Genomic DNA, 144,179 nt, shown 5'->3' on the forward strand with positions numbered 1-144,179 from the left:
GTTTTAAAAATTGTATGATCAGTGTTAGAGGTCGCATTGGGCGGGTCTACCTCAATTACTCCTTGATCTAACAAGTCTTGAATCATATGTTTCAATTGAAAACACGATGCGGTTTTATGTCCTTTTGACCGATGGTATTCACAATATGCATTATCATTCCACCAATGCGGCTTTACCAATGGTTTTACCTTGATATCTGGTAACTTGATAAACTTTGCTTGTATTAATTGTTTCATTACTGACTCAATAGGCTCTCCCAATGGCATAAACTGTCGAGGAGGCCCATCCCTTGATCATAAAGGTTTTCGTTGCTGGTTTTGTTGCTAACCTTGTTGTTGATTATATTGTTGAGTATATTGTTGCTATTGTGGCTATTGAGTAACATTGCTTGTTGGTGTTTGATTTTGTTCCATAGCCGACATATTAGGAGCACTCAATTTCTTTATTGTGAACGTGGGTTGATTTGCATTCACTGCTCTTGCATCAACAACTCCATCATTAGTGACATTCTTGTTTTTGTACCAAAATCTATTTCTGTCCCCTGAATTGTTTGTGTTGTCACTGTCTTTGTTGAGCTTAATGATTCCCTTAGCTACAAGAGCAGTTTCAATGTTCATCTCTTTCTTAATAAGTTTCTCAATGGTACTGGGACTTTTCAATTTGAGTTCATACATCATTTTTGGGACCAAATTTTGAATGAATAAGTTCACTTGTTGTTCTTCAGGTATATCTAGGGAAGAACGACTATACAAGCTTCGCCATTGTTGCAAGAAAGTCACTAATGGTTCACCTTGCTTTTGCTTGGTGTTGCATAAATCTGACATGGTCACTTCACTATCAATGTTGAATGCGAAGTGGGATATAAACTTTTGAGCCAATTCCGACCAAGTCTTTATATTCCTTGGCAAATGCGAATACCAATCCATGGCTTGTCCTGTGAGACTTCATGAGAATAAGCACATTAAATATGTTTCCTCATAACTCATTTCAGTACATGCTACGAAAAATGCTTGAATATGGTCTTTTGGACTGCCATTCCCTTTATATTTCTCAAAATTAGGTGCCTCAAAATGCTTAGGGAAGGGAGGCATGTACAAGCTCTTGTCAAATGGATTAGGACATAAATCTTGATCTGTTTACAATTTCTTTGTTCCTTTGGTTTCCAATGTGTCGACTTGTCATTGCAACTTCTCAAGCTATTGTGCAAATGTGTCAGGTATCAAAGATTTTGGAAGTTCATCATTCACTCTTGGGTGTACTCTTTGTCGATACATCCTACTCTCCATTGGTTGTTGATGCTCAGAAATTGCTGTCTTTGGTGTCTCTGGCATATAAAGTTCTTGATACAACTCTTGTTGCTATGGTTGTGCCATGCCTTGACATTGACCCTTTTGTTGTGCTTCTTGTGGTGGAATCATGATTGGTAGCCTTGGTTGATATTGCAATTTAGGGTGTTGTTGATATTGCACGGACATCAATTGTGGTTGTGAAGTATGATAATTTGTTTGTCTTGGCACATATTGAGGCACATGTTGTTGTTGATGCTAACGAATCATAATTTTTTGACTTTGTGCCAATTGTTGTTGTCTTGATGTAAATCCCATCATTTGCAAAAAACTTTGTTTGGGAGGTTTTTGTTGTTTCTCCTTGAGATGGGGTATGGCACTTGCATTGACTTTCTGTGTTGTTTGTCCAATCCACTGTGGTGGTTGCAAGTTTGAATTAACTTGTAATGGTGTAGAAGACATTGCAACATGTTGTTGAATGCAATATTGTTGTTGTTATGCATTGCTTGTTTGCACATTTGATTGTGCCTTTTGTGTATTACTCAATTGTTGCAACATTTGTTGTTGGTGCAAACCACTATTTGTAGCTCTTTGTGTTGCCATTATCGAAGGATCTGTCACAATATTTTGCATAATAGGTACTTGAGTATTTGGCAAATATATTGAACTTAATGGGACATAGGAACTTTGTTGCATTGTGGAATTGTTTTGGACATTGGTGAGATCAGGCATTCCAGTCATAAAGCTTTCTTGCATCTTAGATTTTGATCCACTTGTAATTATTCAAGGAATCATTTCTTGTTGAGGGACAGCTGTCAATATTTGTGTGGCCCTCATTTGTTCTTGTGTTAAAGGTGTTGTATTAAATAACGGATTGTTTATTTTTTCAAATGGTGACTTTTGAGGAATAGTCACTGTCAACGTTTTTGAACCACATTTACTCATCAAGGTGTGTTGAGTTTCTTGTTGCACATTTTCTTCGTTTGGATGTGGAGAGAAACTTAACAGCTCACCACCTTGTTGTTTTTGCACATTAATTTGCTCACTTGAGGAGGTCACATTACTCATCATGTCAAGATATTTTTGTGGGAACATCTTACAAACCTTGTTCAAGAATTTATCCATCTTTTTTGTCAACTTTGGATCTTTAAGGAACATATCAACATCATCGGAAGCATCAGAATCTAATGAAGAATCTGGTAAAACATTTGGATTTATTTCTTGTTGAACGCCTTGATCTGAACCAAATCCTTGTGAAAGAGTTTGTTCCTCATGTAATGTTTGAATTTCATGTTGCAGGTTCAGTTGATTCCAGTCGAAAGGTGCATTTTCTCTTGGTGTTGGTGGAACACTCCCATATCCTGGTTTCATGGGTACAAATGCTGGCTCATATAATGGAGGTGGTCCAAGTTGAACCATTCCATATGGTGGTAATGATGTGTTTGACAAACCTTCAATTTGTAATGATTGGCTAGGTTGCGATTGTGAGTTTGATACATTGTCCATGGGTTGATATGTTGGTTCACCCATCTTCTTAGATTTTGACCTTGTTTCAACAGGCATGTCACTATGCAAATGCAATATTCTTTTTGGATTTTTTGATTTTAAAAGGATGATGTATGATGTGCGACTAAATGCAACCTAAATAAATGAAAATGCAATCTATGGCAAGAATGCAACCTAAGTTTTTGTTGTTTTTCAAGATTTAGACAAACCTTTTGAAATCCAAACCTAAAGACTCAACCTTAGGAAGTTGAAATGAAGCCAAGACCTTAAAGGACAAAGGACCAAATGACAATAGGACAAATTGACAATGTCTCACCTATATGCTTGGATACTAAGCTAGGTTTGACAAAAATGATATTAATGAGAGGACAAATTTTAGACAAGGTCAGGACTCCCTAACAACAACTTAGGGTATTATCCAAAGTGTTTGATTTTTAAAGTTTGACAAACCAGATTTTTGAGACTAAATGCAAGAAGGCAATGATTATGACAATGACTTATGACACGACATGAAAATGATCTAAGGATATGATATGACAATACAATGATGAGGATATGCAAAGACCAATGACTTGGAATATGCAAAATGCAACCTATGCAACCTAAATGGAAATCTGTCTTGGATATGACAATGAAATGCAAATTTAGGGAAAATTATCTTGGACCTAAGTGCAAAATGAGGACGCTTGCAATGAAAAGGACTAAAATGAAAGGAGATGACAATATGCCCTAGGACCTAAATTAGACTATGCAAAACCTAGCCTAAAGTGACATGAATGTTGATACAAGGTTTTTCAATGTGTTTGAAAGCCATGTTTTGAAAATGTTTTGAACTTTGTTGGATGAATGTTCTCTTTTTTAAAACCTTGTTTAGACAATGTTTGGACTTGTTTGACAAATGTTGTTTTGTGACAATTGTATAATTCAACTTTTGACAATCACAAAAGACAAGATGTTTGGACTTAGACCCAAGATAATCATGCTCATTCACAACAACTCCTATGGTTGGCAAGGGCAATATCTGTTGAATCCTCTAACCATAAAATACAACACTTGGCCTGATAGCTAGACACTTGGTAGCATTGGCTCCCCCTTACAGTGCACACTCACTTCTCGGGCATACCAAGCTTTGAGTTTAAGGGACATCACTTCCCAAGAACTTGCTATCTCTAACTGAGGAGTACATGAGAGGTGTCTTTGACATGCGCATATCACAACACCTGAGCCAATAGATAGAAGGATTTTGGCATCTAAACAAGAGATTTTAGTAAGGGCATCCGTTCAGGTGGGTATTGATCTGGTGAATAAATCATCGCAATACCATTCTAGCACCCGTTGTCTACATCTTTTGTTGCATCCATAGTTATTTAGAGTGGTTCGGAAGAGCTTGGTTTTAGCCCGTCACCACTTTGGGTCATTCCCTCTCACCAATGCCTGTGTGAAGTGCCAGGCAAATTGGGAGGTAGGCCCAATTCTAAGGGTTAAAACATGCAATCAAAATAAAAGCAAACAAAGCATGCATGGTGTTCATTAACCTTTAAGAAATTAAATGTGCAACTACTTTAAAAATCACATGCAAGATGTTTTAATAAAAGTCTTTGACCACGTCCTGCATAAGATTTGTTAGTAGTTTCATTTTTAGTCTTTGTCACACGTAATGCCAAGGTGCTGCATAGAGAATTAGTACCAAAGAAAAACCAGAATATAAGAATAGAATGAAGACAAAATAATTTGCAAGTAAAAACACTGGTTTCACCTCTGTTTCTGGCCTTACACAGGTGCAGAATGTCTCACACAGGCGCAGAATGCCTTGACACAGGCACAAAATGCCTTAACACAAGCACAGATCTCTTTGACATAGGCGCAAATCTCATTAACACAGGCGCAGATCCCTCCTACACAGGCACAGAAGTGTCCAGAAAGCCCTGAGTTGCCCTGTTTCTAGGGTTTTCACCTGCAAATCAGCTCAAAAGCACTCAAAAACATGGTTAAGAGGTTAGTTTCATGTCGGGTTCACCAGAAAATGTAGGATAGGAATTTGGAATTCATCAAAGCAAATAGAAATTAAACTAGCTCAATCACAAAAACTAGATTGCAATGATAAGAAATCCTAATTACACTCAATAGAGATATGAAGACAAGATAATCAAACCAAATGCAAACCGTTAGAAAAATGCAAATATCTCCTCCATAATTCTCCATTTTCCTTCTTTCTCCTTCAAATTACTTTGTTTGTGGATCTCACCTACAAATGCAAAAGCATAGTATGAAAGCAAGATTGACAAGATGAAATGGCAGTGTAAGGATACTAGAAGCATGATTGATTCTTTGAAAATGTGTTTAGATCCATTGAATGAAGAAAATCATCCAATTTATAGACAAATTGGAGAGATGACAAGATTAGCATGAAAATATTTGAAAGGAAATTTCAAATCAAGAATGACAAATATGACAAATTATGACAAAATTGACATTTTCTATGCAAGATTGATTGATTGACATATTATGACAAAATTTACATGCAAGATTGATTGATTGACAAATTATGACAAATTAACAAAATCGAAATGCCATTCCCATGAAATTAGGGGAAATATTAGAAAAATTGAAGAAAATAGGAGAAATAGAAAATTAGGAATTAGGAGAAATTAGTAAGTTAGGAAAATTGAGGAAAAAGATGAAATAGAAATTAGGTGAATTAACTAATAGGTTTTCATCCATTAATTAATTCATGAAAAGACCTAGGAATAAATAAATAGATTTATTTAACCCACAAAGGAGAAGAAAAGGATTAAATGATCAAATCATAAAACCCTAGAAATAAGAGGACCAGGAATTAGGTCAAGACAACAAGAAATTAATGTCGATTCGATCATGATTTTGATTGACAAAGGACTAATGCTGATAAATGATTGAGATTGATTGATAAATTGACCAAGATTAACAAAGAGATCAAATTGATAGGCGCCAATTGACGAGGAACAATGACTAATTGATCCAAACTAACATGATTGAAAAGGAAAACGATCGATGACGAATCAATTGCAAAATGACAAGATTGGCAAGTTGATAAGGATCAATGACAAATCGATCGCAAAATGACGAGATTGAAAAGGACAAGGATCAATAACGAATCGATCACAAAATGATGAGATTGACAAGGACGAGGATCGATGATGAATAGATCGCAAGATGACAAGATTGATGAGAGGACAAGGATTGACCAGAATGAAATCAAATTGACGATGTCCAAAATATGACAAATGAGCACGCACATTGATGCGATAGGATAAGATCGACCAAAATCATGACTGAAGATTGTTATTGACAAGACCAAATTCGAAAGAGAGAAAAATGAGGAATGCAGAAGGACTCGATGCTCGCAAATGATAAAGACCAAGTGCGCAACATAGAAGAAATTTTAATGCGACGTAAAAACCCTAAAATAAGGTAATGCGCAAATGTTAAAGTATGACTCCGCAAGCGTTGACCATTTTTAGACGTCTACAGATGGATGTGAAGTCAAAATTTCTAAATGGAATACTAGAAGAGGAAGTCTACATTGAACAACTAGATGGTTATGCTTTGACAAATGCAAAGGATATGGTGGACAAACTATACAAGGCATTATATAGTTTGAAGCAAGCACCAAGAGCATGGTATGAAAGACTACATTCACACTCGATGATTATAGGTTTTCAAAGAACCAATGAAGACAATAATATATCTCAAGGCTGAAGGAGATAAGATACTGGTTACTGAAGTGTTTGTTGATGATATTATTTTTGGAGGCAATGATGACATGAGTGACGACTTTACAAATAAGATGAAAAGTGAATTTGAGATGCCTCTGGTAGGAGAGATAAAATTCTTCATAGGTTTGGAAATTCAACAAATGAAGAGTGGTATTGTTATCACATAGTCCAAATATGTGAAAGAGGTATTGAAGACATTTGGAATGGGAGATTGTAAACTAGTTGGGATACCAATGGTTACAGGTTGTAAATTGTCTAAGGAGGATGATGTTGTATCCATTGATGAAAAGGAGTATAGGTCTATGATAAGGAAACTACATTATGTTGTTCACAACAGACCAAATATTGTTCATGCAGCTAGATTAGTTGCCAGATTTTAGAAGAACTAAAAGGAAACACACATTGTAGCCACTAAAAGGATATTCAGATATTTGAAAGGTACTATTGATTATGGATTATGGTATCCATATGCAGGTAAATTTGATTTGAAAGTCTATACAGATGCAGACTAGGCAGGAAATGTTGATGATAGGAAGAGCACAATCGGAGGTGCATTCTTTCTTGGAGGAAGACTTGTATCTTGGAGTACAACATGAAGCAAAGTTGTATATCACATTCAACTGTTGAAGCTAAATATGTTGTAGCCTATATGAACTGTACCCAGGCAATCTAGATGAAACACATTTTGAAAGATTTAAGTTGAAAACCATAGAATCAGTAAGGATTATATGTGATAACACCAGTGCAATAAATATTTCAAAGAACCCAGTGTTGCATGCTAGAACAAAACATATTGAGCTGAAATATCATTTCTTTAGAGAGAAAGTGTAGAGTAAAGATGTGTTATTGGAGCATGTATCTACTAAGGAACAACTAGCGGATATCTTTACTAAACCTCTGCCTAGGACTATTTTTGAGTATCTATGAGGTCAGCTAGGGGTTGTGCCCCTACATGAGGTTAATTAAGAAGATGTGAAAGACATCAGACCCAAATCTTATTGAAGATCTTGAAGCAAGAGTGGTGTAGAGTGGAGATACTCCACAGGGGGAGAAGGTAGTTGCAGAATAGTGAAGTATGACATTGAATGTTTTGCTTTCCCTTTGGGATTTTTTTCAAAGGGGGAGAAGAACTGTATGATTGATAGGGAGAAGAACTATAGCTAGTTACCAGTTGAAGACATGGAGACTCGGTTGAAGGAGAGTACATGGTAAAATGTAAACCAAGATTCCTATACCTGTGTATATGCATTACTCTCAATCATCACAATCAAAGAGTATTGATACTTTTATTGCCATCAATGCCAAAGGAGAAGATTATTGGCATGTTTATGAAGATTGCATTGTTGAATTTTAAGTGTTATCATCAATGTCAATTGTAACCAGTAATGGAGTTGTAATGCAACCGGTACTTGAGAAGTGAAGGAAACTGATATTACTATTGAAGTAGTGAGATCAACTGGTAAACCTACCTGTTGATATGTCGCACCCTAATCGATGGAGCTTGGTGAATCAGTTATGTTGATCTATGATCAAATGGTGATTGGAGATGATTATTCCACATATGCATGATGCACATGAAGAGTTTCAAAGTTGTTTTGGTGCATAGAGATAACTATTTTGTCTTGGGAATGAGTGAGTGCATAGCATGAAGTTGAAACCGCATGATGAGTTACATGATTCGATGAAGCGATGATCAATGTGCAATCAAGGTTTTCTTGTACAATATGTAGATGATTTCTATGTAATCCAATGGTCATGTTTGAACCAATTTTTTTGTAAAATCTATGATATCTTAGGTTTGTGATGTGTTAGTGACCTACTATTTTTCTTATAAGGTCGATGAGTTGTTTTGTTGTAGTTCTGGAAATTTTGTTTAAGTGTCAGTGTGATTTATTGCCAGACTAGAAGGAGTATATGCAGTATGTGTGAAGGCAGTTTGGAGCATGAAAAGGATCTAATCAATAAGAGTAGTGTCATTTGCCAAATCAACAACACCCTTTTGTTCTCTAACAATTACAGCAGTGAAATCCCTTAAATGGGTAAGGTTTAATAGGCGTGGTACTATCTAGATCCTCTAACCAGGTGATCCATTAGCTTGAATTTCAAATCCTCTATCGAGGTTATTCCTAATAGGGTATTTCTTTTAATAGGGCACTGTAGTCAATCCCTTAACCGGGTGGTCTCTAATAGGATCTATTTGTAATAGGCAATTTTTGTAAAGCTTCTAACAAGGCTTGGCTCCTAACAAGATGAACTTCAGAAGAGTTCAGAATACTTGTGGGTATTCATCCTCATCGTGGTTTTTCGCATTTGGGTTTCCACATCAAAAATCATTGTGTCAAGTGGTGAATGGTTTTTGTGGTTATGTTTTGATATGATTAATTTGTTTAACTGGTAAATCCACTTAGATGTGTTAAGATCATCGATAGTGATTTGAAATGTGCTTTTACTAATGTTAGTAAAGTGGTTTGATGTTTTGGTTAAATGGTTTAAGAGATTTAGATCTGTTACATTGGTATTTTGTTATGCCAGTTAACCGGTAAACTTGTTAGTGCAGTTGCAGTTTGTAGTTTAGTGTCTGAACCAGTTAGTTCAGTGATTTATTTATGAGTTGGGTTTTGAGTTTGGTGAAAGTTGAGTTTTTTTTCTATGTATTGATTCACGCCCCCCCCTCTTAGTAGTTTTCTTGATCCTTATTGATTCATCATACCATCAGATAGACATGCAATACATGATGGGAGGAGGAACATATACACTCTTATTGTAAATGGGATGAAGTAGACAGTTTTACCCTTGGAGGATCCTCTGAAAACTAAAGTTTGTTCAAGTGCTATAATATGTTTGGTGGATGGAAGGAAATTCCTAGATGGGATGAGACATGAGAATGTGTGTTTTGCCTTAGTTCCTAAGAAGATTGAAGATCTAGAGCATGAAGGAGAACAATCAAAAGACATGATGGAGTTACTTATAGAGTATGGATACATCATTTCAGATAATATACCTGATTGATAACCGCTTGTGAGGAGTATCAGTCATTGCATGGACCTGATTATTGAAGCTAGTTTTCCTAATAAAGAATCACATTGGATGACACCAATAGAGAGTAAGGAATTGAATAAACAAGTACAATATTTCTTGAGGAAAGGTTTGATCAGGGAAATCTTGAGTCCTTGTCCATTGTCAACTGTATTAGCACCTAAGAAGGATGAACAATGGAGGATGTATATTGTTTCTAGAGTAATAAACAAGATCATAGTGAAGTAAAAATTTCCCTTGCCTAGGATGGATGACATAATGGATTGTTTGAGTGGATCCAGGTACTACACAAAGATAGACTTGAAACTGGATACCATCATATCAGAATCAGAGAAAGAGATGAGTGGAAGACAACATTCAAGACAAATGAAGGACTATATGAATGATCGATGATGCCTTCTGGATTGATTAATACATCAAGTACTTTCATGAGGTATTGAAGAAATTCTTGGGTAAATTTATTATTGTGTATTTGAATGATATTTTGATTTTTAGTAAGAGAAAGGAAGAACATATGTTGCATTTGAGACAAGTTTTGTAGAGGTTGAGAGAAGAGAAGTGGTTGATAAATATTAAAAAGTACAGTTTCATGAAGGAAGAGTTAATCTATTTGGCATTTGTAATCTCTACAAATGAATTGAAGATGGAACCTAAGAAGGTAAGAGAAATTGTTGAATGGGCTACACCAGAGAGCATTGGAGAGGTAAGATTATTTCATGGATTGGGTAACTTCTACCAGAAGCTTATAAAAAAATTCAGATTAGTTTTATAGCCCTATGACAGATGCAATGAGAGGAGATAGAAAGGATTTGAAGTGGACAATCATAGAAAATAGGAACTTTGAATTGTTGTAGTAGAAGGTGATAGAGCAGATTGTGTTGGCTTTATTGGATTTTAGAAAAGTATTTCAAGTGCACTATGATGCAAGTGGGAATGCAATTGGAACAGTGTTAAGTCAGGAAGGAAGACTGATAACTTATTTTAATGAGAATTTTAATGATACAAGGAGAATATAATCAGTGTATGATTAGGAATTTGTTAGGATAACCGGTGAACAACTGAGAGGGGGGGGGTGAACTAGTTGTTAATAGATTATAACTTTTAATCCACAATACAACCTTAAACTAATTAAGTACTAGTAAAGCACAAATAGATGCTGGTAGAAACAAATTCTGGTAAACAATACAACTTAACAATTAACCAGATAATCAATGCAAAGAAACCATAGCACATAACACCATGATTTCTATGTGGAAAAATCAGAAAGGGAAAAACCACGGTGGGAAGCCTACCCATAGTCATATTATACTTTTACAGAAAGTATGTGTTACAATAAGGGACCTGCACTTGCAAGAAGGCACACTACTTAGAGAGTACTGCTCATTACAAAAGGAGTCTCAATGACTACAGAGAGGCTACAACCTTCTCAAGATAAATGAACAACAATCCAATAGAGTGAACTACTGGAAATAGCATCTACTATGCTTGATTATAGTCCCAATTAAGCTTAATATCAGAGGACTAAATCCTCTTATGAAACCAATCCAATCACCAATGATCAATCGACTCCTTTGCCAAAATGATATTACAATATTCTCACATTACATTCCTTGACCATGACCTTTTCAATAACCATGATACTTTATAAAGCGTTTATACCTCTTATTTATACAAACCGTAAGGCCTAAACCAATTAGGTTGTCCACCCAAAGATATTATAATTATATAATTCCTTTTTACAATGATATGCTATGTTGGCTTAAGATTAAAGAAATAATAAAAAATCCATGAAACATCTTGAATCATCCAAGTAACGTGTAGAGTACAAGATAGCATGATATCGGTCCATAACCTAGATAGGTACTCGACCTATTCTAGGTCCACCATGCCAAAGAGATGTCTTCAAGAAATTAAAGCATGATCAAAAAACATCTTCAGTATCTTGAAGAAGCTGCACCAACACCAATTGTGCATCCTGTCATGATTCCTCAATGAAAGCTCTATTAGTAAAGCTATAAACTAGTGTCAGTAAGGGTTTACCAGAGTGTATGATAACATGTAATTATGAAGCCAATACCAACTGACCAAAACATGCTCATGGAGCATATAGCTCATGAAATACAATATACTTTACTGATCCAAACATGCAGGAAGTGTCCAACAAATAATCTCTTCTACTGGTAACACTAGATCTTGTATTGGCAACCTGTCTACTGGTAACAGCTAGTGTTGACATCAATGAAAAACATCAATGCCACACATAACCAATTCATCCATAATGCCAACAATCTCCCCCTTTTGCATTGATGGCAACACTAGATGTGAAAAACATCTAAGTACCAATAAATGTCAAATAAGTCTCCCCTTGTGGAAGACAACCAATAATCAATAGCTCTCCCCTAGTGAATGATATCTATGTAAGGTTCTGAACAAATCTCTCTCCTTAATGTATACAACTTTTATTTTATTTTCACATCAATATCTCTCCCCCTTTGACATCAATGCCAAAAACTTGACAAAAATAGCAAAGCAATGATACAAACCTCTGAATCTTAGAGTTGACTACTCCCTGTGACTATTAGCACCACTCATCAGTGTTAGAATGAATAATGTTCTTGATAATGCATATTGGATTGATGACAAACTTTATCAATCATCTCTATCAAAGGGACATAAACCCCTAACCTGTCTCTCAAGTATTCAAATGATTCCTTAGACAACGGTTTAGTCCATATGTCTGCAATATGTTCTTTAGTGTTCACATAAACTACTTTGACTTCCTTTGCTTCTACCTTGTCCTCCAGAAAGTTATACTTTATTTAAATATGTTTAGTCTTAGAGTGAAATACCAGATTCTTGGACATGTCAATAGCTATAGAGTTATCATATTAGATAACTACTAGTTCACTATAATTTACCCTGATATCCTTCAACATTTTCTTCATCCACAAGACTTGAGTGCAATTAGTTTCTGGCTGCAACATATTCAACTTCTGCAGTAGATAAAGAAATGCATGATTTGTTTTTGCTTATCAATGAAACCGGTTTCTTTCCAAAAAGAAAGCTCCATCAAAAGTGATTTTCATGTCATCAATATCACCTGCCCAATCTAAGTTAGTATATGCACATAAAGTGAAATCATCATTTCTGGAATACCATAAACCATATTATGTTGTTCCTTCCAAATATCAGAATATCCTCTTTCCTGCACATTCATGATTTTCTTTAGGATTACTTTGATATCTTGAAACAATACTTATTGCATTCATAATATCAGGTCTAGTTTGTGTTAGATATAATAGACCACCAATGATGGATTTATACCTTGTCGGATTTATCGATGAAGAAGTATCCTTGATAGATAATTTCTCACTTGTAGCCATAGGAGTACTTACTGGTTTGGAATTATCCATACCAAATTTTTTCAAAAATTTCCTCAGATACGTAGTTTGATAAATAAAAATGCCTTTGTCAGATTGAGTAATCTGCAAACCTAAGAATTTTTTTATCTCACCAATCATGGACATTTCAAATTCATTTTTCATGTTGTTAGCAAATTCCATGCACAATTAATCTTCTCCTCCAAAAATGATATCATCAACAAAGACTTCAATAATTAGAATATCATTATCAGTGATCTTATAATATAGATTACTATAAGCACTTTCTTTAGTAAAACTAAGCTTCAAAAGATATTTATCCAATCTTGCATACCAAGCTCTAGGAGCCTGTTTCAAACCATATAAAGCTTTGTTCAATCTACAAACCATGTCTTTGTCATCTATCAATGTAAATCCATTAGGTTTCTCAATGTAAACTTCTTCCTCGAGCTCACCATTCAAAAATGGACATTTGACATCCATTTGATAGACCTTATAGTTTTTATAAGCTGCAGAGGAAAGAAATAGTCTAACAGCTTCAATTCTAGCTTCAATTCTAGCTACAAGTGCAAATTTCTCATGATAATCAATTCCTTCCATTTGATAATATCCTTTACAAACCAATCTAGCCTTTTTCCTTATAACTTGACCATCCTCATTTATTTTATTTCTAAAAACCCATTTAGTTCCAATAACATTCTTATTTTTAGGCCGAGAAACTAAAGACCAAGTTTCATTTTTCTCTATTTGATCTAATTCTTCTTCCATAGCCTTTAACCAATGTTTATCTTTACAAGCTTCAATAACAATTGCTAGTTCAACTTGAGAAATAAGACATACCTCTTCATTTGCCAATTTTCTTCTTGTCATAACACCCTTTTTTCTATCTCCAATAATTTGATCTTCAGAATGATTTAATCTTACATACCTTGGTGTTTTCTGAACTTCAAGTTCACCACTCTGATCATCAGTTATAGTTGAATGTTCTGATTGTGCGGTGTAACTTTCTTAGCTTCCTATACTAGTTGAGGCCTTGCCAGTTCAGTTATAATTATTTCCACTGCCGATTCCCTGTCATATGATATAGAATGAATTTTGTACTATTCATCCACTTTTACATTAGCACTCTCAACAATTTTCTGCAATCTTTTTTTATAACATCTCTATGCTTTTCTTTGAATTGAATAACCAAGAAATATCCCTTCATCACATCTAGGATCAATCTTTCCAATTGAATCATCTCTTTTGATATATCATTTACTTCCAAAAATTCTGAAATACTTAACAGTAGGTGTATATCCAAACCATAGTTCATAAGGGGTCTTACCGGTTTCACCTTTGATGTGAACTCTATTGAATTTGTAGATTGTCGTACTCACTACTTCTCTCCAGTCGATATGAGGCAATTTGGCTTCCGTCATCATAGATCTAGCTACATCCAAAATAGTTATATTATTTATTTCAACTACTCCATTTTGCTGAGGAGTCCTAGGTGCAGATAGTTGTCTCCTAATTCCATTTGTCTCACAATAACTGTTAAATTGATGAGAAGTGAACTCACCACCATGATATGATATTAGAAATTTGATTTTCAATTGTTTCTCTTTCAACCTTCACTTTAAAGATATTGAATTTCTCAAAAGCTTCAGACTTCTCCCTTAGAAAAGTCACCCACATCATTCTAAAATAGTCATCAATAATCAGCATGAAATACCTATCACCTTGAAAGGTTCTAGTCCTTGCTGGACCAAATAAGTCAGTGTGAATCAAATCAAGTACATCATTAGATTTATCATGTATGCTCTTAAAAGAACTTTTGACTTGCTTACCCATTTGACATTCCTTACATATCAGATTATGAGGCTTCATAATCTTAGGTATATCTGTAACTGCCATAGTTGAACTGATCTTAACAATGCAATCAAAATTAACATGACACAACCTCTTATGCCATAGCCAACTCTCATCAATATGAGCAATCAAACATGTCTTATTATCAATGTTCAAGTGAAAGATGTTACTTCCTGTCTGAATACCGGTTGCAATCTCGAAACCAGTTTTGTTAATGATTTTGCATTTTCTATCCTTAAACTAAAGTTGTAAACCCTTATAAACTAATTGACCAACACTCAAAAGATTATGCCTTAAACCTTCTACATAATAGACATTATCAGTGTTATGCTTCCCATCCAAAGAAATAATACCTCTACCTTTGATCATACATGCCTTGTCATCACTAAATCTGACATGACCACCATTGTATTCTTGTAGTGACAAAACTTTCCTTTTATCTCCAGTCATATGATGTGAGCATCCACTATCAATTACCGATTCATCCTTATCTTCAACTTTTGCTGCGAGGGCGTTCTCTTCATTTTGGATAGCTAGTTCAGGTTCATCTTCCTTTAAGGCATAGAACACTCATTCCTTTCTATTTCCAGATCCACTACTAGAGTCTTCTTTCGGTTCATCTCTAGAGTCATCAGTTACTCCTTTCTCATCTGCTATGTAGCAATGTTTGTTTTTCTTGAATCTATATCTGTTTGGGTAAGGCTTGAAAGTTTTCTTAACTCTTTCCTCAAACCTTGCATTCTTTTTAGGACATCTAGATGCAAAATGACCAATCTTATTACTTGAAGAACATTTAAAAGGTTCTTTTCCTTCATACTTACTTCCAGTTGGACCTTTGGGTACTCTTTTAGAAAACAAGTCTTCAAGTTGTTCAAGCTCTTCATCTTCTTTCCTCATGTCTTCCAATTATTTTTCATATAGGGCTCTCCAGTCACTTTTGCCTGTAGATGTTGATGATGATGCCTGAAAAGCAGGTTCACACTTTACAATTTCAGAATATCCAAATTCTTCAAGCTCAAAAGAAGATAATTTCTCAATCAGAATGTCTCTGTTGATTGAAGTGTTTACCATTGTTCTTAACTCATTAATTACAGTTGCCTTCATCTTGTAAGCTAGTGGAAGGGCTCTCAAGACTTTGGAAACTGTTTCATCTTCACTTAGAAATCCTCCACAACATTGAATTGCCATAACAATCTCATTTAATCTTTCCATAAACAAAACAATTCTTTCATTTTCTTCCATTTTCAAGTTTTCATACCTTACTCGATAACCATCAAGTTTAGCAATTTTGACAGTAGGGTCACCTTCATTCAGAGTTTGCAATTTTTCCCATATAACCTTAGCCATTGATTTGTCAGTCAATCCCATAATCTGTTGATCAGTAAGTGCACACAAGAGGGCTTCTCTAGCTTTGCAATAATTTTCAATATTCTTGTCAAAGTCTGCAGGAGGAGGATTGTCGGATGACGGATCATAAGGTGTGTATCCTTTCTCAGTGATCTCCCAAATATCCTTTCCAAGACATCTAAGATGAATCTCCATTCAAATTTTCCATATCCCATAGTTTGTTCCATCAAGCTTAGGGATTTCTCTTCTAAAAATAGTTGTCAGTGGATTAGAAGTGTTAGCTACCATAGGATCTACCTCAAGTGGTTAACCTTCCGCAAAAGAGGACCAAATCTCTAATACCAATTGTTAGGATAACCAGTGAACAACTGGGGGGGGGTACATTAGTTCTTAACAAATTATAACTTTTAATCTACAATACAACCTTAAACTAATTAAGTACTGGTAAAGCACAAATAGATGCCGGTAGAAACAAACATCGGTAAACAATGCAACTTAATAATTAACCAAATAATTAATGCAAAGTAACCATACCACATAAAACCATGATTTGTAAATGTAAAACCTGGAAAGGGAAAAAGCACGGTGGGAAGCCTACCCAAAGTCAGATGATACTTTTGCAGAAAGTATGTGTTACAAGGAGGGGCCTAAACTTGCAAGAAGGCACACTACCTAGAGCATACTGCTCATTACAAATGGAGTTTCACTGGCTACAAAGATGCTACAACCTTCTCAAGATAAATGCACAACAATCCAATAGAGTGAACTATTGGAAATAACATCTACTATACTTGATTACAGTCCTGGTTAAGCTCAATTCTAGAGGAATAAATCCTCTTCTAAAACCAATCCGATCACCAAAGATCGATCAACTCCTCTACTAGAATGATATTATAATATGCGCACATTACCTTCCTTGACCATGAAATTGTAAATAAACATGATACTTTACAAAGAGTGTCTACCTCTTATTTATACAAACCCTAAGGCCTAAACCAATTAGGTCAGCCACCCAAAAATATTACAATTATATAAATCCTTTTTACAATGATATTCCATGTCGGCTTAACATCAAAACAATAATAACAAATCCATAAAACATCTCGAATCATCCAGGTAACGTGTAGAGTAAACACTAGCATGATACAGGTCCATAACCTAGATAGGTACCGGACCTATTCTGGGTCCACCACGCCAAAGAAATGTCTTCAAGAAATTAAAGCACGATCAACAAACATCTTTAGTATCTTGAAGAAGTTTCACCAACACCAATTGTGCATCCTTTCATGATTCCTCAATGAAAGCTCTATCGGTAAAGCCATAAACTAGTGCCGGTAAGGGTTTACCAGAGTGTATGATAAGATGCAATTATCAAGCCAATACCAATTGACCAATGTTGGTATTATAGATGTGTTGCATTAGTTTTGTCATTGATGTAAAAACTTGTCAACACCTATCCTTCTTGAGATCTTTGGTTATGATCACCGACATGTTCAGTGACTTATACATAGTCACCGGTATTTGGTTCACCAACAGGTTATATTGTTCACCAGCATAGAGGATGACTTGTTATCATCTGGAGATCACTTGGTTATGTCAAAGACATGGTTTGGAAACTTGTTTTTGGTGATTTAGATATTAGTCTAATCAAGTTTGCATATTTGTTGTTATCGACAAATTGGTCTATGTTATGGATCAACATGTGTTATCTATTCCATATTAGCATGACACATTATGGAGATGATTTATTGATTGGTTATTATTGTAAATGTATTAAGCCGACATGATGCATCACATATTGATTCATTTGTAATTGATTTAATTTTAATATTCTTAGTGAGATGACCTACACATTTGGTCATAGGTTTTGGTATATATGTAAGATCTCATTTGTGAGATTAACATGATAGTGGAAGAGGGATGTAATAAGATATATGTGAATATAAGCAAAGCTACTCATGCAGACATCATTTAAAGATTAAAGGAAGGTTTTGTAGAAGACAATCAGAGCTTAACCGGTACTGAATCTAGCATATGAAGATGCTACTTTGAGCAGTACATTATCAATGGATTTAACCATCCAATCGTAGTCAGTGTGACTCTCATTTTGTGATTGAGTAGTGAGCTCTAGGCAGTTGGCATTTCTACATGTGCAGACCCCATTTGTACACACATATTATCTGCAGTAGTATCATCTAATTGTGGGTAAGGTTTCCCACCATAGTTTTTCCCCTTATAGGGTTTCCATGTACAAATATATGTGTTATGTGTTATGGATGTTATTTGACTTTCTGTTTCATGCATTAAGCTTCACCGGTACTATTATTAACTGTTAAACTGTCAACTGACATTAAGTTTGGTTTATCGGTATTATGCATCAAGTTTGATTAATTGATATTTGGGTTGAAATTAATAGACAACTGATTCATCCCCCCCTCTCAGTTGCCTCCAGTTCCTAACAATTGGTAACAGAGCCAAGTCCTCTTTTAGGAGAAGTTTAACAACTTGAGGAGATTTTATGGCAACTAACTATTTTAGGAAGGACAGTCTGAAGCTTGATGGAACTAACCATGGTATATGGAAGATCAGAATGGAGACACATCTGAATTGCATTGGAAGAGACATATGGGATGTTATAAGTAATGGCTATGTTGGTCCTATGCAGAGTCAACCTAATCCACCAAACTTGGCTAAAGAATAGGAGAATGATTGCAAAGCAAGAGAAGCACTTTTGAGCGCATTGTCAGATCAACAAATCATGGGATTATGAGACCAATCTAATGCTAAAGATATTTGGGATAAATTAGAGACATTGAATGAAGGTGATACCACTATCAAAATTATAAAACTGGAATGCTTCCGGGTCAGGTATGAAAATCTAAAAATGGAAGAAGATGAAAGGATTTATGCTTTTATGGAAAGAGTTAATGAAATTATTTTGGGTATACAATGTTGTAGAGGATCCTTAAGTGAAGATGAGATTGTTTCTAAATTTTTAAGAGAATTTCCACTGACATACAAAATGAAAGTAACTGTTATAAATTAATTAAGAAAAATGCGTAATACATCAGCATCTAGAGATACCTTGGTTGGAAAACTTTCAGCTTTTGAGCTTGAGGAATTTGATCCTATTGATACAATTAAAACAGATTTAGCTTTCAAAGAATCATCATCATCTGTAGCATTATCATCATCATTTGAGAAATATGATTGCAAAGCACTTTATGCAAGAGAACTTGAAGACATCAGAAGAGAGAATGAAGAATTGGAAGAGCTTGAAGCACTATTTGCAAGGAAAATGCCTAAAGGTCCAGTTGGAAGTAAGTATGAAGGTAAAGCACCATTTAAATGTTGTAACTGTAATAAAATTGGTCATATGGCATCTAGGTGTCCTGATAGATATGCAAGATTGAAAGAAGAAGCTAAAAGAACATATCAGCCTAACCTTGAATATCAGAGATACAAATTTAAGAAGAATAGAGACAAATCATGTTACTATGTTGATGAAGGAGTTACTGATGATTTTGATGAGGAACCGATAGAAAATTGATGGGCTTTTGTTGCAATAACAAAAGATCAACCGACACCTACTATACAACCGGTAGAGTAGGCCCTGGTAGCTAAAATTGAAGAAAAGGATGAATAGATCATTGATTCTGAATGTTCACATAATATGACTAGTGATAAAAGTAAATTCTTAACCTTTTAGGAATACAATGGAGGTCTAGTAAGATTTGGGGATGATAAAGCTTGTTTGATCAGAGGAAGAGGCACTATATCTTTTGATGGTAAGAACAATACTAACAACATTTATTATGTTGAAGGTTTGAAGCATAATCATGAATAGAACTAGTTTGGAAATTGCAACTGGTAATCATACTAGAGGTAATATCTTTCACTTGAATAACAATGAGAAGACATGCTTGATTGCACATATTGATGGAAGTTGGTTATGGCATAAAAGACTTTGTCATGTGAATTTTGATTGCATTGTAAAGATCAGTACAACTAAGGCAGTAAGGGATTTACCTAAGATTATAAAACTGCACAATCCGGTATGTAAGGAATGTCAACTTGGAAAGCAAGTTAGAACAACTTTAAAGAGTATTCTAGAGGAATCCAATAATGTTCTTGATTTAATTCATAGTGACTTATGTGGTCTGGTAAGAACTATAAGTCTACAAGGAGATAGATATTTTATGCTAATCATTGTTGTTTATTCTAGAATGTGTTGGGTTACTTTTCTCAAGGAGAAATCAGAAGCTTTTGGGAAATTCAAACTATTCAAGGCAATGTTAGAGAATGAAACTGGTAAGAAATTCAAATGTTTAAGATCAGATCAAGAAGGTGAATTAACATCTAAGAAATTTAATACATTCTGTGAAGTGAATGGAATCAAAAGATAGTTATTAGTACCTCGGACACCCCACCAAAATGGAGTTGTGGAAAGGAAGAACAAAACTATTCTGGATGCAACTAGAAGCATGATATTAGAAGCAAATCTACCTCATGTATATTGGAGAGAAGCAGTGAATACAATGGTTTACACATTCAACAAAGTTCACATCAAAGGTGAAACTGGTAAGACACCTCATGAACTATGGTTTGGTAATACTCCTACTATTAAATATTTTAGATCATTTGGAAGCAAATGTTATATTAGGAGAGATGATTATATTGGTAAATTTGATCCTAGAAGTGATGAAGGAATATATCTTGTTTATTCATCTAAAAGCAAGGTATATAGATGTTTTAATAAGAGATTGCAGAAAATCATTGAGAGTGCAAATGTGAAGATTGATGAATATTTTAGAGGTAATTCAAGGTCTATGGACTCTGAACTGGCAGTTGAGATAATCACAAATGAACCTAGATTGAATACACTGGTACAAAATGTTGATCCAGTCACACCGGCATCATTTGAGAATTCCACAGTGACTAAAGAACAACAACAAGTGAATACACCTAGGTATGTAAGATTGAATCACTCTGAGAGTCAGATAATTGGGAATAAGTATCAAGGAGTTATGACAAGAGGAAGACTAGAAAATGAAGAGGTATGTTTAATATCTCAAATTGAACCAGCATCTGTTAATGAGGCACGTGAAGATAAACATTGGATTAAAGCTATGGAAGATGAATTGGAACAAATTAAAAAGAATAACACATGGACATTGGTTCCCTGACCTAAAAACAAAAATGTAATTGGAACTAAATGGGTATTCAGAAATAAAATTAATGAAGATGGTAAGGTAATCAGAAACAAAGAAAGATTAGTGTGGAAGGGATATTCATAGAAAGAGGGAATTGATTACAATGAAACCTTTGCACCGATAGCTAGAATTGAGGTAGTCGGACTATTTATAGCATTTGTAGCACACAAGAACTATAAAGTACATCAAATGGATGTTAAATTTGCATTTTTGAATGGTGGTCTTGAAGAGGAAGTTTACATTGAACAACCTGATGGATTTTCTTTGACAAATGACAAAGATATGGTTTGCAGGTTAAGGAAATCTTTATATGGATTGAAACAAGCCCCTAGAGCTTGGTATGCTAGATTGGACAAACATCTTTTAAAGCTTGGTTACACTAAAGCTAATGCTAACAACAACTTATATTTCAAAGTGACTAATGATGACATCTTGGTTATTGAAGTTTTTGTTGATGATGTCATTTTTGGAAGAGAAGATAGATTGTGTAAAGACTTTTCTAATAAAATGTAGGAAGAATTTGAAATGTCTATGATTGGGGAGATAAAATTCTTTTTAGGATTGCAGATTTCATAGACTAATAAAGGTATATTCATATGTCAACCTAAGTAATTGAAGGAACTACTAAAGAAATTTGGTATGGAAAACTCTAAACCAGTAAGTACTCTTATGACTACAACTGACAAACTATCATTGAAGGATGATACAACACCTATTAATCTGACAAGATATAAATCTATGATTGGAGGTTTACTATATTTGACACAAACAAGACCTGATATTATGAATGTAGTTTGTATTGTTTCAAGATTTCAGAATAATCCTAAAGAAAATCATGTATAAGCAATGAAAAGGATTTTCCGATATCTCCAGGGCACAACAAATCTTGGTTTATGGTATCCTAAATATGAAAATTTTGATTTATGTGCATACACATATGCTAATTGGGCAGGTGATGTAGATGATAGAAAGAGAACCACCGACAGATCATTCTTTCTTGGTAGCATATTGATTTCATGGTTGAGAAAGAAACAAAGTTGTACATCATTATCAACAACAAAATCAGAATATGTTGCAGCAACAACTAATTGTACTCAGGTATTATGGATTAAATAAATGTTGAAGGACATAAAGGTAAAATGCAAAGAACCTATAATCATTTAATTTATAATATGGTAGCAATTGAAATATCCAAGAATTTGGTATTTCACTCTAAAACTAAACATGTTTCAATCAAATTCAATTTTTTGAAAGAGAATGTTGAAGCAAAAGAACTGAAATTGGTCTATGTGAATACTAAAGAGAATATTGCAGATATCTTTACTAAGCCTTTGCCTAAGGAAACCTCTGAATATCTCAGAGAGTAGCTTGGGGTAATAGCCTCACCAGTAGAGACTTAGACAGTTGGAGAATGGCATTAGACCAACATAATTTACAGAGAAATCATTTTGTAGCTTTGATGAAGGAGAGCTACTTCTTAGGGGGAGTAGTTGGTTTTAACAATTGGTATTTGTAATTATTTCTATGAACTGGTTGTATCTGGTTTTTGTATTGCTTTTGGTGATTTGGTTATTGGTCTAATCGAGTTTGCATATTTGCTGTTACCGGCAAATTCGTCTAGGTTATGAACTGACATGCGTTATCTATTCCAAATCAGCACGACACGTTATGGAGATGATTTATTGATTTGTTATTATTGTAAATGCATTAAGCCAACATGATGCATCGCATATTGATTCATTTGTAATTGATTTAATTGTAATATTCTTAGTGAGCCGACCTACACATTTGGTCTTAGGTTTTGGTATATATGTAAGATCTCATTTATGAAATAAATATGGTAGTGGAAGAGGAATGTAATAAGGTATATGTGAATATAAGCAGAGCTACTCATGTAGACATTATTTGAAGATTAAAGGAAGGTTTTGAAGAAGACAATCAGAGCTTAACCGGTATTGAATCGAGCATATGAAGATGCTACTTTGATCAGTACATTATCATTTGATTTAACCATCCAATTGTAGTCAGTGTGACTCTCATTTTGTGATTGAGCAGTGAGCTCTAGGCAGTTGGCCTATATGTATGTGTAGACCCCATTTGTACACACATACTATCTACAATATTATCATCTGATTGTGGGTAAGGTTTCTCAGCGTGGTTTTTCCCCTTAATGGGTTTCCATGTACAAATATATGTGTTATGTGTTGTGGATGTTATTTGTCTTTCTGTTTCATGCATTAAGCTTCACTGGTATTATTATTAACTATTAAACTATCAACCAGCATTAAGTTTGGTTTACCGGTATTATGCATCAAGTTTGATTAAGTTATATTTGGGTTGAAATTAATTGACAACTGATTCACCCCCCCCCCCCCCCCCCTCTTAGTTGCCTCTGGGTCCTAACAACCAAAACATACTCATGGAGCATATAACTCATGAAATCCAATATACTTTAGTGATCCAAACATGCTAGAAGTGTCCAATAGATAATGTCTGCTGCTGGTAACACTTGATCTTGTACCGGTAACCTTTCTGCTGGTAACTAGTATTGAAATTAATGACAAAAAAACAATGCCACACATAATCAATTCATCCATAATGCCAACAAAATTCTATGCCATAGCTCAAGCATTAAAAAAATGGAGACATTATTTGTTGCCTAAGGAATGTTTGTTGTATATTAATCATCAAGCTTTGTAGTACTTGAACAGTCAGAGAAAGTTGAATTAGAGACACATGATATTGGTAGAGTTCTTGCAAAATTATACTTTTATTTTGATACATAGAAGTGGAAAGTCAAATAGAATTGTTGATGCATTAAGTAGAAGGAGGAATCAGCTGATAGAGATGAGAGTGGAGGTATTAGGTTTTGAATAATTGAAGAACCTATATGAGGAAGAATTGGATTTTGCAAAACCTTGGAAAGCTTGTAAGGAACCAGTTATGGTGGATAGAAGTAAGTCGTTAGATTATTTCATTCATGACGAGATATTGTTCAGAGGAGTTTAGTTGTGTATACCTAGAACTTCTATGAGTGAATCTAATAAAGGGGATGCATAATGAAGGATTAGCTAGACACCTTGGTGTTGACAAGAGAGTGGCACTGATTGGTTAGAATTAATTTTAGCCTCAGATCCATACGGATGTTAGGAAATTTTTGCAGAGCTATAGAATTTTTCAACTTGCAAAAGGTAGTAGTCAGAATTTTGGATTATATAATCCTATGATAGTTCTAGAGAGACCTGGGAGGACATAAGTATGGATTTTATACTTGGATTGCCTAAGACATAGAAAGGAAATGATTCTATATTTGTGGTGGTGGATAGATTCTCAAAGATGACACATTTCAAACCTTATAAGAAGACAACAAATGTAGTGCATATAGTTGACCTATTTTCAAAGAGGTGGTTAGACTACATGAATTACCTAAGAGCATAGTTTCAGACAAAGACACTAAGTTTATTGGACATTTTTGGAGAACACTTTGGAAGAAGATGAAGATAAATTTGAAGTTTAGTTCTACTTTTCACTCATAGACTGATGGACAAACAAAAGTAGTGAATAGGAGCTTGGGAAATTTGTTGAGATGTTTAGGTGAAGAGAAAACCAGAAGTTGGGAGTTGATTATTTCGCAAGAAGAATTTGTGTATGATAATTTGATGAACATGAGTACCAAAAGAACACCTTTTTAGATTGTTACTAGAGCATACCCTAGAGGCCTATCAGAATTGAGAGACATCAATAATCAAGAGAAAAGGAGTGTATAAGTAGAAGAATTTGCATATCATATGAAGACAATACATACTCAGGTCAAACAAGATTTGGAAGATATGGAAAACAAGTATAAGGAGAAAGTAGATGATAAGAGGAGAAATAAGGAATTTCAAGTTGGCAATGAAGTGATAGTATATCTGAATTTAAAGTTGGCAATGAAGTGATAGTATATCTGAGAAAAGAGAGATTCACAGTTAGAACCTATAACATGTTGAATATGAGGAAGTTTGGACCTTAAAAGATTTTGAAGAAATTAAGTTTTGGAAATGCATATGGAGTAGAATTACCTGATACTTTGGAAATTTCACCTATATTCAATATTGTAGACCTACATCTGTACCATGAGATATTATTCAGTGAAGACAACGTAGCAGACCTAGAGAAGCAAATACCCTAGAGGGAAGTGAACCAGATTGAAGATATTTTGGATAGTAAGATTGGCCTTCACACCCAAAGAAACCAGTACAGAGAGTATCTTGTGAAGTGGAAAGGCAGACTAATTGAAGATTCATCATGTATTTCTCAGATGGAGGTAGACTATCTTGGTTTTCTTCTGACCCCAACAACATGAGGGAATCACTTTTTCAACAACCCCAGATTCTGATGCAGGAGCATCCCTAGTTCTTGGCAATCTTCTATCAACCAAAAACATTTTCTTTTATTTTTTTTCTTGATTTGTAGTTCAACATTTCTTTCTGCATTTCTTTGCATTTCATCACTAGAGGATAGAAGTAATTTAAACTAATAAATTATTTTAGTCAAAGATATGATCTATAGAGATTCATTATAGCTATCTTATATATGGGCCATAACTTTTCCAATTGGAATTGTCTACTAAATTTATATTTTATACCACTTTGGGTCTAATTACGAAAACAATTTAAAACAAATGATATTTCAACAACTCCTACTCTTATAAATAATATTTTTTTTGAAATGTAAAAATACCTTTTTATAGATTTATGAGTGAATTTTCCAAAAATATTTTTTTTATTTTAATTAGTTTTTATATTTTATTTTTTATTTTTTATTTTTATTGAAACTAGGTCATCAAAACTAAAATTTAAGGTTGATTATCTTGTAAAGGAAAAATACTAAAATTTATCTAATAAATTTTGAAACTAATAAATACACTAGAGAATAGAGTCTATGTCAAGATGATATAACTCTTTTCTAATTTGGATAAATAATTAAGAAAAAAAGGTGATGGTGAATGGAAGGAGTTATATTTTAGTACACAAAAAATTTCAAATTTATGGAATAATATATATACATAAAAAATAGTTAAAAATATATAATTGCACTAAAGTTTCAAGTTATCAATATACACAAAAATTGAAGAAAAAAATGTTAAATTTACTATATAAAGTGTGACACCTCGTGTAACTTTAATTTCAGCATTTTATCAGCAACTAAATTATAGTGTTTACTTTATAGGAAAGTATATTTAAATAATTTTTTAAATTTTTTAAAAAACTACAAACATAAAATACAAAAAAAAAAAAATACACATTTTATTAGTTTATATCATTTCAAAATTCAAAACATATATTTCACTTTCTATTCATTCAATTTAAAAAGTTGAGTCAGTATTGGCCACTTCCTTTATAAAAATGTGGCACAACTTTATTCTTTTACCCTAGATCTTTTGATTGTGGACATGTTCCTCTACCTTATCCTAAGTTCACAGAATGTTTGGATCTTTTTCTGGCAAGTTATTGCTTTTGGAATCTGAGATATTTTTCTAGCTTGGGATACTAGAACCGCTTGGCCCTATTTCCTATTGGTGAGTCTTGTGAATCATTTTCGTAGCTTGTAGAGCTTCATTTTGTTGTTTCCAATATTCCTCAGTGTGTGGCTAACCTTCCCTTAGGTCCACACTTCATCTTATGGATTGTTCGAAGGGATATGTTTGGCAAAGGTCGACCTTATTGTTTTATACGTTACATCTTGTTCATTGGTAATTGTTTCATCTTGGATCAACGTAGATCATTCTTGATCATATAAATCATTGTAATTAAGCATTTGTAAATCAATTATTAAAACATAGAAGATAAATCTGAAGATTAGGAGGTCCGTAGTTGGCTTGAATTCTTTCTTGAGCCCAAATATTATACTTCATCATGTATGTAATCGGGCTAGTGTACCAAATCTTGTAAGCCCACATGTTGCCAACAGTTTTTAATTAATTTTCATTATTTAATATTGTTTGTTTATGCATTGCCTCCATCACTTTGAGTTGGTTTTGTTGTGTAACTCTTGTTTCATAGTCAAGACTGTTCCCTTTGAGGACATTCATGTCTTGACTGCACCATTTAGGACCACCAAAACAATGCCCATGGACTTCAATTGATATTTTAAACTTCATAAATTTTTTCAACTCAATTATATAGAGAAACTCAAGTCTACAAGGAGAAATACAAAGGAATATTAGGTATAGAAAGCTTTATAGATTTCACTTGATAAGAGTATTTAATATTTAGAAGGATTCAATTAATGTAGGTCCTTTTTCATTAATTATGTTATCTATCTTTCTTTATGACCAATATTATGTTGCATGCCCTCAATAGATCTAGGTCCTCATCAATAAATATCTTGATTACTTATTTTTTAAACCTAGTGGTTGTAAGTTTTTTTCATGATGAGAGGTGTTCAATGACCTACAATTTTTTTAAGGGATATTGGAGAGGATTATCATATATTATGGAAAGGATAGTTATTTAGATCAAAAGTAGTCTAGTTAGCCAAGTGGCACTTTAAATATATTTTCATTGGTCAGTTAGAGTAATTTTTTGGAACAAATAATAATTCATAATTAATTATATGTCTTTAATGTCCTTGTCAAATGAACAAGTGCCATTATATAGTGTTAAAAAAATTTGGATGCTGAGAGGCAGGGGTGAATTGACATACAAAACCTAACAGATTTAACCACTCAATTATTATTCATTCTATTTATCATATGTATACAAATAAAAAATTAAAAGATATAAAAGATATCATATATGAACACCAAAATTTTACATGGAAAACTGAATGAGGAAAAAATAATGGTGAGAAATATCCCACTATATGAAAAATAGATTACAACGTGTTAGGATAACTGGTGAACAACTGAGAGTGGGGGGGGGGGGGGGGGATGAATTAGTTGTTTATAGATTATAACTTTTAATCAACAATACAACCTTAAACAAATCAAGTACCGGTAAAACATATACATATGCCGGTAGGAACAGATACTGATAAACAATACAACTTAACAATTAATCAGATAATCAATGCAAAGAAACCATACCACATAACACCATGATTTGTATGTGGAAAACCTGGAAAGGGAAAAACCACGATGGGAAGCCTACCCACAGTCAGATGATACTTCTGTAGAAATTATGTGTTACAATGAGGGGCTTGCACTTGTAGGAAGGCAAAATGCCTAGAGCGTACTGCTCATTAAAAAAGAGTCTCACTGACTACAGAGAGGCTACAACCATCTCAAGATAAATGGACAACAATCCAAAAGAGTGAACTGCTAGAAATAGTGTAGACACTTAAAAATAATTATTTTTAATTCCTCACATAATTAATTAATTAATTATGTTAATTCAAATTCTCCTCAATATTAATTAAATATAATTGATATTGTCACTATAGTATGTGACTGATTTATTTAATAAATCAATCCCTTTCTTTATTCTTCTAAAAGATTAAATCCTCACAAATCTTCCTCTTGGCTAATTAATTTCAATTAATTAGTTAACCCACATGATTCCTACAAACCATCTTCTTAATTCATCATTAACCTAATAAAGTCTTCTAGAAACTCCCTAAACTCACTTAACCTTATTCTTCTAATTTTTAATTTCTTTCACTCATTCTCTCTTCTAGTCAAATCCTCCTACAAATCCTAATCCCACCTAACACTTCCTCTAATCCCCCTCCTAATGAGTTGCTAATGGCTAATCATCATGATTAGCCACGAAGTCAACTCCTTGTCCCTTCCATCCAAACACTAGCTTTTAATGCTCTTTTCCTAGGTGAATGTGAGATCTTCAAAATCTCACAATCCTCTAGGCATCCCCTCTCCCAAGGAATTTTTAATTACTTCTTATTCCTCCAATCCCCATTATTATCCCTTTTTGGAGAATTTTAAATTCCTCCTCCCCATTCTTCAAGGAATTTCACATCCCTTGCCCCTCTTAAGGCACATTAGGAAGTCTTCCCAATGCACTTTTCTCTTCTTGAGGTACCTTGGGAAGTCTTCCCAATGTACCTGGAGTGTGGAGACAAGAAATGTCTTTAAGGCATATCTTTTGGTCTCCACATGCTCTCTTGGGCCTTGTGTGAGCTCACAAGCAATCCTAGCCCTTCATCTTGAATCCATCCTAGCCATCCATTCTTCCTCTCCTCTTCCTATAAATTGAGGACTCCATCCCTCCATTCATCTCCAAGTTCAGTAATCTTGTGCTGCCCTTTTGAGCCTAGAAAAATCATTTTAGCATCCTTATCATGTCAAAATCATCCTACATCCACACTTAATCATCTCATTTTCATCATCTTCCAATTCCATTCCATTTGTGCACAACATTGGAGAGCCATCCACATCAAGCAAGCAAGAGGAGCATATTAAGTGGAGCATCATCCAAGGTTGCCTTCACTTCATCAAGCTCCATCCGAAGGAGAAGGGAAAAGGATTGTGTGAGGTATATACATTTTCATTATTCATGTTTTCATGCATTTCAAATTATGTCTTTGATTTCATATACTTCCATGTTTGATTTGCATGCTTATTAACCAATCCATCTCCACCAGGTCTTTTTCCCCTCTTCATTTTGGCACGCCCGGTGGGACCCACATCCCTAAGAACTAATATTTCTTTTTATGAGTTTTTGTGAGTTGTGAGACGTAGGTTCTGGAATAGCACGACTGCAGAAAAAAAAATCTTTGGCGGCTCTATATTTTAGTGTGAGTGCTCTGCACATTCTCCCATCTCCTCATTCTTCTTCTTCTATCTATGTTTTGTTTCTTTTCTGTTTCTATTTCAGCACGACAGCTCTGGGATTAGCGCGAGCATTTTTGTGAAAATTTGAATTCTTGCTATCTGCTTTGTTATCTACTTTGTTTAATTTTAATAATTTGTCTGACCGCAGGAATTAATTAAAAATTATGTTTCTGTGCGATCCTCATTTCTGTTTCTCTTCTGTTCCTGCGCGATCCTCATTTTTGTAAAAATTCAAATTTGAAATTTTTAGGCGGTAACTGTGTTTTCAATTTTGAGGCACTTAGGCTTAATTAGAGGGAAATGAATCAGTCTTTTGTGTTTGTGGAAAGTGTGAAAGTAGTAGATTATGCTCTTGTCTATCTAGACAATCAGAAATCCAGACCTTTAGCACTTTTCTATCTGCTTAGCACGACTGTCTGCTCTGTTGTCTACTTTGTTATCTGCTCTGATATCTATTCTGTTTATTAAAAAAAAAATCTATTTTTTCGCCATATCTTCTTTATCTTCACTCCATTTTCCTCCAAACTTCACTAGATCCCCCGCATTTCTATTTTTCACATTTCCTTCCTTGGGGGCTTAATCCCAAAATCTACTTTTTCAAGCCCAAAATCCCACATTCCTCTATTTTTAGGGTTTGCCATAACTCCTTCCCCTTTTATCCAATCACCTCCAAATTTTCCCATATTGTCCATCTCCAACTTTTGCTTCTTTGTCCCTCTAGGACAAATTTTTTCATTCCTTCATCTCTCCTCCAAAATCCCCATTTTTTTTGCTTGCTTATCCCTTGAAAAGTAGCAAAAACCTACTCAAACCCCATTTACCCATCAAATTTTCCTCCAAATCCACATTTGTCATTAGTAAAAAAAATTTTATTCATGTTTTTCTACTTATTCCCCAAAAATCAAAAAAATTAATATTTTTGTCATTTTGTTGTCTTTTGCAAGACGCTTGTTGAAGACTCCATTTTTTCAAACTACTAATCAAGTTGTTTTGTAGGTTGCCTAAGAAATCCAACCAAACATTGCTCATTTATTTAAATTAGGCACCTAGATATTAATTAAAATGGAATGAACCATTGTCGTATGTGTCTTTAAGAAAAGCGTAAAGGTAGGAGAGTATGCTCTCGTCTACCTAGATGATCAGAAATCCAAACCCTCCAACCTTTTCTTGTTTGATTGCATGTTTACCTCTAGCAGGCCTACCCTCCCAACTTTCTCTTTGAGAAGGTAAGAGGGGAATGACCCAAGTGAGTACACCCGGACCTGGGGTTCCCAACTCACTATAATAAATAGGCCATTGACTACAAAAGGGTCAATGGTTGGGGCTATATGAGAGTTCACTCTCACATTGGGTGCTTAGTAGGATCCTAGAGATCTCAATCAGGCTTGCGTGACTACTAAGTTCTTGGTGCTTCGTTGGGCTATAGGCCTCAATTGCACTTGCGCAACTTTGAAGGGTAGCTCCTAATGGGAAGACTTACTAAACACCTTGTTCATAGTGGCCAAAAACCTTCTAGTCATTGGTGCAGGAGGTCGGACCTCCGAAGCCGTCCATATTTTTACGGCCCTTAGTAGAGACACAAAGTTCACCATGAGGAGTTTTCATGGGAATTGATGCTTGGCTGCCCCGAGAAGTGAGTGTTGTGGAGGGGAGCCAGTGGGGTCAAGCATCTAAGTTTTCGCTCTTGGTAAGCATAGCTGGGAAACCGATTGGGATCCAATGACTATTGTCCTTGCCATCCTTAAGAATGTTGTATATGAGCATGAGTTTCTTTGAGATAATATGCATTTTATCATTGTGTTTGCTTTGTTTGATACATACTTGCCAAGAGAAGACTAAAAACACATCACTATCCCCAAACACTTTGCAAAAACACTTGTCAAGACACAAACAATTGTCCAAGTCATTACCCACACAAAGTCCAAAATTGCATCAAAACTCCATCTGTCCCATGTTTCATAAGCCCAAGAGAGAAGCTAAGAGTCCATCATCTCCATCAACATTCAAGATTGTCCTTTGAAACACCAACTATCATCCAAATCAGGGTGGTCGTGTCCCTTCATATAACTTGTCATTCGAATCTATCCTCCATTGAGTCATGTTCATGCCAAGAACAACCTAGTCATCAAGTTTCTTCTAAGCCATCACTATCATACCTCCTACATCAATCATCCTCAAATTTCCTAAGGACTTAGCACATTAAATCAATCTCCCACCATTATCAAATCAATTATCAAAATTTAAATCCAATCATCTTCTAATCCAATTTAACCTCGCGTTAAGGTTACATGCCTTTTGAAATTCCATTTAGACCTCATCATTAATCAATTATCTCTCATGGTGGAATCCTTTTGAGTCGATCAAGACTCTTAACTCACATCTTTACTTTGCTTAGGGTCATTTGCCAACCCTTGGTATAAGAGAGGCTTTTTAATCATCAATCCAAGGTCTAAATTCTACACAACTTGGCCATCACCTTACTTGTGGTTGCATCCACCACCTAATATCCTCATCCAAGGAATAAGGTGTCAAATCCTAATCAAATCTGGGCTCTAATCCAAGAACCATACCAATCAACAAAATCGCTTGTCATAAAAGAAAAAATCCAAAATTCCAAAAATATCTTGCTAAGTCCTTTCATCACAAATTTCCCCCTCCAAACTTTTCCAAGGTTATTCATGTATGGTTATAACTTGATCCCAAAAGAGAAAGATGGCTGAACAACAATATGACATGTCAGATATTAGTGCCCTATATGAAGATCCCACGCAAGATCCTACACAAAGTGAGCAACCTAGCAATTAAGATCAAAGCCAAAATCCTAGCATGGCTAGCCAAGATGAACTCTCTCTGGAAGTGCAAACTTTCCTAGTAGATTCTTATAACCAAGAGATGATGGAAAAGTTTACTCAACACAATCCCACTACACTTCTAAAAACTCTCCTTGAAAATGGAGCTCAACTTCCCCATGAATTTAATAGATCCACTCTCACCCAACAACCACAAGGAGACCTCACTCCCACACAAAGTGTTGCACCTATTATTCAAACTCAATCAATCGTAGCCCCATCAATCATCCAAGATCAATCAATGCCACCCGCGACACCTCCCACCATGGTCTCCATCCCACCTTCTTCCTCCTTACCATCTATACCACTATCAAATTCGATCTCATCTATTCTCCAACACACTTCTATACCACCTCCTTCCATTCAACCACATATTTCTATTCCACAAACTTCCCTTCCTACCAACAATATCGCAAATTTCATTTGGGCCATACTCAATCCCGTCACAACAGTTTGCGAACCACAACCAACTATCACACAAATCCCTGCGACATCGGTCCTCACATCCCACGTTCTCGCCTCCTCATCATATCAATACATTGGTGGCGGTGCACCTTCTTTGGCTCACCTAATTCTTTGGGAAAATACAATTCATCATTATCAAAGTCCACAACAAGACCTCATCAAGGAAATTCAAGACACAAAAAATATCATCAAGGACATGAAACAAAGGACTAATAAAGGAAAACTTACTCATTCGAAGAGTTTTGCCCTTGTCCTTACGACCCATCTATATCAATTGCACCCTATCCCCCAGGATTTGAGATTCCCCAATTTCACCAAGTATGAAGGCAAAGGAGACCCCTGCGACCATGTCCGAGAATTCCACATCTTATGTCAAGAAGTCTCCTATAGTGACCTTTGTCTTTGCAGACTCTTTCCCAAGAGTCTCACGAGAGACGCCCTGGCATGGTTCTCATCTCTACCATGAGGTTCCATTGTCTCCTTTCTAGACTTGGCAGAAAAATTTGTGGCCCACTATGCTTACAACATGGTTAATGATGTTTCTATGATGGACCTATGCAATATAAAACAAAGGCCTGGAGAAACCTTCGCCAATTTCCTACAAAGATGACGACATCTTATCAAGAAATTCCAATGGGACATGCCAGAACAACATCAATTTGAGCTATTTCAAAAGAACTTGGTGCCTGAACTTTCAAGACCCTTAATATTCCAATGTATCAAAATCCTTCAAAAATTAACCAATAAGGGCCTCGCCCTTGAACGTGTCTTGATGGAGGAAGGAACCTTGAAACATTACCAGAAGTCGACACAAAGTTCTCCCTCTTATCATAACGACAAGCCAAAATTATGGTCTAAAAACAAAAACATGGTCAATGATGGTGTAACTGATGCAAAGTGGGTCCAAACCGTGGCCGCTCCCCCAAAATCCACCACCAATAATCATCAATTCAATAATCAAAACAATCAAAATCAATCCCAAAACCTCACAACAATGTCTCAATCTAGGGATGACCACCCCGATCGAATAACCAAACTCCAAGAGACTTCATTCCTCTGGCTAAGCCTATTGAAATGGTGTTTCAAAAACTTGTCCAAGCAGATGTAGTGGTTTTTCCAATCACTCACCCGTTTGACCCCAATCAACCTAAACCAAAATGGTATAATGAAAATGAGTATTGTGAATACCATTGTATCAAGGGACATGATACACGAAAGTATATGAAATTAAAGATCTACATACAAGACCTCATTGATAGGGGTGAGATTGAAGTAGCAAATGCAAAACCTGGTAATAACAATGACAAACTCAAAATATACTAGGAACTCTTCCCGAAGCATGATAAAGGAAAAGGCTCATCATCTAACGTAGTGAGTTATCACTATGCTAATCACATAATCGGCTTTGATTTTTTAGTAGGTCGCATTGAACCTACAGACACTCATGTCAATGTCATAACCATCCAAGGAGTTAATTCTCCTTCTTCCCAAGGTAGACCAAATCCTGCTAGGATAGTCATTCAAGGCACCACGCCTTCCACCTTCTATTTCTAGAATGACTGCAATGTAACTACGCGCTGAGGTAAAATCACCATCCAAGGAGTCCCTCCCCCACAAAACCCCCCGCCCATGTCTTCCACCCGCCGATATGACCTCTTGGACCAACTTGGGAAGACCCCCGCTCAGATCTCCATTTTGGAACTTCTTAAAACTTCCCCGGTCCATAAAGAAATTTTGGAACAAGCCTTTCCTGAATCACACGTTCCTAATGACATCAACGCCACCCAATTCCAAGCCCTCATTGGAAACCTTACTGCCTAGCAGGACCTGTTATTTACCTCCAAAGATGCTCCCGCAGATGAAGACCATAACAAACCTTTGCACATTGAAGCTCTTATCCACAAGCATAAGGTCAAACATATCCTGATAGACGGTGGATCCGGGCTTAATCTGTGTACATACAAATTAATAAAAGAATTGGGACTTTTTGAGGATCTAATAGACACATCAGGAAGGATCACAATAAAGGCATATGATGATGTAGAAATAATTTCAAAGGGCATGATCACCTTACCTCTTCAAGTGGGCCCCATTACAATTGAAACCCCTTGCCAAGTACTAAATCTTGATCTCCCCTACAACATTCTCCTTGGTTGGCCATGGATTCACTCCTTGAAGGTTGTACCCTCCACCTATCACCAATGCATCAAATTCCCCTTCAATGGAAGAGAGATAACTATCAAAAGTGATCCACAACCCTTCCAGTATTGCAAACTCCTAGAGGAAAACCATCCTTATCATTGCCTATTAAATAGACCCTCGCCAACACCTCCATCTAACACATCAAATGTTGCCTCCACATCATCCCAACCAGATAATCAAATCAAGATCTTGGACAATGACTGTGGAGAATACAAATTGAAGGACGTCTTATTAATAGGCAACCTCCCTCTCTCTCCTAAGTCATTTGGCAAACCAAAAGAGCTGAAAAAGGACCCAAAACCAGTCATGCAATGCCAAAATACCACCTTCCAGCAATGGGGCCCACTTAATAAGGAGAGCTTTGAAGCAGATGTCTCTTCCTGGTTGTACCGGGAAGAGGATGATGATCCAGCAAGAATATCCAAAAAAATGTACCCAAAAGCATCTTCCATAGTTGAAAGAATAGGTTACAGAGGACACGGTCTAGGACCAGAGGAGAAATGAAGAAAAGAACCCATAATTCCTATCTCCTACAGATGCAACAGAGGCTTGGGGTACACCCCAGTGCATAACATTACTATCGCTAGTGCCCCTTCTAGTCCTTCTTCGGATATCGAAAGCACTGACGAAGAGGAAATCCATGAAATGCCTTATGAATACGAGAAAGATATCTTCCTTGACACTTACATCAATACCATCACCCCCGTAACCCCTCCCACTTCACATGATCTACATCTTGTCCATCCTGAACTCATTGACTGGGGCCAACGAGACAACCCCACTTTAGATATCTGCGCCGACGATAATGCTCTCATTTCTCTCCTGACGGTGCAAAACTTGGAAAATTGTAACAAAATTGAGGGTATTCAACTACAAAAAAAGGGATACTTTGGTAGTCAGGTCAATGCCCTTAGCCACAAAAAAGATAATAAAAGGAAAAGACATGATTCCCTAGGTGAAAACCTCCCTGAGGTACCTTTGGATGAACAAAAAATAAAAACAAAGGGCCTATCCGAAAGTGAAAACTTGGAAAAGGCACTTGACAACGAGGGACTTGACCTCCCTACCATTGGTTACCTTCCACAGGACAAATCAAATTTGCTGATAGAAGAAACATACAACATCAACATGGGCACCGAATTCATTCCAAAAAATGTGTTCATTGCCAAATCCCTCACAGAAATAGAGAAACAAGACTTCATCAACTTCCTTATAGAGGTAAAAATCAATTTTGCATGGTTCTATTCCGATATGCTAGGGTTGGATCCTGCCTTGGTGGTTCACAATCTCATTGTCCACCCAGACGCAAAACTTGTAAAACAAAAATTGCGCAAAATGCACCCACATATTGCACTCCTAGTCAAGGCGGAACTCCAGAAGATGTTAGATGCAGAATTCATCAAACCCATGGACTATGCTGAATGGGTCTCTAATATTATACCTATCGGCAAACCTGTCGGGGGCATCTGCATCTGCACAGATTTCCAAGATCTAAATAGAGCTTGTTCTAAAGATGATTTCCCACTCCCCAATATAGACATGATTGTGGACCTTACAGTAGGACATGAAATACTATCGCTAATGGATGGGTTTTCTGGATACAACCAAATTAGGATAGCAAATAAGGATCAGCATAAAACCGCATTCACAACACCATGGGGTACTTTTTGTTATCGGGTCAAGCTTTTTGGTCTCAAAAATGCTGGAGCTACATACCAACGTGCCATGACAATAATTTTTCATGACCTCTTACACAAAATTATGGAGGACTATGTGGATGATTTGGTAGGCAAATCTAAGACAAGACAAGAACACATTCCCATTCTAAAGCAGATCTTTGAAAGATTAGAAAAATACAAACTACGCCCGAATCCCCAAAACTGTGTTTGGCGTCACATCGGGAAAACTACTAGGACTCATTGTTTCCCGCAGAGACATCGAGGTTGATCCCACAAAGGTAAAAGCTATTATTGAAATGCCTCCGCCAAGAACTCTTAGACAACTGCATAGTCTCGAGGGAAAAATCCAGTCTGTCAGGCGTTTCATTTCATAGCTAGCAGACAAGTGCCATTCATTTGCACACCTATTGCGTAAAGACACAAAATTCAAATGGGATTTCTTATGTCAACAGGCCTTTGAGAAATTAAAAGAATATCTAGCATCACCTTGAGTTTTGATGCCACCTACCCTTGGAAAACCCCTCATTTTGTACATATGTGCTACTATAGTGGCATTGGGGGCATTATTGGCGCAAACAAATGATCAAGGGAAGGAACACACCATTTACTACGTTAGTAAAACATTGGTAGGATATGAACTCAATTACACCCCTATTGAAAGAGCATGTTTGGCATTAGTGTTTAACACACAAAAACTACGACACTATATGCTAAACAACAAGACAAAATTAATTGCTAAAATTGATACACTTAAATATCTCCTATCAAAAGCTACTCTCATTGGTAGAACCGCCAAATGGGTCATGCTCCTAAGTGAGTTTGACATCGAATATGTGGATAGAAAGGCAATCAAGGGACAAGTCATTGTAGATTAGTTTGTTGAAGCTCCACTTCCATGTGGCCATCCTATTCTCACAGAATTACCAGATGAGTTCATTATGACTGTTTCCACATCCTCCACATGGCAATTATACTTTGATGGCTCCTGCACCCAAAATGGATCGGGGGAAGGAATATTATTGATCACACCTCAAGGAAATGGCATCCCCAAATCATACAAAATAGCCTTTTCATGTACCAATAACATAGCAGAATACGAGGCACTCATCACAGGTTTGCGTCTGGCTATCGACTGGAAAATAAAGGAGTTACAAGTTTATGGTGATTCCTAGCTCATTATAAAACATGTCAATGATGAGTACCAGACAAAAGATGATAAAATCCTTCCTTACCATACTATGGTTGAAGATCTTAAGCAACATTTCACAGCAATCACATTTAATCAAATCCCACGAACAAACAACAGGGCTGCAGATGCAATGGCCACCATTGGCTCCCTCCTTCAAATTCCAGCACACAGTCAGAAGTGTGAGTTCTTGGTCGAGCAATTATTTATACCAGCATATGACCTACCAAAGTCTGAAATGGTGTGTGTTCTCGTTGATCCCGAGTCCCCTTGGTACCAAGAAACCTTCACTTTCCTCAAAGACAACACCATTCCCCCACATCTCACCAAAACTCAACAACAAACATTCATTCGCTGATGGGCTCATTACACCATCCTTGGAGACACCTTGTTCAGAAGGCATTTTGATGGTTCCCTCCTAAGGTGTTTAGATAAACAAGAAGTGGAATGGGCATTACGCGAAGTACACAAGGGCATCTATGGGGTACACTCAAGTGGGCTCACATTGGCCAAAAAGCTTTTGAGAACAAGATACTATTGGCCTAAAATGGAGGTAGATGCATATAATTATGTGAAGAAATGCATACCTTGCCAGAAACATGGCGACAAAATTCATGCACCGTCACAAGAATTGTAGCCATTTATAACACCATGGCCCTTCTCACAATGGGGGCTCGATCTCATTGGGAAAATCCACCCTTCATCTTCCAATGGATATAAATTCATTATCACCGCCATCGAATACTTCACCAAGTGGGTAGAGGCCATCCCTCTTACTTTCACCACCGGCAAGCAAATATCCAAATTCATCCTGAACTACCTAATCTACTGATATGGCATCCCAAAATTTATCATCATAGATAATGGAAAACAATTTAAAAACTAGGATGTCAAAGAACTCTGCCAAAAATTCAACATCCAACATCGCTTCTCCACCCCATATTATCCCCAAGGCAGTAGCCAAGCTGAGGCTTCTAATAAAACCTTAATCAAAATCCTCAAAAAGACAGTCAATGAAGTTGGCCATGATTGGCACCTCCAACTCCATCCCACTTTGTGGGCCTACCACACCTCCATCTATACCCCCACAGGTGCCACCCCTTATTCCCTGGTCTTTGGTTCTAAAGCCATCCTTCCCCTTGAGATCGAGATCCCCTCTCTCAGGGTATTGCTGCAAAACATCCTACCAGAGGAAGAATACATAATTGTCGGCTTACAAGAGCTAGAATTATTAGATGAAAGGCGCCTCAAGGCCTTGAACTATCTTTGGGTATATCAGAACCACTTGCGTATGAGTTATCACAAAAAAGTCAGAACTCGGGAATTCCAAGTTGGTGATCTTGTCCTCATGGAGAATCAAAAAAATCTACAAGAAAGAGAAAAGAAAGGCAAGTTTGAGCCTAATTGGCTTGGATCATATGTAATCATAGCAAAATATGTATCAGGAGCTTATCAGTTGGCTACTCTTGAAGGCGATCCTTTGAATGATCCAATGAATATCATGCACCTCAAAAGGCTTTATGCTTAGTCCTCAAAAAGTCTTAAATTGTCAAAAAAAAGAAAAAATGAGAAAAAGATCCTAAAAAAATCATCACTTTGGTGAAAACCTGGCAAACAGGCGCCTTATGACACAAAAAAATTAAAAAATCAGAAAAATAAAGAAAAACAATTTGTCCACCAGTGAAAACAACTTTGTGGTGCTATGGACAACTACCTTGGTGAAAACCTCCATACAGGCGCCAAGGTAAATAACTGGATCCACTATCTATCAGGTCGACACTGCAAATCACTCTCTGTCCAATCCTCACATTCACAACATTCCTTCCCTCTTGCCTTCCAATAAAACATGTGTATGATGATGAGTCTTCACCTGAGTCATGAATAAGGAATGTCCCATCAAGCTAAGCTTTTATGCCTCTATGTAAGCTTCAAGAAGTCTTCAGAAACAATCCCAAGTCCACAGGTCACTCTCCAAAACCATAGAATCACTTGCCTAATCCAAAAGCCCACTTTGCCTTAGGGATGACCCTTTCCCTGGCCTGGCAACCTAATACTTCATCCTAGTTCTACTCTTAGCAAGAGGTATCATTTGGTCACAAGGAAGTGACTTGTTAGATTTTGTTAGATCTTTTCATATAGACTTGCATCTTTTGCCCTACGACTGCCACCATTTACAACTACCTGGGTTCTTCTATATCTAGGTACATTATGATAGGTGCATACTAGGGCATATTTCATAGTATGGGATGTTTTGGATCCCTCTTGTATAAACCGGCGACTTGGTACTAGTGTTTATCAACACTTACCTTATCGTGTACAAGAGGTATCGATGTGTTTGAGAGTTTCCTTGCACGAACCCACAACTTTGTATTAGTGTTTCTTAACACTTGCATTATTGTGTGCATGAAATTCTCGTTTGTCTATAGAGTCAGTCCACGCCCTGGGTTTCTCATGGCATCTTGATTTCTATAATCAGTGGTGCAAGCCACTCAGGGAAACATCAAACTAGGTTGGCTCTCCACATTTGTTCTGCACAAAATCTCACCATCATTCCATCAAATCCTAAACTCAATAATCCCATGGAGTTCTCAATTTCCCCCACTTCCCATCTATTCCATATTCTTCTATCTAAGATCATTGTGTTATTATTGGCATATTCCCTCCTTTTATTAATTCATTCACATCATGTAGAGTGCATTTCCTAGACAGTCATTTTTTTCCAATAAAATATTTACCATATAAGATTGCATCACATAAATAAAAGATACACTCATCCATATAACATTACATTTAGACTGCATCATAAATCATTCACACATGTGTATTTATAAATAAAGCATAAAAAAAAATAGTCATCCTGCATCCAAAAACTATGTCAGCAACACATCATAAACATACATACATGAGTATCCACTCTTCATCACAAAATAGGTCAGCATAGCACATCAATGATTGCATCCATATATGACATCATAAGAGAAACAAAAATAATCCATCACAATAAATTCTACACATCATTTGTCACGAATCGAATCATGTATACATATATATATAAAGAGGAAAATATGTCTGTCATAATACAATGACTCCTCATTGGGTCCATTGTGGCATATATGGGCCCCCATGAGGGCCCATCTTCCCCCTCGGTCTCGCCTCTCCTATTCTTCCTTCCAAATTCTTCATGACTACTTCATATTTCTTCCTCATTTATCCCTTCCACCCTGATTCTTCTTCCTCTTTTTTTCGAGAATTTTTCGTCCTTTTCTTCGAAAAAATTCTCGAGGGGGCATACACCTCCCATGCTTTACACTAGGGAATCCTTTTCTTCCACTATCTTCTACACATCGCCAAAATGTAGATCCTTCAAAATAATTATTTTTAATTCCTTACATAATTAATTCTGATTTTGTTCATGTCTTATACAAGATGTATCCTTCCTGAAACCAGACGATCTGATAATGTCTTATACAGGATGAATCCTTCCTGAAACCAGACATTGTGATCAATCATGTCTTATATAGGATGAATCCTTCCTAAAACCAGATGATGTGATCAATCATGTCTTATACAAGATGTATCCTTCTTGAAACCAGACGTTGTGATTTGATCATGTCTTATACAGGATGAATCCTTCTTGAAACCAGACGTTGTGATCTGATCATGTCTTATACAGGATGAATCCTTCCCGAAACTAGACGTTGTGATCTGATCATGTCTTATATAGGATGAATCCTTCCTGAAACCAGATGTTGTGATTAGATCATGTCTTATACAAGATTTATCCTTCCTGAAACCAGACGTTTTGATCTGATCATGTCTTATATAGGATGAATCATTCCTGAAACTAGACATTGTGATCCGATCATGTCTTACACAGGATGTATCCTTCCTGAAATCGGACTGAATCTAGACCTTATCAATAGAATCAAACAAGATTATTTTGTGAATCAACATGTCATCACACCTCGCTTTAGAGAGGGGCAAAATGTAGACACTTTAAAATAATTATTTTTAATTCTTCACATAATTAATTAATTAATTATGTTAATTCAAATTCTCCTCAATATTAATTTAATATAATTGATATTGTCACTATAGTATGTGACCGATTTATTTAATAGATCAATCCCTTTCTTTATTCTTCTCAAAGATTAAATCCTCACAAATCTTCTTCTTGGCTAATTAATTTCAATTAATTAGTTAACCCACATGATTCCTACAAACCATCCTCTTAATTAATAATTAACCTAGTAAAATCTTCTAGAAACTCCCTAAACTCACTTAACCTTATTCTTCTAATTTTTAATTCCCTCCACTCATTCTCTCTCCTAGTCAAATCCTCCTACAAATCCTAGTCCCACCTAACATTTCCTCTAATCCCCCTCCTAATGAGTTGCTAATGGCTAATCATCATGATTAGCCACGAAGTCAACTCCTTGTCCCTTCCATCCAACCACTAGCTTTTAATGCTCTTTTCCTAGATGAATGTGAGATCTTCAAAATCTCACAATCCTCTAGGCATCCCCTCTCCCAAGGAATTTTTAATTCCTTCTTATTCCTCCAATCCCCATGATTATCCCTTTTTAGATAATTTTAAATTCCTCCTCCCCATTCTTGAAAGAATGTCACATCCCTTGCCCCTCTCAAGGCACATTGGGAAGTCTTCTCAATGCACTTTTCTCTTCTCAAGGTACCTTGGGAAGTATTCCCAATGTACCTTGAGGAGTGTGGAGATAAGAAATTTCTTTAAGGCATATCTCTTGGTCTCCACACCCTCTCTTGGGCCTTGTGTGAGCTCACAAGCAATCCTAGCCCTTCATCTTGAATCCATCCTAGCCATCCATTCTTCCTCTTCTCTTCCTATAAATTGAGGACTCCATCCCTCCATTCTTCATCTCCAATTTCATTAATCTTATGCTACCCTTTTGAGCCTAGAAAAATCATTTTAGCATCCTTATCATGTGAAAATCATCTTGTATCCACACTTAATCATCCCATTTCGGTCATCTTCCAAATCCATTCCATTTGTGCACAACATTGGAGAGCCATCCACATCAAGCAAGCAAGACGAGCACATCAAGTGGAGCATCATCCAAGGGCACCTTCACTTCATGAAGCTCCATCCGAAGGAGAAGGTAAAAGGATTGTGTGAGGTATATACATTTTCATTATTCATGTTTTCATGCATTTCAAATTATGTCTTTGATTTCATATACTTCCATGTTTGATTTGCATGCTTATTAACCAATCCATCTCCACCAGGTCTTTTCCCCCTCTTCAAATAGCATCTACCATGACTGATTAGAGTCCCAATTAAGCTCAGTGTCGGAGGACTAGATCCTCTTCTGAATCCAATTCGATCACCAATGATCTACCAACACCTCTTCCTGAATGATATTATAATATTTGCACATTACATTCCTTGACCATGACCTTTCCAATAACCATGATACTTTACAAAAAGTTTCTACCTCTTATTTATACAAACCCTTAGGCCTAAATCAATTAGGTCAGCTACCTAAAGATATTACAATAAGATCATTACATGATTTCAATTACAATGATATGCCATGTCACCTTAAGACCAAAACAACAAGAATAGATCCATAAATCCTCTTGAAACATCCTGGTAATGTATAGAGTATGTTGGCATATGCACACTCCAATGAGACATTGTATGTGATTGAAGGTTTTGTCATTGATGGCAACCTTACAATCCTATGGCACCGGCAAGGCACTACACTAGCAAGGCATTACACCGACAAGATAGTTCACTGACATCAACAGATCACACTCTACACCAACACTCAGACCACCGGCACTGGCACAGAGAAAGGAAGCATACCGGCACCGAGGCTGACGGGATTTTTGTTATATTATATTTTGTATATTATTGAATAAACTTGTTAAGCCGACTTGGAAAGTTGTAAGATGACTCTTATATATAGGAGAGATAATTGTAGACATTTTGTAAGTAATGGAAGCGAAGAAAAAGAAGATATTAGGCAGACCTATTATGTGAAATATAGGTTAAAGGTTTTATGTAAAGAACAGAGCAGAAACTGATACTAGATTAGGCATTATAGATGCTATTGTAAAGCAGTACAAGATATTGGATTTGTATAATCCACATTGTAAGTCAATGAGACTTCCCATTGAGCAGTGAGCTCTAGGCAATTGGCCTTCCTACATGTGCAGGCCCCCTTTTGTAAGTAATATTCTCTTATTGGCCAGTAAGTGGATATTGTGGGTCACAAATCCCAACGAGGTTTTTCCCACACTGGGTTTCCTCATTAAATCCTTGTGTCATGGTGTGCTTTTCATGTGGATGTTTTTAATTCTATTTATTACATTATTTCTTGCATACCGGTACACTATTATAATATGTTCTGCATGTTTTAAATTGAGAAATTCTAATTACCTTTTAGATATTGATTCACCCCCCCCTTAGTATCTGTGGGATTCCTAACAATTGATATCAGAGCCTGGTCCTCTATTTTCATAAGCCTAACAGCTTGAGGAAGATCTTGACACTGGTAGATATGGAAAATCTGATGAAGCAAATTGAAGGAGCTCTCTCAGACTATGATACAGAAAAATTGAAAAATATAAAACTAGAAGATGATCTAAAGGCAGCTCAGGATATCATTCAGGCACTTCAAGAGAATCTTACTATTGCAAGAAATAAGAGAAGATAACTTTGTGAAAAAATGCAAAATGAGAATGATGAAAAGGAATCACTTAATGATATGTTAAGTAAGCTGAAACTGGATAACATAACTACAAAGAATAAGATGCAGGATATGACTATGAGATTTTGTAAAGAGATTGAAGATAGGAAGAAGAATGAAGAAGAATTGACCAGAAGACTAAGTGATGCAGCAAATGAGAACACAAGACTTAGCTATGAAAATGATTTATTAAAGACATATCTGATGCACACTCAGAATGACTCCAATGAACTGATGAGATAGAAAGAAGTCTTAGAAAGAGAACTAGAAACTGCAAATCAACATAAAGAAAAATTCAAGAAAAGCTCAAAGGAACTTGGTAACTTGCTAAAGAATCAAAAACCTAAAGGTGACACTTTAGGAATTGGCTTTGAAGTTGGTGAAAGCTCCAGTACTGCAAACACACAAGAGCACAGCAAACCGGTAAGGCAACCTAGTGCTTATAAATTCAATGGAAAATGCTTTAACTGTAATAAGTATGGTCATAGAGAAAATGAATGTAGATCTAGAAATTATCAAAATATCAACACACCCACTGATCAATGTTCAAAATGCAACAAAGTTGGTCACAATTCTGAAAATTGCAGAATGAATGTGAGATGTTATGTTTGTGGAAGATTTGGACATTTATCTAATCAATGCAGAACACAAACCGGCATAGGTTATGGGAAAGCTATTCAAAAGAATAATGTGACTTGTTATGCATGTAACAAGATTGGGCATAATGCAAAATTTTGTAGAAGTAAAGGATCACCGATAGACAACAAAAGTTCTAGCTTGAAAGGTAAAGAAAAAGTTGAAGAGGTTAAGCAAGAATTCTCAAAACAATGGATTAGAAAAACTGATCTAATTGTTGGGAATACTCCTCCTCCGGTAGAACCAATCAATGCTTCACTGGCAGGACAGAGTGATGCTTCACCGGTAGGACAGAGTGATGCTCCACCAGTAGGAAGTTCTTCATCAAATTGAAGAAAGTTTCCTTGAGGGTTTGGCAATCTAATGACACATGTGCTATTATTCCATCGGTTAGAGATGAGAAGTTGGAAATTACTTCATTACTGGCAGACAATGTTAAGTGAATACTTAATCGACATGCATTAAATGTGGTAGATGGCAAATAAACACTATAAATTTGTGGTTTTGGCTCCATTTCATTTAACCATGATTTCAAACATTCGTAGAGCGCAAAATTTGCAGAGCTAAGGAATTTCAAGCAAAGAGGTGAAGCACTTCAAGCAATCAATCCATCCAAGACATAAAAAGGTATTTATCATCATGGCATCCACCTCTGCACTTGAATATATAGAAAACCCTACTGTAGTCGAGGTCATAAAATGCCCTAGGCCTGTATTTCAACTAGTTCCCAAAGTAGCAAAGAAACATGACAATATAGGTGCTTTCTCACAAATACCAAAAGGAGTTGTTTATGCTGAAGACCCTAGAATTTACATTCACTACAACAGAGAGGAATTGGGAGATGAAGAGATCAAAACTATGTATAAAACTGTCATATGTGATAATTCCAAAAATGTGAAACCGAAACATAAAATCATTGAAACCTTAGGATTTACTGAAATCCTCTGCATTCCTGAATTTCCCAAGGATGTGATTAGGATAGTCTTAAGCAGGGTACATGGTGAATTTTTTTGGTTAGACGCAATTCACAAAATCACCAAGGAAGCTGTGAAAGCTGTCACAAGGTTACCAACCACCGGTGAAAGGCCAGATAAAACCAAGAAGGTCTCAAATGACCCAGTTACTAAGCTAACTAGTGCTACATCTGATAAAGGTCCTTAAGAGTCAATGATGTAACCGAAACCAATGTAAGGTTTATCAACATGATATTAGGGTATAAGGCAACTCATGCAAATAGACTCAATTCAGTTTCAAGTTTATGCATTAAGAGTGCTTATGACATTATCATAGATAATGTAAAGATTGATATATGTGAGTGGTTGAAGGATGAGTTAATTGAAAACGTAGGCAAGATTAAGAAGGATAACAAAGGAACTTTTAGGTTTGGAAATCTACTAGTATGTTTGATGCTACATATAACTAAACAATTTCCCAGTATAGGCTACAAAGAACTTGGATTTGATATACCAGTAGGTAAACAACTAACAAAACTATTCAACAATATGGGAGAAGATAAGGAAAACAATATCCATGATTACTTTCAAGAACTTAAGACCAAAATTAAGAAGAGAATCAGATTATTACAAAAGCTTGTTGACAAATATAAGGATGAAATATGTTTTGTAATAAAAAAGGATGAAATCTGGATGAAACCAGTCATCCGAAGAATAATTTGGGTAACAGAGATGGGCTATGAGATTGATGATCATATAATTGAGACTTATGCTAAAGCACTTCTGGAAGCACCAAACGAACCAAAGGAAGAAGTATTTGGTAGTGCTAAGACCATAGAATAATAAATACAATATAACAAGAGAGTGAAAAAGGTTGAGGCAGTTGTGAGAAAAGGCTCTAGACAGGCAAAGGCTATTAAAGAAGATGTGTTAATGAGAACCGGTATCACTGAGGATGAGCTAGGAACTCTACAGCCTGAGACTCATCTATCACCGATAGGCACTTCTTTGGAGAGTGACATGCCTGCAGCTTTCAAAAGAGTTGTAAGGAAAAGAGATCCCTCACCAGCAACCACAACCTCACCTAGGAGGACAAGACATAAACAACAAGCAGTGAGATCTCTAGTTGAGAAGACTACACCAAAGAAGAAACTAACACCCAAGAAGAAAAAGAGAACAAAACAAAACCTAGCTCCTCTTGACATACTATTGAATGAAATTATTGAGGAAGGGAAACTGAAGAATATAGAGAAATTGTATGACACTCTGATTGCAGATGAAAAATAACAAGTAGAAAATAGTGTTATATTGCATATGGACATGTATAAGAAATTTTTGATGGAAGTTGTAGATGAAGTACCAGATGAACTGTTCAAAAGACTGGAAGAAAGGAGACAAGCAGTAATAGAACTTGACAAGAAAATCAAGATAGAAAAGCTACTTGTTGTGTACCCAATGAACTCACCTAAAGAAATTGATGATTTAATTGCTGAAGCCAACCGGTCAGTATTCTCTACTGCACACCGGCACATTGCATTAATGGCTAGAAGAGTCAATGAGGTGACTGAAGAAACATAAAACGGATGGGATACATTCCTAGTTGAAAAAGAAAAACAGAAAGAATACAGGAACCCCAAACCAATAAAGGTATATCAGAAAGAAAGAGACAAAGGAAAAGGAAAGGTTGGTGGACCTTCGAGTATCAAATTAAAAGACAACTTACCCCCACCTCCTTTTACATCACCAGTAACAACAACTACAGAAGATCAACCGACAGTTGAAAGTATGGATATAGAGGATGTCAATCCTAATCCAGAAGTCTTATACACATTAGATGTTGATACACAAAAGATCAACATTGTGGTAGACAAAGCTACAACTGGTAAGACTAAAATGGCTAGTGAGCCATTGGTAGCTGAACAAACTGATAAAACACAAGAGAAACCGGAAGATGACAAAGAACAATAGACTGAGATAGTGCAACAAGAAGAGCAACAGCAACAGGCTCCGGAACAGGTACAGGAATAGGTTCATGAGGAGACAGTGCAACCGGCAACTGGAGAAGTACACAAACCATTGCTTAAAGAAATGCAAACACAAATAGACCTACCAGAGGTCACAACAAGCTTGGTTACTTCCTCCACTGATGAAATTCAGAATGATGGTTCCTCCTCAGTAGGCCACAAATCAACAAATGTAACTGAAGTACTTTTGGATTCAATCAAAAGGATAACAGATTGTAGTTCACAGGCTTATAAATCTATAGATGACACAATCCCAATTTTGAAGGTAATTTCTCCTAATTGTAATATAGACGATAAATATTCTTTAGGACAACTTGATACTTTGTGTAAATACATCACTGAGAACATTGAGAAAGTAAAGGAAGAGACATTGAAGGACAAGCTAGAAATTGAAAAGCAAAAATTCTTTGAAGATCAGATAAAGAAGTGTACTAGGGAATTTGACACACTTCTACTGGAACTATGCAACTTATTAAAGGAATACAAAACTCTGTACAAAGACACCTACAAGACAAACTTTTTGATAGTAGACATAGATAAGAAAATAAGCAAGGTACAGGATGAAATCAATAAACTTGCTGATAATTTTGTTAACTCACCTGATACATTATCAGTTTTTGAGCAAAGGATAACAAATTTTGAGGAAGAGTTACTTAAATTAGAAAGAGAAAAGGAGAGAATAGTGAATAAGGCAAAGCATTTGAGATTAAAACTAAGTCCAAGATTGCACTATCTAGCATCATTGCGAAAGAAAATATCTGAGGCACTGATATAGGGACAAAAAACACTGGCAAAGCATATGCAGCAACTCACCGGTATAGTTAAAAGAATAGAGACAATAATAAAAGACAGTAAAAAGTTTATGGAGAGTATAAACTTGATTTTGGCGGATCTATTTCAAATTGTAACTACCCAGTTACAAGGTTGAAACTACAAACTCTACTGACATCTTGACAACCTTTGTCATTGATGCCAAAGGGGGAGTAGTGGTATGAGAAAATTCAATATCACAGGAATCATATGCTCAGGGGGAGCACACATTTTTGGTAACATTTTTGACTTCACATTTTTTGATACACTTTTGAAGTTTCTCATGAGTGTTGCCATCAATGCCAAAGGGGGAGATTGTTGGCATATGCACACTCCAATGAGACATTGTATGTGATTGAAGGTTTTGTCATTGATGGCAACCTTACAATCCTATGGCACTGGCAAGGCACTACACTGGCAAGGAATTACACTGACAAGATAGTTCACCAGCATCAACAGATCACACTCTACACTGACACTCAGACCACCGACACCGACATAGAGAAAGGAAGCATACTGGCACTGAGGCCAACGGGATTTTTGTTATATTATATTTTGTGTATTATTGTAAGAACTTGGTAAGCCAACTTGGCAAGTTGTAAGATGACTCTTATATATAAGAGAGATCATTGTAGACATTTTGTAAGTAATGGAAGTGAAGAAAAAGAAGATATTAGGCAGACCTATTATGCGAAATATAGGTTAAAGGTTTTATGTAAAGAACATAGCAGAAACTGGTATTGGATCAGGCATTATAGATGCTATTGTAAAGTAGTACAAGATATTGGATTTGTATAATCCACATTGTAAGTCAGTGAGAATTCCCATTGAGCAGTGAGCTCTAGGCAATTGGCCTTCCTACATGTGCAGGCCCCCTTTTGTAAGTAATATTCTCTTATTGGCTAGTAAGTGGATATTGTGGGTCACAAATCCCACCAAGGTTTTTCCCACACCGGGTCTCCTCAGTAAATCCTTGTGTCATGGTGTGCTTTTCATGTGGTTGTTTTTAGTTTTGTTTATTACATTATTTCTTGCATACCGGTACACTGTTATAATATGTTCTGCATGTTTTAAATTGAGAAATTCTAATTACCAGTTAGATACTGATTCAGGCCCCCCTCTCAGTATCTATGGGATTCCTAATAGAGTACACGTTAGCATGATACCGGTCCATAGCCTAGATAAGTGCTAGACCTATTCTAGGTCCATCATGCCAAAGCAATGTCTTCAAATAGTTGAATCATGATGAAAGAACATCTTCAACATCCTAAAATCCATGAAGGAGCTGCACCAACACCGACTATACATCCTGACACAATTCCTCAATGAAAGCTCTATCGGTAAAGCCTTAAACAAGTAATGGAAAGGGTTTACTAGAGTATATGATAGCATCCGATTAGCAAGCCATATAAAATGACCAAAACATGCTCACGGAGAATATAACACATGAAATCAAACATACTTCACTGACCCAAAATGTTGGAAGTGTCCAACAAATAGTCTTCTTTTGCTAGTAACACTATATCTTCTATCGGTAACCAAAACTTGTCTATCGATAACCAACCATAACAACTAGTGTTGAAATCAATGACAAAATTCATCCATAATGCCAACAATCTCCCCCTTTGGCATTGATGGCAACACTAGATGTGAAAAACATCTAAGTACCAAGAAATGCCAAACAAGTCTCGCCTTGTGGAAGACAACAAACAATCAATAGCTCTCCCCCTGTGAATGATATCTCTGTAATGTTCTTAATGATTTTTTATATTACTATCACTCTCTCTTTGACATCTATGCCATAAATCTGACAAAAATATCAAAGCAATGATATAAACCTCTGAATCTCAAAGCTGACTATTTTCCCTGAGTAGTAGAACCACTCATTAGTGCCGGAATGAATAGTATCTCTGATAATACATACCAGACTAATGAAAAAATTCATCAATCAAGTCTCTATCAGAGGGGCAAAAACCCCTAACCTATCTCTCAAATACTCAAATGATTCCTTAGACAGTAGTTTAGTGAATATGTCTACAATTTGTTCTTTAGTGTTCACATAAACCAATTTGACTTCCTTTGCTTCAACCTTGTCCTTAAGAAAGTTATACTTTATTTAAATATGCTTTGTCTTAGAGTGAAATACCAGTTTCTTAGAAATGCCAATAGCTGCAGAGTTATCACAGTAGATAACTACTGGTTCACTATAATTTACCCTGATATCCTTCAACATTTGCTTCATCCACAAGACTTGAGTGCAATTAGTTTCTGCTGCAACATACTCAACTTCCACAGTAGATAAAGAAATGCATGACTATTTTTTGTTGATCCATGAAACCAGTTTCTTTCCAAGAAAGAAAGCTCCACCAGAAGTGCTCTTCCTATCTTCAATATCACCTACCCAATCTGAGTTAGTATATGTACATAAAGTGACATCATCATTTCTGAAATAGTATAAACCATATTCTGTTGTGTTGGTATTATGGATACCTTCCTCATGTGTTGCATTGGTTTTGTCATTAATGTCTACACTTATCTTCTTTGAGGTCTACACTATTGATTTGGCACTATGGTTATATTGGTTTATTGTTGAGCCAGATCATTCTGTTCACCAACATGGTTAGTGGCTTATGCACAGTCACCGGTATGTTGGCATTATGTGAACTAGTATGAAGACATAATGATATTGTATGTTGTCATTGATGTCAATATGTGATATGATGTTACTCGGCATATGTGATATGTGAGAAGAGAGAACCAACATATGTGTGAACCAGTATATATATGCCAAAGTGAAGTGGTATAATTTTTCAAGATGAATCGGCATGTCAAGGTGAACCGACATGTAGTTATGGGACCTGGCACATGGAAGCATTGTATGACTACCGGTTGGTAGGTAGTTTCCAATTCAAGATTTCCGGTTGGAGTACCTCAAGCCTTTGTGACTCAATTGGTGATCTCTGTGTGATGAGTTAGCAGTATAACAGAGAACAGATCATGTTGCCATGTAAGCCCTGTGCACGTGAAGGATCTTGCATGAAGAAGACTATCCCTATCCACCTTGGGAATGTGCAAAGTTTTTCAAATGGTGATAACACGTGATGGGTTATCAACCGCCATGAAATCGGTGGATAATGGATGATGGAGAATGTCTTGAGATTGATTCAATATTGTTGCATTTAATGCAATATGATTCAATGGTCAAGATTGAACCGCTTGAATTGCTTAACCTAACAGGTTTAGGGTTTAAGGTTTTTTCTACTGACCTATCTATTTCCTATAAGGTCGATGTTGTGTTTCTTTCTAAAGTTGTTGGAAAAAGTTGTATGTGTGTATCCAAGGGAAGCGATACGTGATTCTTTCCAGACCAAAGGACGGAAGAGATACCTGCAAAGTGAATGTGTAGAAGGTGAAGAGCCAAAATGGATCTGCATTAGCATTGAGTGTTGTTACCAGATCATTGTAATTCTTGTTGATCTTTAACCACTTCAACAGTTGTGAAATCCCTTAACAGGGTAGCCTTAATTGGCTTGATACAAATCCTTTAATAGGGTAACTCAAAGTTATTGAGTTCTAGGAAGCTATAGAGCTCTGGAGATCCTTTAGCTATTGAGTTCTTGAAATCCTCTAACAAGGTAACCCTCACCAGGTTTAACCCTTAACCGGGTGATCCCTAACAGGATTGGTTCCTAGAAGAACCTATTGTAATGTCTTTAACCAAACAAGGCTCCTAACAAAGCAGACTTCTAAGGAGTTCAAAAAGAAGCTTGTGGGTAGTCATCCCCACCATGGTTTTTCCCAGTTGGGTTTCCACATGAAAAATATGTGTGTCATGTGTGATGCTTTTATCTTGTGATGCTTAGTTATTACCTGTTAAGCATATGATGGTTCTATGTTTTATGCCTGTCTATAAAACATATTGAACTAACTATTCTGAAGATCTGATGATAGTTTACCTGTTCATGCATGAGGGTGTAATGGTACTATAGTATTGAGCTAAGAGGAAAGCTTAATAAGTAATCGGTTTATGATTGTTTTAGTTGTTCTGTGTCTTACCGGTTGCACTCTGTTTCAACCAGTGTCACTGCTTGCGAGTCACTTGGAGTATTTGTTGTCAAACTAGTTTTGGACTGTATTTTGTCTATACTGATTCACCCCCCCCCTCTCAGTACCAATTTGGTACTATTCGTTCATCATTGAGCTATCAATTGGTATCTATATATGGTGAAAATGGATAACAACAATAATGATATTGAAAGGCTAAATAGATTCAACCACAAAACCCTAGCCTAACAACAAAAAAGATCCTCCATAACATATGAAGATTACCTAAGACAAGTGCAAATCAAATGAAATCACAAAGATTATACCATCACATGTCTAATAGGGTTTGGATCTCCATTCTTCCTATCTCCATTGATCTTGCTTGATATATTTGCTCTCAGATTTTATGTGTGCACAAGAGCTCAACAAAGAATGGAATATGGTTGCAAGTAGGATCGTAGTGTAGTCAAGTGCATAAATTGATTAGAATGCATAGAACGATTAGGGTTTGATAATGAGGGAAGCATCTCCTTATATAGAAAACACTATATGAAATGGAGGGATAAGATTGAGAGGTGTAAAAGGAGGTCGGCTATGATTAGAGGGTAGGTAAAAGAAATAATAAAATAATGAAAGAGGTAGGTAGTGTATGAATTAAGAGATGAATGGCATGTGTCATGGGTAAAGGTTAATGAATTAATTAAATAAATAAAGATTTATTTAATTAATAGAAGAAGTGGGATAATTAAATAAATAAGATATTTATTTAATTTAGGAAAAGGATAATTTAAATAAATAAATGTATTTATTTAAATGAGAAATAAGGATAGAAGAGGATAAATGAATTAATTAAATAAATAAAGATTTATTTAATTAATAGAAGAATTAAGCTTAGATATTTATTTAATTAGACTGGACAATTTTGGGTGTCTACATTTTGCCCCTTTTTGAGACAATGCGGCTTGTCGCGTTGTTTCAAAGAAGATAATATGAACTGATACAGAGTTCCCCAAGATGGGAATGATATGCCCCCTTGAGAGATTGGATGAAAAAGTATCTGAAAAGATTGCAAACAATCTCTCGATAAGAAAGAAAGGCTAGAATGGATTGACCGGATAAAGTGACAGAGTCACAGGATAATGAAGACTAACTCGAGAAATGAGGGCTAGGGGTAGGGTAGGCTATAAGATAGACCATGGGGGAAAATACATCCTCATTGTCATCTAGACATCCACAAGAGCAGATTGCAGAGAGAGAAAAGAGCAACAGCAGTCAGCAGCGATGGCCTTCGTTCATAGATTCGATCGCATTTGCCGATTCCAGAGGCCAGCAGAGGTAGGAGAGCTGGTAAGTACCACCAAACCTCCTCGTACTTTGACGCATTTATTATTGTCATTAATGCATGCTAGGTAGAGCAATAAATGCACTTAGAATAGGGTCCCAAAAAATGTCCAAAAACGTCTGGGCGCATCTGTGTTGGTGCCAGGAGCGTCTATGCTCGCAAGGCGCGTCTATGTTTGTGCCAGGCGCGTCTGTACTTGAAACCGCATCTGTGCCAAATGCGGTCGCGTTTGTGATGGTCAGGCGCGTTTGTGCCAAGAAGGCACATCTGTGTCGCCCAAGCGCGTCTGTGCAGAGCATAGGCACGTCTGTGTTGGTTAGGCGCATTTGTGCAGTCTTTAAGCGCGTTTATGTCAGGTAAGCGTGTTTGTGTTTAAAAAGTGTGAAGTTTTGTCTTCTAGGTCAAATTGGCAGTTCGGTGATGAACATACGCTGTCGATTGGATAAGTTGCTGAGAGGATATACTCAAACAGGTCCTCTAGGGAAGACTAGGATAGATCAAGGCACTTTGTGATGAACAATGAGTACCAAGATAGAGTACTTTGTGATGAATAGGGAGTACTAAGATAGAGTACTTTGTGATGAATAGGGAGTACTAATGTAAGCAGCACTTTGTGATGAATAGTGAGTGCAAATGTGAGTAACACTTTGTGATGAACAGTGAGTGTCACACATGTAGTACTTTGTGATGAACAGTGAGTACTACTAGGATAGAAGCAACACTTTGTGATGAACAGTGAGTGTCACTAGGATAGATAGCCATATGCATTTAGATAAAAAGTAGCATTTTGTGATGAATAGTGAGTGCCATTATAGTTGACATGATTGATTTGCTTGACTATAGGAGTATTTGCCGATGCTGGAGTCACGGGAGAGATTCCCGTCTACTCAAAGATTATGACCTAAGCTGACAGCCGAGGAGCGAGTTGCTATCAAGGCTATGGGATTGAGACATGTTATATATGTGCCTAAGTTTCGGGCAAACATGGGACTGTTGACTGCACTGGCGAAGAGATGGCACTCCGAGACATGTACTTTTCATTTGCCGATGGGTGAGATGACAGTCACCCTTGAGGATGTATACAGGATACTATGGATACCGAATGATGGGGAGCTGATCTCATATGATTGAGATGGAGATAGGGAGGCCCTGAGATGAGTATTCTAGGACCCAGGACTAGAGATGAGGGCTGGACACGTGGCGTGGGATACGATGACAGCGATAGGGCTAGCGCTGCTAGCAGTGGTAGGAGGAGTGATTAGTGGGTTCCTGTGTACGGATAGGGTGACACGGGGTTGGCTATGGGCTGGGGAGGTGCATTGGAGACACTGGTGACATAGCACACCAGATATGCCTGGGGACCGTGTGAGCTGGCACACCTGTACTATGAGCTGCATCAATTTGTGTACCACGGATCAGTGGGATTGCGCTGTGGGGTGACATTGCTGCAGGTGTGGGCTTATGAGCATCTGCTAGTGACAAGGCCGATACACTTCAGAGGCAGGGGTCATGGACGCAGGTTTGTGCACTTGTATGATATGATCACGTCGCAGCCACGGATTGGCAAGTTGGAGCACTGGCGGTGGGTGATAGATGATATTGATGTGGTCATATGGAGGCCATATCTGGGATGCGAGTAGTGGGAGGATGATGCTATTGAGCTTCCTTACACTTTTTGGAGCAGGTATTTGATTGGGCGAATGCCCTATGTGCTAGAGAGGCAGCTAGTGGACAGGGTTGGCAAGTAGTTTGGCAGGATCCAGAGGATGCCACGGGGCTCAGGCATGTATGCACGAACTGTGAGAGATCAGGCACAGTTTGGGCCCTTGTTATCATATGATCAGGTTGTTACATAGCTAGTAGAGATGATGCCACTATCCTGGGACATGTGGCCAGAGATTGAGGATGCCAGCATGGATGCCGAGTACACAGTATACTGGGTAGAGCATCCATTCCCATGCCTAACCGATCCGGGAGAGCCATTGGATGGAGATGGGGATGGGGATGATGATGATGGTGGAGGTGATGGGGGCAGAGGCCGATGGAGGAGGAGGGGAGTAGTTGGAGCGAGGAGAGTTGCACCACGGATGGAGGGTGGAGAGGAGAGACAGGCTCGGGTGGTGAGGGGTCGCAGTGGATTGCCGCTACAGGTGCCAGCAGCATAGGGTCCCAGACAGGTACAGGTATAGGGACAGGGATAGATACAGGGACAAGTACCAGTACAGGTACATGCATAGGCACAGGGGCAGGCACCTGTACAGGGGGAGCCACAGGAACCAGAGGGGGCTGACGCAGAGGAGGATGAGCTAATAGAGTTGAGGGAGATCTGCCAGGGACAAGTAGATGAGATCCAGGAGTTGGAGAGGGAGAGGGATCGGCTCAGGAGGAGGCTCAGAGATACTGAGCGAGAGTAGGATCAGGCTATTCAGCGTTATACAGAGGCTGAGACAACACTAAGGGCTGGGAGGCAGGCAGTAGAGGATACAGGGGCAGAATATGCTTATGTCCTACGAGTAGGGGAGGAGATTTCCTACTGGTGGGATCTCTATTATGGTGCAGTGCCAGTAGATCAGTGGGCGAGGAGCTTCCATAGACTGTCGCGTACAGTGACAGCTACGGGAGAGAGCCGAAGGAGACAGGCATCGAGTGGTGGGGTTATGGGTCCTCCACCACCACCAGATAGAGGAGACAGGAGAGATGATCCTAGGGCGAGTCCTTCAGGGGCTCAGATTCCATCGAGGTCGGGCGGCTCCGAGGGAGGGAGTTCATCATAGCCATAGAGGGCTCCCTATGTATTAGTATTATACCATTTTTGTATGATGATGTAGACACCTGCGGGTGCTTTGTAGCCATATGATTTTGACATCATTGTATCATGACACTTTATGATTATATATATGAGATGATTCATCTTTGCGGCAGCTATATGCATGTGTACCTATGTGATATATGTTCTTATGTGATGTTTGTAATGTGGATGCAAATATGTATATGATGCAATGCAATATTTTTGTTCTTTTATGTTTTATATATGTATGCATGATGCAAAATGTGAATGTATGAAGTGCAGATGAATATGATAATGCAAATGTAAATTGTGCTAACAGGTGTTGTGTGCAGGATGTGATGCAATTGTGATATCGATAGGTATGTATGAAATGCTTATATGTGGTAATGCAGGTGCAACTACATGAAATGAAAATGTTTTTGGTGTGTCATTATACTCAGTCATGTTATAGCAGGCTACGCGGACTCAAGAAGGACGATGGAAGTCGATCAAGAAAGGGGATGAAAGATAGAAGATATGAAAGTGAAAGAGCTTCTTGTGTGTTATCATCATTGAGCTTTATTATGGCATGTAGGTTATGATGATCGAGGCATATGTTCGACCCAGAAAGTCATTGTACTTGTTTGCATGGAGATAAGATAGTCACAAACAAGGAATGCCCCAGTTTACACTAGACTCACAGTGTCCTCATATCCTTGGACAAGTCATAGCATTACTAAGAGAAAATCCACAAACAGAAAATACAAATAGGTGACGATACCCCATCCTCTCCTTTCTAGTCAAAGACATCCTGGAGATAGAATCTCTAGTCAGAGACATCCCGAAAAAGCTAAAAGATATGTCACCAAAAGATAGAATCAAAAGAAAACCAAGACTCGACACTAACATCCACTACAGTCCTCAAGTTTAGTGTCTCTTGTCACTTGTATAAGTCTTATTTGATTGTGGTCACAATGTTTACTTTCACAGAAAGGATAGATAGCACTGAACCATAATGTTGTCTGAGTCTGTTGAATGATTTGATTTTGTTGAAGCCCATTGTTGCTGTTGTCTCATCTGAAACTAACTGATTCCATGAAACTAATACTTTATTGTAGAGAAGACAAAACTTTATTGTGGACCAGCGATGCAAACATTGCTTTATTGCGGATTGTGCGCAAATAGACTGAAGAAAGCTGGAAGAAACTATACTCCTCGAAACATGTGATGTTCTCAGTTCCACACCCATCACTAGATGTAGGATTTGCCTTAGCCACAGATAGGATCTGATTTATTATGGATGGAAAGGGAGGTTTATTATGAATGGCTAACCAATCTTAGGTAGATCAATAACAAGCCATGATGGGATTGGGTAAGTTTATTCTGGATGAATTGGTTGTGAGTGTGTGCAAAGTGAAGGGATGAAAGTGAATCCTGAAGGAGGGAGGAGCAATGTCTCTACACATGGCACTGGTGACCCATTTTTCACCATGGTACTTGCCCAGGGCGCCACCGAAGTGGTTTTCACCATTGGACGAAATTATTTCTCTTTACTTTTTTCGAATTTTCAATGTTTTTTGTGTCACAAGGCGCCTTTTTGCCAGGTTTTCACCAAGTAACAATTTTTTTTGTTTTATAATTTTTTTTTTTTGTATTTTTGAATTTTTTTATTTTTATTTATTTTTGAATTAGGATATTCCGAAGAGCTATGTGTAAAACCTGCGAAGGTGCATGCTGTTGATAGGATCCTCCAAAGGTTCACCTTCTGTAGTTGAGAGCTGATATGCCCCAGATCCATATGCTGCTGTAATGATGTAAGGACCAAGCCAATTTGGTTCAAACTTGCCCTTCTTCTCTCTGTCTTGCTGATTTTTGGGATTTTCTCTGAGGACCAAATCACCTACCTCAAATGTGCGAGACTTGACCTTGTGATTGTAGCTGTGACTCATTCGTTGTTGGTAAGCTTTGAGATGATTAAAAGTAGTTTGTCTTCGTTCATCCAATAATTCCAGTTCTTGTAAGCAAGAGACCCTATAGTCTTCATCACTAATGATGTTTTGCAAAGAAACCCGTAAAGAGGGTAGCTCGACCTCAATAGGCAAGATGGCTTCAGCGCCGTAGACAAGTGAATAGGGTGTAGCTCCTGTAGGTGTGCAGACACTTGTGCGGTAGGCCCAAAGTACAGGATTAAGTTGGATATGCCAATTATGACCAACATCGTCGACTGTCTTCTTTAGGATTTTAAGGATTGTTTTATTAGATGCCTCAGCTTGGCCATTACCTTAGGGGTGATATGGTGTGGAGAAACGATGGGAAATATGGAAGTGGTCATAGAGTTCACGAACATCCTGATTTTTGAAGGGACGCCCGTTATCAGTGATAATGGAAACAGGAATATCGTATCGGCAAATGATATAGTTGAGGATGAATGTAGCAATCTATTTTCTAGTGACTTGTGTGAGAGGCATGGCTTCAATCCATTTTGTGAAATACTCTGTGGCAATGATAATGAATTGCTTTATTGAGAAGGTATTTCAATGGATCGATCCTTGCAACTAACTTAGTCTTATGAGTGAGCATGTAATGTTGTAATTTCTACGAAGCAAAGACCATGGCGAGACATGCACACTCAATTGGTGTGTAGTTTAGCTCATATCCCACCAATGTGTGATTGATATAGTATACTGCTTTTTCTTTGCCCTCAACAATTTGTTGTGCTAAGAGTGCCCCCAGTGCTGTTGAAGTAGCTGATATGTATAGTAACAGAGGTTGATTTGAAATTGGTGGCATCAGAACTGGTGAGTTTAGAAGATAATCTTTGAGCATCTGGAAAGCCTGTTGACAGTTATCATCCCATTTGAATTTGATGTTTTTATGTAGCAGGTGCTGAAAAGGATTACACTTATCTGCAAGTTGTGCTATGAATCTTCATATGGACTAGAGTCTGCCTTGTAAGGATCGAAGTTGACTGATATTTCTTGGTGGTTGCATTTCCAAGATGGCTTTGACTTTTGTTGGATCAGCTTCGATTCCTCTTTTGGATACAATGAATCCTAGGAGCTTCCCGGAGGTTACTCCAAAGACACATTTCTTGGGGTTTAATCTTACTTTGTATTTTTCCAACTGATCAAAGATGACTGAAAGAATGTCCAAATGTGTATTTCCATCTATTGATTTACCCAAGAGGTCATCAACATAATCTTCCATGGTGACGTGCATGAGATCATGAAAGATAGTAGTCATGGCTCTTTGATATGTAGCACCTGCATTCTTTAGCCCGAAAGGCATGACATTCTAGCAGAAAGTTCCCCATGGACAAGTGAATGATGTTTTGTGTTGATCCTCAGGCATGATCCTTATTTGATTATAACTAGAGAATCCATCCATCAATGATAACATTTCATGACCTGCTGTGAGATCAACAATTAAGTCAATATTTGGCAATGGGAAGTCATCCTTTGGACAAGCTTTGTTGATGTCTCTGAAATCTGTACATATTCTGATGCTACGATCTGGTTTACTGATAGGCACTAAGTTAGAGATCCATTCAGGATAATCAATTGGGCGTATGAATTTGACATCTAATAATTTTTCAAGTTCTGCTTTGACCAGTAATGCCACTTGTGGATGCATTTTTCTTAATTTTTGTTTTACTAGTTTTGCCCCCGGTTTGACTATCAAATGATGCATTACCAAATCCAGATCTAATCCAGGCATATTAGCGTATGACCAAGCAAAGTTGATTTGTCGTTCTTTGAAGAAACTTATGAATTTTGACCTTTCAGACTCTGCCAACGATTGAGCCAGGAATATGATGTGTGGAACCTCTTCTGTACCAATGTTTGTTTTGAGTCTCCTCTACCAACATGGATGAATTTTCCTCATATGATGCTGGGAGAATATCAAGCCTTCCATCTTCGAGTGCCTCAAAGAGGTTTTCGCCATAAGACCCTTGATTTGTTCTTATTTTCACATTTTTGCGACTGGAAGGTCCGACACCCTCACCAAAATATGCCACGCTATTGAGTTCTATAGTGTATCCTGCCTTGTGGTCTCCAAGGGGAAGATCGTCTCGTATGCTAAGATAATCAATAAAAGATTCATCATTTTGGAATGTGTCAAACTGTGTAGGTCCTTCATGATCCCAGTCAATGAGTTGGTGGTGAACAAGGGGAAGGTCGTTAATGTCTTTGAAGTTAACGGGGCTAAGAGTGAAGATGCAGTTATATTCGGGTATGTCAAGGTAATTATCGAGGTCATCAAAGGCACTCTCCTCATCAGTCTCGATCGCGAGCGAATCCAAATTATCATCACTAGTAGCGCATTCTGGGACAGGTGTTCTCATCCTATGTGATTTCAACCTAGATCCTTGAGACAAGGACTGTGTGGAATCCTCATGGGTTGTTTCTTGACCAACTCTGAACTTATTATAAAATTCCTCTTCTTCTGTTGGTTCATCTGGCTCTCTGAATATCTCGATGATCTCGTAGTCACTGGAAGACTTGTCGGAACCCCATTCCCATTCATTGGAATCTGTGGAATAGCAATCCTCTTGTTGAATTTTGGAAGCTTTGATTTGTAAGGCTTCTTCTGTCCTTTGGGTGTGGACCTTGGAGGTTAAGAAACCAAGTCCTTATGAGCGTTCCTTTTTGAAACTCAATTCAGGTTGTAAAGGTTCAATGATGCCTTCCTTTCATAACCCAAGAGGGCTTTTTCCATCATACCCGAATTTTTGTAGAATTTTGAAGCCTTTGCCATATTTCTCACATGGTAGACTAATGTGATCTTGTGTGTCATCTTCATTGTCTTTTTAAAGCATTTTGTATAAATCTTCCTCCTCCAGTTCACCCCATCTTTGAAAGGTAGTAGGGTCCCACTTTAGTATCATGATGGATACTTGCTTGTTAGGATGTGGTCTTCCATATTCTTTTGGGGAACTCATGACTTGTCGTAGGTACATGGTCTGATTTAAAGTATATTCCCCCATGCCCTTGTCTTGAAACTTTCCTTTAAGCTCACCTTGTTTTGATGTCAAAGGTTTTAATGACTCAGGATCAATGTATGCCGAGGAAGGAACAACTTCACGATTACTGGGAATGATGGTCTTAGTCCTTGATCTCAGGTTATTGTAGTATATGAAGGATTAGGATCACCGTTAACTGTTACTTCCACTCCATTGTGAGGAAACTTAATGCATTGGTGATATGTGGATGGGACTGCTCTCATTTCATGAATCCAAGGGCGTCCTAGTAATATGTTATAAGTGAGATCTAGATCCAGGACTTGACAAACCACATCCTTCATAACTGGCCCAACTCTGAGAGGTAAGGTGACTGTGCCCTTGGATAAACACTCTTCGTCATCATATGCCTTAATGGTGATTTGATTTGTAGAATTCACAGCTTTATCAGAATATCCCAATTGTATAATAGTGCTCAATGTGCAAATGTTTAGACCTGCTCCTCCATCTATCAGGACTCTTTTTATTCTATGTTTGTGTATGAAGGCTTCAACGTGTAGCGGTGCATTATGTGGCTGACTTACAGAGGCGTCATCGGCTTCTATGAATGTAAGTGAATGTGGAACGGAAAGGTATCCCACCATGGCTTGAAACTGGTCCACGTTCAGATCAGTAGGAATGACAGTTTCTCTCAAGATTTTGTCAAGAATGGCCTTATGTGCGGGGGATATGCGTAAGAGCTCAAGAATGGAGATTAGCACGGGTGTCTTCCCTAACTGTTCTACAAGGTCATACTCAAGTTTGGTTGATGAAGAAGTAGTGTTTTTAGTTGGAGCACCTTGCAAAGTGATTTTACCTCGGCAGGTTGTAACATGACATTCAGATGTAGGTTCGGAAGAAGATCCAACGCCTTTTAAGATAATTTTGGGTCTCTGGGTAGAATTCTCAGACATTTTATCCTTGATGATAATGGTAGAGACGTAATTGTCCATCGAGATGTGATTGATAGTTGAATCATAGTTGTAGGATGCTTTGGTATAGTTGGTCTGGTCATCTGTGGCTTTAGCTTTTCCTTTGTCATGTTTTGGGAATGGTTCCTTAAACATCTCATGTTCTTGATTAGACGAATGTCCCTCAATCTCAATGTCACCTCTATCAATGAGATCTTGTATGATGTTCTTCAGTCGATGACAATTTCCTATCTTATGACCCTTGCTCTTATGAAATTCGCAATACTCATCATCATTCCACCAATTTGGTTTAACCTTTGGTTCATATGGAGGAAAATCTGGAACTGTGATTACTTTGTTTGCCACTAGCTTTTTGAAAACTGACTCAAGTGGTTCTCCCAAGGGAGTGTATTTCCTTCGTGATCTGGAAGTTGTTTGAGTATTCACTTGATTGTTTGTAGAACTTGATCCCGTAAAGATGAATTTGGGTCGCACTATGTTGGCATCAAAAACACCATCATTGACTGTGTTCTTGTTTTTATTCCAAAATCTCGGCTTGTCTTTTCCCTTAAAGTCATCTTTGTTTTCCTTGAATATCTTAATGATTCCTTGTTCAATTAGGACCTTCTCTGTTTCTAAGCCTTTTTCAATGACGTCCTTGAAGGTGGACAAACAAGCTTTCCTTAGATCATAGCCAATGTCTTTGTTAACATTTTGGGTGAACATCTCTACCATTTGTTTTTGTGGAATTTCACAAGAGCATCTGCTGGCTAGATTCCTCCATCTTTGTAAAAATGATGCAAATGACTCTCCATCCTTTTGCTTAGTATTGCACAAAGTAGTGACTGATATGTCTATCTCTATGTTGTAGGAGAAATGTTGGATAAATGCCTCTGCTAGATCACCCCATGACTTAATACTAGGTGGGGGTTGGGAGAACCATTCCATAGCTTGATTGCCTAGGCTCTGTGGGAATAATCTCATCAAATATGTCTCTTCTACTGCTACCTCAATGCAGGCTGTGAAAAACTATCTTATGTGTGCCTTAGGATCCCCTTTTCCTCTATACTTATCAAATTTAGGCATCACAAAGTGTGTAGGAAATGGAGGCATTGGAATGCTCTTGTCAAATGGATAAGGACATATGTCTCTCATTGTGTATGTTGGCTTCGGTGTATTTATGTCCTCCATTTTCTTTTGTAAGTCCCTAATTTGCTGCTCCAAATTGCTCTTAGGTGGAGACCGACTTCTTAGACCATACCCCATGCTTGAGGCACCAATTGGAGGAAGAGCATGTTGCATATATGGATGATATTGATCATACACATGTTCATATGGAGGAGGTCTATAATGATGCTGTGTATATGGACCACTTGGTATAGATTCATGTTGAGGAACACCATATCTATTTTGTGCATGTATACCATACTCTACAGGCATGTCATGTTCTAATGTGTTGCCCCCAAATTTGACACGGGGTTTCCTTGTGTCCAAATTTTGAGCATGCCTTTGAACATCCAATTGCTTTGGTGGTTGATCCTTAGCATTGGTATGTGATTGAGCATATCTTTCTGCATAAGACTTCCATAATGGTCTACGAAGGTAAGTATCATATGCTTGACCATGTGTATGTGGGACCTTTGGTTTTTGAAACAAAGATGATGGTGATTCGGGCACCATATGTGGTCCTCTATTGCCTCCACTATTAGGCCTCCTTTGATCCATGTTGGAGTGAGTTTGTTGCAAAGGTCTATTTTCCATTATTTGAGACATGTCAAAATCATGAGGTATCTTGGCCCCACTTTGTGCCATCATTTGTAAGAAGTATTGTCTATCCCTCCTCATTATTTCCTCAACCAATCGATTGAAATGGGGATTCATAATGGATTCTTCCACATCTACTGAATGTACTGAAAAGTTGTCCAGATTGTCATTGTGTGTAGCATTGTTGTTTGTAGTTTCCATGTTCTCAACATTTGGAATGTTTCTATAGGCATCCATGTCAGGTAATGTAGTATGATCAGAATTGAAAAAGATATCATTGTCATACTCATAGACACTCATGTTTGCGGACTCTTGAGCCTCTTTAGTTTTTCTCCTAGATTTTTGAAGACGAGTTTCAACCATGAACTAGGTATTGACCAAGATGTGTGAGACTAGATGAAAAATGGAAAAAGTATGGAAGACCAAGAGTTGGATGGAATGTAAATGAATCTGAGGTTTACTTACAATGTCCAAAGTGTAAGACCAAGTATGTATGTAGTAGAGTAGGTGTGACTTCCAAAGAGAGGATAGTTTCTCTTGATGAGGTAAGTTGACCTTGACTCTAAGTAAGACCAAATGAGACCCAAAGGTAAGAAACCTTGATGAGGGACCACTTAGCAAAGTGTTGTTGTATGTAGTGTGTTGGCAAAGTATGATGAGGACAAGCAAGTGACCTTTTGACTCAAGTTTAGACAATTGTGAATGTAAAGTGAGATGTGAAGCAATAATGGACTTTGTGAGACCCAAGACAGGTTGAATGCTAAATGAAACCTTGAAGAAATGACCTAGGAAGCTCAAGAATTCTGAAACTGACTGTGTTTGTTTGCTGGACTGTAACAGTTTTTTAATTCCGAACACAGACGCGCCTGTATACTTCACAGATGCAGTTTTCCGACGCAGATGTGGCTCTGTTCAACACAGACGTGTCTCTGAGATTTTTTTGCAAATTGCAATGTTTATTCTGGGAACACAGACATGATTCTTCCCTTCATAGATGCGGTTATACAACACAGACGCTATTATGTCAAACACAGACGCATTTCTACAAAATTTGTGCAATTTTTTTCCAATCTGTGAAGTTTTTTTGTTGTGACCAAATCTAACTGTTTGACTATTTTTCGTGACAAGAGGACACAATGTTGATGAAGACCCAATGTTTGCAAGTGTATAGACTCAAATGACTCTAATAAAAGTGTGTTGTTTGATGTAAAAATGTTTTGCATACACTTGAAGACACAAAAGACACAATGTTTTGTTGTTTGGTCTTGAATGTTTTGAATGTTTAAAATAAGTCAAGCACAATTCTTATGGCTGGCCAAGACAATAGTTGTTGATCCCACATGGGGTTTTACTCCCGAGGCTACGCTATTCAGAGCGGATACTTAGATGCTTGACCTCACTGTCTCCACCCTCAGCACTCACTTCTCGGGTTAGCCAAGCAGCAGTCCCCATGAAAACTCCCCATGGCGAACTTTTTATCTCTACTAAGAACCCTATGTGTGTGGGCCGCTACCAGAGGTCCGACCTCCTACCCCAACAACTAGAAGGATTTGGGCTTCTAAAACAAAAAGGTGCTAGTAAGGGCATCCGCTCGTGTGGCCATACATGCGGCACTTTCAACTCTGTAAATACAAAAGGCTCCCAGCCGGTAGGGGTTATGCCCTACAACTGATCAAATGAATTTGATCAAACGGGTTTATGGGGAGACATAGTGTCGGTATGAACTAATCAACACACGTTATCCATAGTTTTCACCATGAATATATTTGTTTATAATGGTTCAAAAGAGGTGGATTTTCCTCGCTACCACTTGGGTCCTTGTCTTCTCACTAGTAGTCCTAATGACCACACGGGAAGATAGGCCCTCTAAAGATTAAACAAAAAGAGCCTATTGCTTAAGACAAAAAAGACAATGATTTAATTTTAGTGCACCAATTGAAGTGTTTGCTAGTCTATGAAAACAAGGCACACAATAAAAATCCAAAGCCCTTGCCAAGGACTTGCAGCAAAGAGTTGTTAGTAGTTTGGATTTGTTTCAAATAATCACCCCTTCCTGCAAGCACACAAGTTAGGTAAATTTTAAAACCCAAAATACTTTGTGAATATAGAGGCCTTCAACCAAACGATTTTTCTTTCAAGACAAGCTGCACCAATTTCATTAGCTAGATCTGAAAATGTTAGCTTCAAAATAAACCAGATCTGAAACCCTAAATGCAAAATCCAAAACTAAATCAATAAACCCAAAATTTGAAACTGGTAAACACAGACGTGATTACCCTCAACACAGACGCACCTTCGTGACACAGACGCGGTTCTGTGAGACACAGACGTGATCACATAATGCAGACGCGACTTCTGAACACAGACGCGGCTCAAAACACCGCAGACGTGGCTTTATAGCACAAACGCGCTTTCCTGGAACCTGCAAAATAAAATACTGACCGTAACACAGACGCGATTCCAGATATCGCAGACGCGCCAAAAAAACAGAAACGCGATCCGAAAGTGCGCAGACGTGGGAATATCAAAATGCTACCGAAAATGTCAGATCTGCAACTTCACAATACAAAATCTACAACAAGGATGTTAAATGCAAAAGGGACAAGTGTCCCACTGGGTGTGCCAAAATGTATATGGTGAAAATGGATAACAACAATAACGATATTGAAAGGCTAAATAGATTCAACCACAAAACCCTAGCCTAACAACAACAAAGATCCACCATAACATATGAAGATTACCTAAGACAAGTGCAAATCAAATGAAATCACAAAGATTATACCATCACATGTCTAATAGTGTTTGGATCTCCATTCTTCCTATCTCCATTGATCTTGCTTGATATATTTGCTCTCAGATTCTATGTGTGCACAAGAGCTCAACAAAGAACGGAATGTGGTTGCAAGTAGGATTGTAGTGTAGTCAAGTGCATAAATTGATTAGAATGCATAGAATGATTAGGGTTTGATAATAAGGGAAGCATCTCCTTATATAGAAGACACTATATGAAATGGAGGGATAAGATTGAGAGGTGTAAAAGGAGGTCGGCTATGATTAGAGGGTAGGTAAAAGAAATAATAAAATAATGAAAGAGGTAGGTAGTGTATGAATTAAGAGATGAATGACATGTGTCATGGGTAGAAAAGGTTAATGAATTAATTAAATAAATAAAAAATTATTTAATTAATAGAAGAAGTGGGATAATTAAATAAATAAGATATTTATTTAATTTAGGAAAAGGATAATTTAAATAAATAAATGTATTTATTTAAATGAGAAATAAGGCTAGAAGAGGATAAATGAATTAATTAAATAAATAAAGATTTATTTAATTAATAGAAGAATTAAGCTTAGATAATTAAATAAATAAAATATTTATTTAATTAGACTGGACAATTTTGGGTGTCTATAGTATCAGAGCACTCTAAGTCCTCTATGTTGTAAGCTTAACCGCTTGAGGCAAAGATCCCAGTCAAATGATGAAGAGGGAAGGTCCAAAGTTTAACAGGGAAAATTTTGGTATATGAAAAGATAGGATGAAGATATTCATCAGAAGCATGGGTGCTCAATATTGGAGTTATGTTGAGAATGCTTATGTTGTTCGTACCGATGCTCTCACCGATGACCAAAAGAGAGAGATACAAGAAAATGGGCAAGTCATGGAAGTTCTTATTAGTAGTCTATCTAAGATTGAGTTTATTGATGTTCAGGACAAGGTAAATCCCAAAGAGGTATGGAAAGCTCTTGAAAATATCTATGGTGGTGATGAACATGTAAAACAGGCTAAGGAAGAAAGCTTGAGAGGGAAGTTTGAAGATATGCGAATGGTTGAAGGTGAGACCATCCAACAGTATGGAATAAGAATCAAAACAGTTGTTGGAGAAATCAAGAGTGCAGGTGGTAAAAAAGAAGATTCCACTGTGGTAAGCAAATTCCTGAGATCCCTATTGCTGGTCTATGCAATAAGGATTGTTGCTATTCAGGAGATGAGATCAATAGACAAGAATAAGGCATCCTTGGACTCCATCATAGCCAAGTTGACAGCCTATGAGCTAATAGTTTTGATGGTAGTGTTCAAAAGACTGAATCAACTTTTAAATCCTCAGCTATACCATCCAGAAAAGCAAAAGAAGCTAGCATCAGTGGTGAACCTACACAGAGCAGAGAAATGGACGATGAGGAGATTCTGATGGCATTTGAATCTCTCCTTACCACGAAGCTTCCTAAAGGAGCCGGTAAATACAAAGGTAAGCTACCTTTGAAATGCTTTACTTGTAACTAGATAGGACATATTGCTATAAACTGTCCTAATGGCGATAACAAGGATAAAATAGAAAGGTTCAGGAAATTCAAAGGAGGAAACCGGAGAAACTATTTTGTGGTAGTTGATGAAGGTGTCACAGATGAAGAATTAGAGGATGAAGAAAATGAAGATATTGTGTTTGTTGCTATCAAAGAAGATGTGTCAAACAAGAAGGCTCTTGTCTCTCAGTTTGATAATTCCAATGAGTGGATCATTGATATTGGCTATTCTCACCATATGACTGGTGATCAGAGAAAGTTTCTATCTTTGGAGGGGTATGATGGAGGTGTGGTTCACTTTGGCAATGATGCACCATGCATGGTCAAAGGCAGAGGGTCCATCTCTCTGAATGGAAAGAGCAATGCTGACAATGTGTATTGGGTTGATGGTCTTAGACACAACCTTCTAAGTATTGCCCAGTTGAATGACAGTGGCCTCACTCTGGAATTCAAGAATGGAGTTTGCAGAATCAAAGGAAAAGATGGTGAATTGGTGGCCATCAGCATGTAGACCAAAGGTAACCTATTTCATCTAAATGCAAATATAAGTACATGTCTTATGACTAAGTTTGATGATAGCTGGATATGGCACAGGAGACTCTGCCATGTAAACTTTGACAACATTGTGAAGGCTAGTAAGATCAAGGCAGTTAGAGGGTTGCCGGTGCTAAGCAAACCATATAATACCTTGTCTAGAGAGTGTCAATAAGGGAAAATGTCTTCCTCAACCTTTAAAGGTAAATCTTTCACTGCTGACAACTTGCTTGATCTTGTGCATACTGATTTGTGTGGTCCTATGAAACATAAAAATGTGCAGGGTGATAGGTACTTCATGATTCTCACTGATGACTACTCAAGAATGATGTGGGTCACATTCCTGAAATAAAAGTCTGAAGCCTTTGTGAAGTTCAAAGTTTTCAGAGCATTAGTGGAAAAGGAAAGTGGTAAAAGGATCAAGTGTCTCAGAACTGATCAAGGAGGGGAACTCACTTCTGGTGAATTCAACAAGTATTGTGAAGAATTTGGCATCAAGAGGCAACTATCTGCCCCTCGAACTCCATAGCAGAATGGCCTAGCAAAGAGGAATAATCAGACTATGGTTGAAGTAGCTAGAACCATGTTGATTCAAGGAAAGGTAGCTCACACCTTTTGGAGAGAAGTGGTGAGCAGTGCAGTCTACACAATGAACTTGGTACTCATCAAGAAAGGTAAGGACAAAACTCCTTATGAGTATTGGACCGGTAAGACACCTGTGGTTAGCTACTTTAGGGTATTTGGCAGCAAATGTTACATCAAGAGGAGTGAACATCAGGGCAAATTTGAAGCTAAATGCGATGAGGGAATATTCCTAGGATATTCTACCAAGATTAAAGCTCTCAAGTGTTACAACAATAGGACTTAGAGAATTATGGAAAGTGTTAATGTAAGAGTTGATGAGTCCTTTGAGAAAACTGAGGAAACCGGCAGTGAGCAAGCTGTAAATGAACCAGTTGCAACCTTCTAGGAACCGGTTGTCAGTCAACCAAGTACTAGTAACAGTGTTCCTGAACTGGTGAATGCTAATACTGATGAAGATGAGGATGAAGAGGAAAAGAAAGAAGAACCAGTCAAGACCATTCCTCAGTATGTCAAGCTAAATCATGATCCTAAGAAGATCATAGGAGATAAGGATGTAGGAATCCTTACAAGAAGAAAGATCGAAGAAAACTCATGTATGATCTCTGAATTTGAGCCTAAATTATTCAAAGAAGCTCATAAAGATGAAGACTGGATCAAGCCAATGGAAGAGGAACTTGACCAGATAGAGAAAAATGGTACATGGTCCTTGGTACCCAGACCAGAGCATAAAAATGTCATTGGCACCAAATGGGTGCTTAGAAACATGTTGAATGAGGATGGCACAGTGATTAGGAATAAAGCCTGATTGGTGTGTAAAGGATATGCTCAAGAAGAAGGAGAAGACTATGGAGAAACCTTTGCTCCTATAGCTAGATTGGAAGGAGTTCGTATGCTTCTTGCATATACAGCTTTTAAAGGCTTCAAAGTATATCAAATGGATGTAAAATATGCATTCCTAAATGGTGTACTTGAAGAGGAGGTGTATATTGAGAAACCAAATGGGTTTGCCTTATCTGAAGATAGTGACATGGTATGTAGGCTACATAAAGCCTTATATGGTCTAAAGCAAGCACCTAGGGCATGGTATGAGCACCTACTTTCCCATCTTGTGAAGATTGGATTTGAGAGAACAAGTGAAGATAGCAATATCTACTTGAAGTCTGAAGGAGATCAAATCCTGATCTGTGAGGTTTCTATTGATGACATTATCTTTGGTGGAGATGACAAGATGAGTCATGAGTTTGCTGATGAGATGAAGAAAGAGTATGAGATGTCACTCATAGGGGAGATTAAGTTCTTCATTGGACTACAGATCCAACAGATGAAAGATGGAATCTTTATCACTCAGTCCAAATATGTCAAAGAGGTGTTCAAGACCTTTGGCATGGAAGATAGCAAACCGGTTGGTACACCAATGGTGACCGGTTGCAAATTGTCAAAAGAGGATGATTCCGCACTGGTTGATGAGAAGGAATACCGATCAATGATTGGTAAGTTGCATTATGTAGTGCATAGAAGACCAGATATTGCACATGTAGTTGGCATTACTACAAGGTTCCAGAAAAGTCCAAGAGAATCCCACTTGGTTGTAGTCAAGCAGACTCTTAGGTATCTGAAGGGAACAATTAACTATGGATTGTGGTACCCATACAACAATGATTTCATTCTGAAAGTATTCACAGATGCTAATTGGGCAGGTAATGTGGATGACTGGAAAAGCACAACCGGTGGTGCATTATTTCTCGGTGGAAGACTAGTTTCATCGATGAGTAAAAAGCAGAGTTGTATCTCTCAGTCTATAGCGGAAGCGGAGAATGTTGCATCTTTTATGAACTGCACTTAGACAATCTGGATGAAGCATGTTTTAAATGGCTTCAAAATCCCTGTATCTGAATCGGTAAGTATATTCTGTGATAACACAAGTGCTATCAATATTTCAAAGAGTCCAATTTTACATTCTAGAACCAAGCATTTTGAGCTTTGTAGACGTCTAAAAATGGTCAACGCTTGCGGAGTCATACTTTAACATTGGCGCATTGCCTTATTTTAGGGTTTTTGCGTCACGTTAACATTTCTTCCATGTTGCACACTTGGTCTTTATTATTTGTGAACATCGAGTCCTTCTTATACATTTTTCATTTATCTCACTTTTGAATTTGGTCTTGTCGATAATAATCTTCAGTCATGATTTTGGTTGATCCCTGTCCTTGCCAATTTTGTCATTTTGCGATCGATTCGTCATCGATCCTTGTCCTCTTCAATCATGTCAATTGGCACTTTTCAATTTAATCTCCTTGTCAATCTTGGTCAATTTGCCATTGATTTTTGTTAATCAATTTTAATCATTTATTAACATTGGTCCTTTGTCAATCAGAATCATGATCATAATTGACCCTACATTAATTATCTTTTGTCAAGACCTAATTGTCGTCCTTGCATTTCTAATTCATCTTCTAAGGTTTTATGATTTATTCATTTAATCTTGTTTGGCATTTTCTCTCTAGGTTAAATAATTTATTTATTTATCCTAAGTCTTCTTGTCACATTTAAATATTTATTTAATTAGCTAATTAATTCCCTCTCTTTGTGTGAATTAATTGATGAGTGAAAAATTGTTAATTAATTCACTTAATTCCTAATTTCCTCATTTTCTAATTTTCCTAATTCCTAATTTCCTCATTTTCTAATTTTCCTAATTCCTAATTTCCTCATTTTCTAATTTCCTAGTTTCAATTTCCACCTAATTAATTCCTCTCTAGTCTTTCCCTATTTTTGTGCTTTGGTGGAAGCATGAATTTCTCATGCATCATACTTTTGGGATAGCAAGATGTCATAAGCTTTTAGTCCTCTAACCTTTGCATTGGCAATATGTCATAATTCATGACATAGAAGGTGTCATAACCTTCTTCCTTCAACTCAATTTTGCCATTTTGAAATCAATTGCCTTTAATATCAATTTCATGCTAATCTTGTCTTTTTCTCCAATTTATCTATAAATTGGATGAATTTCTTCAATCAAAGGGTCCATCTAATCACATTATCGAATTAATCACATTTTTCAATCCCGATAGGCCGAATCAATCACACTTCTAGTACCCTTATGCTGTCATCTTGTCTTGTCAATTTTGCTTTTATCTCATGCTTATGCACTTGAAAGTGAGATCCACAAAACAAAAGTTATTTGAAGGAGAAAGAAGGACAATGGAGCCACATGAAAGAGACATCTGCATTTGGTTTTCTTAGATTTCATTTTGAATGTCTTGTTTTCATGTTTTCATTGAATGTTTTTAGGATTGTTATCACTGCATTTTAGTTTTCATGATTGAACTAGGCTAATTTTTATATTGCTAAGATAATTTTTGTAGATAGGAATTCGGAAATCATCAAAGCAATATAAAAATTAGCCTAGTTCAATCACAAAAACTCAAATGCAGTGATAACAATCCTAAAAACATTCAATGAAAACATGAAAACAAGACATTAAAAATGAAATCTAATTAAACCAAATGCAGATGTCTCTTTCATGTGGCTCCATTGTCCTTCTTTCTCCTTCAAATAGCTTTTGTTTTGTGGATCTCACCTTCAAGTGCATAAGCATGAGATGAAAGCAAAATTGACAAGACAAGACGACAACATAAGGGTACTAGAAGCGTGATTGATTCAGCCTATCGGGATTCAAAAATGTGATTAATTTGATAATGTGATTAGATAGACCCTTTGATTGAAGAAATTCATCCAATTTATAGATAAATTGGAGAAAAGACAAGATTAGCATGAAATTGATATTAAAGGCAATTGATTTCAAAATGGCAAAATTGAGTTGAAGGAAGAAGGTTATGACACCTTCTATGTCATGAATTATGACATATTGCCAATGCAAAGGTTAGAGGACTAAAAGCTTATGACATCTTGCTATGCCAAAAGTATGACGCATGAGAAATTCATGCTTCCACCGAAGCACAAAAATAGGGAAAGACTAGAGAGGAACTAATTAGGTGGAAATTGAAATTAGGAAATTAGAAAATGAGGAAATTAGGAATTAGAAAAATTAGAAAATGAGGAAATTAGGAATTAGGAAAATTAGAAAATGAGGAAATTAGGAATTAAGTGAATTAATTAACAATTTTTCATTCATCAATTAATTCACACAAAGAGAGGGAATTAATTAGCCAATTAAATAAATATTTAATTGTGACAAGAAGACTTAGGATAAATAAATAAATTATTTAACCTAGAGGGAAAATGCCAAACAAGATTAAATGAATAAATCATAAAACCTTAGAAGATGAATTAGAGTCCGGTTTTACATTCTAGAACCAAGCATTTTGAGCTTAAGTATCATTTCTTGAGGGAAAAGGTTCAGAATAAAGAGATTGCATTGGAACATGTTTCCAATAAGGAGTAGTTTGCAGACATATTCACCAAGCCTCTCCCAAAGACTACATTTGTGCATTTAAGAGGTGAATTGGTGGTACTACCCCTTCAGGAGGTGAACTAAAAGTATTTGTTCCACATCAGTCAGGTATTGCATAGTCAAATTTTTGTTGATTGATGTGTTGAAGGATGCTACTCCTCAGGGGGAGCAACATAATGGAACAGGGATGCGTGTGCCTCCACTTTGGCATTGTTATCAAAGGGGGAGAAGGAGTGAAGTGGAGATATATCTTTGTATATTGCCATCAATGCCAAAGGGGGAGATTGTTGGCATTATGTGAACTGGCATGAAGACATAATGATATTGTATGTTGTCATTGATGTCAATATGTGATATGATGTGAACCGACATATGTGATATGTGAGAAGAGAGAACTAGCATATGTGTGAACCGGTATATATATGCCCAAGTGAAGTGGTATAATTGTTCAAGATGAACTGACATGTCAAGGTGAACTAGCATGTAGTTATGGGAACCGACACATGGAAGCATTGTATGACTACCGGTTGGTAGGTAGTTTCCACTTCAGGATTTCTGGTTGGAGTACCTCAAGCCCGTGTGACTCAATCAGTGATCTCTGTGTGATGAGTTAGCAGTATAACGGAGAATAGATCATGTTGCCACGTAAGCCCTATGTGAATGAAGGATCTTGCATGAAGAAGACTATCCCTATCCACCTTGGGAATGTGCGAAGTTTTTCAAACAGTGATAACACATGATGGGTTATGAGCCGCCATGAAATCGATGGATAATGGATGATGGAGAATGTCTTGAGATCAATTCAAGATTGTTGCATTTAATGCAATATGATTCAACAGTCAGGATTGAACCACTTGAATTGCTTAACCTAACAGGTTTAGGGTTTAGGGTTTTTGCTACCGACCTGTCTATTTCCTATAAGGTTGATGTTGTGTTTCTTTCTAAAGTTATTGGCAAAAGTTGTATGTGTGTATCCAAGGGAAGTGATACGTGATTCTTGCCAGACCAAAGGAGAGAAGAGATACCTACAAAGTGAATGTACAAAAGGTAAAGAGGAGCCAAAATAGATCTGCATTAGCATTGACTACTGTTACCAGATCATTGTAATTCCTGTTGATATTTAACCACTTCAACAGTTGTGAAATCCCTTAATAGGGTAGCCTTAACGGCTTGATAAAAATCCTTTAATAGGATAACTTGAAGTTATTGAGTTCTAGGAAGCTATAGAGCTCTGGAGATCCTTTAGCTATTGAGTTCTTGAAATCCTCTAACAAGGTAACCCTTAACCGGGTATTATAGCCATCCCTTAACCGGGTGATCCCTAACAGGATCCGTTCCTAGCAGAACCTGTTGTAATGTCATTAACTGGACAAGGCTCCTAACAGAGTGGACTTCTAAAGAGTTCAAAAAGAAGCTTATGGGTATTCATCTCCACCATGGTTTTTCCTAGTTGCGTTTCCACGTGAAAAATATGTGTGTCATGTCTGATGCTTTTATCTTGTGATGCTTAGTTATTACCTGTTAAGCATATGATGGTTTTGTGTTTTATGCCTGTCTATAAAACATATTGAACTAACTATTGTGAAGATCTGATGATAGTTTACCTGTTCATGCATGAGGGTGTAATGGTACTATAGTATTGAGCTAAGAGGAAATCTTAGTGAGTAATCGGTTTATGATTGTTTTAGTTGTTTTGGGTCTTACCGGTTGCACTCTGTCACTGCTTGCCAGTCACTTGGAGTATTTTCTGTCAAACCAGTTTTGGACTATATTTTGTCTCTACTGATTCAACCCTCCCCCTCTCAGTACTGGTTTCGTACTCTTCGTTCATCATTGAGTTATCATGGTATATGTTCACCAGTAGGATATATGGTTCACTGGCAGTGATGTTAACTTAGTATCATTTGGAGATCATTTGGTAATGTCAAAGACATGGATTGGATGTTTGGATCTATTGTTTTTCTTATTGGTCTAATCGGGTTGACAAATTTGGCTTTATAAACAGATAAGTCTAGGTTATGGACCGGTACATGATATCTATTACAGATCAGCATGACACATCTTGGAAATGGTTTATTGATTGGATAATGTGGTAAATATATTGAGTTGGCATATTGTATCACATGAAGACTTATTTGTAATTGATTTAATCGTAATATCTTTAGTGAGCTGACCTTAACATAAGGTCTTAGGTTTTGTATAAATGATTGTAAGATCTTATTGAATAATGATCATTATGAGTGTGTGCAAATATTGAAGAGCAGAAATAAGCAGATCCTTGTGTGAATAACGTAGACATTATCTGAAGGTTGAAGGAAGGTTATGAAGGTGTTTGGCACCCATGGTCATAGCTTAAACCGGTACTGAATCCAACATTGCAGATGCTATTATGAAGTAGTACATTATTATTGGATTTAACCATCCAATTGTAGTCAGTGTGACTTCTATTTTGTGATTGAGCAGTGAGCTCTAGGCGGTCGGACTTTCTACATGTGCAGACCCCATTTGTGTACATTTACTATCTGTAGTAGTATCATCTGATTGTGGGTAAGGTTTCCCATCATGGTTTTTCCCCTTACAGGGTTTCCACATCAAAATCTCTATATCATGTGTTGTGGATGTTATTTCTCTTTCTATTTCATGCATTAAGTTATACTAGTACTACTATAACTATTAGACTATTTTAGCGACATTAAAGTTTGTTTTACTGACACTAAGTTTTAAGTTGGATTAATTTGTTTTCATTTGTAATTCATTGACAACTGGTTCACAAATGATTCACCCCCCCTCTCAGTTGTCCTTCCCATTTCCTAACAATTGGTATCAAAGACAAGTCCTCTTTTTACATAAGCCTAACAGCTTGAGTAGATCCCATCGCAACAAATATTTTCAGGAAGGACAGTCCGAAACTTGATGGAACTAACTATGGTATATGGAAGATCAGAATGGAAACACATATGAACTGCATTGGAAGAGATATATGGGATGTCACAAAGAATGGCTATGTTGGTCCCACTCCAAATCAAACTCATCCACCGACATTGGCTAAGGACTTGGAGAATGATTGCAAAGGAAGAGAAGCACTTCTAAGTGCACTATCAAATCAGCAAATCATGGGATTATCAGATTGATCTATTGCTAAAACTATTTGGGATAAATTGGAAACATTGAATGAAGGAGATACCACTGTCAAGATTGCAAAATTGAAATGTTACCAGGTTAGGTATGAAATTTTAAAAATGGAAGAAGATGAAAGAATTTCTGCATTTATGGAAAGAGTTAAAGAAATTGTTTTAGGAATACAATGTTGTGGAGGATCTTTAAGTGAAGATAAAATTGTGTCTAAATTTTTAAGAGCATTGCCACCATCTTATAAAATGAAAGTGACTACTATTAATGAGTTGAGAACAATGCCTAATACATCAGTTTTTAGAGATACTTTGGTTGGAAAACTTTCTGCATTTGAGCTTGAAGAGTTTGGTCCTATTGGTACAATCAAAACTGATTTAGCTTTCAAAGCATCATCATCATCAACATCATCATCATCATCATCATCTGACAAAACTGATTGGAAAGCACTTTATACAAAAGAACTTGAAGATATGAGAAGAGAAAATGAAGAACTTGAAGCACTATTTGCAAGGAAGATGCCTAAAGGTACAACAGGAACTAAGTATGAAGGTAAAGCACCTTTCAAATATTTTAATTGCAATAAAGTTAGTCATATAGCTTCTAGGTGTCCTCATAGACATGCAAGACTAAGGGAGGAAGTAAAAAGAACATATAAACCTAACCCTGAATATCAGAGATACAGATTTAAGAAAAAACAGAGATAAGTCATGTTACTATGCAGATGAAGGTATTATAGATGACTCCGATAAAGATCTAGCAGATAATGGATGGGATTTTGTTGCAATAAAAGAAGATCAACCAACACCTATTGTCAAACCAATAGAGCAGGCACTGGCAGCAAAAATTGTAGAGAAGGATGAATGGATTATAGATAGTGGATGCTCGCAATCATATGACTGGTGATAAAACCAAATTCTTATCATTTCAAGAAGTTCATGGACATCTAGTAAGATTTGGAGATGATAAAGCTTGTTTAATCAAAGGAGGAGGCACTATATCTTTGGATGGTAAGCACAATACTGACAATGTTTATTATGTAGAAGATTTAATACATAATCTTTTGAGTGTTGGTCAGTTAGTGGAAAAAGGATTTCAGTTACAATTTAAGAATGGAAAATACAAAATCATAAACATAACTAGATTGGAGATTGCAACCGGTAATCAGACTAAAGGTAATATCTTTCATTTGAATACCAACGATAAGACATGTTTGATTGCACACATTGATGAAACTTGGTTATGGCATAAAAGACTCTGCCATGTGAATTTTGATTGCATTGTAAAGATCAGTTCAACTAAGGAAGTAAGGGATCTACCTAAGATTGTGAAACCTCATAATTTGGTATGTAAGGAATATCAAATGGGAAAGCAAGTTAGAACAACATTTAAGAGCATTTCTAAAAAATCCAATAATATTCTTGATTTAATTCATATTGATTTATGTGGTCCAGCAAGAACAAGAAGTCTATAGGGAGATAGATACTTTATGCTCATAATTTATGATTATTCTAGAATGTGTTGGGTTACCTTTCTCAGGGAGAAATCATAAGCTTTTGGAGGATTCAAGATATGCAAGGCAATGGTAGAGAATGAAATCGGCAAGAAAATCAAATGCTTGAGATCAGATCAAGGAGGATAATTTACATCTAGAGAATTTAATGCGTTATGTGAAGTGAATGGAATCAAAAGACACCTATCAGCACCCCGGAAACACCAATAGAATGGAGTTGTGGAAAGGAAGAACAAAACTATTCTTGATGTAGCAAGAACCATGATGATGGAAGAAAATCTACCTCATGTGTACTGGAGAGAAGTAGTGAATATAGCAGTTTATACTTTCAACAGAGTTCACATCAAAAGTGAAACTAGTAAAACCCCTTATGAACTATGGTTTAGTCATACTCCTACTCTTAAATACTTCAGAATATTTGGAAGAAAATGTTATATTAAAAGAGATGAGTATATTGGTAAATTTGATCCTAGAAGTGATGAAGGGATAGTTCCTGGTTATTCTTCTAGAAGCAAGGCATATAGATGTTATAATGAAAGGTTAAAGAAAATAATTAAGAGTACTAATGTGAAGATAGATGAATATTTTAGAGGAGATTCAAGATCTGTAGAACTGATAGTTTAAATGATTATAAATGAACTGACACAGATTGCACCGATACAAAGTGAAGATGAGTCACATCGGTATCATCAGAAAAATCAACTGTGATTGAAGGACAACAACATGTGAATATAAATCAGAATAAACCTAGGTATGTAAGATTGAATCATTCAGGGAATCAGATAATTGAAAATAAGAGTCGAGGTGTCATGACTAGAGGAAGATTGGCAAATTAAGAGGTATGTTTAATTTCTCAAGTTGAACCAACATTTGTTATTGAAGCATGTCAAGATGAACATTGGATAAAAGAAATGGAAGAAGAATTAGAACAGATTGAAAAGAATAATACTTGGACATTAGTTCCCTAGCCTAAAGACAAAAAAGTAATTGGAACTAAATGGGTATATAGAAATAAACTTAATGAGGATAGTGAAGTAATAAAAAACAAAGCAAGATTAGTTTGTAAATTTTATTCATGGAAAGAAGGAATTGATTATAATGAAACATTTGCACCGGTAGCCAGAATTGAGGTAGTTAGACTATTTCTTGCATTTGCAGCTCACAAGAACTATAAAGTTTATTAGATGGATGTAAAATGTGCATTTTTAAATGGAGATCTTGTAGAGGAAGTTTAGATTGAACAACTTGATGGATTTTCATTGACAGATAATAAGAATATGGTTTGTAGGTCAATGAAATATTTATATGGATAAAAGAAAGCTCCCAGAGCTTGGTATGCTAGATTGGATAAATATCTTTTAAAACTTGGATACATAGAAGGTAATGCTAACAACAATTTGTATTACAAAGTTACCAGTGATGATATTTTGGTTATTGAAGTTTTTGTGGATGATATCATTTTTGGAGGTGAAGAAGAGTTATGTAAAGACTTTGCTAACAAAATGCAGGAAGAACTTGAAATATCTATGATTGGAGAGATAAAAAAATTACTAGGTTTGCAGATTTCACAAATAGATAAAGGTATATTCATATGTCAAACAAAGTACTTGAAGGAACTCCTGAAGAAATTTGGTATGGAAAACTCCAAACTGGTAAGCACTCCTATGATTACAACTGATAAATTGACTTTAAAGGATGATTCAGCTCCTATAAATCTGACAAGGTACAAATCTATAATTCAAGGATTACTATATTTAACACAAACCAGACCTGATATAGTGAATGCAGTGTGTATTGTATCAAGATTTCAAAGCAATCCTAAAGAAAATTATGAATCGACAGTTAAAAGAATTTTCTGATACCTACAAGGTACAAAAAATCTTGGTTTATGGTATCCTAAGGATGAAAATTTTGATTTATGTGCATATACATATGCAAATTGGGCAGGAGATGTATATGACAGAAAGAATACCACTGGCGGTGCATTCTTTCTTGGTAGAATATTGATTTCATGGATCAACAAGAAGAAGACTTGTACATCATTATTTACAGCAGAATCATAATATTTTGCAGCAACAACTAATTGTACTCAGGTATTATAGATCAAGCAAATGTTGAAGGAATCAAAGGTAAAATGAAAAGAACCGATAACTATCTATTGTGATAATTCAACAACAATTGATATATCAAAGAATCTGGTATTTCACTCTAAGATAAAGCATGTTTCTATTAAGTACAAATGAAGTGAGATTGGTTTATGTGAATACTAAAGAGCAAATTGAAGATATCTTTGCAAAGCCTTTGCCTAAGGAAACATTTGAATATCTCAGAGAGCAGCTTGGGGTAATTTCCCCACCGGCCGAAACTTGAATGATGAAGATTGGCATCAAACCAGTAGGAACTAACATAAATGTCTTTTTCCAGCTTTGATGAAGGAGAGTGACTTCTTAGGGGGAGTAGTTGGGTGTATGTTAAGATCTGTGACTCTTAACCACTTTGGCATTTGATGTCAAAGGGAGAGAGATATCTATAGAAAACTTTGTACTTTGGGGAGAGATATTTATATTTGGTTTTGGTTTCTGTTTTGACATAGAACTTTGTATTGATCTATTTTGGGAGATTGTTGGTTTATTGGTTTTCGACATTCTATTTTTGGTACGTAGATGTTTTTCCATCTAGTTTTTCCATCAATGCCAAAGGGAAAGATTATTGGTATTATGGATGACTTCATCATGTGTTGCATTGGTTTTGTCATTGATGTCAACACTTATCTTCTTGGAGGTCTACACTATTGATTTGGCAATATGGTTATATTGGTTTATTGTTGAACCGACACATTGTGTTCATCGACATGGTTAGTGGCTTACGCACAATTACCAGTATACGTTCACTAGTAGGATATATGGCTCACCAATATTGATGATAATTCAGTATCATCTGAAGATCATTTGGTTATGTTGAAGACATGGATTGGATGTTTGGATTTGGTGTTTTGCTTATTGGTCTAATCGGGTTGATAGATTTTCCTTTACCAGCAGATAAGTCTAGGTTATGGACCGGTACATGATATCTATTCCAAATCAGCATGACACATCTTGGAAATGGTTTATTGATTGGATAATGTGGTAAAAGTATTGAGCCGACATATTGTATCACATCAAGACTTATTTGTAATTGATTTAATTGTAATATCTTTAGTGAGCTGACCTTAACATAAGGTCTTAGGTTTTGTATAAATGATTGTAAGATCTTATTGAAGATTGATCATTATGAGTGTGTGTGAATATTGAAGAGCGAAAATAAGCAGATCCTTGTGCAAATCATGCATACATTATCTAAAGGTTGAAGGAAGGTTATGAAGGTGTTTGGAACTCATGGTCAGAGCTTAAACTGGCACTGAATCCAACATTGGAGATGCTACTCTGAAGCAGTACATTGTTATTAGATTTAACCATCCAATTGTAGCCAGTGTGACTCCTATTTTGTGATTGAGTAGTGAGCTATAGGTGGTTGGCCTTTCTGCATGTGCAGATCCCATTTGTATACATTTACTATCTACAGTAGTATCATCTGATTGTGGGTAAGGTTTCCCACTGTATGTTTTTCCCTTACAAGGTTTCCACATCAAAATATATGTGTCATGTGTTGTAGATGTTGTTTCTCTTTATGTTTCATGCATTAAGTTATATCGGTACTGCTATAACGTTTAAGTTGTTTTACCAACATTAAAGTTTAATTTACCGGTACTAAGTTTCAAGTTGGATTAATTGGTTTTAATTTGTAATTCATTGAAAATTGGTTCATAACTAATTCAACCCCCCTCTTAGTTGTCCTTCCCGGTTCCTAACATGTTGTTCCTTGCAAATACCAAAATATCCTCTTTACTGCACATTCATGATTTTCTTTAGGATTACTTTGATATCTTGAAACAATACTTACCACATTCATAATATCAGGTCTAGTCTAAGTTAGATATAACAGACCACCAAACATAGACTTATACCTTGTCGAATTTACCGGTGTAGAAGTATCCTTGATAGATAATTTCTCAATTGTAGCCATATGAGTACTTACCGGTTTGGAAATATCCATACCAAACTTCTTCAACAATTCCCTTAGATACTTAGTTTGACAGATAAATATCCATTTTTCAGTTTGAGTAATCTGCAAACCTAAGAAAAATTTCATCTCACCAATCATGAACATTTCCAATTCATTCTTTATGTTGTTAGCAAATTCCATGCACAATTTATCTTCTCATCCAAAAATGATATCATCAGCAAAAACTTCAATAATTGGAATATCATTATCAGTGATCTTATAATATATATTACTATCAGCACCGCCTTTAGCAAAACCAAGATTGAAAAGATATTTATCCAACCTTGCATACCAAGCTGTAGGAGCCTGTTTCAATCCATATAAAACTTTCTTCAATCTGCAAACCATATCTTTATCATCTGTCAGTGAAAATCCATCAGATTTCTCAATGTAAACTTCTTTCTCAAGTTCATCATTCAAAAATGCACATTTAACATCCATTTGATAAACCTTATAGTTCTTATAAGCTGCATAGGCAAGAAATAGTCTAACATCTTCAATTCTAGCTACAGGTGCAAATGTCTCACCATAATCAATTCCTTCCATTTGAGAATATCCTTTACAAACCAATCTAGCCTTGTTCCTTATAACTTGACCATCCTCATTCATTTTATTTCTAATAACCCATTTAGTTCCAATAACATTCTTAATTTTAGGCTAGGGAACTAAAGACCAAGTTTCAATCTTCTCTATTTGATCTAGTTCATCTTCCATGGCCTTTAACCAATGTTTATCCTTACAAGCTTCAATAACAGTTGTCGGTTAACCTTGAGAAATAAGACATACCTCTTCATTTGCCAATTTTATTCTTGGCATAACTCCCTTGTTTCTATCTCCAATAATTTGATCTTCACAATGATTTAATATTACATACCTAGGTGTCTTTTGAACTTCAGGTTCACTATTCTGATCATCAGTCATAGTTGAATTTTCTGATTGTGCCAGTGTAACTGTCTCAACTTCTATACAAGTTTAGGCTTTGTCAGTTCAGTTATGATCATTTCCAGTGTTGGTTTCCTATCATATGATATAGAATGATTTATGTATTGTTCATCCACTTTCACATTAGCACTCTCCACAATTTTCTGCAATCTTTTGATGTAACATCTATATGCTTTTATCTGATTTGAATAATCAAGAAATATCACTTCATCACATCTAGGATCAAAATTTCCAATTGAATCATCCCTTTTGATATAGCATTTACTTCCAAAATTTTTGAAATACTTAACAGTAGGTGTATGTCCAAACCATAGTTCATAAGGGGTCCCACCGGTTTCACCTTTGATGTGAACTCCATTGAATGTGTAGACTGTCTCCTGATTCCATTTGTCTCACAATAACTATTAAATTCCTAAGAAGAGAACTCACCACCATGATCTGATCTTAGACATTTGATTTTCAATCCAGTTTCAGTTTCAACCTTCACTTTAAAGATCTTGAATTTCTCAAAAGCTTCAGACTTCTCCCTTAGAAAAGTCACCCACATCATTCTAGAATAGTCATCAATAATCAACATGAAATACCTATCACCTTGAAAGCTTCTAGTCCTTTCTAGACCACATAAGTCAGTATAAATTAGATGAAGTACATCATTAGATTTATCATGTATGCTTTTAAAAGAACTTCTGACTTGCTTACCCAATTGACATTCCTTACATACCGGATTATGAGGCTTCATAATCTTAGTTATATTTCTAACTGCCTTAGTTGAACTGATCTTAACAATACAATAAAAATTAGCTTGACACTACCTCTTATGCCATAGACAACTCTCATCAATATGAGAAATCAAACATGTCCTATCACCAGTGTTCAAGTGAAGATATTACTTCCTATCTGAATACCAATTGCATTCTCCAAACCAGTCTTGTTAATGATTTTGCATTTTCTATCTTTAAACTGAAGTTGAAAACCCTTATCAAGCAATTGACAAACACTTGAAATATTATGCCTTAAACCTTATACATAATAGACATTATCAGTGTTATGCTTGCCATCCAAAGAAATAATACATGTACCTTTGATCATACATGCCTTGTTATCTCCAAATCCGACTTGACCACCATTGTATTCTTGTAGGGACAAAAATTTCCCTTTATCTCTAGTCATATGATGTGAGCATCCACTATCAATTACCCATTCGTCCTTATCTTCAACTTTTGCTGCTAGGGATTTTTCTTCATTCTTGATAGCTAGTTCCAGTTCATCTTCTTTCAAAGAATAGAACACCCATTCCTTTCCATTGTTGGATCCACTAGTAGAGTCTTCTATTGGTTTATTTGGAGAGTCATCAATTACTCCTTCCTCATCTTCTATGTAGCATTGTTTACTCTTCTTGAATCTATATCTATTCGGGTTAGGCTTAAAATATTTATTAACTCTTTCCTCAAATCTTGCATTCCTTTTAGGACATCTAGATGCAAAATCACCAATCTTATTACATGCAAAACATTTAAAAGGTACTTTTCCTTCATACTTAGTTCTAGTTGGTCCTTTAGGTACTCTTCTACCAAATAAGGCTTCAAGTTGCTCAAGTTCTTCATCTTCTTTCCTCATGTCTTCTAATTATTTTGCATATAGGGCTTTCCAATCACTTCTGCTAGTAGATGTTGATAATGATGCATGAAAAGTAGGTTCAGACTTTACAGCTCCAAAAGATCCAAATTCTTCAAGCTCAAAAGCAGATAATTTCCCAATCAGAATATCTTTGTTAACTAAAGTGTTTGCCATTATTCTTAACTCATTAATTGCAGTTGCCTTCATGGTGTTAGCTGATGGAAGGGCTCTCAAGACTTTGGAAACTATTTCATCTTCACTTAGAAATCCTCCACAACATTCAATTCCCATAACAATCTCATTTACTCTTTCCATAAATACAACAATTCTTTCATTATCTTCTATTTTCAAGTTTCCATATCTTACTCGGTAACCATCAAGTTTAGCAATTTTGACATTTGGGTCACCTTCATTCAGAGTTTGCAATCTATCCCACATAACCTTAGCCAATGATTTATCAGTCAATCACATGATTTGCTGATCAGTAAGTGCACATAAGAGGGCTTCTGAGCTTTGCAATCATTTTCAATATTCTTATCCAGGTCTGCAGGAGCAGGATTGCTAGATGTCAGATCATAAGGTGTGTATCCTTTCTCAGTGATCTCCTAAATATATTTTCCAAGACATCTAAGATGAGTCTCCATTCAAATTTTCCATATCCCATAATGTGTTCCATCAAGCTTAGGGATTTCTCTTCTGAAAATAGTTGTCGGTAGATTAGAAGTATTACTTGTCATAGGATCTACCTCAAGCAGTTAAGCTTATGCAAAACAAGACCAAAGCTCTAATACCAATTGTTAGGATAATTGGTCAACAACTTAGAGGGGTGGGGGTGAATCAGTTGTTAACATAGTATAACTTTTAATCCACAATACAACCTTAAACAAAGAAAGTACCAATAAAACATATACATATGGCACTAGGAACAGATACCGGTAAACAATACAACTTAACAATGTTGACATTCTACACTCAATGAGAATGGTTGATGTTGTCATTGATGACATCCAACCAGTAACAGGTTTCTACACATTCACTGGCAACACAGACATCATCTACAGGCACCGACATGCACATTTACTTGCATCCAGATTACATCGGCAATGAAGTATACCCGCATCGAGTCTAACATGAGACAAGTTTTATTTATATGAATTGTATTGTGAATATAATTAATTATTTGTAAGCCGACATGATGTATTGTAAAGACTCATATATGCATGATATCTAATAAGTCATTTTTGTAATAGAATGGAATAGAATAATATTATGTAGAAGATAGCGAAAGGATTTTGTAACAAGGAAGATAGGCTATGTAAGTGAATATCATTCACCGGCAAGGTTTTTCGTTAAGGTTTCTGACAAAGCTTAAACTGGTACTGAATCAAGCATTGCAGATGCTATTTTGAGTAGTACATTGTATTAGATTTAATTATTAATTTTGTAGTCAGTGAGACTCTTCTATTGAGTAGTGAGCTCTAGGATGTTGGCCTTCCTGCATGTGCAGGCTCGTCTTGTAAGTAATATTTATTCATATTGGCCAGTGAATATATATTGTGGGTCACAAATCCCACTGAGGTTTTTCCCTTACCAGGTTTCCTCACCAAAACATCTTGTGTTATGGTGTGCATTTATGTTGTCTATGTTATTTCTCTTTGTTGCACTATTGCTTGTTTACTAGTACATTAATTTAAGTTGCAAAGCTATAAATAGATTAAAATATTACACTAATCGGTTAGACACTGATTCACCCCCCCTCTTAGTGTCTTTGGGATTATCATTGCATCTAACAATTGGTATAAGAGCTTGGTCCTCTATTTGAAAAAGCTTAACAACTTGAGGAATATTCTGAAACCAGTACTGATGGAGAATTTGAGAAAGTAGTTGGAAGGAGCTCTTGAAGATTTTGATGTAGAAAAATTGAAGAATATCAAACTTGAAGATGATCTAAGGACTGCTAAGGAATTCATTAAAGGACTTTAGGAGAACCTGGTTATAGCACAAAACAAGAGGAAGGAACTTCATGAGCAAATGCAGAAACATGATGATGAAAAGGAAACTCTTAGTGATATTGTAGAGAAGTTGAGGCAAGAGAAGACTAACATGAGGAATGAAATACAAGATTTAACCATGAGGCTATGTAAGGATATTGAAGATAAGAAGAAGAATGAAGAAGACCTGACTAGGAGACTTAATGATGGAGGTAATCAAAATCTGAGACTTTGTCATGAAATTGATATGCAAAAGACAAATCTAATTCACATGCAACATGACAAACAAGAGCTTATGAGATAAGTTGAGATTCTGGAAAATGAGTTGATCACTATAAGTGAACACAAAGACAAATTCAAGAAAAGTTCAGAAAGACTTGATGACATGCTGAAAAGACAAAAACCTGATGGAGATACAATTGGACATGGATTTGAACATAGAGAAAGTTTTGGGACTGCAAATAATCAAGATCATAACAAACCCAGTAAGACAACCTAATGCTTATAAATTTAATGGGAAATGTTTTAATTGCTACAAATTTGGTCATAGAGAAAATCAGTGCAGATTTAGAAATAATCAGAATACAAACTTACCCATCGGTCAATGTTCCAAATGCAATAAAGTTGGTCATAATTTAGAAAATTGTAGAATGAATGTGAAATTCTATGTTTGTGGTAGATTTGAACATTTATCCTATCAATGCAGAACACAAACCGGTCAAGGATATGGAAAATCTATTTAGAGAAATAATGTAGCTTGTTATGCATGTAACAAGATTGGGCATATTCCAAAATTTTGTAGAAGAAAGACTATACCGACGAAAAATAAATGATCTAATGAGAAGGGAAAAGAAAAGGTAAATGAAATAAAGAAAGAATTTTCAAAACAATGGATTAAGAAGGGAGATCAGAGAAGTAATAAATCTATCTCTGCACTAGTTGAATAGAGTAATCCTCCACCGGTAGGATATTCTTCATCTAACTAAGGAATAATCCTTAGGGGGTATGGAAACAAGTTGAAAATCATGCATTCTACCCTCGGTTGATGGTAAGAAGACACATTTCTTCTTTACCGGAAGATGCGTAAAGATTTCACTTACCCTGCAAGCATTTAACACAGTTTTTGAAGAGCGTTTTGGTTAATAAGCACCAAAAAACCCTCATTTCAAACCACCAAGAATCCAAGCATTCAAAGATCTCAAGTAAGAGGTATTTATCTTTTGAAATGACATCTTCATCTTATGTACCTGAGTTTATTGCAAACCCTACTATCATAGAAACCATTAAGCACTCTAGACCTGTATTTAAAATCATCCCTAAAATTGCCAAGCAAGATGATTCTATTGGAGCTTTTTCAAAAATTCTGAAAGGAGTCATTTTTGCCGAAGACTCGAGAATTTAAATTCACTGCAACATAGAAAATTTAGGGATTGATGACTTAAAAGACATGTAGGAGACTTAGGATTTGTTGAAATTTTGAACATACCTGAATTTCTGAAGGAGGTAGTTCATCTTGTACTGAGCAGAGTTCATGGAGAGTTTATGTGGCTAGACTCTATTTTTAAAATCTCAAAGGAAGCAATCAAGGTAGATATTAGTTTACCCTCAATTGGTAGTAGGCCTGACAAAACAAAGAAGATACCTAACAAGGGTGTTATGGACCTAACTGGAGCCACATCTGACAATAGATCTCCTAGGGTTAATGACATTACTGATGCAAATGTGAGATATGTGAGCATGGTACTTGGATATAGAGTAACTCATGCAAATAGATTAAATTCCATTTCTAGCTTATGTATTTATAGTGCATATTAGATGGTTAAGAACAATGCTAGGATTGATATCTATGAATGGCTTAAGGATGAACTGATAGATAACCTGAAAAAAATTAAGGGTGAAAAGAAGGGGACATTCTGTTTTGGCAACCTACTTGTGTGTTTGATGCTTTACTTCACCAAAGAGATTCCCAACATTGGTCATATGGACTTTGGATATGACATCCCGGTAGGCAAACAAATCATGGAAGCTATTATCGATATGGGCTCTAATAGTGATAACATTATAGAAGACTACTTCAAAACCTTCCAAACTAAGATAAAGGCTAGAGAAAGGTTACCACAAAGCATTGTAGATAAATATGACAAGAAAATATGTTTTGTAATCAAACATGATGAAACATGGATGGAAGTTGTTACTCCTAGAACTATTTGGATAACAAAAATGGGATATGAAGTTGATCTAAATATTCTTGAAGCATATGCTAAAACACTTCTTGATGCACCTAAGGAACCATCTGAAGAAATTTTTGGTAATGCTAGGATCATTGAGAGTGTTGTTTCGATGCAGAAGAAAAAAAAAGAAGAGAAAAATTCATCTGAGATGCATCCAAGATGGCTAAGGAGGTTAAGGAAAATGTAATGAACTTGAGTGGTATATCTGCTAGTGAACTGGAAGGATTGGAACCGGTAGCTCATGTTTCATCGGTTGTCACTTCTTTGGATATAGAGAATGGAAAATTAGTTGAGTTTAAGAGAGTTGAAAGGAAGAAGAGGAAATTCCCACTGGTACCCTCTCCTTCTCCCAAAAGGACTAGAACTTTAAGAAAGAAGCAGCAGGCTATAAGGGAGCCAAAGAAAAAGCTACCTCCTAAGAAGAAACAAACTAAGACACCGGATACCCTTACACCGGAGGAACTGGTAAATGAGATAACACAAGAAGGTAATCTCAGTAATGTGAGCAAATTGTATCATTCTTACAAAGATTATGACTAGGACACAATAGAGGCTAGTATTATTTTGCATCTAGACATCTATAAGAAGGTTTTGATTGAAGTTGTAGATGATCTGCCGAATGACTTGTATCTAAGATTAGAGGCTAAAAGAATGTCAGTGATGGAATTAGATAAAAAGTTAAAAGTTGAAGCATTATTGGAAGTGCACCTTGTAAATTCTAAAGAGGAAATTGATAAACTGATTTCTGAAGCAAACCGATTAGTTTTTGTGAGTGGAAACCGACAGGCTAGCCTAATGACTGGGAAAGTAAAAGAGATAGTTGATGAAACTGCAGACAAATGGGACATATTTTTTGTTGAAAAAGAAAAGAAAGAGGAAAGGGAGAGACAAAAAATGGATAAATCTTTCGCGAAGGTATACCAAAAGGACAAAGGTAAAATAAAAATTGGTAGTATACCTATTATAAAGGTCATAGATAACATTCCTCCACCAACACACGATACTCCACCAATAACTTCAGATACATCGGTACATATAGGCAATAAACCGGATAAGGTAACTGAAGAAGTAACACATGATGACACTAACTTGGATTCTGAAATTCTTTTCACTATGAATGTTGATACACAAGATTTTAATATTGTTGTGGATAAGGATACCTCAGAATTTAAGGTAACCGATGCTAAAAATAGTGAGATCTTTGAGTCATCAACACACACTGTTGACTCTCTGAACACTGAGACACTCACAAAAGCTAAGAAACCAAAGATTGAGGAACCAACAGATGCAGAGGTACTTACTCAAACTGAAAATCCAACAAAAGAAGAAGTAATAACACAGAGTGAGAAACCGGCAAAAATTGTAAATAAAGGGGAAGCAATTTATAGAAATAAGGAAGAAATAGTTAAGGCAATTGGGAAAGTATCTGTTGAAAGGAAATCTATTAGAGAACTAGGCACATCCACTAGAGAATTTAGACCCACTAATGTAACAGATGTTCTTTTGGATTCAATTAAGAGGATAATTGCAATGCCTTAGCATTTAAGGCTATTGATGACACATTACCTATTTTGAAGATGATTGCACCAACCTGTAAGATAGATCACATTAATGATTCTTTAGGTAAATTGAACGCATTGTCTAAATTAATTGCTGAAAATATTCTAACCATAGATATGTTGGCATATGCACACTCCAATGACACATTGTAGGTGATTGAAGGTTTTGTCATTGATGGCAACCTTACAATCCTATGACACCTGCAAGGCAATCCACCGACACCAACAAAGTTAGATTCTACACCGACACACAGACCACCGACACTGGCAGTGAAAGGAAGCATACCGACACAGAAGCCGATAGGAATTTTGTTATTAATATATTTTGTTTATTACTGTAAAATCATTGTAAGCCGATTTGGCAAGTTGTAAAATGACTCTTATATAAGAGAGATCATTGTAGAACATTTTATGAAAGATAGAGGAAAGTATTTTGGCGAAATAAGGCAAACCTATTATGTGAATTATAGGTTAAGGGTTTATGTAAGAAGTAGAGTAGAAACCGGTACTAGATCTGGCATTATAGTGTTAGGGTTCTCACAGATACTGAGAGGGGGGGGTGAATCAGTATCTGACCGGCTATGAAATTTTCTTAAAACTGAATATGCAGAATATAAAGTAACAGTATACCGGTATGCAAGAATTAATGCAAATTAGAGAATCAAAAGCATCCACATGAAAAGAACACCATAACACAAGATGTTTTACGAGGAAACCCAGTGTGGGAAAAACCTCAGTGGGATTTGTGACCCACAATATTCACTTACTGGCCAATAAGAGAATATTACTTACAATAGGGGCATGCACATGCAAGAAGGCCAACTGCCTAGAGCTCACTGCTCAACAAGAAGTCACACTGAATGAGGATTTACATAAATCCAATATTCTGTACTGCTTTACAATAGCATCTTCAATGCCAGATTCAGTACCGGTTCTTGCTCTGTTCTTTACATATACCCTTGACCTACAATTCGCACATTAGGTCTGCCTTATAATTTATTTTTTCTATCCATGTCCTACAAATGCCTACAATGATCTCTTTTATATACAAGAGTCATTTTACAATTTGCCAAGTTAGCTTACAATGATAAACAAAATATTACATATCAAAAATCTTGTCAGCCTCTGTGCCGGTATACATATTTCCTTCTGTGCCGATGCTGGTGTAGATTGATTTTGTTGATGCCAAAGCACTGTTGTTTTTTGTAATGCTTTACTGATATAATTTCTTGCCGGTGCCATAGGATTGCAAGGTTGCCTGTGTAATGCTTTGCCGGTATAATGTCTTGCCGGTGCCATAGGATTGCAAGGTTGCCTGTGTAATGCTTTACTGGTATAATGTCTTGCCGATGCCATAGGATTGCAAGGTTGCCATCAGTGACAAAACCTTCAATCACACACAATGTCTCATTGGAGTGTCCATATGCCAACAATCTCCCCCTTTGGCATTGATGGCAACACTCATGAGAAATTTCAAAAATATATCCAAAAATGTGTATACCAAAAAAAATGTTACCAAAAATATGAGGGCTCCCCCTGAGTATGTGATCCCTGTGTTTTGAATTTTCTCATCTACTACTCCCCCTTTGGCATCAATGACAAAGGTTAGTAGATTTGTAGTTGTACCAATTCATAACCTCAATCTTGTAGTTGGGTAGTTATTAGCTGAAGAATATCTCCCAAAATTAAGTTTATACCATCCATAAACTTCTTGCTCTCCTTTATTGCTATCTCAGTTCTGTGTACTGTACCGGTGAGATGCTGCAAGTGCTCTGCCGGTGCTTTGCTACCCTGTGTTAGTGCCTCTAAAATTTCCTTACACAGAGATGCTAAATAGTCGAATCTTGGACTTAGTTTAGATCTCAAAATTTTTGCCTTGTTTATTATTTTCTCTTTTTCTCTTTCTAATTTGAGCAATTCTTCCTCAAAATTTGTTATCTTTTCCTCAAAAATTGATAATGTATCGGGTGAGTTAACAAAATTATTAGCAAGTTTATTGATCTCTTCCTATACCTTGCTCATCTTTCTGTCTACATCTGTGGTCAAAAAGTTTATCTTACAGGTGTCTGTATACAGAGTTTTGTACTCTTTCAATAAATTGCATAGTTCCAGTAGAAGTGTGTCAAATTCCCTGTTACACTTCTTTATTCCTTCCTCAAAGAATTTTTGTTTCTCTTTTTCTACACTTTCCTTTATAGTTTCTACCTTTGTTTGCTCAAAATTTCCAGAAATATATTTACAAAGTGTATCCAACTAGCCTAAAGAATCTTTGTTGGCTATATTACAATTCGGAGCTATTAATTTCAAAGCTGGAATTGAATCATCTATTGCTTTATAGGCTTGTGAGCTATAATTAGTTATTTTCTTGATAGAATCGAGCAATACCTCTATTACATTTGATGGTGACCCAATAAACTGAGTGCCGGTGGAAGGGACCATGTGTCATGCCCAAACTCTTGGGCACGAACGGGATAATAATTTTTTTTTTATAAATACTCAACTAAGTACGATTAACTTAAATAAAATAATGCAACTAGTTTGGTCTTAACTATGTTTTGAATGAATCAAACAATTAAATTAATTGGGCAATAAAATTTTTCCAAGTTATAAGTGAGCTAATATTTCTCCAAGAAGTTATCACTAATCTCCAATATTAAATAATTAATTTTCCCTTAGCAATTAATCTCAAACGAAATACATGATCTTTAATTTAGTTGATCAATAATCTCTTATAGTTCTTTAACTACCTAGGGTCTAAATTTAATTTCCCCTAACCTTTTGATTAAATTAACCCACTAAATAAAATATTCATTAATGAAGAAGTGTCTAATAAATTTCAAGATAAATGAACTAACAGGGCACTACATGAATCGTTATGTTTACCCAAGGGTTTATCCTACCCAACGTTTAAATTTAAAAGAATAATCCTTATTTTACAAATAACTATTTGATTCCAAATAAATAAAGAAATTAAACCACTTATATATATATATATATATATATATATATATATATATATATATATATATATATATATATATATATATATATATATATATATATATATAAAATTACCTATAAACTTATACACATGCTTATGAATATATTCAAAAGGAGGGTGGGGTTTTTATTTTATTATATTATTGAACCCCTTTTAATACACTCCCCCCACACACATACTTATTTTAAATTCTATGTGTGTTTGCCCTAACCCGAAACTAGGGTTAGGGCAAATAAGTTGACATCTATTATCTCTTTTTTTTGTGCTGTGAGTGTGTGTGAATGGCTTTACATTTTTTATTTTTTTGTGTGTGTGTGTGTAGGTGTGGGAGTGGCGGCCCGAGCATCTAACCCATGGCAGAGCCGAAGGGAGGAGGGCGGAGGGAGCCAAGCGGCCAAAGAAGACGGTGGCAGCGGAGGAGGGTTTTCTTTGAGTGTGGAGTGAGCGGCAGTGGGCGGGGGTTTCCCCCGGGCGCCACTGTGCTTACCCACAGTGCGGCCGAGCGCCGTCCATTGTGGGTAGTCACAGTGGCGGACCGGGAGCCACCACCACTGTGGTTGCCCGCAGTGGGGGACCCGGTGCCGCTCACTGTGGTTTCCCACAGTGACGGCGCTAAGCCCTCCACTGTGCGCAGCCACAGTGGGAGCTCGGCCGCGCATCTTTCCCTGGTTTTCACAGGGGTTAGGCCCTTGGGGTTATTAAAATTCTTTTTTTTTTTTTTTATTTATTTTTTTTAAAAGGTGTTTACAAAATGTAAAATAAATCATACAAACATAAAAATATATATATATATATATATATGTATATTAATAAATCCATTTTTTGTTTAAAGGATTAACATGCAATAATTTTCTATAAGGCATGAACCAGCTTTATATATATATATATATATATATATATATATATATATATATATATATATATATATATATATATATATATATATATATATATATATATTTATATATATATATATATATATTTATATAAATATGTGTGTAAATAGGTTTAGTAAAATACATTCCTGTTTCTTTATTTGTTTTATAACAGATTATCAGAATAACATTTAAGGAAATAAAATGTATATATATATATATATATATATATATATATATATATATATATTGCTACTTTTTAATCTATGACCCATTTAGGCTTTTATTTGAGTTTAATATCTCTGTGTATCTTTAAAATGCATACAACATTTTCCTAATATTATTTGCAGATTGAATAATGAGAAAAGATATATTTTTTTGTAGGCAAATTTAAGACTAGAAACTATATGCTATTTTTTTTCTATGAAATAAACTATTACTATAGGGTTTATTTTCTATTTTAAATGAAAGTAAAAATGACAGATTTAATTAGATTTGCAGCAGCATAAATAACATAAAGGAATATGTAGTAACAACAATTTTTTTTATTTTTTTTCAGAATACACAAATATGCATCTACTTCTTTTTTTTTGTTTTTGTAAAACATGAAGATTTAAATACAAGCTAATACTTTTCTCCTTTCTTTTGCAAAACTAACCAAGTAGGAAAAATATATATTTCTTTAGCAAAGGTAGATACAAAGTAAATATGAATACAAATGGGTTTGAAAACCCAACAATATTTTTCTTTTCATGGTAATATGAATAAAATAACTAGACTTCTTTTCTTGAAAATAAATACAACATAGCTCACATTCTTTTTTTTTTTTATATACAAGCTACAACATTGAATACATTTCTTTTTTTTTTTTTTTCCTTCAACACTTTTCTGCAACACAAAACAACAACAAGCTCTTTATTCTTTCTTTTCCCCATCCCAAGCAACCTGCAATAAAAACACAACTTGACCATGGAGAGCTCACCTCCCAGCCTAGGATTACTAGAAGCCACCCCCGAGCTTGGAGAACCAAGCACTAGACGGGTTACAAACAAGCAAACAACACAACAAAATAAGGCAAACACTCAACATACATCTTCCCTCCCCAAGCTACACTTTCACCACATTTTGTGATGATCATTCTATGGGTGGAAGTGGACCAAGTACCATTGGAGAGATTGCAAGCCAAAATTTTACAATTCAAGCCACCTCATGGCAATACAAAATACAACAAAAGATACATCCACATACCTTATGCCCCCCAAAGGCTCAAAGGCCATATTTTCTCCCCTTATGACCCCAAAATGCATACACAAGGCTATGCAACAAGGGTCACAAGGACACCCTTGAGATCACTCTCCATGAGGAGAGCCTCTCACCCAAGGCTATCATACTCCTTCCACCCCAAGACCATCCTACTCCCCCAAGAGTAGGAGGTCTTGGACACTCCCAAAACAAGAACACATAAACAAAAAACATAGAAATGAAAGCTTACACTTTTTTTTTCTCCAACAACAATTTACATAAACACATCTCTTTCAACAAGCTTTTCTTTCCTTCAACAAAACAACATAAACAACATAAATAATAGGAAATAAAACCAACCTTATTCTACCAATAGGTATGTTAGATTTAGTTGGGGATGAGCTGCCCAAATCCACACAAACTTTCCTCCAATTTTTTTTTCCAAAATTCTATTCTACAACTAATTTTCAAACCAAAAGCATAATCTCCAACAATGGAGAGTGGGTGATTACTCACTAAGTCCCTAATCCTTGCCTAAGAAGGCCTCTCACACACTTCCCAATCCCTTGGGTGAGGTGAGAGTTCCCATAGGTTGCTCTTCCCAAACTCTTACACATTACTAAAATTGGAAAGGGAAAAGGTGAGAGAAGATGGGGAAGAGAGTTTGACATCAAAAGGGAAGGTTGTCTATCCTAGGAGGAACCTTCTAAGTTGAATTTTCGCTCACCTTGGAAAAACCACTTTTTGAGGTGACTAAACAGTCACATGGGAGTAGTCACATGTTTCAAAATACCCCTAACCCATAGGTATACCCTTTGGACCTTTGGAAAATCCCTAAAAATGACCCTAGGAGTCCTTTTAACCCCTTAGAAACCCAACTGAAGTTTACCTACGGGTCAAACCTGAGTTGACCACTCCCAAGACTCCCTACCCAAGGCAAATTTGGGACCACACTCATGTGTTTGAATGGCTTTGGTAGATGCAAAACTCCCTCCAAGAGACAAGTCAAAATCAATGACACTAATCAGCACATGTGTCAAGTGACACAATAAAATACAATATAAAAATCACACATGGAATTTGTCTCTTGTAGGATTACACATATACATAAAAATTAATTTTAACACTCAAGCATCATACACTTCACAAATAAAATACATTACAAACGGGGTGTTGTCTCTCCAAATAGACAACCCCTGGCTCAACAAACGTACATTGGTCTAGGTTTGGTTCTCCATATAAATGCCATGGTCACATGGATAACTTTCCTATGCATCTCAATTAACACATTAATAATTCCAAATAATCACAATTATATATAATTAAATACATGGATTTCATTGCACATCAAACACTCATACATTTGGCAACAATAATTCAATATCTCATTCATTCAAATTCAATTTCACATAAGCAATTAACAGAATTCTTAAAATTGAACTATTCATAAAATAAGCATCATTTTTCTATCATCAAAATGAAGTCCTGCAATTCCAACAATGGCATTCACCATTTCAAAATGATTCTACTCTAGCAACATATATAGTTTCATAATCATCATGCATAAAATAAAGCATCAACATATGTCAATGTGATCCAAATCATGGAAATCATATAGGTTCTACATCCATAAAGCATAAAATAAAGCATCCATAATAGTCTCAATATGCAAATAACTAAAAATGTCAAACTGAGTCGAGGTAGGGCCTCACACCATGCTGGTATTGACCTCTGGTAGGTCTGTTTGTGTCTCCATCTCTTTAAGCACAGTTTTTCCTGCATCATTTCTTACCAGTGGCATCTATTCTGGAGCCTTTAGCTCTATTGGTTTCTCTATTTGTGTTCAAGATTCCATCTTTTTCTTTGAATCTGCTGCCGGTTGCTCTTGGTTTCCTGTTGCCGGTTGCTCTTTATTATCATATTTATCTGTGGTATCCTTATCTACCACTATGTTGATTTTTTGAGTATCAACATTCACAGTATATAGGACTTTAGGATTAGGATTGTTATCCTCTGTGTCCATTCTCTTAGTTGTCGGTTGATCTTCTGCAGTTGTTTTTACCGGTGGAGTCTTTAAAGGAGGTGGGGGTAAGTTGTCTCTAATCTTGATACTTGGTGGTCCACCAACTTTACCTTTCCCTTTGTCCTTTTGATATATCAAAATGGGCTTGGGATTCATATATTCTTCTTGTTTTTCTTTTTCAACCAAGAATCTATCCCAACCATCTTCTATTTCAGTTGAAACTTCAGTAATTCTACCTGCCATTAATGATATTTGCCGGTGTGCAGTGGAAAAGACTGTTCAGTTGGCCTGAGCTATCAAATCATCAATTTCCTTAGGTGAGTTGACCGGGTATACTGCAAGTAATTTTTCTATTTTAATTTTCTTATCCAACTCAATTATTCCTTGCCTTCTGGGTTCAAGTCTTTTATATAATTCATCAGGAATTTCATTTAGAACTTGCATCAAAAACTTTTTATACATGTCCATGTGTAGTATAACACTTTCCTCAACTTGTCCTTTCTCATCTTCTGATAGGGTGTCATAGATTTTCCCTATGTTTTTCAATTTACCTTCCTCTGTGATTTCATTCAGTAATATGTCAAAAGGGGCCAAGTCAGTGTCTATCTTCTTCTTCTTTTTGGGGGTCAGCTTTTTCTTAGGTGTGGCTTTCTTGACTGGAGACCTTACAACTTGTTGCTTCTGTCTTGTCCTTCTAGGTGAAGGAGTGGATACTGGTGAGGGGTCTCTTTTCCTAACAACTCTTTTGAAAGTTGCTGGCAAATCTCCTTCTAAGGAGGTATCTACTAGTGATAGATGAGTTTCAGGCTGTTGGGCTGCCAACTCTTCTTCTATTATGCCGGTTTTCTTTAATACATCATCTTTTAAGGCTTTTGCTTGCCTACTTCCTTTCCTCACAGATGCCTCAACTTTCTTTACTCTCTTTTTAGATTGAATTTGACTTTCAATGTGCTCAGCACTACCAAATACTTCTTCCTTTGGTTCATTGGGGGCTTCTAGAAGTGCTTTGGCATAAGTTTCCACTATGTGGTCATCTGTTTCATACCCCATTTCTGTAACCCAGATTGTTCTTGGGATGACTACTTCCATCCAAATCTCATCCTTTTTTATTACAAAGCATATATCATCCTTGTATTTGTTGACGATTTCCTTTGATAGTCTGATCCTCTTATTCATTTTGACCTTTAATGCTTGAAAATACTCATGGATATTCTTTTCTTTGTTTTCACCCATGTTGTTGAATAAGACAGACAATTGTTTTCCTACCGGTATGTCAAATCCAAAATCCTTGTTGCCTATACCGGGAGCCTGTTTGGTTATATGTAGCATTAAGCATACAAGTAAATTTCCAAATCTAAAGGTTCCTTTCTTATCCTTCTTGATTTTTGCCAAATTGTCAATTAACTCATCTTTTAACCATTCAGAGATATCAATTTTCACATTGTCCTTAACCATGTCATAAGCACTCTTTATGAATAAACTGGAAATAGAGTTAAGCCTATTTGCATGAGTTGCTTTGTAACCTAGAATCATGCTAATGAATCTCATATTTGTATCGGTCACATCATTAACCCTCAATGATCTTTTGTCGAATGTTGCACCAGTTAGTTTCATTACTAGGTCATTGGAGACCTTCTTGGTTTTGTCGGGTCTGGTACCAATGGAAGGTAACCCTGTTACTACTTTCACAGCTACCTTTGTAATGTTATGCACTGAGTCAAGCCAAAAGAATGAGCCATGTACCATGCTAAGAACTATCCTAACTACTTCCTTGGGAAATTTAGGAATGCTGAGGATTTCAGTGAATCCTAGGGTTTCAACAATTTTATGTTCAGGTTTCACATTTCCGGCATTGTCACATATAACAGATTTATACATGTTTTTTATTTCTTCATCACCTAATTCTTCTATGTTGCAATGAATATACATTCTAGGGTATTTTGCAATAAAAAACACCCTTTGGAATTTGGCAAAAAGCACCTGTGTTGTCATCTTTCTTAGCTACCTCGGGAACTAGCTAAAACATGGGCCTAGGTCATTTTATAACCTCGACTACTGTAGGGTTTGCTATGAATTCAGATGCAAAGGAGGATGCCATGATGATAAATACCTTTTTTGCCTTTGGATGGATTGATTGCTGAAGTGCTTTGCCTCTTTGCTCGGAATGCCTTAGCTCAGAAATCTTCATGCTCTCTGAAGGTTTGAATTCACGGTGAAATGAAATGGAGCCAAAAACCTTATTTTATAAAGTCTTTTCTACCACCTACCACATTAATTGTTTGTCGGCAATGTATTAACTCAACTTTACTTGCGGTAATGAAGGATTTTCAACTTCTTTTCTCTAACCGAGGGAATAATAGCACGTGTCATTAAATTGCCAAACCCTCAAGATAATTTTCTTCAATTTGATGAAGAACATCCTGTCGGTGAAGCATTGCTCTGTCCTGCCGGTGGAGCATCATATTGTCCTGCCGGTGAAGCATTTGTTGGTTCTACCGGTGGAGGAGTAACCCCAATATTTAGATCACCTTTTCTAATCCATTGCTTTGAAAATTATTGCTTAACCTCTTCAACCTTTTCTTTACCTTTCAAGATAGTACTTTTGTCATCTACCGGTGTACCTTTACTTCTACAAAATTTAGCAATATGACCAATCTTGTTACATGCATAACAAGTTACATTATTTTTCTAAATAGCTTTCCCATAACCTATGCTGGTTTGTGTTCTACATTTATTTGATAAATGACCAAATCTTCCACAAACATAACACCTTAAATTCATTCTGCAATTTTCAGAGTTATGACCTATTTTGTTGCATTTGGTGTATTGACCGGTGGGAGGATTGATGTTCTGATAATTCCTAGATCTACATTCATTTGCCCTATGACCATATTTATTATAGTTAAAGCATTTTCCATTGAATTTGTAAGTATTAGAGGGTCTTACCAGTTTGCTTTGATCCTAGGTATTTGTAGTACTGAAGCTTTCTCCAACTTCAAATCCAACTCCAGAAGTGTCACCTTTGGGTTTTTGATTCTTCAATAAGGTACCAAGTTCTTCTAAGCTTTTCTTGAATTTTTCTTTGTGTTGATTTGCAGTTTCCAATTCCCTTTCCAAGATCTCTTTTTGTCTCATTAGTTCATTCGAGTCATTTTGAGTATGCATCAGATTTGTCTTCAACATATCATTTTCATAGCTAAGTCTTGTGTTCTCATTTGCTACATCACTTAGTCCTCTGGTCAATTCTTCTTCATTCCTCTTTCTGTCCTCAATCTCTTTGTAGAATCTCATAGTCATATCCTACATTTTCTTTTTTGTTGTCATGATCTCTTGTTTCAATTTGCTTATCATATCATTTAATGATTCCTTTTCATCATTTTCATTTTGCAATTTTTCACAAAGTTCTCTTCTCTTGTTTCTTGTAACAGTAAGATTTTCTTGAAGTGCCTGAGTAATGTCCTGAGCTACTTTTAAATCATCTTCTAATTTGATATTTTTCAACTTCTTTGCATCATAGTCAGTAAGAGCTCCTTCAAGTTGCTTCATCAGATTTTCCATCTTTACCGGTGTCAAGATCTTCCTCAAGCTGTTAGGCTTTTGAAAATAGAAGACCAGGCTCTGATACCAATTGTTAGGGTTCCCACAGATACTGAGAGGGGGGGGGGGTGAATCAGTATCTGACCGGTTATGAAATTTTCTTAAAACTGAATATGCAGAATATAAAGTAACAGTATACTGGTATGCAAGAATTAATGCAAATAACATAATCAAAAGCATCCACATGAAAAGAACACCATAACACAAGATGTTTTATGAGGAAACCCGGTGTGGGAAAAACCTTGATGGGATTTGTGACCCACAATATTCACTTACTGGCCAATAAGAGAATATTACTTACAATAGGGGCCTGGACATGCAGGAAGGCCAACTGCCTAGAGCTCACTGCTCAACAAGAAGTCACACTGACTTACAATGAGGATTTACATAAATCCAATATTTTGTACTACTTTACAATAGCATCTTCAATGCCAGATTCAGTACCGGTTCTTGCTCTGTTCTTTACATATACCCTTGACCTACAATTCGCACAGTAGGTCTACCTTATAATTTATTTTTTCTATCCATGTTCTACAAATGCCTACAATGATCTCTTTTATATGCAAGAGTCATTTTACAATTTTCCAAGTCGGCTTACAATGATAAACAAAATATTACATATCAAAAATCATGTCGGCCTCTATGCCGGTATACATATTTCCTTCTGTGTCGGTGCCGGTGTAGATTTATTTTGTTGATTCCAGAGCACTATTGTTTGAGTAATGCTTTGCCGGTATAATGTCTTACTGGTGCCATAGGATTGCAAGGTTTCCTGTGTAATGCTTTGCCGGTATAATGTCTTGCCGGTGCCATAGGATTGCAAGGTTGCCTGTGTAATGCTTTGCCAGTATAATGTCTTTCTGGTGCCATAGGATTGCAAGGTTGCCATCAATGACAAAACCTTCAATCACACACAATGTCTCATTGGAGTGTCCATATGCCAACATATAGATGCTAGTTTGAAGAAATACAAGACACTGGATTTATATAATCCATTTTGTAAGTTAGTGAGACTTCCTATTTTGTATTTGAGCAGTGAGCTCTAGGCACTTGGCCTTCGTGCATGTGCAGGCCCCTCTTGTAGCAGTAATATTCTCTTATTGGCCAGTAAGCGAATATTGTGGGTCACAAATCCCACCAAAGTTTTTCCCACATCGGGTTTCCTCGTTAAAATATTGTGTTATGGTATTTTTTCATGTGGTTGCTTTTGTCTCTATTTATTGCATTACTTTTTGTTTACCGGTACACAGTATTAATATGCTCTACATGTTTTAAGGCAAGAAAATCTTATAACTAGTTAGATACTGATTCACCCCCCACTCTCAGTATCTGTCAGAATCCTAACAATTGGTATCAAAGCTTGGTCCTCTATTTTCAGAAGCCTAACAACTTGAGGAAGATCTTGACACTGAAAGAGATGGAAAACTTGATGAAGCAACTTGAAGGAGCTCTCTCTCAGACTACGATGCAAAAAAATTGAAAAATATCAAACTTGAAGATGATCTAAAGGCTGCTCAGGATATCATTCAAGCACTTCAAGAAAATATTACTATTTCAAGAAACAAGAGAAGAGAACTTTGTGAAAAGATGCAAAATGAGAATGATGAAAAAGAACGTCTTAATGATATGATAAACAAGCTGAAGCAAGAGAACATGACAACAAAGAATGAGATGTAGGATATGACTATGATATTTTGTAAAGAAATTGAAGATAGAAAGAAGAATGAAGAAGATTTGACTAGAAGACTAAGTGATGTTGCAAATGAGAACACAAGACAGCTATGAAAATGATTTGTTGAAGACAGATATGATGCACACATAGAATGACTCAAATGAACTGATGAGGTAGAAAGAAGTCTTAGAAAGAGAACTAGATACTGCAAATCAACACAAAGAGAAATTCAAGAAAAGCTCAGAAGAAATTGGTAACTTGCTGAAGAATCAAAAACCTAAAGGTGACACTTGTGGAATTGGATTCGAAGTTGGTGAAAGCTTTGGTACTGCAAACACACAGGATCATAGCAAACCGGTAAGACAACCTATTGCTTATAAATTCAAGGGAAAATGCTTTAACTGTAACAAGTATGGTCATAGAGAAAATGAATGTAGATCTAGAAATTATCAGAATACCAATGCACCCACTGATCAATGTTCAAAATGCAACAAAGCTCGTCATAGCTTTGAGAATTGCAGAATGAATGTGAGATGTTATGCTTGTGGAAGATTTGGACACTTATATAATCAATGCAAAACACAAACCGACATAGGTTATGGAAAGGCTATTCAGAGAAACAATGTGACTTGTTATGCATGTAACCAAATTGGGCATATTGCTAAATTTTGTAGAAGCAAGTACTCACCGATAGAAAACAAAGGTCCTAGTTTGAAAGGAAAAGGAAAAGTTGAAGAAGTTAAGCAGGAATTATCAAAACAATGGATCAGGAAATCAGACCTAAATGATGTTGGGAATACTCCTCCACCGATAGAACCAAGAAACACTCCACCGGCAGAACAGAGTAGCACTCCACCCGCAGGAGTCTCTTCATCAAATTGAAGAAATTTCTTTGAGGGTTTGGCAATCAATGAGACATATGCTATTATAATTCCCTCGGTTGATGGTAAGAAGTTAAAATTACTTCTATACCGACAGTTATGTTAATTGATTAGTTAAGCGGCAAGCATTAAATGTGGTAGTTGGCAGATTGACATTATAAATTAATGTTTTTTTTTTGGCTCCATTTCACTTCACCGAGCATTCAAACACTCGAAGAGCACAAATTTTTTAGAGCTAAGGCATTTCAAGCAAAGAGGCAAAGCATTTCAGTAATCAATCTTTCCAAAGGCAAAAAAAGGTATTTATAATCATGGCATCCTCTTCCATACTTGAATTCATAGAAAACCCTACTGTAGTCGAGGTAATCAAATGCCCTAGGCCCATATTTCAGTTAGTTCCAGAGATAGATAAAAAGGATGATAATATTGGTGCATTTTACCAAACCCCCAAAGGAGTTGTTTTTGCAGAAGACCCTAGAATGTATATCCATTGCCATATAGAAGAATTAGGTGATGAGGAAGTTAAGAAAATGTACAAGACCGTCATATGTGATGATTCTGGTAATGTGAAACCCAAACACAAAATTGTTGAAACCCTAGGATTCACTGACATCCTCTGCATTCCAGACTTTCCTAAGGAAGTGATAAGGATAGTATTGAGCAGGGTACATGGATAATTTTTCTAGCTAGATTCAATTCATAAAATTACCAAGGAAGCTGTGAAAGCTGTAACAGGGTTACATTCCACTAATAACAGACCAGACAAAACAAAGAAGGTCTCAAATGACCTGGTAATGAACCTAACAAGTGCAACATCCGATAAAAGGTCCTTAAGGGTAAATGATGTAACTGACATAAATGTGAGATTCATTAGCATGATTTTAGGTTACAAAAGAACATATGCAAACAGACTTAACTCAGTCTCCAGTTTATGCATAAAAAGTGCACATGATATGGTAAATGAGAATGTGAAAATTGATGTATGTGAATGGTTAAAGGATGAATTGATTGACAATTTAGGGAAGATCAAGAAGGATAAGAAAAGGACTCAACAAAATATTTCTCTGATTGACAGACTATTGGATGAAATCACAGAAGAAGGACAGTTGAAAAACATCAACAAACTATATGACTCACTATCAGTTGATGATAAAGAAAAGGTTGAAAACAATGTTATTTTACACTTGGATATCTATAAGAAGTTCTTGATGCAAATTGTAGATGAAGTACCAGATGAACTATTCAAGAGACTGGAAGCAAGAAGACAATTTGTTATAGAGCTTGACAAGAAAATAAAAATTGAAAATTACTTGCTCTCTACACAGTTAACTCTCCAAAAGAAATAGATGATCTAATTGTAGAGGCTAACCGGTCAGTATTCTCTACTGCACACTAACATATTGCACTAATGGTTGGAAGAGTAAATGAGGTTGTAGAAGAAACTAAAAATGCATGGGATATATTCCTTGTTGAGAAGGAAAAATAGGAAGAATATAGAAACCCTAAACCAATCAAGGTATATCAGAAAGACAAGGACAAAGGTAAAGGAAAGGTTGGTGGTCCTCCAAGCATCAAAATAAGAGATAACTTATCCCCACCACCTCTAATTACTCCACCGGTAACAACAACTGAAGATCAACCGACAAATGAGAGTATGGATATAGAGGATACAAATCCTAATCCTAAGCTCTTATACATAGGTGATGTTGATACTCAAAAGGTCAACATTATGATAGACAAGGACATAACTGGTAACACAGATATGGCTAGTGAGCCACCGGTAGCTGACAACATTGATAACACTAAAGGTAAACTGACAGATGGGAAAGCAAAGACTCCAATGGATCAACAAACAGAGACACAAGCAGAGCAACAAGCTCTGGAACAACAACAGGTTCATGTGGAAATAGTGCCACCAACAACAAGAGAACAAAAAAAACCTTTACATAAGGAAATGGAAACATAGACTGACCTACCAGAGGTCACTGGAAGCAAGGATATTTCTCCCACTAGCGGAATTCAGAATGTTAACTCTTCAACTGAAGGATTTAAATCAACAAATGTAACTGAAGTTCTTTTAGATTCTATAAAGAAAATTACAGATTGCAGTTCACAGGCACATAAAGCTATAGATGACACAATTCCAATTTTGAAGATGATAGCTCCAAAATGCAATGTAGATAATAAGGGTTCTTTGAGTCAACTTGACACTTTGTCTAAGTATATTACTAACAAAACAGTGACAGTTGAACAAATAAAGGAGGAAGCATTCAAAGAGAGGTTAGAAAAAGAACAACATAAATTCTTTGAGGAACAAATAAAGAAGTGTACAAGGCAGTTTGACACACTTCTATCAGAACTGTGCAACACACTCAAGGAGCTCAAAACTTTGTACAAAGACACTTGTAAGACAAAATTTTTAACAGTTGACATAGATAAGAAAATGAGCAAGATACAAGAAGAAATAAATAAACTTTAATTCATTTGATTCATTATCAGTTTTTGAGCAAAAGATAACTAGTTTTGAGGAAGAATTACTGAAGTTAGAGAGAGAAAAGGAGAGAATAATAAACAAGGCTAAGAATCTGAGATTAAGACTAAGTCCAAGACTGGACTATCTACCATCGCTGAGGAAGGAAATATCTGAGGCACTAGTACAAGGACAGAAAACACCGACAGAGCATATGCAGCACCTCACCGGTACAATTCAAAGAACAGAGGTAGCAATAAAAGACAGTAAGAAGTTTTTGGAAAGCATAAATTTGGTTTTGGCAGATCTTTTTCAAATTGTAACTACCCAGTTGCAAGGTTGAGACAGAAAACTACAATTCTATTGACATTTTGACAACCTTTGTCATTGATGCCAAAGGGGGAGTAGTAGTATGAGACAATAATCAACAAAAGACTTATCTTCTTAGGGGGAGCTCACATATTTTTGGTACACAATATTTGGATTACATGTTTTGTAATTTTCTCATGAGTGTTGCCATCAATGCCAAAGGGGGAGATTATTGGAATATGCACACTCCAACGAGACATTGTAGGTGATTGAAGGTTTTGTCATTGATGGAAACCTTACAATCCTATGACACTGCCAAGACAATCCACCAGCACCAGCAAAGTTAGATTCTACATCGGTACACAGACCACCGGCACCGACAGTGAAAGGAAGCATACCAACACAGAAGCCGATAGGAATTTTGTTATTAATATATTTTGTTTATTATTGTAAAATCATTGTAAGCTGACTTGGAAAGTTGTAAAATGACTCTTATATAAGAGAGATCATTGCAGAACATTTTATGAAAGATAGAGGAATGTATTTAGGCGAAATAAGGCAGACCTATTATGCAAATTATAGGTTAAGGGTTTATGTAAGAAGCAGAGCAGAAACTGGTACTAGATCTGGAATTATAGATGTTATTTTGAAGTAGTACAAGACACTGGATTTATATAATCCATTTTGTAATTCAGTGAGACTTCCTATTTTGTATTTGAGCAGTGAGCTCTAGGCACTTGGCCTTCGTGCATGTGCAGGCCCCTCTTGTAGCAGTAATATTCTCTCATTAGCCAGTAAGCGAATATTATGGGTCACAAATCCCACCGAGGTTTTTCCCACACTGGGTTTCCACGTTAAAATATTGTGTTATGGTGTGTTTTTCATGTGGTTTCTTTTGTCTCTATTTATTGCATTACTTTTTGTTTACCGGTACATAGTATTATATGCTCTACATGTTTTAAGGCAAGAAAATCTTATAACCGGTTAGATATTGATTCACCCCCCCCTCTCAGTATCTATGGGAATCCTAACAAGATAAGGTGAATGAGGAAACTATAAAGGAAAGAGTAGATAAAGAGAAAGGTGAATTCTTTGAGAAAACTATCAAAGACTGTACTAAGCACATGGATTCATTATTACTGGTACTTAACTCAACAATTTTGGAATATAAGGAGTTGTATAGAGAAACTTGCAAACCTCACCACCTGACTGAAGATATTGATGAGGAAATTAAGAAGACACATAAGGAGATAGATGACATTGTGGATAATATGATAGGTTCTTTGAGACTTACCTTAGTTTTTGAACATGAAATGGCAGTTTATGAGGAAAAGTTAGAGAAACTTGAGATAGACAAAGAAAGGATAAAGTTAAAGGCCCAAGAACTAAAAAGAAAAATTGGTCCAAGATTGGACAGTCTTATTACTCAGTGGGTTGAGCTATCAAATGCAACAATTCAAGGAGAACGCTCACCGGAGCAACAAATGCACTATCTGACCGACATGATCTAGAAGACTGAAATCATTATTTCTAACAATAACAAATTCTTGCAGAGCCTCAATCTAGTTTTGGCAAACATTTTTCAACTTGTACATAAACAGTTACAGGCTATGAGGTAGCATTTCTGTATTCTTTGATTCTTTTTCACATGCTTTTCCATTGATGTCAAAGGGGGAGTAGTATGGAGAAAAATATATGCATAGAGGAGATCACTAGGTCAAGGGGAGAAAACTTTTTTGGGATCAGTTTTGGAATTTTCTTATGAGTGTTGCCATCAATTCCAAAGGGGGATATTGTTGGCATTTTACACTCAATGAGAATGGTTGATGTTGTCATTGATGGCAACCAACCAGTAACAGGTTTCTATACATTCACTGGCAACACAGACATCATCTATTGGCACTAGTAGGCACATTCACTGACATCCAGATTACACCGGCAATGAAGTATACCAGCATCTAGGCCGACATGAGACAATTTTTGTGTATATCAATTGCATTGTAAATATAATTAATTATTTGTAAGCCGACATGATGTATTGTAAAGACTCATATATGTATGAGATCTAATAAGTCATTTTTCTAATAGAATGGAATAGAAGAATATTATGTAGAAGATAGCAAAAGGATTTTGTAATAAGGCAGATAGGCTATGTAAGTGAATATCATTCACCGACAAGGTTTTTGGTTAAGGTTTCTGATAGATCTTAAACCAGTACTGAATCAAGCATTGCATATGCTATTTTGAGCAGTACATTGTATTGGATTTAATTATCCATTTTGTAGTCAGTGAGACTCTTCTATTGAGCAGTGAGCTCTAGGCTATTGGCCTTCTTGCATGTGTAGGCCCCTGTCGTAAGTAATTTTTATTCATATTGGCCAGTGAGTAAATATTGTGGGTCACAAATCCCACCGAGGTTTTTCCCTTACCGAGTTTCCTCGCCAAAACATCTTGTGTTATGGTGTGCATTTATGTTGTCTCTATAATTTCTCTTTGCTGCACTATTGCTTGTTTGCCAGTACATTAATTTAAGTTGCAAAGTTATAAATAAGTTCAAATATTACACTATCTAGTTAGACACTGATTCGTACCCCCCCCCCTCTTAGTGTCTTTGGGAATATCATTACATCTAACAAACAATTAACCAAATAATCAATGGAAAGAAACCATACCACATAACACCATGATTTGTATGAGGAAAACTTGGAAAGGGAAAAACCATGGGGTGAAGCCTACCCATAGTGAGATGATAGTTTTGTAGAAAGTATGTGTTACAATGAGGGGCCTGCACTTGCAGGAAGGCACACTACCTAGAGCGTACTGCTCATTATAAAAAAGTCTCATTGACTACAAAGAGGCTACAACCATCTCAAGATAAATGGACAACAATCCAATAGTGTGAACTTCTAGAAATAGCACCTACCATGCCTGATTATAGTCTCGGTTAAGCTCAGTGTCGGAGGACTAAATCCTCTTCTTAATCCAATTCGATCACGAATGATCAACCAACACCTCTTCCTAAATGATATTACAAATTTTCGCACATTACATTCCTTGACCATGACCGGTCCAATAACCATGATATTTTACAAAGAGTTTCTACCTCTTATTTATACAAACCCTAAGGCATAAACCAATTAGGTTGACCACCTAAAGATATTACAATAATATCATGACATGATTCCATTTACAATGATATGCCATGTTAGCTTATGACCAAAACAACAACAGATCCATAAATCTTCTCAAAACATCCCAGTAACGTGTAGAGAACACGTTAACATGATACTGGTCAATAACCTAGATAGGTACCATACATATTCTGGGTCCACTACACCAGAGCCATTTCTTCAAATAGTTGAAGCATGATCAAAGAACATCTTTGGCAACCTAAAATCCATGAAGAAGCTGCACCAACACCAACTATGCATCCTGTCATGATTCCTCAATGAAAGCTCTACTGGTAAAGCCTTAAACCAGTGTTGATAAGGGTTTATCAAAGTGTATGATAGCATCCGATTACCAAGCCAATACCAACTGACCAAAAGATTCTCATGGAGCATATAACATATGAAATCAAACATACTTCACTGATCCAAACATGTCGGAAATGTCCAACAGATAGTCTCTTCTGTCGATAACACTAGATCTTCTACCTGTAACCAAAACTTGTTAGTCGGTAACCAACCATAACAGCTAGTGTTGACATCAATGACAAAACATCAATGCAACACATAATCAATTCATCCATAATGCCAAGACAATGTTTAGGCTCAAGACCAAGGAGCTCCCTTCCCCATATGTGGACTTGCAAGGTTGAGGTACACAACCTCAGGTAAGCTACAAATACTTCATGATAATGAAGATTATTTCTTTAGGGCATGAAATGTTACATATGAAAGATAAACATTAATATGATTGAACAATAGGTGACCACATCTATTGATATGTTGATTATATTTTTCTATTAAAACACTTTTGAAAATGCCTTCCTTAATGCTTTACTAAAATTTAAATTCACATATACTTACCACATGTCTATCTCAAAATGATCTAATCTTAATTGACTTATATACCCTATGCAAATTTATGCCTTATGTCAGCTTACAAAGATATATACAATATCAGATTACATATCGGCCATATAACATAAATGAAAAAACATTAAAATAAGTTGTCGATGCCAGATCTAGGATAAGTCAGCCTCCAATACCAATAACCTTTTCTATACCATGTTGTCCTGAATTGTCAGCTACCAAAGAAATATTTATATCCTATCAGTGTCGGTGCCTATGTCAGTGCTGGTGTAGAATGTGTGAAGTGCCTGTCGATACACCATATGAAGCCGAAACACAAAATCATGTTTCCATCATTGACAAAATAGTGAAACCAACCACTAGAGTGTCATTTGCCAATAATATCCCCCTTTGGCATTGATGACAACACTCATTCGAAAAAGTGGTCATGGTTTCATCTACCGGTTTCATCTTGCCTTGCTCCCCTTGAGCTGAATATGCAAAATACTCCATATTTCCAAAATTCTAAAAACTCTATAACTCCCCCTAATCTATGCAACTCTTACATTCTTTTTCACATCTACACTACTCCCCTTTTTACATCAATGCCCAAAAATTGTAAAATAAATATCAAATAATAAGAACTATACATTGAATACCTCCAAAAATGTCTTACTGGAGCTTGATCTGTTTCAAGATTTTCGGATAAGCTTTCTCCATAATTCCATATAAGTATCCTAGCCAGTTTTGAATGTGTCAGAGATAGATACAAATCCACTCAATAAATATGCAAAATATTCTTTCTCATTGACCTCTACCGGTGTGAGCTTTCCCAGCATATCCATGCATTCCCTCTTATGTACACAGAGTGAATCCATTCACGGACTCACCAAACCTCTGAGACTTTTGGCTCTACGAATGATTTTATCTCTTTCCTTTTCAAGATGAAAAATTTGGTTCTCCAAAGTCAAAATTTGACCATCAATTGATGTTGTTAGTGAAATTAATACATCAAAAGAGGTAGCAATACTAGAAATTTTCTCCTATATCTCTTTTATATTTTTATCTACATTTGTTGTAAGTATTTCAGTATTGCAACATACCCTGTATATGTTTGTACATTGTTTCAATGAAATTTTAATTAGAATTAACTTCTCCTCAATCTTTTTATTCTCTATCTCAATGATCTGATTGAAAGCGACTCTCTTAGCCTGTGTGAATGTTTCAAGTTCTTGCCGGTTGGAGATCTCCTGTAAGGATTGAAATTCTTTTGATATGTTCTTAGTGATTACCTTAAGCTTGTCGGAAGGGCTCGCTTCATTTTCAATCTTACATTCTGGGACCAACCTGTGCAAAACATTTATTGATTGATCTATAATCGTCTTGTCTGTGGTTCCCTCCTTAATCAGTTTTTGAGAAGTCACCATCATCAGTTCTATGGGACTCATCTCTATGATGGTTTTCTTTTCAACTTGAAAAGTGTCAATTGTCAATAATGATGTGCCAGCAACTAGTACCCTAACTGATTCCCCTCTTTTCTTTGATGATTTATCCTTTATTACCTCCTCGCTTGCACCGGTGGCTTCACCACTTGGTGCAATCTGTTTTTTTATTGGTTCCTCTACAGGAAAAGTATCCTCAACCTATACATTAGTATCCGCAGGACAATTGTCCTCAATGTTAGTATATTGTACAATGTTCTCAGTATTAACTAATGTTTCAGTATTTGTCTGTATATTTGTGTTAGCTGGTGGCTCAATTTACACTATCTTGATATTTTTTAAAACTTAGGGTGAAGTACCCATGATCCATTTTCTTTTCCCTTTAACCGGGGTATCTATAGTGTTTGTCTTGGTCTTCGGTGAAGTAAAGAATCCTCTATGTTCTCCCAAAAATTTAATCCAAGCTTTCTGAGTTTCCTATATTACTTCATTCATTCTCTCTAGCATCGGACTAGTATAATCCCATGTTTTCTATTGAAAACCTTTCCATATTCTGTCTCAATTGTCTTTTCCATTTCATCTAGAGCTATAGTAACACATATAGTTAGTAGTTCTTGCATTTTAATGTATTTATCTTCTTGCAAAGCAGAGAATCTTCTACCATCTAACATGTTATATAACTCAGCCAGTATTTTACTTTCTATCTCTATTAAGGGTTTCTTATAAATATCTAAGTATAATAGAATTGCTTCCTCTACCTCTCTCTACTCATCATCCTCTAGGTTTTCATAATAAAATTTAACATTCTTGAACATGCCATCTTTTGTAATTTCATCAATAATTTTTGCATAAGTTTTTGGTGGTATGATAGTAACATTACTAGTTTCAATTCCCAAATCAATGTCACTCTTCTTTCTCCTCTTGGTAGTACCAGATGCAGTTGTAGGTGTAGTCTTAGGTGCTTTCTTTTGAGCCGGTAACTTGATTGTGACCTTTCTAATCGGTTGCTTCTTTTCTTCTACCTTAGGTTCTTCCAGTTTCTTCCTAACAACCCTCTTGAATGCTAACAAAGCGTCATCCTCTAATTCAGAATCTACAGTTACAGGTTCAATGTGAACTACCAAATCCTTCCTCTTTCTCCCTTTCTCTGGGACAACATCAATAAGTGCCCTTATGTCCTTTGAGACCTCCTGTACAAATTAGTTTGTTTTTCCTTATTGTTTTTCCCTTCTCTTCCGGTTGAAATCTATTTCAACCTCTAGAGTCTTTTGTTGTGTAGTTCCACAAGGCTTCTTTGCCTCATCAATTTATGCATCAATCATAATTTTTGCGTAGGTATCAATGATTAATGCATCTACCTCATAGCTCATTTCCTCTATCCAAATCTTCCTGGGCTTGACTGCCGCCATGAGAGTCACATTCTTCTTAACCATGAAACATATGTCAGTAGAGTATTTATCTACTATATTCTTAGGTATTCTTATCCCAGACCTCATAGATTTTTAAAAAAATAACCTCATATCTTATCATTTGTTTGACTTCCTAATGTAGCAATTGATTGTTTTAACTATCTTCCTACCAGAATGTCAAAAGCCTATTGCTTCCTACCAGAACCGAGTCTATCATTCAAAAGGAATAGCATTAAGAAGACTAACAATTTTCCATACTAGAAGGTGCTCTTCTTCTCACCTTTAATCTTTCCTAAGTTGATCAATAACTCTTCAAGCATCCAACCACAAAGATCTAACTTTACATTTTCTCTCATCATCTTATATGCAGCCAAAATACATGAACTGGAGATAGAATTTAGTCGGTTTGACTAAGTTACCTTGTATCCTATAACCACGCTACCAAACTTGATGTCGGTGTCAGTGATAGTGCTCACTTTCATCGATCTCTTGTCAAAAGTGGCACCGATGATATTCCTCACAAAGTCATTTGACACTTTATTATCTGGATGTTGCCCTACTGATGGCAAACTAGTAATTTCCAAGATGTCTTCCTTAGTGATTTTATAAGGTAGGTCCATGCATATGAATTCCCCATGTACTCTGCTCAGTACATATCTGATTATTTCATCCTCGAACTTCAGAATATCCAGAATATCTATAAACCCTAGATCTTCAATCTGTTGATATGCCAGTTTAATCTTTCCAGATTCTCCCATTAGTTCATTCATATGCATCCCCTTGATCTCTAAAGTTCCAAATTACTCTATATGCTAGTGAATGTATGCCCTTGTTATAATCAATGACAATCCTAAAGACACTAAGAGGGGGGGGGGTGAATCAGTATCTAACCGGTTAGCAGAATATTTAAACTTATTAAGAACATTGTATCCCAAAATAGTGTACCGGTAAATAAGAATTAATGCAGCAAATACAAATAATAAAGAAAGCATAGAGAACACACCATAACACAAGATATTTAATGAGTAAACCAAGTGAGGGAAAAAACCTTGGTGGGATTTGTGACCCACAATATTCACTCATTGGACAAAATAAATATTACTTACAATGAGGGGCCTGCACATGCAGGAAGGATAGCAGCCTAGAGCTCACTGCTCAATCAGAAAATAGAAGTCTCACTGACTTACAAAATGGATTATCAAAATCTAATACAATGTACTGCTTTAGATTAGCATCAACTATGTCAGGTTTAGTACCAGTTTAAGCTCAGTCTATTACCAAAACCTTTGCTATCAACTATATCAAAATATCATCCTCACTCTCTTATTCCTAAAATGACCTATAAGATCTCATGCATATATATGAGTCTTCTACAATATGTCATGTCGGATTTTACAAAAGATAATTACAATAAAAAAAGTTTATTCCATGCCGGCTTGAGTGTTAGTATGTATTATTGCCGTTGTTGGTGAGGTGCCTACCGGTGTATGTAGAAGTCTATTTCCAGTGGGTTGCCAGTTGGTTGCCAGTTGGTTGCCAGTTGGTTGCCAGTTGGTTTCTAGTTGGTTGCCAGTTGGTTTCCATCAATGACAACATCAACTATTCTCATAAGAGTGTAGAATGCCAATAATCGCCCCCTTTGGCATTGATGGCAACACTAATGAGAAAAATCCAAAAACTGATCCAAAAAATGTAGTCCGAAAAATATGTTCTCCCCTTGAGAGAATGATCTCCTCTGTAGAAGTATTTTTCTCTCCACTACTACCACTTTGACATCAATGACAAAGGTTGTCAAAAATAGTCAAATGAGTGCAAAAATTTACCTCAAAGTTTTTACCTGGTTGGTTACAATCTGAAAGATATCTGCCAAAACCAAATTCAAACTCTACATAAACCTTTTGTTGTCCTTCAAAGTTGCCTCATTTTGTTGGATCGTGCCAGTGAGATAATGCATGTGATCTTCTGGTGATCGTTCTCCTTGAAGTAATGCCTTAGATATTTCTATTCTCTAGGAAATAAGATTGTCCAACTTAGGACCAAGATTATTTTTAATCTCTTTGGCATTAGACCTTATCCTTGCCTTTTATTTATTAAGTTTCTCTAATTTCTCTTCAAATCCTACCATTTCTTGCTCAAAAACTGATATGTGACCAAATGAACCACTTATGTTATCCACTATGTCATCAATTTTCTTTTGTGTTTTACTAACCTCCTTGTCTATGTCCTATGTCAGAAGGTGAGGTTTGCATGTTTCCCTGTATAGCTCTTTGTACTACAAAATAGTACAGTTCAGTGTCGGTAATAATGTATTCAGGTGTTCAGTGCACTTCTTTATGGTGTCATCAAAGAATTTGTTCTTTTCCTTTTCAACTCTGTCCTTTATTGTGTCCTCATTTATGTTATCAACCATTATTACATTGTCAACAATAAATTTGGACAATGTGTCCAATTTATCTAAAGAACCCTTAATATGATCTATGTTACAATTAGGTGCAATCAATTTAAGAATAGGTACAACACTATCAATTGCCTTGTAGGCCAAAGCATTGCAATCTATTATCTTTTTGATTGAATCCAAGAGTACCTATGTAACATTTGTAGGTCTAAATTCACCTGAAGTGCCAGAAGTCTCACCAATTGCCTTTATTACCTTCGTGCTTCCATCAGTTGTAACCATTTTACTTGTGTTTACCTCTAGTGGATCAGTCTCTGTTTGCATCTCAACTAGCAAGGATTTCTCAAACTATTTTGATGTCTTAGTTAATGACAGTTTCTCTATCACAGAAGGTTTCTCAGTAAGTTTTGTTGGTATCTCGGTCTCCAGTGGTCCTGTACCAGCATTTGTTCCTTCAATAGGTTTCTCTGTTTCTAATAATTTCTCTGTTTGGGTTGGGATCTCAACCTTTGTTAGGCCCAATATGGAAAGCTAATGTACTGAGAGGGGTGAATCGATACTTCAATTTTTTTCTTCAACAATAACTTTACTGTTAAGCATAAACTGAATAGTGTAGTAACATAATATAATGCTAAAACAAATAAATAACAATCATACATGATTCACTCCATAACACATATATTTTGGTTACTCAGAAACTCTTGGTTAGAGAGAAAAAATGTAGTGGGGATGACACCCACAACTTCACTACTGCAATAATAAAGGTTGCTCAGTTAGAGCTACATGTTTAGCTATTTTTGATAGCTTACCCTATTAGGAGTATCAAGATCTGTTAGATCTACCTTGCTAAAGGATTTTACAACACTTATTCTAAATGCTACACCTGGTTAGAGGCTTTACAATTTATAGACTTAGTTAGAGTCTTTTACCTTGTTGGAGGTTTTTCTTACAACTCAAAATATTACAATCAAATCTTTACAAATTATCCACAACTTTACATCTAAAATATTATAGTAGATTCTATGTGCTCAAAATGATATTACCTTTCTTATAGCATACCTTAGTAATCCATATATTAACTCAGTAAACCCTTCTGTTTACTCTGTTCCTTGACTGTTCTTTGAAATCTTTCTGAGTGACCTCTGTGTTTCTCTGTCAACTGTAACAGTCATAACACTTTGTGATATCTCATGATTTTCCTTTTTGTATATGGCTTGCTTCACACACACATGCACATATATACTTGCACATATATCTAATCCTGAATTCGTGCTGTATAAATAGATCTCTTATGTTGGTGATTTGGTCCATGCTTCTATCTTACAAACATGATTTCACTAATGAATAACCATGCAAAATATTTCATTGGTTAGATGACCTCAAAATCATACACAATCTTTAAGTGCAATTTCCAATGTGATAACGGTTACTTGTTCCTCGATCTTTGTAACACGTTTCCCATATATGTCCAGGTTCAGTGAATCTGGTAACACGTTTCACTCGGTGTGTGTTCACTCGGTATATCATTCTTGCTGCTCAGTAGACATAGAGTGTTACTTGTTAGAGTGTTCGGTGTATACTATGCTCTGAGACTACTTTCGTCTATATCCGACTGCATTGTGCTTACCGACTGTTTTGTGCTTACCGACTGAAAGATTCAGTAGTAGTAACTGACTAGAATATATAGAATAACTTTGAACATAGGACTAATGGCAATCTTAGTAAGTAGTAACAATCTCCCCTTTTGACATTAATTGAGATGTTTGACAAAAACTACTTTCAAAAATATAACTCAAAAAATCTATATACTTGCAAAATTTGACTAAACTGACAATATATACATTTGTCAATGAAATAGTATATTCAGATATACTCCCCTTATCAATATACTATACATAACTTTGATTTTGCATGGTCAGTGATCAATGTTCTGTGTGCTGCTCTTGTTCTTTCCTTACTGCTCTGTTTACTGCTCGATATACTCCCCCTGTATACTTTGATACTATACTCCCCCTTTTTGACAAACATCAAAATTTAGTTACCATTTGGTGGAGGCAACTGGTCAAAAATGGATTTATACTTTGTCCTTGCTTCGGTGAGGGTGACAGAGAGTGCATCCTTGACACTGTCCATTAAAGAATTATGTGCTTGAATGTTAGCCAATAGAGAAATTAAGCCATCTAATGTGCTTCCTTCTTGTGTAGTAGATAGGTAAGTGGCTTGGTTGATCTATTCTTGAATGGAGGACAAGTATGGAATGAATAAGGTTTGAAGAATCATAATGTCCATCCTTATTTTGTGCTCTTCATTCCTGAGTTCCAATTATTGAGCCATGAGCTATTGTAACTTTGTATAAAAACTCTGAACATAATTGGGCTCGGTGGTCAACTTATTTGAGAGATCGGTGATCTCTTTCTCAATTGCTTCTATTTTATTTTTGATATCTTTAATGAATAAAGAGAATGTACAGAGTTTCTGAAATAAATAAAGAATGTGCTTGAGTTGAGGGGACAACTCAGTAATAAATTTGACAAGTTTAACTTTGCCAATAGCAATAGATTTCTATACCTCTTCAATCATTTTTGCAGTGAGCTCTTTATCCTTTAACTTGCTCAAATATTCAGATGCATCTACTCCAGATGTCTCTATTTGATTGAGGAGTTCATCCAGTTGAATATGGATGGTTGCATCTGTTGACACTGTAGCTACGAGTAACATATCTGATAATAGTGTCTTTACCTTCTGAAGTACTTTATTTTTCTTTTGTATGGCCATTTGTTTTTCCTGTTCAGCCTTTGCTTTGTATAGTTCACCAAATTCAATGAGTGCTTGCCCTTTTAATTTTGATATGTCTACATTGGGCAACACTATTGGTTTCAATATATCTACCTTGAAACTATGCTTTTTCATCTTGTTTTCTTTAGATTTGGCCAGTTGAACCAATACAATAGCTTGGGAGGCTTGTGGATCCTCGGTAGGTTGCTCGATGGAGGCAACACTTTTATCAGTTTCTTTAGCCTTTGCTGAGTCCTTCAGTGGTTCGGTGCTTGGGGTATCAGTTTCAACATTTTTAGTGTTAGGAGGATCCTGAGAGGTCTGTTCCCCAGTGTCCTGAGGAGTAGCTTCTCCTTTTGTAGACTTCTGAACCTCTGCACCTTGTTCAGTATCTTGAGGGGCCTCGGTTGCAATAGAATGAGTGACCGGAGGATAAGACTGAACTTGTTCCAAAATTGACTCACTGGATACCATTTTTGCATAGGCATTTCCTTCTATCATTTCCTATTCAGGTGCCTCGGTGTCCATGATGTCTTCATCAATTTGTATGGTGTCAGCAGGGTCTTGCTCGGTGACATCAGGATCTTGCTTGGTGACATCAACTATTTCTACTTCACCTTGCTCACCAGTAGTCTTGAGTCGAAAGATTTCCTGCCACTTTTCTTTTGTCTCATTTTCCACTTCAATATACAAACCATTCATCAATTTTAAGGCTCTTTGTTTGATGAGGAACTTTGTGTGGTAGGTTATCAGATGTTCTTTTATTTCAACTACAGACATGTTTGGAAAGAGATGTACCAGACTTCTTTCTCTAATCTGTTTTTCTGAGTCCATTGCATATTTCCACCTGTTATCAATATGCAAGTATAACTCTTTTGGAAGAGAGTTAGATACTTCCAATGGGACCAATCATAATTTTAGAAGTGTGCAGATGGAAGCTTCTTCTATTTGTCTCTTCTCATCATCAGATCTGGTTTCATACTTAACATATCTGAATCCTCCAAATCCACCATATTCTTTTAAGTTAGTACAAAAATTATTAACACTATGTACATTTTCCTTTGTACTCTTAACAATCTGAAATTTGTTAGCATCTTCAGACTCTATGTCACTGGACTCTTTAGTCAAAATCAGTCTCCGAGTAGATTTCTTATAGGTCTTTGTTATCTTAGGAACAACAACAGTCTTTGGTTTCTTACTCGGTGACACTGCAGATGATCTTGTGTTTGGGTGCTTTACTGAGGGAGTCGGTGATGCCTTTGATGTGTCCTGTTTCTTCCTCTTCAGAAATTTCCCTTTAGGCAACTCGGTGCTTAGTGTAATAGCAACCTCTTGGGCTTCTAATTCCTCCTCGGTGATTACTAGTGTGCCCTTGACAGGTGTGGAGGAAGAACCTTCTCCAAATTTCTCTGATAGTGCCTTGATCATCTTTGTTGCTTTTCTTGTAGCTTTTGGTACTACAATGCTCATCTTTACTTTCTCTTTCACTTCTTCATATGTTCCATACCTCAGCTTGGTAGCATGCCTTGGTATTGTAAGAAAGGCATCTATTTGCTATTGTGTGATGTCAAAGTCAATCTCATAACCCATAGGTGGCAAAGATTGAGTTCTTGGTCCCACAACATTCACATAGTAGTAGTCAGTGTCTACTTCAAAACATATGTCATCTTTGTATTTTCCACTAGCTGGGGTGGAATTCTATACTTGTTATGCATCTTCTCTTGAAACTTGCTGAAATAATCATCCATAATATCATTGAAGTTGTCACCTATACGTTTGATAAAGTCATTGATTTGATGGGTGACTGGTCGGTGTAGCTCCCAAACTACTTTACCGACTGTTGGAAAGAATTTTTCAAAATAGAAAAACATGCATACTAATAGTGATCCAAACTTTAGTGTATTGGCCGAGTTGTTCTTCTTCGGCTTCCTGATGGTGTTCAGATTCTCAAACAGGTTTTTCAGCAATACTTCACAAAGATCGATTTTCATTCCCTTTTTCACAATTTTGTATGCTAAGTCGACTGCTGCACAGGGTACATTGTTTTCCCTTGCCGATTGGAAGAAACAATAACCTATCACTCTAATAGAAAACTTTAGCTCTGCATCAGTTACATTATTCAGTTTCAATCCTCTACAATCAGATTCCACTCTGGTTAAGGTGATCAATTCCTTTTGTAAAATCATCTTCTGAGCTCAGGCATGATCATAAATAGGGTAACCAGTGATCAGATGAATGATTTCCTTGGTGATTTTCAATGGTTTCTCCTCTAACCACATGAAATCATCATGAACTTTTCTTAGAACAAACTTGACCCACTGGGGTTTAAAGACACGGGGATAGGTTAGGGCTTCAGTCAATCCCTTGATCTTAATTTGCTCATACTTGCTATCCAATTTCCCATCGGTGCACAATTCATCATAGGTGTCTTTGATTTCAACATGACCTAGCTCTTCAACTCGACATTTGGTGAAGAATCTGACATCCTCAACTAGTAAAACTCTATCTAGGATGAGTGAAAATGCAGTTTTGTCATTTGGTTCTGATGCTACTTTGGGAGTTAGAGAGTATTTTAGTGAGGGCTTTTCAACATTCTTAACAACAACGGGTTCATGGATCTTCAGTGCTATTGTAGATTTTAGATAGAAATTATCAAAAGATCCTTAGGGTTTGAAAACTTTCAAACGACAGACGCTTTTCCTCTTAACAAATATGAAACAAAAATCTTCAACAGATATGATCAGTAAACCAGCTTAACAATGCGTTTAGATTGATGTAAATACCTTGAATTTCTCTACAGAGGAGGTTTGATCACCTTGGAATCGCTTTGCTTTGCTCTCTTGAAAACTTGGTAAGTGAAAAATGACCGCGTAAATTCTTTAAGTATACAATATACCTTATCAGGCTCTGTGCAGGTTAGGTTAAAACATTAAATGCACTCAGTTCCACTAAACCGATTTACTCTCTTTTTTTGCTTTAACCGAGTAGCCAGATTTCCTTCATTTACTGACTAGATATGCTTCCTATAGTTACCAACTTGACAGGTTTCCTTTATAGTGCTTTCAAAAGACTTTGATAGAATTTCAAACTTACTAATACATCTTTAACTATACAGATTTTGACATAAGTACATAATAAAGTAGGAACTGTTAAGATTAGAACTTTGAGAGAGTGCAGTCCCTTCATACCTTTATCGATTAATTTGGAATAGGTGCACCTAACTCGGTAGGTAAGGTGCTTTTTTCATTTGACACAATTTCCTTCTTTTTCCAAATCATCTGTAATTTTTCTTTTATTTCCTTAGTGTCTCCTCTAGGTTGATCTCTGCAATCTCCAACCAAGTGTCCAACTTTGTGACAATGAAAACATGCCATACCAGGATTTCTCCATTATCTTCGGTTGTTCATTCCAAACCTTCTAAAGCAGTTGGCAATTATATGTCTATATCTTCCACAACATTCACACCATATCCTTGTATTGTAATCCCATGGTACTGCAGCATATGGTCAGTTAAGTTCTCTGTGAGTTTAGTAGCTTCCAGTATTTGCTCGGTGTGCAGACCACATATAGTTCTTTTGCTTAAACCAACACTTCTCGGTACTGTGTCCATATCTATTGCAGTTTTTGCAAAACCCTTTGAATTTTGCCTTCTTATAATTGCTAGCAGACTTTATCCTACATTGGTTAAATGTGTGACCATATTTATTGCAATTGTAACAATAATCGTTGGACTTAGTGACATTCAGTTGCTTACCTTTTCTGATTTGGCACATGTTGGCAGTATGACCTTGATTTCCATAGTAGTTGCAAATAGGCTTCTTTCTTTTGATGTTCTTCTTGATTCCAGCTTGCTTTGATGATTCTCCTCTCTCGGTAGTATGAATTCCCTTCTCGATAGAGTCTTTTCCTTTGTAATCGAGTCTTGCATCTTTGTTCAGTCTTCTTGTATTCAGTTGCTCATCCAACATCTTTTATGCTTCATAACTCTTCTTCAGTGTTTCTTTGGATTTCTTCTCTATTTCAAGTTCATCGATCAACATTGATACTTCAAGTTTCAATTCTTGATTCTCATCATCTCTTAGATTTGCTTCATGATGTGCATAACCTAGTTGATCTGACAGATTTTGTTGAATCCCAGTCAATCTTATGATTTCATCATTCTTTTCAGATACTAATGCTTCAAGTTGTTGTTTCTCTCTTTCTAGATCTCTTACTTTATCCTCGGCTGTCCTCAATGCATCAAGATTTTCGGTCATCTTTTTGCTGAAATGCTCATGTTCTCTTTTCATTGCTTTTAGCTGATTAATCAGTGCTTTGTTCTTTTCTTTTAACACTTCAATCATTTCTTCAGTCTCTTCAGACATACTATTCTTAGATGATGTCTCAATTTGTTCCACTAACTCTTGAGAGTCCTACAAATCATCAGATAATCTTCTTCTCACTTTCAATGATTTTTGCATTTGTCTTTGCATGTCTACAATCACTTGATTAGCATGATCCAACTCTTCTTGCAGATATACAATTCTCTAAGATTGTTTATAGCCTTCCATTGATAAGATCTTTCTCTTTAGGCAATTAAAGCCTTTTCCAAGATTGAAGCTCTGATACCAATTGTTAGGCCCAATATGGAAAGCTAATGTGCTGAGAGGGGAGGGGTGAATCAGTACTTCAAAAATTTTCTTCAACAATAACTTTACTGTTAAGCATAAACTGAATAGTGCAGTAACATAATATAATGCTAAATCAAATAAATAACAATCATACATGATTCACTCCATAACACATATATTTTGGTTATGCAGAAACTCTTGGTTAGAGAGAAAAACTGCGGTGGGGATGACACCCACAACTTCACTGCTATAATAATAAAGGTTGCTCGGTTAGAGCTACATGTTTAGCTATTTCTGATAGCTTACCCTGTTAGGAGTATCAAGATCTATTATATCTACCTTGCTAAAGGATTTTACAACACTTATTCTAAATGTTGCACCTGGTTAGAGGCTTTACAATTTATAGACTTAGTTAGAGTCTTTTACCTTGTTGGAGGTTTTTCTTACAACTCAAAATATTACAATCAAATCTTTACAAATTATATGCAACTTTACATTTGAAATGTTATAGCAGATTCTTTGTGCTCAAAATGATATTACCTTGCTTATAGCATACCTCGGTAATCCATATATTAACTCAGTAAACCCTTCTGTTTACTCTGTTCCTTGACTGTTCTCTGAAATCCTTCTCGGTGACCTCTATGTTTCTCTGTTAGCTGTAACAGTCATAACACTCTGTGATATCTCATGATTTTCCTTTTTGTATATGTCTTGCTTCACACACACATGCACATATATACTTGCACATATATCTAATCCTGAATTCATGTTGTATAAATAGATCTCTTATGTCGGTGATCTAGTCCATGCTTTGATCTTACAAACATGATTTCTCGAATGAATAACCATGCAAAATATTTCATTGGTTAGATGACCTCAAAATCATACACAATCTTTAAGTGCAATTTCCAATGTGATAACGGTTACTTGTTCCTCGATCTTTGTAACACGTTTCCCATATATGTCCAGGTTTAGTGAATCTGGTAACATGTTTCACTTGGTGTGTGTTCACTCGGTATATCATTCTTACTTCTCGGTAGACATAGAGTGTTACTCGTTAGAGTGTTCGGTGTATACTACACTCTAAGACTACTTTCTTCTATAACTGACTGCACTGTGCTTACCGACTGAAAGATTCGATAGTAGTAACCGACTAGAATATATAGAATAGCTTTGAACATAAGACTAATGGCAATCTTAGTAAGTAGTAACAACCTCAACAGCCTCTACCAATTTCTCAACCATGTTGCCATAGTCAACATTGTCTTCCTTAACCTCTACACTATCCTTGTCCACAAAAATATTCACTTTTTGAGTGTCGACATTCATGGTGAATAGTATCTTAGATTCAGGATTAGTGTCATCCTGTGTGACACCTTTAGTATCAATAACTGGTGGATCGTCAATATGTATCGGTGCAGTATCCAAAGGTGGCGGTAAATTGTCAGTGATCTTGATGTTCGGAATACCACCAAATTTACCTTTTCCCTTGTCCTTATCCTTCCGATACACTTTAAATGTTTTCTTTGGCCGGTTAATTTCCTCTTGTTTTTCCTTCTCCACAAAGTATATATCCTAGTTATCAGCAGTTTCATCTGCAATCTCTTTTACTCTTCCTACCATTAAACTTACTTGCCAGTATCCACTAGCAAAAATAGATCAGTTAGCCTCAGAGATTATTTCATCAATTTCTTCTTTTGAATTGATAGGATGTACAGCTAGAAGTTTCTCAACTTGTAGTTCCTAATCTAATTCCATTACTACAATCCTTTTTGCTTCCAATCTCCTATATAGTTCATTGGGTAAGTCATCCACAAATTCAATCAAAACCTTTTTATATATGTCCAAATGTAAAATAATATTGTTCTCAATGCTTTCCCTATCTGAATCATTAAATGTGTTATACAGTTGGTGTACATTGGCCAAATTTCCATCATCAGCTATTTCATTTAGTAAATCATTTAAAGAAGGGGTGACAAGTTGTTGTTTCTTCTTTGGTGTTAATTTATTTGGTGGTCCTCTTACTGCATGTTGTTTCTTCCTTAAAGTCCTTGTTCTCTTGGGTGAAGGAGAGGGTACCGGTGAAGGTTATCTCTTCCTCCTTTCTACTCTTTTAAACTCTACTACCTTGTCACTGTCAGTTCCAGAAGATGTGCCAACCAATGAAATGTGTGCCTCGGGTTGCTGTCCTTCAAGTTCACTAGCTAATATGCCACTGATGTTCATTACATTTTCCTTGATTTCCTTCACTTTCTTAGAAGCATCTCTAATAATTTTTTCTCTTTTCTTCCTTTGCTTTAATGTTTTTACATCACTTTCAATAGTCTCAGCACTACCAAAAACTTCTTCTGATGGTTCTCTTGGTACATCTAGTAATGTTTTAGCATATGTCTCAAAAATGTTAAAATCTACCTCATATCCCATTTCAGTCACCCATACAGTCCTATGGAGTACAACTTCCATCCATGTCTCAACTCTCTTGATAACAAAACAAATTTCTTTGTCATACTTGTCCACTACACTCTATGATAGCCTTTCTCTAGTTTTCATTTTAGCCTAGAAAGTTTTGAAATATTCAATTATGTTGTTGTCATTTCTAGTTCCCATGCTGGTAAAAGCTTCCTGTAGTTGTTTTCCTACCGGTATATCATATCCAAAGTCTTTAGGCCCTATACTGGGGATTTCCTTAGTGAAATACAACATTAAACATACCAAAAGATTTCCAAGTCGGAATGTCCCTTTCTTATATCCTTTAATCTTCTTCAATTTATCAATGAGTTCATCTTTTAGCCATTCAAACACATCTATCATTGCATTGTTATTGACCATCTCATAATCATTGTTTATAGAAAGACTAGAAACTGAATTTAGTCTGTTAGCATATGTAGTCTTGTAACCTAGCACCATACTCACAAATCTCACATTGATGTCTTTGATATCATTCACTCTCAGTGATCTATTGTCAGATGTTGCTCTGGTTAGGGTCATCACTTTGTTGTTAGGGATCTTCTTTGTTTTGCCAGGTCTGCTGTCGGTTGAGACTAAACCAGTTACTGTCCTAATTTCTTGTCAGCTAATTTTACAAACAAAATCCAACCATAGAAATTATCCATGTGCTCTACTCAAGACAATTCTTACTACTTCTTCCAGAAATTGGGGAATGTTCAATATTTCCACAAAACCTAGAGTTTCTATAATCTTGTGTTCGGATTTGATAGCACCATTTTAATAAAAAATCACCTTAGTATACATTTTCATAAATTCTTCAGAACCTAGTTCTTCTATATTGCAACGTATATACATCCTAGGGTCTTCAACAAAAGCTACACCTGTAGGAATTTTTGAAAATGCCCCTATAGAATCATCTTTCTTAGCTACTTCAAGAATTATTTTAAATACAGGCCTAGGACATTTCACATTTTCCACAATAGTAGGGTTTCAAATAAATTCAGAAGCAGAAGAAGAAGCCATTGAAAAATACCTTTAGCTGCTTTAAAGTATTCTAAATTCTTGAAAAAAATTACTATGCACCTTCGCCTTGAATGCCTTCGCTATGTTTTCGCGCTCTCTACTAATTTGAATGCTCGGTGAGTTTAAAAAGAGGGAAGTTAGCTGATTTATAATGACATTTCTCTTGCTAGCCACATTAAATGCTTGTTGGTTAAGTGAAAACTTAGCACATCTACCGGTAAAGAATAAATCTATCTTCTCACCATCAACCGAGGGTAATTTGCATGTTTTTCAACTTACTGCAATACCCCAAAAGGGTTACTTCTCAGTTGGATGAATAATCTCCTACCGGTGGAGGATTACTCTGTTCTACCGGTATAGAGATAGTTTCATCAACATCATGATCTCTCTTCCTAATCCATTGTTTTGAAAATTCTTTCTTTACCTCATCTACCTTTTCTTTGCCTTTCAAACTAGATCCTTTATTGTTTGCCAGTGAAGTCTTGCCTCTACAAAATTTGACAATATGTCCAAATTTGTTACAAGCATAACAAGTCACATTATTCCTCTGAATATCCTTTCCATATCCTACACCAGTTTGTGTTTTGCATTGATTAGATAGGTTTCCATATCTTCCACAAACATAGCATTTCATATTCATTCTGCAATTTTCTGAATTATGACCAACTTTGTTGCATTTGGAACATTGACCGGTGGGTGCATTAATATTCTAATTGTTTCCAAATCTAAATTGATTTTCTCTATGACCATATTTGTTGCAATTGAAACATTTTCCATTAAACCTATAAGCATTAGGTTGTCTTACCGGTTTGTTTTGTTCTAGATTGTTTGCAGTACCGAAAATTTCTCCAACTTCAAATCCAAGTCCATTTGTATCTCCATTAGGTTTCTGACTTTTCAGCATGTCATCAAGCTCCTCTGGACTTTTCTTGAATTTCCCTTTGTGTTGATTTGCAGTAGCTAACTCATTTTCCAGAATTTCCTTTTGTCTCACAAGCTTAGTTTTATCATGTTGCATGTGAATCACATCTGTCTTCAACATATCATTTTCATGACTAAGTCTTATATTTTCATTTCCAGCATCATTGAGTCTCCTAGTCAAATCTTCTTCATTCTTCTTCATGTCTTCAATGTCTTTACATAACCTCATATTCATATCTTGCATTTCATTCTTCATATTACTATTTTCCTGTCTCAACTTGTTTCCAAGTTCATTAAAAGTTTCTTTTTCATCATCATATTTTTGCATCTTCTCATGAAGTTCTATTATTTTATTTTGTGCTATAAAAAGGTTCTCCTTAAGTCCTTTAATGAATTCCTGTGCAATCCTCAGATCATCTTCAAGTTTGATATTCTTCAATTTCTCTGCATCATAATCTACAAGAGCTCCTTCCAATTGTTTTCTTAAGCTCTCCATCTATACCAGTGTCAGAATCTTCCTCAAGCTATTAGGCTTTTGAAAATAGAGGACCAGGCTCTAATACCAATTGTTAGAATCAATGACAGTAAAAAAGACACTAAGAGGGGGGCTGAATCAGTATCTAACTGGTTAGAAGAATATTTAAACTTATTAAAAACTTTGTATCCCAAAACAGTGTACCGATAAATAAGAATTAATGCAACAAATAAGAATAATAGAGACAATATAGAGAACACACCATAACACAAGATATTTAATGAGGAAACCCGGTGTGGGGAAAACCTCGATGGGATTTATGACCCACAATATTCACTCACTGGCCAATGAATAAATATTACTTACAATGAGGGGCATGCACATGCAGGAAGGCTAGTAGCCTAGAGCTCACTACTCAATCACAAAACAAAAGTCTCACTGACTTACAAAATGGATTATCAAAATCCAATACAATCTACTACTTTAGATCAGCATCAACTATGCCAGGTTCAGTACCGGTTTAAGCTTAGTCTATTACCAAAACCTTTGCCATCAACTATATCAAAATATCATCCTCACTCTCTTATTCCTAAAATGACCTATAAGATCTCATGCATATATATGAGTCTTTTAAAATATGTCATGTCAGCTTTTACAAAAGATAATTACAATATAAAACAATAAACAAAGTTTATTCCATGTCGTCTTGAGTGTCAGTATGCATTATTTTCGTTGCTGGTGAGGTGCCTCCTGGTGTATGTAGAAGTCTATTACCGGTGCCGGTAACTGCCGGTGGGTTGACAGATGTTTGTCAGTTGGTTGCCATCAATGACAACATCAACTATTTTCATAAGAGTGTAGAATGCCAACAACCCTAACATCTTCCACATACACGACTCCCTCTGAAACGCGAGAAAATGCTCCAACCAAATATTCCTTGGTAGCCACATGTGGATATCGCTTGAAAATTGTCCTGGGGCGTAACCTCCACTACAATTAGAATTGCAACAAAAATAGGAACATAAGATGATCCCTCTTCCATGTTTGAAGAAAAATACCTTTAGGTCGCTCTCGGTGAAAACCTTCAACATGTTCTTCCAAATGCTGGTGAAGTCACTCAAGATGAAATATGATTGACTCTGAATAGCCTTTGATCACACTTAGTCGCTCTGAATCTCTCTAAATGTAGGGTGATTAACAATGAAGTGTATTCAACCTTTTATCCTTGGAAAAAATCCTAATCTTCCATTGACATAAATGACATTTGTGAAAGATAGTGGATCTTGCTCTTAACATATCCATGCCAAATAATCGTCTCCAATATCTGGAACATCTTCCAGAACCTCTTCCTGGGGCATATGCATCATCTTCATGAAATTTGCCTACCCCTAAGACATCTGCCTTAGTTACAGGATGAGCTCACTGTCGGTGTAGGAGAATCCTCTTCTATCGGACAGGTAACCGAGACATTCCCATCTGATGATTGTTCTTCAGTATTCCTAACCCATCTTGGAGAATGATCATGTCAGATTTCAGTAACCTTCTCTTTTCATTTTTCATTTGATCCTTCATGACTAACCGGTGGATTTCTACTTCTACAAAACTTATCAATATGTCCAATTTCATTGCATGCATAGCATGTAACATTGTTCTTTTGAATTGCTTTGCTAAAACTAGTGAAATTGCTTGACCTGCATTAATTAGCCATATGTCCAAATTTTCCATAAGTATAGCATTTTACATTCATTCTACAATCTTCTATCTTATGACGAATTTTATTGCATTTAGATCATTTACCGTTAGAAGAATTAGGGTTCTAATTTGCTCTATTTCTACATTGCCTAGCCATGTGACCAAATTTATTGCAAAAAAAACATCTACCATTGAATTTATAAGCATTTAATTGTCTTACCGATCTCTTATGGTTTTGATCTTCATTAGCAGTAACAGAACTCTGCCCTTGCTCAAATCCAAGTGCACGAGAATCTCCAATCTACCTCTGTCTCTTCAATAACTCATCAAGTTGTGCTAAGCCGATCTTGAATTTTTCTTTGTATACACTTGCAGTAGTTAAATATTCTCTTAGTATTATCATTTGTCTCTCAAGCTCTTGCTCATTACTCTAGGATTGTACCAAATCAGTTCTCAACATATCATTATCATGAACCAACTTACCACATTCTTGAAATTTGTTCTTCAGGGATGCAACAAGATTTTCTTCCTTTTTCTTTCTGTCCTCAATCTCCTTAGACATCCTCATAGTTATAGCTTGCATTTAATTCTTCATAACCATGTTCTCCTCACTCAATTTTTGACATTGTTCCTTAACTGCATTTTTCTCTTCATCATCCTGATTTTGCAAAAGTTCCTTCCTCCTAGCTTGAATAGATGATAGCCTCTCTTGTTGGACAAGAATGAATTCCTTAGCAGAATTCAATTCATCATGTAGCTTTAAGTTATTCAACCTTTTAGAATCATAATCTTCAAGTGCCATCTCAAGCTATTTCTCCAAAGCCATATTCAAGGATTCCGGTTTCAGGATCTTCCTCAAGCTCTTAAGCTTCCTCTGAGGCACAAGGCTCTAATACCAATTGTTGGAAACCAATAACACTGAGAATGGGGGTGAATCAATGTTATACGAGAATAAAAGATTTTAGCCTTAACAAAACATTCATACACCAACTGGTATAAACATAATTGAAATAAGTAAAGCAACCAATAAGCCAAACACATAAATGAGAACTATAACACACAGATTTATATGTGGAAAACCTCAACGAGGAAAAACTACAGTGGGATTTGTGACCCACAATATCAATCCACTGGCCATATGAAGAGATATTATAATATATGATGGGCTTGCACTTGCAAGAAGGCTTACAGCCTAGAGCACACTGCTCAATCACAATAGGAGCCTCACTGAGTACATAAAATTCTAGACAACAATCCAGAGAAGTGTGAACTGCTAAAATAGCATCTTCCATGCCAAAATACAGTTCCGAGTTAAGCTCTATCTATTCCGCTTGAAACCCTAGACCCCTTTATCGGAATAACCCTTACAATTGTTGGCATATGGACACTCCAGTGAGACATTGTGTGTGATTGAAGGTTTTGTCATTGATGGCAACCTTGCAATCCTATGGCACCGGCAAGACATTATACCGACAAAGCATTACACAGGCAACCTTGCAATCCTATGGCACTGACAAGACATTATACCGGCAAAGCATTACTCACGAAACCTTGCAATCCTATGGCACCGGCAAGACATTATACCGACAAAGAATTACTCAAACAGAACAGTGCTTCGACATCAACAAAATCAATCTACACCGGCACCGGCACAGAAGATGTACACCAGCACAGAAGATGTACACCGACATAGAAGGAAATATGTATACCGGCACAGAGGCCGACTGGATTTCTGATATGTAATATTTTGTTTATCATTGTAAGCCGACTTGGCAAATTGTAAAATGACTCTTGTATATGAAAGAGATCATTGTAGGCATTTGTAGGATATGGATAGAATGCAATAAATAAATTATAAGGCAGACCTAATGTACGAATTGTAGGTCAAGGGTATATGTAAAGAATAGAGCAAGAACCGGTACTGAATCTGGCATTGAAGATGCTATTGTAAAGCAGTATAGAATATTGGATTTATGTAAATCCTCATTGTAAGTCAGTGTGACTTCTTATTGAGTAGTGATCTCTAGGCAGTTGGGCTTCCTGCATGTGCAAGCCCCTATTGTAAGTAATATTCTCTTATTGGCCAGTAAGTGAATATTGTGGGTCACAAATCCCACCGAGGTTTTTCCCACACCAGGTTTCCTCATTAAACATCTTGTGTTATGGTGTTCTTTTCATGTGGATGCTTTTGATTTTGTTATTTGCATTAATTCTTGCATACCAGTATACTGTTACTTTATATTCTGCACATTCAATTTTAAGAAAATTTCATAACCGGTCAGATACTGATTCACCCCCTCCTCTTAGTATCTGTGGGAACCCTAACAATTGGTATCAGAGCCTGGTCCTCTATTTTCAAAAGCCTAACAACTTGACGAAGATCTTGACACTGGTAAAGATGGAAAATCTGATGAAGCAACTTGAAGGAGCTCCTACTAACTATGATGCAGAGAAGTTGAAAAATATCAAATTAGAAGATGATTTAAAAGTAGCTCAGGACATTATTCAGGCACTTCAAGAAAATCTTACTGTTACAAGAAACAAGAGAAGAGAACTTTGTGAAAAATTGCAAAATGAAAATGATGAAAAGGAATCATTAAATGATATGATAAGCAAATTGAAACAAGAGATCATGACAATAAAAAATGAAATGCAGGATATGACTATGAGATTCTGCAAAGAGACTGAGGACAGAAAGAAGAATGAAGAAGAATTGACCAGAAGACTAAGTGATGCAGCAAATGAGAACACAAGACTTAGCTATGAAAATGACATGTTGAAGACAGATCTAATGCATACTCAAAATGACTTGAATGAACTAATGAGACAAAAAGAGATCTTGGAAAGGGAATTGGAAACTGCAAATCAACACAAAGAAAAACTCAAGAAAAGCTCAGAAGAACTTGGTACCTTATTGAAGAATCAAAAACCCAAAGGTGACACTTCTGGAGTTGGATTTGAAGTTGGAGAAAGCTCCGGTACTGCAAATACCCAGGATCAAAGAAAACCAATAAGACCCTCTAATACTTACAAATTCAATGGAAAATGCTTTAACTATAATAAATATGGTCATAAGGCAAATGAATGTAGATCTAGGAATTATCAGAACATCAATCCTCCCACCGGTCAATGCACCAAATGCAACAAAATTGGTCATAACTCTGAAAATTGCAGAATGAATGTAAGATGTTATGTTTGTGGAAGATTTGGTCATTTATCAAATAAATGCAGAACACAAACTGGCATAGGCTATGGGAAAGCTATTCAGAAATATAATGTAATTTGTTATGCATATAACAAGATTGGTCATATTGCTAAATTCTGTAGAAGTAAAGGTACACCGGTAGATAACAAAAGTGTAGTCACACAAATCTGTCCATTTTAATTAAATGAATATTTCGTATTTATTTGATTAAAAATCCACTAGCCACCAATTAATTAAATTAATATTTAATTAAATCATCCCCAAACATTCTTCTATTAATTAAATAAATTATTCAATTTATTTTAATTAATTCATTAAAATCAAATTCCAATCAATTAAATAAATAAAATCTATTTATTTAATTAAAATCCCCCTTTTCCTCTTTTAAATAAATTAAATAAAACATTTATTTAAATCATTATCCCCACCCCACTTGCATTTTCCTACAAATGCAACTTGCACACATATTGAAATAAATGAATTTTTATTTTAATAAAATCCTATTTTCCCTCACCCACCAAATCCACTTGCAAAATTGAATCCCCTTCTAGATTCTTCTAACCCCTTCCTAATTAGCCTAATCCATCCCCTAATTATTGTCACATTCCTAAGCAAAATGGAGTCACTTTTCAAATGGCCCAAAGTCTTGGATAACCATTGAAGGTTTTCAACCTTCAACCACCAAAAACCCCAAAGTCTTTGAAAACCATTAAAGGCTTCCAACTTTCAACCACTTAATCCACAAAGTCTCCAATAACCATTAATGGTTAATTCAACTCTCCCACATGGTTAAAACATTTGTTTTGACTCAACCTCTATCCAACCACAAAGGTCTCATCAAGCATTTAATGCTTTGACCATGATTATCTCTTAATCATTTGCACAAAGGTTTATCCTTGGATTAATTCCTAATCCAGTAGGTAATCCTAATTTAGGCTTGACTCTTAGCCTTTAGATAACCATGAGGTCTTCTCAGGCCTTTAATGCCTCCAACCTCTTCTCTCAACCCAATCCTGTGTTGACACTTGTCACTATTTTATTGGTGCCAATTGTGCACATGGATCCCCAACTTTCAAGCTTGACCCTTGATTAAACCTTTCAATCCTGGCCATCCATTGCTCCATTTTTCCTATAAATAGAGCCCATTCCTTCATAATCCAGATCCTGAAAACTTGTAAGCATTTAGACTATAGCCATTTTAGAGAGCATTTAGCAATAGCATAACTAAATCTTGTCTTTTTGGTTAAAATATATCATTTTAGCATAAATAGCTTTTTCATTTCATGTTTGGAGCTATTCTACAATCTCAATCCTCCATAAGCATCCATAGTGCAAAAAGCTGCTGAGAGCTACACTATTTTGGAACTTGGAGAGGAGAGGAACAAGGGAGAAGGAGCTAATCTCATGCTAAGAGATAGTTGGAGATATCTCATTGTCTTACTTCTTTAGTTAGATTCATTAGCATGTGTTTTTAGTATCTCTCTTGGAATGCCTTCATGTTTTAGTTTTTGATTGATTAACTCTAACATCTTGTGTGTTTTGTGTTGTTTGATCATAAACTAACCTTGTGCCATTTAGGAGGGCATCATTTGGTGAACCCGACGTGAATCGAACACGCAACCTTCTGATCTTCATTTTTGAAATTAACATTTTTTCTTGTTGAAATTGCCACACAGGTCGCGCTTCGGCGCTATTGAACGCGTTTTAGCGCTATTGAAAAATTTCTTTTAGCGCTATTGACCCTAAAGTAGCGCTATTGAAAATGTTTCAGCGCTATTGACAACATTGCAGCGCTATTGTCACCGTTTCAGCGCTATTGACACAATTCTAGTGCTTTTGTCTTCTCGGGATTTTCTTTTCTTTAAGCGCTACTGTTTAAATTAGCGCTTCTGCTCACGCAGACTAGCGCTTTTGTATTAATCAGCGCTTCTGTAAAAACACAGAATAGCGCTATTGCGACAGAGTGTCGCTCAAATGGACTTGTAACCGAAAAATCAAAAATTAGGCTTGTGGAAGCCCCCCCCTGTGAGCATTAATTTTCTTAACTTGTTTCTTTTCTTTGTGCAGGTTAACAACACAACAAAAATCACAAAATTTTTTATTTAGTGCTTAAAAAGAACTTAAAAACACAAAAAAATAGTTTCATTGTTTTCTAGTTAGGGATACATTTTGTTTTGGTGCTTAAAATCAACCAAACAAACTTTATTTCTTGCATCAATTGGGACTTAAAAATCACAATCCACACTTCAAATTTTTGGTGCAGTAAAAAGAACAATCCACTTGTCTTTATTTTTTGGCAAAAACAAATTTTCCTTCATGCAATCGTGTTTTTCATTAAGTTGACCAGGACTTTCAACTTCTAGATTACAAAACATATTGCTTTGAAGTTAAAATGAACACCATGGCTATTGGAGCAACATCTCCAAATAGTTAGATCATCTTTGCAAATGTTGGATTAAAAAGAACAAGTGAATTTCGTGTTTGGCAGGCTTGTGCACAAAAGTCAGTCGAGTGGACCTACTTCTAACACACACTATCCTCTCCCTTGGCTTTCGTGGTCCTAGGTGCAAGAGAAAAGTGTTAGTAACGCTCAAATTTTATCTTTTTAAGAGAGGCCTGCCAAGGGATCGATACTCTTGGGAACGACCTCGAGCGGTAAATCCTTCGAGCCGCTATAGAAATCAGGTGAGAGCGAAAGCTGTAGCCTTGGGTATAGCTGTTCCTACAGTGTAACTGGCCGAAAGGACAAATGGGCCCCACCACCAGTTACAAGGCTCTTAAGTGAGTCACTGCAGAATGAACTTATGTCCAAAGCCATCGAACATGACTAAACACCTTTAAGTAGTAGCCCACCTGTTCTATTGATTGAGGATATTTGAGATATAATTTAGTGCAAGAGCATAGAAGGTTTTGCTCCCAAGATACTCACCATACATATTTCCTTGAGTAGAAACATAGCTTTTTGAAAAGTCACTTGTGACTTGATAAAAGTGGTGACTCCCCCATCATAGGGATCATCTATTTGTTATGCTCATGCAAGACTTAGTATATCACATCCTTACCTACCACGGCGGGATTCATAAGGTATGTAGTACCAAAGTCGAAGAAATATCAAGATGTGGGCTAAATTTATCACAACTGGCCATTTGACCTTAGGGATAAAGAGTGTTTGAAGTGTGTTCATTTTACAGACCTAGAGCAAATTGAGCCGACTTCAGGCTTTGGAATTACACCTTAAAATAAATCTAAAGGAAGGGTCAGAAACAAGTCCAAGGATTGGGTTAATCTAGACCCATACTCATTTGTGCCTTTGAGGCTACAATCTTGTGTTTGTGTGCTTGCTTTGTTTTCTTGTCAAAGAAAAATCAGAAAATCAATTCCAAAAACAAAGTATTCATCCAACATCTGTCAACACAACCAAAAATACCAAAAACAAAGTGCAAACAAAACAGAGTCACAACTTTTATGACCATTCTTCACATCTTGCGAAAGAAGAAGGGTCATCAGAATATTACCTTGAAAAGAAGACCATTAAGCTCAAAGGCTTTGATCAAAAGAAGGAAATTTTTCTATCTCAATAGACAAATCTTTGTCTCACGTAGAGTCTTTCTACATCGCATGCGTCTATACCTTCAAGGTAAAACAAACGAGTTTGATTCAGAATCATTGAACAGCAGAGCTTTTATGCAATATAGAGCTCTGAATTATCACAAAAATCAAGGAGGAAAGATTAATCCCAACTTTTTCCCCAACATCTGTATCACCTACAACACAGCTCGAGAAGTGCCACCAACGCCTGAAAGGGAAGAGATAGAGTTTGTCCCATTTGTAACACAAAGTTTTTATTGAAGTTGAAAAACATTTTCATCCATCATCTCACTCATATATCATCACTTCATCATCAATCCGTCCCAACTCTCAAAACATTAAGAGGTTCTTGTCCCAAGTTCTCTTTTAGATATTGCTTGAAATCAAACACATCACATCACTTTTTAGATTGTTTCTACATCTAGGATAAGCTCATCCTAAGAGACACATCTACGTAGGGTAAAACTAGTTCATGAGTGAATCCTCTCATTGCTAGGTAGTTAAATCTGTAACACATCTCAGATTTCTCTGCACCTTATCACATCAAAACTTATCAAAACAAGCAAGCAATTCAAAGAAGGAATTTCGGTTACATCTACCTTAAAGTGCTAGAGATCCACATACAACACAAATCACCAACCAATCAATCTTTCATTTCATCACCACTCATCATCATCTTCAATTAACTTCAAAACCAAACTTGTAAACAAAATGGCTCAAACCCGATCGCGATCAAGGCAACGAGAAATAGAAATTGAGGAAGAAGAGGACAACCTCAATGAATTTCAAGAAGCACTTGGAGGAAATGGGAATGATGAAAACCCAGGTACACCCACTCCTTCAACAATCGAAAGGGTTCAGCATAACCCTCATTTTAACAGATTATTTGATGAAATACTAAGGAGCAATGCGGATGCTCACTTTTTAAGACTCGCTCAAGAAGGAGCCAAACTCCCCTCTGACTTTGATCTTGCCCAATTAAGACAAGCATCAGAAAGACAAAGTCGCCATGAGGAGGAAAGGCGTAGAGATCCCATCAGATATAACATCCCTCGAGGTAACCCACCACCTCCTCCTCCTAATGAAATAGAGATGTTGCGGCAACAAGTTGAGAATCTTGCCCAACAACTTCATAGTGGTGTTAAGACCAATCAATTCTCACTTAACGACATCTGTCCCTATCCGTTTGATAGGAATCTTTATATGCCACCCTTTCCACGCGGGTTCGAAACACCAAAATTCGAAAAATATAGAGGAAAGGGAGATCCCCGCGATCATGTCCGAGAATTTCATTTCGCTTGTCTCGAAGTTGCATATGAAGACACATACTTAATGCGCCTTTTTCCCCAAAGCTTGGGAGGAACAACCACATCATGGTTTTCCCGACTACCAGGTGGCATAAGAACATTTGAGGAACTCATCCAGAAGTTCCTATCTCATTACTCTTATAATATTGAACGCGACATCACCATGGCTGATCTATGCAACACCAAACAAAAACCAGGTGAATTATTCTCAGTATTCTTGCAACGATGGCGCCAAATGTCTAGCAGATGTTCTCTTCAGTTACCTGAACGAGAACTAGTGGAAATTTTCATTTCCAACTTAAACGAAGAAATGGAATTTCACCTGGATGTCAAAGACACAGACTCTTTTAACGATATGATCACCAAAGGTATAAAATGTGAAAGGGCACTCATCAAAAAAGGACTCATCAAAATCTTTAATGAACCAAAAGATGGTCCTCGCCCGCGCTTCAATAGCGATAAACCGAACTTCTGGAACAAGAATAAGAATATCGTCAACGATGGAGTTGTGGATGCTCGGACTGTCCAAAATGCACAACCTGTGGTTCGGTTTGCAGGACAAAATCCTCCACCTCAAAATAACACAAATGTTCCTCTTAATCAAGGTCGCATCACATCTCATGATGAACCAAGACCCCGTCCACAAAAACAAAAACGCACATACACTCCCTTAGGGGAACCCATTGAAACAGTGATGCGACAACTCATTTCTCAGAATTTGATCACTCTACCTAAGTTATCAAATTATGAGCCTCAGGTCAAACCAGCATGGTGGAGAGATACTGAACATTGTGAATTCCATCAAGGAAGAGGACACAAGACAAGTAATTGTCATCGATTGAAAGATCTCATTCAGGATCTTATTGATCGAGGAGAAATTGAGATTGAAGGACATGATCCAAAAACAACCAATAATGATCATTTGATGTTCAAAAATCCACTTCCATCACAAGATCAAAGGGGTCCTTCCACGTCCAGACGAGGTCCTGATACCACTGATTATACACAGGCTGCGTATAATTACACTGTCAATCACCTGTATGATGCCAGTGAACAAATTGCAACTATCACCTTCAAAAATCCCACCTCAAATTGCAATGTTGTTACACGTCGTGGCAAGGTCACCATCAAGGCAGCTCCACAAGGCACCACCTCCAATCCAAAGCATTACAATCTTGTGGAACAATTAGACAAAACGCCTGCGCTCATATCCATTTTAGAGCTATTGCGCCTGTCACCCTCTCATAAAACTATCTTGGATCAAGCACTCCAAGAGGCGTCAGTCCCTGCAAACCTGAACACGGACCAATTTCAAGCCATGGTTGGAAATCTAAAGTCATCACCTTGTCTCACTTTTTCTGAAAGTGACAACTCTTCTTTCCAGCAACCTCATAACGCCTCACTCCACATTGAAGGCTTTGTCAACCAACACAGGATCAAGCGAGTCTTGATCGATAATGGAGTAGGCCTAAACATTTGTACACTACAGTTGGTCACAGCATTGGGATATGCAATAGAATCAGTGGATCCTCGCAAGAAGATCACCATCAAGGCCTATGATGATGCAGAGCGTTCATCCAAAGGAGTTGTGGTACTACCAATCCGAGTGGGCCCTGTGGTAAAGCATATCATTTGTCAGGTTCTGGACCTTCCTCTGCCATATAATCTATTATTAGGGAGACCTTGGATACATGCCATGCAAGCCGTTCCATCTACCTACCATCAATGTATCAAGTTCCCACATAATGGTGCAGAGATCACAATCCTAGGTGATGCCAATCCCTTTGCATTTTGCCATAATATCAGCCATCAACCGGAGATTACTGTTCCTAATAATAGGGAAGCCATTTCCTCCACATCATATGTAAATCCCGCCTCTCTTGCCAGTTCAAACACTCCTATACCCAAGCAAGAAAAGCTTAAGATGAAAGTCGCAGAGGAAGGTCCTGGAGAATACAACTTGAGTCAGCTCTTTTGTGTGGGACAAATGCCCACTTCTCCTAGAACACATGGTAAACCACAGTAGTTACTCCAGCAACCACTAATCACGCCAGCATGTGCCTTGACGCCTTTCATCCTTGGAAAGAGTCAAGAGGAAGAAACACAAGATGAGGACCTAGCGGACTGGATCTATAAAGATCCCATCACCACTGACAAACCGCAAGTTACACTTCCTACGGAACAATATGGCAAAGGCCTCCTCATTATGCAAAGAATGGGATATGATGGTCAGAGTGCTTTGGGATACTGCAAACAAGGACGACACGAACCGCTGCTACCAGAGTTCAAGCCCAAAGGTAATACAGGCCTAGGCTTTGAAAAAGAAGTCCTTCCTAAACTCAGATTCAAAGGAAAACCCAGCACACCATTGTGCCCACCTACTGCAAAGAGGACACCTTTCATAATCAAAGCACCATCAAACACTATCCCCACTGCCCCATCGAGGCTCACAAACCCACCACAACCATCTACAATACCAATCATCCCACCAAATGAACCAGTAATCCCATCAATAACACCAATAGCAGCAGCAACTGTATCAGAATCCGCAGCAGCTTCTATGGCCCCAGCAGTTCCTGCAGAAGCCACTGAGGCAACACGGTCGATACTTCCTGTAACAAATCCTTTAAACCCCATCACGGTTCCTGCAGCACCGATCACTACAAAGATACATAAACCAATCACACCTGCCGTGTTTAACTCCAAAGACATCCCAGTATGGTATAGCAATCGGATGCTGGAGAGTGATTCAGAGATCGACTCACATGAGTGGGAATTCGATTCAGTACAGCTTAACACTTCAGATGAGGAAGACACATCACCACCTCCGCCACGCAAAGACATCCCTGTTTACGGAGAAGCACAGATAAAGACCACTTGGGTACCTGAGCTGGAAACATCTTCCACAGACCCTACGTCTCATCCTACGCCTGATTCTGACAGGGAGAGTACCATCAACGAATTTCACCACACTGTCTTAACCCTCACTGATACCTCTAACGCACTTAACCTAATCGATGACGTAATGCCCATTATCCACCCTGAACTCATTGAATGGAACCAACCAAATCCCCCATGTCTTGACCTCTTCCAGAACGATGAGGCTATCATTGACTTTTTGGAATTAAGGGATAATCTACCAAGCGGGGATCACAAAGCTGGATTCGCCATTCAACTTAATAGCGCAACATACTTCGGGGCGGATGCCAAACCCTTCAGCTGCAAAAATATAACAATAAAACATGGATCTTCCAGTGAAAACCACACTGTGGCACTGTTTGATCCGACAACAGTAAAAAGAAAGAGCGTATCCAACGGTGAAAACCTCTCTGAGGCGCCTGAGGATGAAGGGTTTGACATTCTCCCTGCTAGTACACAACAGGAACGATCAACGATTCTTATCGAGGAAACCAAAGAATACAATGTGGGGACTCCTGAAAATCCTCATATCATACATCTGGCATCTCTTCTCACTCCAGAGGAACAGCCTCAATTCATAGAGTTCTTCCAACAGCGTCAGATCAACTTTGCATGGTCATATGCAGACATGCCTGGGCTTGATCCTGATTTAGTCATGCATCATCTCACAGTAGCAAAAGGAGCCAAACCTATCAAGCAGAAGCTTCGTAAGATGCATCCTCAGATTGCCGTGCTAGTCAAAACAGAACTCAAGAAACTCCTGGATGTTGGTTTCATTAGACCAATTGATTATGCAGAATGGATCTCCAACATTGTGCCAGTCGGCAAACCAAAAGGGGGCATCCGCATTTGTACTGACTTCAGAGATCTGAATAAGGCATGTCCTAAGGATGACTTTCCCCTACCAAATATTGACATCATAGTGGATCTAACAGCAGGACATGCCATGCTTTCACTCATGGATGGCTTTTTAGGATACAATCAAATAAAGATCGCACCAGAAGATCAACATAAGACAGCCTTCACATGTCCATGGGGCACATACTGCTGGAATGTAATGCCTTTCGGTCTAAAGAATGCAGGAGCGACCTATCAAAGAGCAATGACCACCATCTTCCATGACATGATGCATACTATGATGGAAGATTATGTAGATGACTTACTAGCAAAATCACTTACTAGAGAAGGACATCTTCACATCTTAGATAAAATCTTTGATAGACTGGAACAATACCATGTTCGACTCAACCCAAAGAAATGTGTCTTCAGAGTGACCTCCGGGAAGCTTCTAGGATACATTGTCTCAAGCAAAGGCATTGAGGTCGATCCAGCAAAGGTTAAAGCAATCATGGACATGCCACCTCCAAAGAATATCAGTCAGCTAAGGACACTACAAGGACGACTTCAATCCATCCGAAGATTCATTGCACAATTGGCTGATAAGTGTCACCCATTCA

Source organism: Cryptomeria japonica, chromosome 5, assembly GCF_030272615.1.
Source record: "Cryptomeria japonica chromosome 5, Sugi_1.0, whole genome shotgun sequence".
NCBI classification, from domain to species: Eukaryota; Viridiplantae; Streptophyta; class Pinopsida; order Cupressales; family Cupressaceae; genus Cryptomeria; species Cryptomeria japonica.